Source organism: Chamaea fasciata, unplaced genomic scaffold (assembly GCF_029207755.1).
Source record: "Chamaea fasciata isolate MVZ Bird 193981 ecotype frontalis unplaced genomic scaffold, bChaFas1.0.hap1 SCAF_3, whole genome shotgun sequence".
NCBI lineage: Eukaryota > Metazoa > Chordata > Aves > Passeriformes > Sylviidae > Chamaea > Chamaea fasciata.
The window spans coordinates 113,005,135-113,116,158 of record NW_027094088.1 but is presented as its reverse complement, the minus strand read 5'-3'; the positions used below and the strand labels follow the sequence as shown (position 1 = coordinate 113,116,158).

The window sequence follows — 111,024 nt, the reverse complement described above, 5'->3', positions numbered from 1 at the left end:
GGTCCCAGGAGAGCTCAAATGGTCTCATTTTGGACTGCTGTTTAGAGGGTCACAAGACAGCGGGCTTCAGTCATAACAGTGTTTCATAGTGGCCAGAATTTTTGTTGGCATTTTCTCTAAAAGTGTGAGAACAGGGATGCTTTGCCATTCAGGCCAGAGGAATATTCTCCAAGGCTGGTCATAAGAAAAGCAGGAGCTTGTTAGCAGTTCCTGGGAGCAGACAATGTTTCTGATAAGCTCAGAGGAGCTGAGGCCAGGTGCTGTTCTCAAGGCCAAGGCCTAACAAGCATTTTCTCAGATCCCACTGCAGCCTGGAAAGGAGGGAGCTGGGGGAATGCACCATCACAATCACCTCAGTGTTATCACTGCTGAAGCAAACTTCTACATGATGTAAGCATGAAGAAACTTATGGCAGATGAATTTATGCATAAATATATCTATAACAATGCTGCTGTGGTTTCCCTGCTCCTTTTCCAGATGGAGCGTCAGCTGCAGAAAGGGCTGAGAGCCTCAGCTGCCCTCCAGGTAGCAGCACACAGTTCAAGGTGAAAGGTCTGTGCACAGAGCTGAGAATTGACTGTGAGCCAACTCAAACCATGACCGGATAGAAATTTTGGCTCTCGTTCAAATAAGCGGATTCCAAAAGAGTGGTTTCACTTTCACACTGGGGTACAGTAAAAAACATGATTTACTGGAATTACCCCCCTGCCCCTGTTCAAGGGGAAGCCGCACCCAGTTCAGAGGGCTACATAAAGAGGGGCTGTGCTGGGCTTCTCCCATGCCAGGAGCTGCGGGGCACGCAGGGAGAAGGTAGGGCCCTGGGGATGAGCTGTGGGGCCGGGAGCAGCAGGCAGCGGGATCTTGTGGGTCTCGTGCCTCCTGTTGCCGGTGTTGGGGCACGGCTGGGGAGATGGCAGGGCAGGAGAAGAGGGGTGCGAGGGCAGCGGGCGGGCGGTGTGTGCTCCTCCGTGGGCTGCAGGAAGCCGCCTTTGCTGGCAGCCGCTTTGGGGGAGCTCGGGGGAGCCGTGTGCGCTGCGGGGCTGAGCTGGGAGGGGGCCGGGCTCAGAGGTGGGGCCGGATGGCTGCGCTGCCCTGAAGGCAGGAGCGATGGGACTGCTGCTGGGGGTTCCTGGCCCCCGAGCCGCTCCTTGGGGAGCAGGGCAGCTCCGTGCTGATGAGGGGCAGGCACGGCACATCCTGCTCTGTCCCCAAGCCCAGGGGCTCAGTTCTTCCTCTTCCTCCCCGTGCAGGGAGGGTGGGATTCTCCTCTCTTACAGTCCAAGCGCCAGCACCCAGAACGCTCTGGTCCCTGGGACAGCCCCACAGAGGTAGCAGTGTTCCCAGAGCCCCTTTCCCTGGGGCAGGGCTGGGAAAACACTCTCGGGGGCTGTTCCCATGAAACGGGGTGCAGGCATTGCCATGGCAGGTTCTGCTGCCAGCCTTGCTGCTTCCCTACTTCTGCAGCAATGGGAAGCCGTGCAGGGTCTGCCAAGGGTGCCTGGGGGCAGGTTCAGGGGGTGCCTGGGCTGGAGTTAATGTTCAGGGCAGTCTCTGGCTCCTGAGACTGAAGCCGTGCTGGAAGCGCTCCGGTGGGAGAGAATCTCCGAGGGGACAGGGCTGGGACAAGTGGCTCAAGTGGACAAGCTCCAGCAGTGACCCAGAGCCAGCAGATCCCTTCCCAAGCAGCTGTCCTGCACTGAGGCTCTGCTGTCCAGGGAGCAGCTGGACATGTGCCCAAAGAAAACAATTGGTGTTGGAAGTCCCTCCTGTGCTCTGCCAGCACACCCAGCTTTCGTCTGCTGCTGAACTGCCCTTATCTCGAGCCAGTGGCTTTTCCTGCTTCTGCTTTCCCCAGTGGAGGAGAAGTGTTGGCCTCCAGTGCTCCCTGGAATGAATCTGCCATGCTCATGTGTTGCCTTCTCCTGAGTGTCTGCTCCTCTCCTTTAGGGTTTTGGGCCTTTCCTTCCAGGTGCTCTTTTTGCTGAGTTCTTGAGGTGGTTCTCATCCTCTCCTCCACACCCTGCCGTGTGTCCCAGGCCTGCCACTGCTGCTGTGCTGTGTCCCCTGAGCTGGGGCCCTCGGTTGCTGGTGTCTGCTGGGAAGCCAAGGCTGGGAGCAATGGGAGCATCTGCTGTGAGGTGGGTGAGGGGAATCAGAGCCCACAGCCCTTGCACAGATTGCCCAAATCTGCAGGCATTCCTCAGGGAAAGCTGACCCCGGAGGCTCTGGAAGCGTACAGGAGCCCTCGGATCTCTACCTGAGTCCAAGCCCCTGGGGTCAGTACCTGAGCTGGTAAGAGTGTTGTGACCTTGGTGGGATGGAAGCTGGATGCTCAGAAGGATTTTTTTGCCAGGAATAAATCTCTGCAGTATTGAAGTGAACTGAGACTGAACTGAGACTGGGACAATTTTCAGGGTTGTGTGACAGTGTCAAAACCCCCAAAAATTTAAAGGCAGCTGTCCAGTGAAAGTGCCAGGTCTGTTAGGGTGAGAAGCATGGAATGGTCTAAGTTGGAAGGGACATGCCTGTGTCCTGGGAGAAGCAGGATCAAAAATTTTCCAGAAACCCAAAATGCTCAGATTAACTGGCTGTTCTTGACCAATTTCATGGGTTAATGTGTGGTGGAAGGAAATTTAAGGTGATGAGCAGGACTTTCCCTCTTGTGTCTGTAGTGGCTGTGACCCATGACTGCCTTGTCCTTCAGGGGTTTTTCAATAACAAGTGACCAGCAGTGATGGACCTGTACTGGTTTAAAAGACAGGTGTCTGCCAAAAAAGGTGGGAAGCTTCCTGGAAAGGAGAATATGACCCACTTCTCTCCGTATTATTGTAGTTTTGAAATTATGGGGCTTTCAGTCAATGATATAGGAATAGGAATAACAGGTATTTACTAGAGGATATATATATACACCAGGAGAAACAAACAGCGGCGGCAGCAGCACCAAAGAAAGGCAGACACCCAATGGCAGCCTTGTCTCACCTGTCAGGCACCGCCCCTTGGGTGCAGTTCCGGGCACAGCCAGCAGGGGCGCTGGTGGCTCCCGGCCGGGCTGGGCGGGTGCGATGATTCCTCCTTGGCTGCAGGGGGCGCTGTGGCGCGAGCTCGGCCGCCTCTGGGCCGGCCATGGCGGCTCGGGGACAGGGAGAGGAGAGTTGGCTTCCCCTGCACGGCCCACGGGGAGCAGCCGCTCTCAGCGCCCCTGCAGAGCCGGAGCGGGGAATCCGAGTGTAGCAAAACACCCCGAAACAGTGGCAGAAGCAGAGGGGGCTGAGTAGGCGTCACTGCTTTGCAGTGTGGGAAATAAGGCTCAGTCTTTAAATAAAAGTTTAATAATGCATAAAAGGAACAGTATTAAGCGCTAGGGTGTCTGGCAAACTGCCAGAAAGCACACAGTTAACTATAACAACTCGTCCTGTATACTTCCTTATTGCATTGGTCAAATGCATATTCATGAAGATTATACATATTCCTTTGCGTTTACATTTTCCGGGAATTCTTTATCTTTGTTCAGCCCTTGACCTCCTCTTACAGTACATGCCACAATTCAGATGTGATTTTGAGTCTTGTATTTTATTTCCTCAGAAGGCCCCCTGGTCTGTGGTTTACAGTTATTGATAGCCGAAGGGTCAGGGGTAGATTCCTCCTTGCTCTTTCAGTGTTATCTGCTTAGGTTTTTTTTTGAATGGTATTATATCATACAGACGTTCTAGCCATTTTTACCAGCACTTTCAATCAACATTATCTATTTCACTATTGTCAATTAGTTACAGAAATAAAGGCATCTGTTATTATTTCATAACTACAATTACTTCTGCAAAAGTTAATGTTATAATACATAGTACATATCCTCTATTATATTATTAAGGAAAAGCTTAAACTATAATAAATATTTATCACACTAAGATATACAATCTACCCAGGGATTAGGGTATTAAAGGGCTAACAAATTACACTATATCAAAAGCAGTTAAAGAGAGATTACCAACTGTACTCTATCAAAATAATTTACAAAATTTAATAATAGTGAAAGATAATAACTACATACTTATTTATAACAACAGCTCACTGGCAATGGCTGGGCCTGAGGTTGGGCTGGTGGGGATGGGGGTGCTTCCAGTTCTCAGTTCAACATGCTCCAGCTCTTAGCTCCGAAGCTCAGAAGAGCAGAGAATCAAGCTGGCAAGCCCTGGTCACAATGCTGAAGCAAGAAAAAAACCGGGAGGGGAAAAAAAAGGAAAAAACCGTAGGGCAGCAGAATGTCAGGTCAGACCCACTGTGCTGCACGGCCCCTGTGTTGATCACCCCTGCTGGAAGGAAGAGCAGCCTCTGGCCCCCAGCCCCACACAGAATCCTGGGACACCCTTCACCATTTGTGATATTCCTGAGTTGGAGGTGTGTCTTAGTTGGAAAGACAGGTGTCTGGTAGGGAGGGGCAGGTCTCCTTCGGAGTGGAGAATTCAAACACCCTCCCTCCAAATTATTATAATGTAGATAATTAAAGGGGCTCTCAGGCAGAGATATGGGGATAGGAATGACAGTACTTTAGTAGTATGTATAAGAAAGCAAACAAACAACAACTCCAGCATTAACAAGAAAACAGAACCAGGAACCTTGAGGGGCTTTGCTTCACAAAACCCAGGGCAGTCTGATCTCGGTGTCTCTGCAGGACTTTGAGAGCAACGAGGTGGAATGGTGGAAAATCCCAGGTGGATGAGATATATCAGATGCTCCGCTGGTGGTAGCTGGAAGGGCAGGGATGTCCCGGCAGGGCAGTGTGGGGCCACAGAGTAGCAAAAACCCTCAAAGCAGTGCTGAAGAAACGGAGCCGGCCCAGTTCCAGCAGGGCAGGGGGAGGTGAGCTCAGAATTCCCGGGCACAAGAGCAGATGGGGGTAGATTTCCTAGGACTGGACTTGGTGGTGACAGTGAACTCCTCCCGCAGCAAGCAGCAGCCAGGCCATCCTCTCTCCAATCCCGAGAGCAAGAGAGGGAAGCTGCCCCCAGCCCTGTCCTTTACCTGCCCCCAAAACTCGTGTTCTAAACTCCCAGAGACCCAAAGAAATGTAGCCAGGTGCTTCAACTCCTCTCCTTTGGCCCCTTTGTTCTCATTAAGGACCTGTAGGTACCCAGTAGTTAGTTTCCTAGCAACTTATGGGAAAAAATCTATAAGTGAAAAAGAAACAAATCTAACCTCCAACATTCCCCTATCACTGTTGAGCTTAAAATCCACCCTTCTGGTTGGTTTCCCCCCCTTATATTTGTCTGGTTCCACTTAAGGACTTCAAACGGGCCTAAGCTTCTGCCTTTCCATGGCCATTCTTCTGACATCAGAGCCCCTCCACAGACCCAAGAGTTGGTTAAGTTCCTTAATTATTTTTTCCCCCAATTCCACAAACAGATTTTTCCCCAGTCTCGAGATCTCTCTTTTTCTACTTGCTGGTCCAGTTTTGCATACAAATCTTGAAGTGAAGTTTGCACAGAGTTAGATTGCTGTGCTGGCTTTGCCTTTTTGCTTACCAGTTGTTCTTTTACTAAGTCTTGGACTTTACTCCCAATAGCATCTGTAAAATCCATCTCTCCCCTTTCAGACATTCTCTTCCCAACCTGTTACCACTTGTTCCTAAGTTTTCCCCAATCCACTATTTTTTCCCATTTTGTATACACGTACCTAATTTGGATGGGTTATAACAGTGACTGTTGACATGGGTATGTGTAATAAAAAAGGAACCTCATTTTCTTTCCATATGCAGCTTTTGGTAACACCTGTGACATGACTTTGCCGGTCTCCCAAGCAGGAAAAGAAAAAAAATGAGTGACAGAAAAAGGAATAACAGAGGTCCGATATGGCTTATACCTCCACCTCCCATGCATATGGGGTTGCAACCCATTGCACGTGTATATGATCTTGGTGGCAAGTACAGTGGGTAACCCAGTCTTGCCCTCTATTTCCTTGTCACTTCCTTTTCGTTAATATCCAGGCAAATCATCTTTGACACTTCTTAACTGTAGTTTCTCACTGTTCCTCAGGTATTTCTCACTCAACAGGCACTAGTAATTCCCATCCACAAAGCAAAGTTACTATTTCAGCTGTTCGTAGTTGTACCAGGATAGGGAACAGATTGGGCATTTGACACTTCATACAGCGAGCGTGTCGATTTAGTGAACTACAATACCAATTTATTCCACAATTTAAACATTTCCATTTAACCCAGCTAGCATGTCTGGTACTGGGATGAATCAGGCAGGGTATATGGTATGGCACTGAAGTTGTAATTCCTCCTTTTCTTTGTATAAGTCACAGGCTAAGGCCAGAATATGAGGACTCACTGATCAAAACAGTCCTGATCCTCCTGTTTGGAGTGGAAGTATTCCTCTCCAAGGGGGGTATTGGAGGTGTCTCAGAACTTGTCCAGGTGGCACTTGAAACCACTGATAGAAGCTAGGCCTTATTTCCCAGTTAGGTGTGATTCTTTGTACATTTCTTGGATCATTTAGGTCCTCCCCATTCATTACCACCCAGGCCCAGCTTAAGAGTCAATTTGGTATCACCCGGTTTAGATGTTATCGTCCACTCCTTTGGTTCTTCCACAGGTCCTTTGATCCTGCTGGCGTGGATCCACCATCTCTCCCTGGTCCAGATTTCTGCCTCAGTCATCAGTAGTACCTGAAAAGGACCTTCCCATTGTGGAGTTAAAGATTGTTCTTTCCATGGTTTCACTAGTACCCGCTCCCCTGGATGGATATGATGGATTTTAAAGTCTAAAGGTGTGGTTTGAGGAATTATCCCTTTCAACCGCAAATTTTTAAGAGTTTTTGCAATTGTGATGTTTTAGAATTATTTTTTAACACTCATTTCTCCTTCTTCGTAGGTAGCAGTTTCATGTTGGGTGGTCAAAAAGGGTAACTCAAACATCATCTCATAAGGTGGCACTCTCAGGTCTGACCTGGGTTGTGTTCGGACCCTCAATAGAGCCAAAGGTAGGCATTTTACCCATGACATTTGTGTTTCAATCATTAATTTTGTGGAAGTTCTCTTTAAAGTCTGGTTCATCCTCTCTACCCAGCCTGAACTCTGTGGATGCCATGGGGTATGTAGTTCCCACTTTATTCCCAAGGCTTGAGTTATTTGCTGCAAGACTTTTGATGTAAAATGTCTTTGTTCCTCTATCCGAGTCTATCCTATTAACCATTCCATACCTGGGAATAACTTGTTCCAAAAGGGTTTTACATACCACATTGGCTGTGATTCTGACAGTGGGAACAGCTTCCACCCAATGAGTTAGATGATCTGTTATCACTAACAAAAATTTCCACCTCTGTACTTGGGGAAGTTCAGTAAAGTCCACTTGGATACTTCGAAATGGTCAGAGAGCTAACTCCTAACCTCCTAATGTTGTTTTTCTCATTACCTTTTTATTTACCTTTTGGCAAATTATACATCTTTCAGTTACTTGTTTTGCTAACCCAAAAATCCCAATACACACATAATTCCTTAGAAAGTGATCACACAGAGCTTGGGTACCCCAATGAGTTTTTTGATGCATGTCTTCTAATATTTTCCTAGTAAGTGGCTTATTAAGTAACTGCCTCCCATCAGGAAGTTTTCATTTCCCACATTCATCTGGCTTTCCCCCTATCTTACTTAACTCCTTTTCTTCTGCTTCACTGATCTTTGGAGTTTCCAGATCTTCCTTCTTTGAGGTGAAAATTATTTAAGGTCAAATATAACCCTTTTGTTCCCATCTTCTGCTGTGTCCTTAGCTTCTTGATCTGCCTAATTATTTCCGCTTATTTCTGAGGTCATTCCCTTCTGGTGTCCTTTAATGTGTACAACAGCTCTCTCTTCAGGCAATTTTAATGCCTCTAAAACCTCTAGAATGAGACCCTCATGTATCAATCCTTTTCCCTTTGAATTAAGTAATCCCCTTCCCAAATTTTTCCAAAGGTATGTACTACCCCAAAAGCATACCTTGAATAGGTGTGAATATAGTTCCTTTCTTGTGTGCTAGATATTCCAGTGCTCTTTTTAGAGCATGTAATTCACAAGTTTGAGCTCACCAGTTTGAAGGTAATTTTCCTTTTTCAATGGTTTGCATATTTTTGCCATCAACCAAGCATACCCTGACATTCTATTTCCTTGTAAACATCTGGAAGAACCCTCCACATATATTGTTTCCCCTTCCGAGAGGGCTTGCTCTGCAAGCTCTTCGGAACTTTAGTTTGGTATTTGAACAGTGGCAAAGGCAAGGGTTGATAGGATTGTCAGAGAAAGTGGGGTGGAGGCAGGCGTCCACCCCAAAGCTGAGCTCTCCAAGAATGAGGGGGTGTAGGCGGGGACTGCTGCCGGAACCGCTGAAGAGACGGAGTCTCCTGGCAGAAACCAAGCCAGGGCACGGACCATCTGCACATGGTCCTTGCCAGCCTGAGCGGTGGCACCCAGCATGGCCGGGGCCAGCACGGACAGAGCAGCCGGGACGGGGACAGCCGGAGTGGGCACAGGGGATGGGGTTGGTGGTGGGACAGCTGGAACAGCCATGGCTGGGGCAGGCGGGACCCCTGGAGAGGCCAGCGGAGCTGCCTTGGACCACGCGTCTGGGGCTGGGACAGGTGGGACCCCTGGAGCGGTCAGCAGGGTTGCTGCAGACCCCACGGCTGGGGCAGGGGCAGACAGGACCTCCTGTGGGGCTAGTGGAGCTGCCTTGGACCCCACAGCTGGGTCTGGGACAGGTGGGACCTCCTGTGGGGCCAGCAGAGCTGCTGTGGACCCCATGGCTGGGGCTGGGACAGGTGGGACCCCCGGTGAGGCAGGAGCTGGGACAGGTGGGAATCCTGGCTCTGCCACAAGCGGCACAGACATGAATGGCGGGTAAACAAGCGGGAATGGGGAGGTAACATTTCTAAGAGGTCCCAGCCCTTTTCTTTCTTTTTCTCTTCTTGCTCTTTCTCTGGGGTTTCTGATGTTTTAAAAACTCTTATCCCCATAGGTTCTGTGTCTTCTATCCAGCATGCAGCATATTTTTTTTCTCCCGCATCAAATGGTTCTTTTGAATTTACAAATATGTTTAAAGCCTGACAAATCCACACTTCAGAAGAGCCATATCTAGGCAAATAAACATGGTCAGATCTTTTTTCCTTTTTTGCCCATTTTATCATACAATACTGAATCATCTTTACTTTGTCCCTTTTTCTTGTACAAGGATCAATATCCAGTTAGCTAACATAACTCCCAAAGGGCTATATTGGGGTATCTGTGCTGGCATCCTTTTACTCCCTTTTTTCCCTGAACCTGACTTACTGGTTTTCTATCCCATTTCTCAGGGTTTTATCTATTCATCCCTGGCCTCTGTTTCTCACTTTCCCTAACAACCTGAACACCACTTTGCTGCCCTCCCCAAGGCACAGGAAACACTTTCTCTCAACAATACAGTACAATACACCTTCTTTGAGAAAACGAAGTTAGGTTTAAAAATCAGCAATCTATATTGCATATACATTCATTCATTGCCACTCACTCAATTTTATTTCTTCACTATGTCTGTCTCACTCTCCCCCACTCACAACTGGACACACAAAAAATGGTACCTTTTTCTTTGAAGTTATTTGTTAATATCTACCCATGGCTATTATAAAATCTCAAATGTTGTTGGCCAATCCCAGATGCTCTTGGATTGTCACACTTATAAGCCTCTAGTGTTTTTTACTCTCAACCTGGCATCTTTTTAAAGCCCAGGTGCTCTCGAGCCTTACACTTCTGAGTTTTTGTGTTTTGCACTCTCAACCTGGCAGTTTTTTCAGCCCGGGTGCTCTTGAGCTTTACATTTTCCGTTTTGTGTGTTTTTAATCCTCAACCTGGAAAAATGTTGGGCCCCCCTGCCCTTTTATTCCCGCTTCCCAGTGGGTTGTGCTGGAAAACCCTTGGCCCCCTTTCTCCAAAGTGGTCCAACCCCTCCCTGGGACCCAATCCCAATCACCCTGGGGGGTGTGTCTCATTCCTTTTATCTTTTGCTTTGTCGCTTTACTGGCTGTTTTTCTTGGGAAAGAACAGAAATGAAGCTTGGGAGACTTCCACACTTGCTTTGCCAGTCTGGGGATACCCAGCCAGCATCTCATTCACACATTCTTGCTAACTCCCCACCCCATATCCACCCTCTGAAAAAATACTCACAATCCTCCTTTTCTTTTGCTGGGTCTTCATGCACAGGATTTCTACGGAGCTAAAAACCGTGGTTTCTTAGGGAGTCTTTTCTTCCCTTTTTTCATTTTGCTTTCCTGTCTCCTTTCTTGCCCTCCGGGTGTTTGACCTGCAAAACCCCCTGACCCACGCCAGAAGAAGCAGAGTGAGACTGCTGAACTCGGCGGGGTCCCCTGGGGTCTCAGAGACGAGGTGTATATCCCAGAAGGAGCCACCCCATTGTGAAAAACAAGGTTCGGTTTCTTTGGTAAAATTTATAAGTTTAATAAAAAGACAAGTAGGAGACAGAATAAAGCAAATAGTTTAATCAATAAACAATTACGGCCGAGTCTCTCTTGGCATTCAACCAAGACCATGCCTTACTAACAATAGCTCATTCCTTAAAAGCATCAGCTTGTTGCATATTCATAAATCTCCATGCATGATTCAAACACTCCTCTCGAGTTTAGATGTTTCCCTGTTTAGTTTCAACTTCCCCCCAATCATTTTATTTTGCATATCAATCTTCTTGTGGCTCCATCCAGTCTCGCACTCCCTGCTAACAGAAGTTCAATAAATTCCTCCCCTGAAGCTCTGGTCACCGCCATCTTCACCTGGTGAAGATAATCCAGGAATGCAGGGAATGTTTCTGATGATCTTTTCCATTCTCTGGGTAACATGAACAAAAGCAGTCTTTATTTTTATACCATGCTATAACCTAAGAAATCTATATATATTCATCACATTATTATTTCTAAGTTTCATTAATAGCAGAAATAAAAGAAACTATATTAATACAGCAAAGTTTTCCAACATTATACATATAGTATTCATTTAATATTTGCAAAAAGCCAATAATATAATATGTACTTATAACATGTGTATGACTGTGTGTGTCAGTGTGTCTGTTTTCGTGTGTCTGTGTGTCACTGTCTGTGTGTGTCTGTGTGTCAGTGTGTCAGTTTCTGTCTATGTCTGTGCATGTCTAATGTGTTGGTGTCTGAATGTGTCGGTGTCTGTGTGTGTCTCTGTGTGTCTGTGTGTCTGTCTGCATGTGTCTGTCTGTGTGTATTGGAGTGTCTGTGATTGTGTCTCTGTGTGTCTCTATATCTGTGTCTGTGTGTCTGTGTGTGTCTGTCTGCAGGTGTTTGTGTCTCTGTGTGTCTGTGCTGTCTCCGGGATACACACTCAACCTCAGGGTTGATCCTGCAAACAGGAAAGCAACAGGCACATCCAGTGTGCTGGGAATGGGACCCTGGCTCTTGTGCCATCCCAGGCTGGGCTCCAGCAGCTGGCTGGGAGCAATCCCCAGGGCTGCAGCTGCTGCAGAGCCTCTGCCAGGAGGCTGGGGCCTCTGACAGCACCTTAGGGAAAGTCTCTTTTCTTCCTCCACAGACATGGCTTCACAGGAGGACACACAAGAGGGGGATGCAAAGGCACAGCTCCTGGCAGAGGAATTAGAGAAGGAAGGACTGGATGCTGGATACTGGCTGCCCAAGGTGGCGCAGATCCTGGGAATAAAGTGCAGAGAAGCCCTGCAACATCTGGAATATAGAGACTACCTCCAGCTGGAGTGTGAGGTACGGCACCTCTGGGAGAAAAAGGCACTCCAGAAACTCCTGAAAATAACAGATGACAAAACAACCACAAAAGACGTGCAGAGGGAGCACTTGGAGAAAACAAAGGAGAGACAAGAAGTGGCCAAACAAGCCCTGAAGGATCTAAAAGAAATGCTCAACAGCCGCAGCCACAGCCAGGATGCTGTGAAGGAGAAAGCAGAGAAGCTGTGGCAAGCCATGGAGATTCCTAAGGAGTTCTGGCCACCACCAGAGAAACCCTTGGCAGATATGCTGGAGGGCATCCAGAAGCAGCTGGAGCAGCCGGAGTTGTCAGCAGGCAGGAGGGAGAACATCCCTGACACGGAGGTGCTGAGATGGGCGTCAGGGGGACTGGCCCTGCAGGGCATCTACAGAACCAGCAGACCTGAAGATGTGCTGGCAAAGCGAGAGCAGCTCCTCAGGGTTCCTGAGGGATTCCAGCTCACCAGTCCAGAGCAAGGATCGCTGCTTGAGAGGAAAGAGTTCTCATCCTCTGCAGCAGAATCCACTTTCACCAAGTCCATGGAGCAGCTGGGGTTCAGCATGAGCGTTTCTGCCACAGCCTCGTTCTGGAGGGTCCTTCTGAGAGGAAGTGGAGATCAGAGCACGTCCTCACAGTCCCAGGACACCCACCAGTCCTGCTCTGAGCAAAGCTACTTTTGCACCACCATGTACCAGTACATCCCTCTGGCTTCCTGCTACTTCCAAAGGCATCAGCTTCTCCTCTCAGATGTGGCCCTGCAGGAGCTGCAAGACATGGAGCAGCTCTTGAGCTTCACTCAGGAAGACAAGGCCCCCCTGCTGGATAGGTGTGAGAGGTTCTTCAGCAGGTTTGGGTCCCACGTAAACCAAGGTCCGCTCCACTTTGGGGGAATATTCTGGTGGAAGGCATCGACAGTAGGATTCCGAGCCAAGCAGAGGGAAGAGATGAAGCGACAAACATGTGAAGCACTGAACAGCTTTGTCGGGGCCAGCTGGGGCAGCTTCGGAGCCAGTGCTGCAGGGGCCCTGGATGTTTCTAAATCCAGCTCAAATGCTTCTATCCTGGGAAGAGCCAGAGAGAGTTCTCATACAGCAATTCAGCTCTCTGTGGTCAACACAGGAGGCCCACCAGACACAGCTTCTTTTCCTCAGTGGAAAACGGGGCTCGTGTCCGAAAACACAATGTGGTGCGTTATCGACCGTGGCTTTGAGCTGATCCCAGTGTGGGATGTCATCATGAGAAATCACAGCGGGGATTTTAAGTCCGTGGGTCAGATGAGCAGAGCCCTCAGGGATGCGTACAAGGAGCTGACAAATCAGAGTGTTGGCACCACTTTTGGAGAGGAAATAGAAATTGCAGTGCAAGAGGCCAGAGATTTCATGAGGACTGTGAAGACCTGGCAAGTGACAGTGGATGAAAGGAAGCTGCTCATGCTGATGGAGCTAAAAGATGATCTGAATGCAAAAACCAGGAACCCCAGTGTGTGGATCAACGTGTGCCTGTCGGACAAAGCCCTGCAGGACTTCCTGGTGAACACTGTGCGGAGCTGCCAGGAGTCACCTCCAGAAAACACCAGCTCTATCAAGGTAATGTTGAGAAGCCTTCTGGATCCTCACATCTACTCTGTCAAGGACTTCCCTGAGGCTTCCTTCATTATCAAATGGATCTTCCAGACTGAGCATGCACCTCCCAGATCTCCCAAAGTCTCTGAACTTGGAGATCTCATCAAAACACTGCAGCAAATGAAGGAGCACATCCATGCTGTCACCTACGCACCAGGAAGCTCTGCTTCTGCCATTCATGCAGCAAAGATAGAAGCCACCATGAGCAGCAGCCTCGCCATTTATTCTTTCCTCCAGTCTCTCCAGGAACAGGCTCAGAAGGACATGAAACTGTTGATGCTCTTGATTGCCACCAGCACAGGGTACCAGGTGGAAAGCAGCACTTTCCAGCACCTCCTTGGACACCCAGAAATTCAGTACATGGCCAAGGAAATGGAAGCAGCACATGAGGAGTACGTGAACCTGAAGGAGCAAGATGCCGACAGAGCTGAGGCCTTCCTTCTCCTGACGGGTCTGACTGTGACACCCGAAAGGCAAGAGCTGTCCCCTGAGCAGAAGAGGGAGCATTTAGTTTTCATGGAAGATCACATGAAAGGCTTGTGGTCCCCACGGATAAAGAATCTCCTCCAAAAGCACAGTGGAGACGAGGACTGGGAGAGGCTGGAACGGGACTTGCATTCCTTGATCGGTGGGTGCTTGGATGACAAATGCGATCAACAGAGGATGCAGAACATACTCAGAGACCTGCAAGACACTTTTCGAACACCTGAGCCACCCCGTCAATCCACGTCCAAGTCAGACAGCAGCCAATCCAAACCAAATGAAGTCATTGCAAACCAGGAGTTCCTCCAGTTCCTCAAGCGCCTTGGACTCGAAAGTCACTATCCAAAAAAAATGGGGATGGGAGATTTCCACACCATCTGCAAGACATCTCTGCAGGACAGTCAGCCCAGAAAGGACACAGAATTGCCATTATACTACTTGCAAAAGCTGTTAACCGTGGACTACCAGGTGAGGTACCTGACTTGCTGGGATGACAGCAACCCAAGACTTATCTCCGTACCAGAAACTATAGAGCAAGAGGATGAGCCATCAGATTCTTTTGAAAATTTTCTTGATGATTTGAAGGAAGCAGCCCCTGAACATGCAAGCAGGGATGGCCATGTTCACCCCATGGACCTGCAGATGGCCATTTTCCATTGTGCTGATGACTTCCTGAGACAGACCCTTGCAACCAAGCTGGCCTTCTGCCAACTGGCGCTGCCTCTGCTGGTGCCCAACCCATGCACTTCACACATTGAGTTTCCGCTCTACGCCCTCAGCCAAATCCAAAGGAGCTGGAAAGAGGCAGGGAAGTCAGGAAAGCAGGCCGGAACAAAGAGTTACAACAACAAACTCATCTTTCAGGCCCAGACACCCATCGTGTCCTTCATCCGCATTGGCAGCTCGGCCTCCTCTTCCAAGTCTCAGCTGCTGAACGCTCTGCTGAGCAGACGCAAACACGACACTTTCTTCCACCGCCACTGCAGGGGCAGCACCAGAGAGCATTTGCTGATGGAAGGGGTGGTGGAGATCGCCTGGTACTGCCCCCGCGGGAGCCCCGATGACACCTTTGAGTGCTGCGTGGCTTTCTGTAACCTGCATGGAGACGCCAGGGATCACGGAGCACAGCTGCAGTTCCTGCAGGAGATATCTGCTGTCAATGTGGCTCTTGTATCTGAGTTGGAGCACATGGACAACAGAGGGGAAAAGCTTCTGCAGGGCCTGTGGAAGTCACAAAGGCCTTTGGTTTGTCTTCTCGCAGAAAAGGAGAACATTGTTGCTGCCAAACCAAGCAACAAATTAAAAATAGGGATCAAGAACAGAAATGAAGCAGGACTGATGGACCAGCTGGGCAAAATTATCAGGGATCTCCTTAAAGGATCTAATCCTTGTTTTAGCTTGGATGCCTGCATGGACAAAGCTCGCCAGCACGGATTCATAGTGGATGCAGATCAACCTGCATGTGTGACAGCCAAAGCAAAGGCCAAGGAGCTGGTGGACCTTCTGAAGAAAGAGAAGTTGTCTGAGATCAAATCCCAGCTGCTGCCACTTCAAGGAAAACTGTGGTACCACTGGTGCAAAAAGGACAAAGAACTCACTCGCTTGCAGGAAAAGGGGGACAAGAGCATTGAGCATCATCGCAGCCAAATTGAATATGAGAAGAAAGCAATAAGAAGAAGGCAACTTGATCAAGCTTTTCCTCTCAACCCACTGATGAAATCATTCCTTGGCTTTCTCCAGGCCCAGCCAACAGATACCAAGAAATACTTCCTGCAGTGGATGAAGATCTTTATGGATGAGCTGTCATGTGGTCGCCTTGAAGAACTGAGGAGAGACTATCATGAGGTATGGTCTGAAATCTTGACAGGAAAGAAAAGCCAGGAAAAAAACAGTGAGTATACTGAGTTGCTGAAGCAGTTGGATTCCATCTCTGATGAACTCAATGATTCATCCACTGGCCTGGAGCACCTTCTGAGAGAGGTAGGGCAGATTTTTGAAGCCCTGGAACTAATGAAGTCCAGGAACGAGAGTTTTGACAAACTGCCAGAAGTTGCAGCAGATCTGATGGTTTCAGGGTATCCTGTGGAGCTGATGGATGGGGACGCTTCTTACCTGCCCTTGCGCTGGGTGGGAGCAATCTTTGACAGCTTAATTGAGAGGCTGGGGGACAAACGAGTGTTTGTGCTCTCCGTGCTGGGCATCCAGAGCACGGGCAAGTCCACCCTGCTGAATGCCATGTTTGGTCTGCAGTTCAACGTCAGCGCGGGGAGATGCACCCGCGGAGCCTTTATGCAGCTGATCCCAGTGGGCGAGGAGCTGCAGCAAGACTTGGGCTTTGATTTTGTGCTGGTGGTTGACACAGAGGGACTTCGTGCCATCGAGGTGGCCAATAAACAGTCCCTGAACCATGACAATGAGTTGGCCACCTTTGTCATTGGTGTTGGCAACTTGACTGTGATCAATATCTTTGGAGAAAATCCGTCGGAAATGCAAGATGTTCTCCAGATCGCTGTGCAGGCTTTCCTGAGGATGAAGAAAGTCAATCTTTCTCCAAGCTGCCTCTTTGTCCACCAAAACGTGGGAGAAGCAACTGCCAAGGAGCAGAACATGGAAGGACAAAGGCGTTTTCAGAAAAAGCTGGATGAAATGACGGTGGTAGCTGCTCAGCAGGAATTCTGTGACATCTCCTCCTTCAGCGATGTCATTGGCTTTGATGTGAAGACCCACATTCACTACTTTGCTCACCTGTGGGAAGGAAACCCCCCAATGGCACCACCCAACCCCACCTACAGCCAGAATGTCCAGCAACTCAAGAGCAAAATCCTCCAGGCTGCCCAGAAGCAGTCCCAGCGCAGCATTTTGAGACTCTCGAGCCTGAAAGTTCGTATTGGTGACCTTTGGAATGCTTTGCTGAATGAAAACTTTGTTTTCAGCTTCAAGAATTCCCTGGAGATTGCTGCATACAGGAAACTGGAAAGTGCCTTTTGTCAGTGGACCTGGAGGCTGAGGAGTCACATCTTAGACGTCCAGATGAGACTGGACAACAAAATTCGAAATGGGGACTTGCAGAATGTCACCAGAGAGCACCTTGAAGGGCTGGTGCAAGAGACAAGTGATGCCATTGAGAAAAAAATGGAAAAGTATTTCAGGGAAGACAAAGACCATGAGATACTGGTGCAGTGGAAATCAAGCACAGAGCTGAAGCTGAAAGAACTAAAAGAGACTCTTCTTCATGAAACGAAAAAGAAATGTGAGAATCTTCTTGAGCTACAGAAGGAGCAGAGGAAACTGGATGCAAGGAAGTTGCATTATGAAGATGAGCTCCTGAGAAGGAGTAGGGAGCTGGCTGTGACTCTGAAAGGGAAGAGCTTCAGTGAGAGACAACTGAGAGACAACTTTACTCTTCTCTGGAATGAGTGGATTGCCAAAGTGGCCCGTGCTACTCGTCCTCCAGAACGGGTGAATATCGATGCAGAAATCGAAGATGTCCTTCTAGAGCAGTTTAAGGAGCCAGGTTTCCATGAACGGATCAGGTCATTTCATAAAGGCAGAGGATTTTCTTTTGACAAGGAGAAACATGTCATGAAAAAAAAACATTTTGTTGTCATCACAAAGAGGATTTGTGATGCTGATGTGATCAACTTGCAGCGCATCACAGACAACATCACAGCAAGTGTGAACGCAAACATTGATAAGAAGGAACAGGAGAAATGCGATTACAGTCGAAGTTTTATCTATGAAATACTCAATGAAGTACAGGAAGGTGTGAACTCTGTCCCCAGCGATGCAAAATGTACTTTTAACAGAGAGTACAGCATAGAGTTGTCTCTGTACCTGTGCAAAATGGCAGCAGAGAGGTTTAAAGCCATGCGTGAAGCATTCCAAACGGCAAATGACCCAGTCCTGTACCTGAGCAGCAAGAGAGAAGATTTCTTCCAATGTTTCCAGATTTCCTGCCAAGGAGCCACTTCGATCACAACTTTTGCTGGTTTCCTTTGTGACAAGATTGAACCAGCTCTTCGCCGGGCAGTCTATGAGAGGACAGCTAAAGACATTGCTGAGGACATGCAGGGCAGATTCCCAGATTTCAGGGGCAGCAGAGCCACTCTGGAAGTTTGCATCCTGAGATACCTGGCAGAAAAAGAAAAATTTGAGTATTTCAAGCAGTACCTTAAGTTTCCAAAAGAGTTTTTTCGGAGTTACATTGAGAGACGAGTGAAGAGTCACTGTTTAGATGGGAGTGGGAGACTGAAGAAGTTTTTATCTTCCTCCCTTAATCTTCTCTATGGAAACATCCTGTCAGCTGTTTCTTTATCAACCCAAACTGTCAAAGACAGAAAGGACAGAGAAGACAAAGTCTCTCTTTGGCTGGATGAATTTTGCAGGGAACTGAGAGAGGTGATCAGCTTGCCCAGAAGTGACCTGAAGGGCATCGAGCACCAGGAGGTCACAGACATTGAATTCCTGAGCAGTGCCTTGGCAGACAATCTGCGTAACCTGAGGGACAGGCTCATGACAGAATTTGCTGGTGCTGACATGAGCTCGTTTTCAACACAGCCTCACACCATCCTGGCAGAGCAGTTTGTCGGGTGCTGGGAACAGTGTCCCTTTTGTGGGGCTGTCTGCACAAACACCATGCAGGGACATGATGGAGACCATCAGCTGGTCTTCCATCGCCTACGAGCTTTTGTGGGAGCCAAGTGGAGTGAGACGGACCACCTGGTCATTGATATTTGTTCCAGCCTTGTTGCAAGTGATGGCTTTTTCAAAGTTGGTGACAGTGAATTGATCCCATACATGGCATACCGTGATGCTGGACCTCCTTTTTCCACTTGGAAAATTCTTCCAGATTCATCCATGCAGGTGTACTGGAAATGGTTTGTGTCTCATTTCACAACAGAGCTGGAAGCTTTGTACAATGGGAAATTTCACGGCAAAGGAGAAATCCCTGAGGCATGGCGGAGAATCACCAAGCAGGAAGCATTGTCCGAGCTGGACAGGTGTTAGGCCACATCCATGGGAAGGAAGAACCACAGTGGCTTTGCAGTTTAGGAGAACTTTGTACCAGGCTCTCCACAAAATGCAGTTCCAATGATGATGCTCTCAAGCCCAGTGAAGACAATGGTATCCAATTGCTCCCAAATTTGGTGAAAGAAGGCACGTTACTGTGGCCGTCACTCAGAAACTCCCTCGCTTCATGAGAAAGTCAGAATCCTCTTGCCTTCTTGCCATAAACATTTCCCTCTGATTTATTCTAGAGCCAAACCAAACCCCCTCCTTCGGGCAATGGGCCTCATGACCAAGCCTGGGCCCAAGGGCCAGGGCCAGGGCAAAGGCAGCAATCCAAGCACCCCCTGGATCAGCTGCTGTGGGACAAGAATGGACAGTGCCCCAAAGGCAGTTTTCCTGCAGCAAGGAGGTGTCCTGCTCAGAGAAAGGGCTGCAGGACCTGAGGCCAGCTCCATGCTGGCTGCAAGCTGGGCTGCTTGGCTTTTGGGCATCATCCTTCCCTCCCTCATTGCAGCCTCCCGGATCAACTGAGGCCGTTCTCCCAGCAGGAGCTGTTGTGCCTCCAGGTACAGGAAAGCAGTGACATGACTGCCCGGGGGCTCAGACAGTGCTTTCACTCCCTGTCTCTGAGGTGCTGTGTCTCTGTCCCAGGCAGCTGCTCCTGCTCAGGTGCGTGGGGCTGCTGCCCTTCCCTCCAGCCCTCAGCCCCGGCAGGAGCTGCTCCTGCCCTTGGCCCCTCTGCTGAGCAAAAGCCTTTGGAATGCCCCATGGGGAGAATCCTGTCTGCCAGCACCTTGTGCAGCAGCCCTGGGGGCAGTGCTGGTGCTGTCCAGGCAGGCTGGTGGCGCCGGAGCCGTGCTCTGGAGAAGGTGGCACCAGCTGGCTCTGCCCTGGGAGCTGTGGGGGCTTTTGCTGTGCAGGTGCTGCAACCCTGCTGGCAATGTGAGGGCCAAGCCCTCGTGGAGAGCTGGCTGAAGGGCTGCTCCAGCCTCATCCCCTGCAGGCTCTGCTGATACAGGAGTTGATTTGGACTGTGCTGCTGTGTCTCCTTTGTGTTCAGGGCAGCCACAGCTGGGGGTGACTGGGGCTCTGTGTGCTGCAGTCAGGCAGGGGACAGGGGGGTGGCACTGGGTGAATTACTAAGGCCTGAACAACAGGCCCTGCCTGAGGCCTGAACTTCAGGGCCTGAGCCCTAAGTTGACCTAATGCCATATATGTTTCCACCTAATGTTATATCTATCCGCTTATTAGGGAAATATTATTAGCCATAGTATAAATGTATCTGCTTAATAATAAGGCATCATCAGCAATATGATCTATGAATGTACTCATTAGGGAAACATGTATTTACCTCTCCATATTTAGAAATCAGACAAGACCACGAAATCCAATATCTGGCGTTTTTTGGGACTGTAGGATCAAAGACCGACTCCCTTGGTCCCCCCTTGAGCCCCGGCCAGGCTTTGGGAGGAACCCAAGAGGAGAATGAAACCAGATGTTCCTGCACTAGAAGTGATGTCACCTTGTTCATTGAACAATATAAGAACAGGACACTCTCACCATGAAGTCAGAAGCCTCGTTGCCTGCAGGTGGACACACCACAGTAATTCCCAGTTACTGAGGGGGGCTCTCCAGCCCTTTGCTGTGACAGGGGCTCCACAGCTGATCTGGAGGATGGTCAAGTCTTGGGGTAACTGGTGATGTATCTTTCTTAATCACTGTATGCAATCTTTGTAGTAATGATTATGTGCATTGCTGAGCTCATCCTTTTGTGATTCTTGGCAGTTTGGCATTACAGTAAATGACACTTATTCCCTAAGTTGGTGCCTGTTTCATTTGTGCTGACCCTGCTGAGTGGCAAAGCACTGGGCAAGGGTCTGGGAGATGGGCTGTGGCAGCAGAGGCTCTGCTCCATTCAGGGTCTCTGCTCCAGGAGGAGTTTCACTGTCTGCAGGGCCAGCAGAGAGGGCAGGGAGCCCCAAAGCACAACATCCAGGGAAACCAATGTCAGTGGCAGGTGCCAAGGGAGGCAGCGCTGGGAACCAAGGCTGGCCTGCCACACACACAGAGGGCTGAGAAGGTTGATCCCAGCCAGGTTCTGTGCTCTGGAGCTGCTCAGCTGGGAACCTGTGGGAAAAAAGGGGAACAGGCCCAAACTCTGCCCAGCCCAACCCTGGCCAAGCAGACCTAGAGCCGGTGCCACAACTGGGTGCAGTGGAGAGGACCCAGTGCACGAAGGGGGGATGGCCTCAGGCCTGAGCTGGGGTATCAGGAGGCTGCAGGGTCCCTCACCTGTGCCAGCTGTCCCAGCTCCCTCTGCAGTACAGCCAGACTGTTCCCTGCACCTTTCCCTGTCTCTGCCAGGACCCCTTGGCCAAAGTCTCCCTCGCTGGGATCATCTGGCACCTCTTTCCTTGCAGGCCCTGCTGTGGGGAGGAGCACAAACAGCTTAAAGGTTTTCTCCAACCTCAACAATTCTTGGATGCTGTGCCTTCCAGTGACACCGGGATGCAGCAGCTCTCCCAGGCTGCACCAGTTTGGACTAAGGGTGCGGTGACCCTGTGTAACAGCCAGAACATTTACATGTAAGGGGCTAAATTGAGGTGCCTTTACTCTGGCTTGGCACACAGGAGAAATACTGACCAAACATTCTCAAGAGGTCAAAATATCCCAGAACTTTGGTGGCAAAAGATAGAAAATTCAGGAATTTTATCAACCTTTTTTAGTCTCTGGCACCCTGCAGGGTCCCAAGGAGAGCTGCTGGTGTTGGGGTGTGACTGTAAGGCGGAGCAGGAACTCTCCAGTGGGGTCTGTCTGCTGCACATGCTGGGAAAGACAGAGCTGATGAAGGAGGGGGACAGGGCTGGGGTGTAGAGTATAAATTGTTAGAAAGTTGATACAAAGTTCCAGTGTTATAAGTTAATGAAGATAATGAGATGTTGTTTGAATGAGTTGTTGTGTAAATTCCCTTACCGTCGGGTATGGCCCCCACTGCTCCCCTCTCCTCCAAGATAATGAACCACCCAAGACCAAGAGGAGGAAGGTGACATCACCTAGTATGGAAATGTCAGATTCCCACGGGACTTAGGGGAGATGGAATTCTTCCAGTGGAGACCCCTAAAAACAACGAGAGCCATGATCCCCCGTGCAGGTAAAGAGCTGAAGTAACACTTCGAACCAGAAGGGACATCGGACGACATCAAAGCTCTAGTCAGGATCCCTCGCCTTCGTCACCCTGACCACAGTGAACCAGGAGTGGCATGGGGACCCTGAACCTGAAATTACTAGGTGAATGCCAGGGGATTTTAGTGAGGAGAGAAGACTCAGATCTGCCAGATGACAGACCTGGCATCCTCCTCCACACCATATTGGGAGCAGTAGTGGTGTACATACACCCTCCAGGCCCCCTTCTCAGACTGTTCACAATAAAGCTGAAATCACTAAACAGCTGGGCTCCTAGCATTCACGATAGGGGTGTCTGCATGGGAGGAGCTGGGATGGGGACGGAAGGGCGGGTGGGGGGCTCTGAGAAGACCAGTATTGCTCTTAACTTCCCTCCCTCCTTTTGCTCTCTTCCTCCTCCCCTTCTTTTCTCTCCCTCCCCAGAGAAGCTGTTGCTGCCCCATTCCTGGAAGTGTCCAAGGCCAGGCTGAACGGGATTTGGAACAACTGGGGACAGTGGAAGGTGTCCCTGCCCATGGCAGGGGGTGGAACTGGATGGGCTTTAGGGTCTCTTCCCACAGGGAATCCATGAGGACTTAGGGAGATGAGAATGGTACAGGGATAACTTTGAGCTCTTTGTGGTACCTAAACGAGATCCAAGAGAGACGGAGAGAGACTTCTTAGCAGGTCTGGAGTGCCAGGACACGGAGAATCGCTGCACGCTGACCCGGGGCAGGGCCAGATGTGTTTTCGGGGCTCTTTTTTCGCGCTTTTCTCGCTCCCCTCATGCGTGGGGCCCTCCCGGCCGCCAGGCGGCGCCATGGGGGCGGGGCGGGGCGTGGTGACGTCACGGCCACGCCGGGTGGGCCGATGCGGCGGCCGCGGGAGCGGGGCCGGGAGCAGAAGCGGGAGCGGCGCGGGGCAGAGCGGGAGCGGCACCGGCACCGGCACCGGGAGCGGCGGTAGCACTGCGAAGGGCGGGAAGAGCGGGAGCGCCGCCATGGAGTACGTGAGCCCCGAGCAGCTCGCCGGCTTCAGCAAGTACAAGGTAGCGGCGCTGACGGGGGCCGGGCTCGGGGCCTGGCGCCGTGAGGGGGGCGCTGAGGGGCGGCCGGGCCGGGGAGGGGCGGCTGCGGGAGGTTGGGGTGCATGGAGGACGGGGAGGCTGCAGCGGGGCCTGGGGGCCGGGCTGGGATCTTCGGAGGGGCTGTAGGGAGACCCGGGGTGTGGAGGGAGTCCCGGGGTTTGTGGCGGAGGGAGGGGCCGCAGTGAACCCCGAGATTTCAAGGGAGCGAAGGGGAAGTGTCGGGCGGTCCGAGTTTTGGGAGGGATTGTAGTGAGATTTGGGGTAGGGAGGCTTTGAAGCGATTTTGCAGCAGGGTTTTAGGGGACTGCGATGACACCCTAAACCCGGGTTTGGAAGGCGTGGGAGGTGCAGTGAGCCCCAGGGTTTGGTGGGTTTGCACTGACACCCAGGGGTTTGGGGACGGGGGTTGGTGCTGTAGTGAGACCTGGGATGGTGACAGGGGACTGCCGGGGAATCTGGAGGTTGGGAAGGGGGAGTTGTTGCTTTAACACTGCCTGGCTTTTATTGGGGACGGGAGAAGCCACAGTGGCAGCTTCTGAGAAAGAAGCTGCTCAAAGCTTCTACTATGTCCAGCAGAGCAAACCCCTGACGGCTCTGACAACAGAGAAATTGCAAGCCCAATTAGAGAAGTTAGTAACGCCTCTGTGATGAGGTATTTAAAATGGAAATAAAATGGGCATTCCGTCTTCTCTTCCGAGGGCAGCGAGGCGGCCACTGGGGTCATCCTGGGGCCACTGTCGGGGCCCATCTGGTCGTGGCTGCCAGGGGAACATGCCAGCGCGGCCTCCAGGGATCATCCCAGTGCCACGAGTGGCCACGCAGCTGGGACCATGCAGCCGGGGTCAGTGCCCAGAGCGCCCGTGCAGCCGGGGCTGTCTCGGCACGGTCTGCAGTGAACTGTGCCTGCCTGGCTGCTTTTGACCAGCTGTGCTGCGGGCAGAAGAGCTGGGGTGGCGGCAGCAGCTTCTCCTTTTCTGTGCCCTGCATGAAGAGAGGAGCTGAATGGAGCCAGCGCTGTGGCAGCTGGCACTGCCCGTGTGGCAGTAGCGGGGCCATGTGGCCGACAGCGAGGGGCATGGCGAGCAATTCCCCGAGACAGAGCCCAGACAAGATCAGCATTTCACTGCTGCAAAGCTCTACAAGAACTTTTCCGTTGAGAGAACTTGAGAACAAACTTATGGACAACAATTTTCCTTGAAGTCACAGAAAAGGAAGAGGCGAAGACATGAAGAGAAGAACATGGAGACACTAAGGTCAGTGAAAAGGAAGGATGGGGAGGTGGTGCTCCAAAGGTCAGAGCTAAGATTCTTCTGCTAGCCGTGGTGAGGAGTATAAAACAACAAACTGTTATTCCCTGTAATTAATGAAGTGCATGAAGGGATGCAGAGATGCACTGGCAGCCTGTGAGAAAAAGTGCTCACACTGGAGCGGGTGGGTGCTGCAAAAGTGTAATCTAGTGAGAAACCTGAACAGAGAGAGAAGACCCTTGCTTCCAGGGATAGAGGACCCTTGCTTCTAAACTAGAATAGCTCATCCTTAAAAGACTATACCCCTTGAACTAATGACCCATGAAAAAACAGTTGTGGGAAGGCTGTTTGCCTGTGGGAGGGACACATGTTGCAGCAGGCTGGGGGGACTGCTACTCATGAAAATGAAAAATATGCTGGAAAAGTTCACAGAGAACTGTCTCCCGTGGGAAGGAGTACACAGTACAGCAGAAAAAAGAAACTCCTTTCCCTAAGCAAACTGGAGAAAGATTTTTAGAAATAAGGAACTGACTAAAGACTCCCATGGTTTGTCTCTCTGTGCTGATGTTGAGAAAGAAGGAGGAGCTGGAGGGAGGAGAAAAGGTGTTCTAAAGGTTTGTTTTAGTTCTCATTGTCCTCCTTTAATTATGTTAGTACATTTTCTTTCTACTGTTTAAGCCAGTTTTGCCTTTAGTGTTTTCTCCTAATCCTTATCTCACTCATGAGCTCTTCAGTTTTTTTTCTTTCCCCCTTCTCTGCTCATCTATAGCAGAGAATGAGTGAAAAGATTTTTTTTTGTGGGTGTCAGGCTTTGCCGGTGTCAAACTGAATCAAGGGGTTAAAAGAATTCAAAGCGTTCAAGAATTTAGTTAGAAGGATAGAAGCAATATTTACACATAATGATTAAGAGTTTAGAATAGAAGCAATATATATTGATTAAGAGGTAGCAAGGAGATTAGAAGCAGGACAGAATGATTAATTATTAGCAGATGGAGCTTGTAGCGATGTGAGAGCAGTGCCTGGGTCCTAGAGAGGGACTGGTGTCTCTGAGCCCCAGATGCACTGCTACAATATAGCTGACGACTAAGGGGAGGGATGGGCTTCTGGTTTGAAGATCGGAAAGCTGTTTATTCAGGAACACGGGCAGGAATGGCAAAGGGGTCCAGGGACGCAGTGTGGAGGTTTAGGGACACCACAGCCTCAAATAGCAAGGAGGGGGCCGAGGGCACAGGGTTATAAACGAGACAAACTGGGCAGTTCTGAGAGTCAGGGTCCAACAGGAATAGGAAAAAGTGGTGCAGAGGGGTAAATAGGAACTGGAGGGACTAATGGAATTACAGGGGTGGAACACTGCGGCAAAATTAACCCAATGGGGTTCAAGGGGAGGAAGAGCATTCGAGGAGGTGTGCATGTATGGTGAACGGGGCTGAACAGGGTGACATAAACTTAACAAAGCAATGAAGCAACAAAACCTAAGCAATATGAACATGTGGCTGCAAGGGCCCAAAGACGTTCTCACCCTTGCATGAGACTGCAGCAATAAATTATTCTCTAAACGTCTCTCAGTGGTCCCGTCTCTCTTGCGGAATCCCAATAATAAGGGATAAAGCAAAAGTAACAGTGCTGGGTGCACAGCTGGAGCCAGATGCACACAGTTGGTTCTAACAACTCTTGTTAAAATACTTTTTCATTGGGTTGGTCAAATGCATATTCATGAAGATTATACATATTCAAACATTCCTTTGAGTTTACATGTTCTGGGAATTCTTTAGCTTAGTTCTATCCTTGACCTCATCTTAGAGTACGTACCACAATGGAGATGTGATTTTGAGAGTTTTGCATTTTATTTCCTCACGAGGCCCCCTGGTCTGTGGTTTGACAGTTACTGATAGCCAAAGGGCCTTTGGTGGATTCCTCCTTGTTCTTTCCGTGTTATTTGCCTGCGGTTTTTTTTTTCAAAGTTATTTTATCCTACAGATGTCCTAGCCATTTTTACAAGTACTTTCAATCAATATTAGTTATTTCACTATTGTTAGTTAGTTATAAAGATAAAGGCATCAGTTATTATTTCACAACTACAATTACTTCTGCAAAAGTTAATGTTTTAATATACAGGATATAGTCTTGATTTTAATATTTTGCTAGAGCTTAAACTATAATTTATTTATCACACTAAAATATATAACCTACACAGGGATTAGAGGATTAACTATAAAGGGCTGACAACTTTGATACTATATCAAAAGCAGTTCAAAGGTGATTAAAAACTCTATCAAAATAATTAGCAAAAGCCAATATAATAGCGAAAGCCAACAACTACATAGTTATTTATAAGTGTCACCCTCCCCCCTCTCCCCAGAGTGAAGATGATGTCCCTGTGGATGTCCTGGAGCCTGTGGGAGCACAGGAGATGGCGTTTGAGGACAACGCAGCTGGGACTGAGCAACACATCCAGGAATTGGCGCTGGAGGAGTCCCGAGATCACTGTGACCCTCCGAAAAATGCAGAGCCTGCCTGGTGCAGGAGCTGATAAGGACAGCAGAAGCTTAGAAGCCAAATTTGCTCCAAGAGGCTGGGCAGTTACCCCAACCAAGCAGAAAAAAGTTCTAGAACTGATCTTGTGTGAAACAGGGGATGACAAACACCAAGGCACTCATTGGAGTGCTGAAAAACTTTGGAAACGTTTGCAAAAATCGATAATTGGGTCTAAAATGGCTCGGACTGTGCAATCAAGAATCCAATGAAGTGTAGTTTGTTTAAGAAACAACCCTGACAAGGCTGACATAATAACGCTGGGAGCCATAAAATCTGGGAATGTTCTGGGTGAACGTTGGGAGTTTGATTTTACTGAATTGCCCAGACATGGAGGGGGGTATAAATCCCTCCTGGTCTGGTGGATACCTTTTCTGGGTGGCCAGAAACCTTCCCTTGTCACACCAACCAGGTTAGGGAAGTGACTAAAGTACTGTCGAATCCAATAATACCCGGATTGGGGGTACTTTTGGGAATGTCATCACACAGAGATTCCCACATTGCTGCAGAAGTGATACAGCAGCTTAGGAAATCCTTGGGAATAGTTTGGGATCTTCACACTCCTTATAGGACCCAAACCAGTGGCCAGGTGGAGTGAGTCAATTCTACAATCGAATTGCAGTTGGGTAAAATATGTCAGGAAACTTCTTTGACCTGGGCCCAGGCCTCACCTGTTGCTCCATTTCAAAGCAGAATTCAGCTGTGGGGCACCAGCAAAATCAACCCCTGTGAGCTGCGCTGTGGTCGACCCTACCAAGTGCCGCACTCCAGGAAACACACGTGTTCAAAGGAGGGGTGGGTTTGAATAATTACCTCATTTCTCTCAGTGAAACCTTACAGGATTTGCAGGGAGCAGTGGTGATCTCTGGACTGACGTGACGGGTCACACCAGGGCATGAATTCCAGCCAGGAGTTTGGGTCTGCTTGAATGACTGGGGAACTGCTCCACTGCAGCGAAACTGGGAGGGACCTTTCCAAGTTCTGCTGACACCTTTTACTGCCTTGAAACTGGACACAGTAAAATCATGGCTGCATTGTTCCAGAATTAAAACAGAATTAAAAGGGCCTGAGCCCTCTGGGAAGAAGTCAAGAGCTTGTCACAAGCTGTTTTACAAAACCAAATGGCACTAGACCTTGTTTTAGCATCCCAAGGAGGAATATGCACTGTCCTTAAGTCCAGTTGCTGTGTATTCATTGATCAAAGTGGGAGAGAGTCTACAGATATCCAGGAAATGTGGAAACAAACCTAAATTTTACAAGGCACAGCTCAAGATGCCACCTCCTGGGGATTTGGAGAAACCTGGACCAAACTTCCTTCCTGGGTACCCAGCTGGATTTGGTAAAAGATCTGTTTATAATCACCACCAAAATAATGGCTGTATGGTTTTAGCCTGCATCAAGATCCAGTGTTGTAGCTGTTTTAATGCCTTAGGCTCCAAAAGGAAATGTAAATCTTAAGAGACTGGTTCCCACAAAGAACTTAGTCTCAAGAAAAGGGGAGACTAGATAAGGACAGGAGAACAGCACAGCCTTGGAGGAACAGATAAAGGGTGTAAGTCAGGGTTATCCTCATGCAAAAGCTGAGCAGGATGCCGGCTCAGCTCTGCAGGGCTGACAAAGCAGAAGTTATGCCAAACAAGGATACTGCCCTTACTGAAAAGCAGGGGTGAAGGAACATGCCCCTAAAAATGACACTGGACATTGAAAACAGACCCCCAAAGAACCATATAAGCACTTCTGGTAAGGCGAGTGACTATGTCAAATAAAGTCAGGTAAGTGGGGACAGCTAATGAATATGCAGTCAGTGGGGATGATAAAAGCTTTGTTTATCCAGCACTCGACAGACTTGCTTGGGGGAAGTATCCCCCAAATAACCAGTGCTGCAATAAAGAATGGCTGCTTCCTAATACTCAAAACTCTGTCAGAAAGCTTTTCTCCAGCCAGTTTCAGTATCAGTCTGGTGTGTTCTATAGCACAGGACTCTGCAAACTCAGCTGGTTTTTGTACCTCTTCTAGTCAGTGTGATGTTTGTGTCCCACAATTGGTCGATGTACCTTGTGCTAATAACAATCCACTCTCTCTCCAGGGCATGCCCTACACCAAAAGAATGTGTCCAGATGTTCACTTTCTTTCACTCAGTTCCAATGCCCACATTAGAGCAACCAGTTCATCCTTCTGCACTGAAACATCTGACGCTGGAGCCTTGGATTCAATCACCTTGCACAGGGTCACCACCGAGTATCCCAAAGTGTTTTCCATTGCAAACAAAGCTACTTCCATCCCTGTACAGTTCCCAGTGTGGGTTCACTGACGGGCTGTGCCTCAAATCCAGTCATCTGGAGTAAACTTCTTTGATTGTTTGAAAGCAGCCCAGGTATCATCAGTCCATATCATAAAACCTTTACGGGCAGTTTTACAAGCCCATACAAAGGTTGGAGCAATAATCAAAGTTACTGACCCATTCCCTGACCGTCCTGAGAAAGGCACACCATTCCCTTACAGTTCACGCCACATGCTTACTTTCCTTTGGCCTCAGAGAATCTCAAAACCCAGGTAGGTCACAGTCATTTTCATCACTTGGTTGTTCTCCCTCAATCGCCTGTAACTATTTAACCTTAAAAGGTTTCACAGTTCGACAGGTCTTGGTCGTGTTCTTTAGTTTCCTGCCTCGCAGGACATCATCAACATACTGTAACAGAGGCCCTTGTGTATTAAAGGACTTCTGCTCTTCTAATTCCTTTGCCAGTTAAATCCCAAAAGCTCTGGGGCTATTTTTTAAATCCTTGTGGCAGTTCCATCCTGTCTGTGAATTTTCCCACTCTGATGTGAATAGTTCCTGGCTGTCACAGCTTAAAGGTGGGCAGAGAAAAATGTCCTTTGAATCTATTACAGTGAAACCTTCACAGTTTTCTTCTAGCATGGTTAAGAGTGTGTATGGGTTAACTACTGTGCTATTTTATTGATTGCTCTTAAGTCTTTTGATTTGAATGTCCCATTCCTGAAACTTTATCTATACACCCAATTTTTCTAGTGAGATTCCTCTTAATCATGGTTTTGGAGAGTAAGGCAGGTACAAAAATTGATAGGCTATCCATAATTTCCCCAGTTAGAACTTAATTGGCTTGAAAAAGGGGAGTGTTTCAAGTCCCGGTGACACCACTGGCACCGACAAGTGTGATGGAGTCATCACTTATCTTCCCTTGCAGGGTATTTAATACTGAATAACAGCTCCTGTGTCTACCAAAACCTCTCATTTTTCATTTCCCAGTGTGGCTGTTACCAGAGGCTCTGCTGAGGAGGAAGCCTGTGGTCCCCTTCACAAGTCCTCTGCAATTGCCAGGAGAGGGATCAGAGAACTCCTGGGTTTTAGCTGAGGACACTCCCACTTCTAATGTCCATCCTTCTTGCAATATGCAATTTTTACCTTTGTCCTGAACTTTCTCTTAGATTTATTGCTTTCTTACCTGTGGCTGCAGCTGCCCCTCTTAATCCTCGATGCACTGGGCTTGCAGCTAAATTTAAACCTTCTTTCTCTTTACAAAAACGCGTGGAGCAGATGTGTCCCATGCTACACACTGAACAACAAAACTGAACCTTTTTCTTCTTATTTTCCTGCTCTAAAGCCAAAACCGAAGGGTCCAAAGGTGCACAATTAACTCTACAATTCTTTTGGCTATTCAGGGTGATTTCCCAAGAGGAAAACATTTCAGCAAACATCACTTGATCCCATTTTTGCTCTCAGTGCAAGAATAACATCATTTTTAACAGTGTTACAGTCGAAGGTAGTATTTTGTGGCCACTTTTCTCAACGAAGAAAAGTTTTTTTTCAAAGGACCGTTTCACCACTCGAGGCCTGATGAGCTTAACATCTCAACAACCTGGGAGTAGCACAGAAGATAAAGAAGAGAGCCCTGGTCTGGGAAAAGAGAGATAAAAGAAGGAAGAATGAGAACCTAATTAACATGGAAGGCAAAGGGATCAATAACCAATAGGAAACCAAATAATAAAAACTCTGTAACTTGGGACTCATGAACATTGAACCAATGAACTTCTCTGGGCTTTGACTGTCTAAGTATGGGAAAAATCCAGGAAAGAACATGTGTGATGGAATGATTTTCTCTGCACAAGCTGGGCAATGTGTGGCTGACAAGATTCCTGTTGCACATCCTGGCCAAAACAGAATTCTGGCCATAATAAAGTAATGTCTTTATTCTCTAACACTAAAAATATGTTGGTGGAGGACTTTTGTCTCTCCTGCAGTTTTGCTGACAACAGGACATTGGGAAAAGGGCCTTTTCCCTTTTTTGTGCACAACTGTGTGAGCATGTGGTATGCACCTCAGTGTGTGCATTTTCACATGTTCATGTGTCTGTGAGTGTGCAAGGGGGAGGCTGTGCCCTGCCCCACTGCTGGCTCTGTGCTCAGACTGCTGCAACTCCTGGGAATATCACCGACACTGCAGGAAGAGCAAAAAGCTCTCCAACAACATTCTTAGTTTTAGAGATCAAGGCATGGCTTTATTATGGCTAGGATGCTGTTCTGGCCAGGATTTGCAACAGAATTTTTTTCAGCCACACACAGCCTGGCTTGCGCATAAAATATCATTCCATCCCACATGATCTTGAGTAGATTTTTCCCTCAAAACTTTATACAGTCAAAACCCGTAGAAATTCGATTTCCTACTGGTTACAAATTTCTTTGCCTCAATGCCAATTTGGTCCTCATTCCTTGGTTCTCTTCTCAGTCTTGTCTGGACCAGGTGTATCTGACCATGCCAGGGGTGCTGTGTGGAGTTGATGCTCTGTGCTGGTCCTTATCTTTTGTGTGTCTTCTGTGCTACTCCAGTTTGTGGAGATGTTAAGCTCCTCAGGCCTCCAGTGCTCAAACAGTCCTTTGAAAAGAAACTTCAGCTCTTTGTCCTGCAGGGCAAAGGTGAACAAAACCCCTGATTTAAGTTACACAAAATTTTGTATCATTTCCAACTGGAACACCCCATTCCTGGTGTTGCTCTAATCCCCCAAAGCCAGGGCATTTCCCTCCTGCCCTGTGGCTTCCTGCTCCAGGTGGTCCCACAGCCTTGTGCCAGTGCTGAGGGAGAAAACCCACCCCCAGAGCATCAGTGTTTCTTCTGTGCCAAAAGCAGAGGGAGATTTTGGGAGCAGCCTGGCCCCATGGCCTGGCACCCCAGATCCTGGCTGCTGGCACCATCTGTGCCCCCTTCCTGTTCTGGAAAACCCGATGGGAGCTGCTGGTGGCAACCCCTGAGCCAAGGGACTGGACCTGGTTGTCCCCTGGGTATTCTGAATGGATCCTCTGTGGGTTTGCCAGGATGGTTCTGGCTGCAGGAGCTGTGCTGGGGCTCCCTGTTTCCCATCTTCCTTCTTTTGGCCTTGCTCCAGCCCAGGGAATCTCCCCAGCCTGCACGAGCTCAGGGGCTGAAGGCTTTGGAGGTTGTCTCTGGTGTCCCTGGGTTGTTCAGAGCACAGAGCTGATGGGATGGCACCAACAAGCATCTCCCCACATCCCTCCTCTCCTCAGAGCTGGGGCTGCTCACCTGGAGAAGAGAAGGCTCCAGGGAGAGCTCAGAGCCCCTTGCAGGGCCTAAAGGAGCTCCAGGAGAGCTGGAGAGGGACTTGGGATAAGGCATGGAGGGTCAGGACACAGAGAATGGCTTCCCAGTGCCAGAGGACAGGGATGGAGGGGATATTGGGAAGGAGTTCCTCCCTGTAAGGATGGACAGGCCCTGGCACAGGATGTCCAGTTCTGGGATTCCATGATCCAGGCTAAGGGGAGCAGGGTGGGTGGTTTCCAGCCAGGAGCCCCAGGCTCTGCCCAGCTCTTGCTGCCTTTCATGGAAAAGTAGAATCATTAATGTTGGAAAAGACCTTGAACATACTTGAGTCTGCCTCTCACCAAGAAAATTTTTCACGCCAAACCAGGCAGCAGCAGTTTCACTCTTGTACTGCTGCAGGAAAACATACGACTTAGAGGAAAGCAGTGGTTGCTCCCTGAAAGACCCCATAAAAGGGAAACAGCTCCCTCCAAAAGAGCGAGGCTGGGTGAGCTCGACTGGATTTCTCCCACCCCAGGAGCTGTGGGGCACGGAGGGAGAAGGCAAGGCCCTGGGGATGAGCTGTGGGGCTGGGAGCAGGCTGGTGACATCCCACTGTGGTTCCAGGAGAGCTCAAAAGGGTCTCATTTTGGACTGCTGTTTACAGGGTCACAAGAGAGCAGGCTTCAGTCATAACAGTCTTTCATCCTGGCTAGATTTTGTGTTGGCACTTTCTCTAAAAGTGTGAGCACAGTGATGCTTTGCCATTCAGGCCAGAGGAATATATTCCCAAGGCTGGTCATAAGAAAAGCAGGAGCTTGTTAGCAGTTCCTGGGAGCAGACAATGTTTCTGATAAGCTCAGAGGAGCTGAGGCCAGGTGCTGCTCTCAAGGCCAAGGCCTAACAAGCATTTTCTCAGATCCCACTGCAGCCTGGAAAGGAGGGAGCTGGGGGAATGCACCACCACAGTCACTACAGTGTTATCACTGCTGAAGCAAACTTCTACATCATGTACCTGTAAATAAACTTATGAAGGATGAATTTATGCATAAATATATCTATAACAATGCTGGTGTGCCCCCCGCTGCTATATTCCTGATGGAGCACCAGCGCCAGGAAGGGCTGAGAGCCTCAGCTGCCCTCCAGGTAGCAGCACACAGTTCAAGGTGAAAGGTCTGTGCACAGCGCTGAGAGCTGGCTGTGAGCCAACTCAAACCATGACTGGGGAGGAATTTTGGCTCTTGTTCAAATAAGCGGATTCCTAAAGAGTGGTTTCACTTTCACACTGGGGTACAGTAAAAAGCCTGATTTACTGGAATTACCCCCCTGCCCCTGTTCAAGGGGAAGCCGCACCCAGTTCAGAGGGCTACATAAAGAGGGGCTGTGCTGGGCTTCTCCCATGGCAGGAGCTGCGGGGCACGCAGGGAGAAGGTAGGGCCCTGGGGATGAGCTGTGGGGCCGGGAGCAGCAGGCAGCGGGATCTTGTGGGTCTCGTGCCTCCTGTTGCCGGTGTTGGGGCACGGCTGGGGAGATGGCAGGGCAGGAGAAGAGGGGTGCGAGGGCAGCGGGCGGGCGGTGTGTGCTCCTCCGTGGGCTGCAGGAAGCCGCCTTTGCTGGCAGCCGCTTTGGGGGAGCTCGGGGGAGCCGTGTGCGCTGCGGGGCTGAGCTGGGAGGGGGCCGGGCTCAGAGGTGGGGCCGGATGGCTGCGCTGCCCTGAAGGCAGGAGCGATGGGACTGCTGCTGGGGGTTCCTGGCCCCCGAGCCGCTCCTTGGGGAGCAGGGCAGCTCCGTGCTGATGAGGGGCAGGCACGGCACATCCTGCTCTGTCCCCAAGCCCAGGGGCTCAGTTCTTCCTCTTCCTCCCCGTGCAGGGAGGGTGGGATTCTCCTCTCTTACAGTCCAAGCGCCAGCACCCAGAGCGCTCTGGTCCCTGGGACAGCCCCACAGAGGTAGCAGTGTTCCCAGAGCCCCTTTCCGTGGGGCAGGGCTGGGGAAGACACTCTCGGGGGGCTGTTCCCATGAAACGGGGCGCAGGCATTGCCATGGCAGGTTCTGCTGCCAGCCTTGCTGCTTCCCGTGTTTGCTTCCAATGAGGAGCTCGATCTCGAGTTACGCTCTTAATGTGCTCAGTGCCTCTCTGCGGGCACTGACACTGTCGCATCCAGCTTTTTCCCTGTTCCTGCAGCAATGGGAAGCGGTTGCAGCAGGGACTGCCAAGGGTGCCTGGGGGCAGGTTCAGGGTGTGACCGGGCTGGATTTAATGTTGTGCAGGGCAGCCCCCGACCCCTGAGACTAAGCAAGCGCTGGAAGTGCTCTGGTAGGAGAGAATTTGGGAGGGGACAGGGCTGGGACAGGTGGCTCAAGTGGACAAGCTCCAGCAGTGACCCAGAGCCAGCAGATCCCTTCCCAAGCAGCTGTCCTGCACTGAGGCTCTGCTGTCCAGGGAGCAGCTGGACATGTGCCCAAAGAAAACAATTGGTGTTGGAAGTCCCTCCTGTGCTCTGCCAGCACGCACAGCTTTCCTGTGCTGCTGAACTGCCCTTATCTCGAGCCAGTGGCTTTTCCTGCTTCTGCTGTCCCCCTCCTGTCCCCATCCCGCTGGTGGGAGCACACGAGCTGCAGGTGGGGCTCAGTGCCTGCTGGGATCCAAGCCCAGCGCTGCTTCTCCCCCCTCTCCAGGGCCCTGAGCTTCCCCCAGCAGCAGCTGTGTGATGTGGGCAGTGGTGGGATGGGACCCGTGCTGCCCCACTGTCACTGCAGTTCCCCTGGCTCTGCCCCCCTACCGTCATGTTGCTAATGATGCTTTTCTCATTAATGAATATTGTCTTGGTTTGAAACACAGGCATCTGCCAAGGAGAGGCGGGGCCTCCCTTCGAATTACTATAATTTAGAAAAATTAAAGGGCTTTCAGGCAGAGGTGTGGGGAATAGGAATAACAGTTCTTTACTAGTATGTATAACAAAGGCAAACAAACAACAACTACAGCAATAATAACAACAGAACCAGGAACCTCGAGGGGCTTTGTTTCACAAAGCCCAGGGCAGTCCAATTTCTTAGGACTCCGAGAGCACCAAGCTGGAATGGTGGAAAATCCCGGGTGAATGAGATATGTCAGAAGCTCCGCCGTGTCCTGGCAGGGCAGGGGGTGCAGGGCTACGGCGTAGCAAAAAGGCCTCAAGGCAGTGCCGAGGAAACGGCGGCGGTGGGGGGACAGGGCTGGCCCAGCAGGGCAGGAGGAGGCAAGCTCAGCGTTCCGGGGCTCACGGGCAGATGGTGGTAGATTTTCTCAGGACTAGACCCGGTGGGGACAGCGAACTCTTACTGCACTAAGCAGCAGCCTGGCTGTCCTGTCTCCGAAGGCCGCGGAGAGCAAGAGAGACAAGCTGCCCCCAGCCCTCTCCTTATCTCTCTCTCCTTATCTCTCCCTCCCTACCCTTTTGGGCCACCTCTTTGATTTGGTAAAGCACCCTTAAGCACCCAGCACTCAGTCTCCTAGTAACTTATGGGGTGGGGAAACATTCTTTAGAGTAAAAAAAAAAAGAACAAACCCAACCCCCCAACAAATATATATAAAGTTGGGGTTGAAGGTTCATCTCGGGGTCAACTTTGACTCAGGGCCTGTTGTTCTGGCCTCAGTCAGGGCCTGCTCTTCAGGCCTTAGTACTTCAGAAGGGACACACAGGGATCCTGGGAGAGGCAGGACCGAAACCTTTACTGAAACATAAAAAAATCAGGTTGACTGGCTGTCCCTGATCAGCTCTGTGAGTTAATGTGTTGTAATAAATGATCAGCCAATTTCATCAAAAAAGAAATTTTTTGAAAAATTGCGATATAAAAGTCCAAGAAAGCCACAAGCAAAATGCAGTGTCGAGCCCAGAATCGGCACTGGGTGAAGCTCAGATTTGGTCTCTACCGCACCAAATCCTCCTCCATTCACAAATTCTGCCTCGGCAGGGTCCGTTTTTATACAGTTTTTTGGCTGGACAGTGGGTTGCCTCATTCTTTTGTCCCTCATGTTTTTCTTGCATATTCATGTAGCCTCTTTTCCTCGCTGCCGGCCTGCTGAACTTCCTTTCTGGGAAGGGATGAGCACTTGATTTCATTTACGGGAACCAGGTATTGGGATGCACATCCTTGATGTTGCAGATAAGATACATATCGGGTGTTGATCACTGGGTCGTTGTTGGATCCATCTTAGGAGGAGACTCATCTCCTCTGGGCGCCACCCATCTTTCTGTTGCAAATGGGTTGCTTCCATTGTTCCTGGCAGGGGCGACACAATTCCTGGACATCTTTTATTTCTTAAACATAAATTACTTTATACCATGTATCATAAACCCACGAATTAATTCCATAACATATATAACATGTGTTATAAAAGGAAATTCAGTGTGGCAAGAAGGACTTTTCCCTCCTAAAACCTGTGCTGGTTGTGACCCATGATTGACTTGTCCTTCAAGGATTTTGCAATTAAAAGTGACCCAGCACCTTTCAGAGATGTTTCCCAGGGTGTAGTGGTTTGAAAGTACAACAAATGAGAGGCTCCAAGTCAGAGATACAATTTAATAGGAAAAAAAGAAAGTAAAATAAAAGAGATGCAATAATACAAAAGACCACTGACAGAGTCAGAATACAACCTGAGCGGAGTGATGGAAGCAGTCCAGATGAGGTGGTCTTCCTGAAGCAGTGATCCTGTAGAAAGGTCTGGTAGCTCGGGTCCTCTGGGAATCCAGTGGGTAAGCGCCCCTCTGGTGTTCAGAGTCTCAGCTTATATCCAGGCTGGAATGCTTGGTTCCTCCCTCTGGGCGGAGCATCTCACAATGGGATGGTGAGTCATGTGATAAGGCCTGATGGGCCCATTAACAGGAGGTAGTCCAGGTGGGGGTTATCTGTGAGCTGTGTAGCAAAGGTGCTGATGGCCCATTAACAGAAGATAAGCCAGAGTGGAGGAGGCAGGGAGCACTGCCTCACCTGGTTTCAACAGTTCATGAAGATGGTGATAGAATACACTTCAACCAAGGACACAGGGGCCCTCTGTAAGTCACCCCTGAGCAGCCTGAAGTCTGCTCCCCTCAAGGCCAGGGTTGAAGGTTTGCTGGCACTTTTCCTCCTGTCACTAGACATTTTGAGCTCAATGGCTCCGTGGTGGCTTTGGCCCAGATGGCCACCAATGGGCACTTGGCTGACGAGACCCTCTGTGCTAACGAGCAGCAGATCAGAGGGCACCTCTCTGAGTAGGCTCCCAAAGTCTCCAGTGTCTCCTGGTGGGCCAGCAGGATGTCCCAGGCACAGGTGTGGACAGGGACAAGGTGGATTTCCCCCCTGCACTGGGCTGGGCCCCCTGAGCGTGCCAGGAAGCAGCTCCTGGCAAGAGGCGTGAGTGGGGCGAGGGAGGGGCTGCTCTGGCAGCTGGAGCAGGAGCACAGCTCAGAGCCCGTGTGGCCGTGCCGGGCGTGGGGGAAGTGTGTCTGGGGAGTGTGGGGTGCCCGTGGGGGGAGCGTGTGAGCAACAGGCACATCCAGTGTGCTGGGAATGGGACCCTGGCTCTTGTGCCATCCCAGGCTGGGCTCCAGCAGCCGGCTGGGAGCAATCCCCAGGGCTGCAGCTGCTGCAGAGCCTCTGCCAGGAGGCTGGGGCCTCTGACAGCACCTTAGGGAAAGTCTCTTTTCTTCCTCCACAGACATGGCTTCACAGGAGGACACACAAGAGGGGGATGCAAAGGCACAGCTCCTGGCAGAGGCATTTCAGGAGGAAGGATTGGATGCTGGATACTGGCTGCCCAAAGCTTCACAGATCCTGGGAATCAAGTGCAGAGAAGCCCTGCAACATCTGGAATATAGAGACTACCTCAAACTGGAGTGTGAAGTACAGCACCCCTGGGAAAAAAAGGCACTCCAGAAACTCCTGAAAATAACAGATGACAAAAGAACCGCTAAAGAGGTGCAGAAGGAGCACTTGGAGAAGACAAAGCAGAGACAAGAAGTGGCCAAACAAGCCCTGAAGGATCTAAAAGAAATGCTCAACAGCCGCAGCCACAGCCAGGATGCTGTGAGGGAGAAAGCAGAGACTCTGTGGCAAGCCATGGAGATTCCCAAGGAGTTCTGGCCACCACCAGAGAAACCCTTGGCAGATATGCTGGAGGGCATCCAGAAGCAACTGGAGCAGCAGGAGTTGTCAGCAGGCAGGAGGGAGAATATTCCTGACACAAAGGTGCTGAGATGGGCGTCAGGGGGACTGGCCCTGCAGGGCATCTACAGAACCAGCAGACCTGAAGATGTGCTGGCAAAGCGAGATCAGCTCCTCAGGGTTCCTGAGGGATTCCAGCTCACCAGTCCAGAGCAAGGATCACTGCTTGAGAGGAAAGAGTTCTCATCCTCTGCAGCAGAATCCACTTTCACCAAGTCCATGGAGCAGCTGGGGTTCAGCATGAGCGTTTCTGCCAAAGCCTCATTCTTGGGCATTAATCTGGGATCGGGTGTGGATCAGAGCACCTCCTCACAGTCCCAGGACACCCACCAGTCCCGCTCTGAGCAGAGCTACTTTTGCACCACCATGTACCAGTACATCCCTCTGGCTTCCTGCTACTTCCAAAGGCATCAGCTTCTCCTCTCGGATGTGGCTCTGCAGGAGCTGCAAGACATGGAGCAGCTCTTGAGCTTCACTCAGGAAGACAAGGCCCCCCTGCTGGATAGGTGTGAGAGGTTCTTCAGCAGGTTTGGGTCCCACGTAAACCAAGGTCCGCTCCACTTTGGGGGGATATTCTGGTGGAAGGTGTCCATGGAAGGATTCCGAGCTGAGCAGCGGGAAGAGATGAAAAAACAAACGACTGAAGCACTGAACAGCCTTGTCAGGAAGAGTTATGGTTGCTTCCTGGCAAGTGCTGCAGGGGCCCTGGATGTTCCCATATCCAGCTCAAAGACTTGTGTCTTGGGGCGAGCTGGAGAGAGTTCCCATACAGCAATTCAACTCTCCATGATGTACACAGGGCGTCCACCAGACACAGCTTCTCTTCCTCAGCGGAAAACGGGGCTCGTGTCTGATAACACAAGGTGGTGCGTTATCGACCGTGGCTTTGAGCTGATCCCAGTGTGGGATGTCATCCGGTACAATCACAGAGGGGATTTCAAGTCCGTGGGTCAGATGAGCAGAGCCCTCATGGCTGCATACAAAGAGCTGACAAATCAGAGTGTAGGCACCATTTTTGGGAAGGAAATAGATATTGCAGGGCAAGAGGCCAGAGATTTCTTGGGGACAGTGAAGACCTGGGAGGTGGCAGTGGATGAAAGGAAGCTGCAAAGGCTGATGGAGCTAAAAGATCATCTGAATGCAAAAACCAGGAACCCCAGTGTGTGGATCAACGTGTGCCTGTCGGACAAAGCCCTGCAGAACTTCCTGGTGAACACCGTGCGGAGCTGCCAGGAGTCACCTCCAGAAAACACCAGCTCTATCAAGGTAATGTTGAGAAGCCTTCTGGATCCTCACATCTACTCTGTCAAGGACTTCCCTGAGGCTTCCTTCATTATCAAATGGATCTTCCAGACTGAGCATGCACTTCCCAGACCTCTCGAAGTCTCTGAGCTTAGAGAGCTCATCCAAACACTGAAGCAAATGAAGGAGCACATCCATGCTGTCACCTACGCACCAGGAAGCTCTGCTTCTGCCATTCATGAAGCAAAGATAGAAGCCACCCTGACCAGCAGCCTCGCCGTTTATTCCTTCCTCCAGTCTCTCCAGGAACAGGCTCAGAAGGACATGGAACTGTTGGTGCTCTTGATTGCCACCAGCACAGGGTACCAGGTGGAAAGCAGCACTTTCCAGCGCCTCCTTGGACACCCAGAAATTCAGTACATGGCCAAGGAAATGGAAGCAGCACTTGAGGAGTACGTGAACCTGAAGGAGCAAGATGCCGACAGAGCTGAGGCCTTCCTTCTGCTGACGGGTCTGACTGTGACACCCGAAAGGCAAGAGCTGTCCCCTGAGCAGAAGAGGGAGCGTTTAGTTTTGATGGAAGATCACATGAAAGGCTTGTGGTCCCCACGGATAAAGAATCTCCTCCAAAACCACAGTGGAGATGAGGACTGGGAGAGGCTGGAACGGGACTTGCATTCCTTGATCGGTGGGTGCTTGGATGACAAATGCGATCAACAGAGGATGCAGAACATAGTCAGTGACCTGGAAGACACTTTTCAAACACCTGAGCCACCCCGTCAATCCAAGTCCAAGTCAGACAGCAGCCAATCCAAACCAAATGAAGCCATTGCAAACCAGGCGTTCCTCCAGTTGCTCAAGCGCCTTGGACTCGAAAGTCACTATCCAAGAAAAATGGGGATGGGAGATTTCCACACCATCTGCAAGACATCTCTGCAGGACAGTCAGCCCAGCAAGGACACAGAACTGCCATTATACTACTTGCAAAAGCTGTTAACCGTGGATTATGGGGTGAGGTACCTGACTTGCAGGGATGACAGTAACCCAAAACTTGCACCCCTGCCACAAACTAAAGCAATAGAGCACCAACAGTCAGACTCCTTTGAACAGTTTTTGAATGATTCGGAGGAAGCAGCCCCTGAACATGCAAACAGGGAGGGCCCTGTGCACCCCATGGACCTGCAGATGGCCATTTTCCATTGTGCTGATGACTTCCTGAGACAGACCCTTGCAACCAAGCTGGCCTTCTGCCAACTGGCGCTGCCTCTGCTGGTGCCCAACCCGTGCACCTCAGACATCGAGTTCCTGCTCTACGCCCTCAGCCAAATCCAAAGGAGCTGGAAAGAGGCGGGGAAGTCAGGAAAGCAGGCCGGAACAAGGAATTACACCAAACTCATCTTTCAGGCCCAGACACCCATCGTGTCCTTCATCCGCATTGGCAGCTCGGCCTCCTCTTCCAAGTCTCAGCTGCTGAACGCTCTGCTGAGCAGACGCAAACATGACACTTTCTTCCACCGCCACTGCAGGGGCAGCACCAGAGAGCATTTGCTGATGGAAGGGGTGGTGGAGATCGCCTGGTACTGCCCCCGCGGGAGCCCCGATGACACCTTTGAGTGCTGCGTGGCTTTCTGTAACCTGCATGGAGACGCCAGGGATCACGGAGCACAGCTGCAGTTCCTGCAGGAGATATCTGCTGTCAACGTAGCTCTTGTGTCTGATTTGGAGCACATGGACAGTCGGGGGAAAGAGCTTCTGCAGGGCTTGTGGCAGTCACAAAGGCCTTTGGTTTGTCTTCTCACGGAAAAGGAGAATGTTGCAGCTGGACAAGCCAGCAAAAACATAAAAATAGGGATCAAGAACAGAAATGAAGCAGAACTGATGGACCAGCTGTCCAAAATTATCAGGGATGTCCTAGAATTAGGGTCTAATCCACGTTTCAGCCTGGACGCCTGTGTGGACAAAGCCCGCCAGCGTGGATTCACTGTGGATGCAGATCAACCGGCATGTTTGACAGCCAAAGCAAAGGCCAAGGAGCTGGTGGACCTTCTGAGGAAAGAGAAGCTTTCTGAGATCAAATCCCAGCTGCTGCCGCTTCAAGGAAAACTGTGGTACCACTGGTGCAAAAAGGACAAAGAGCTCACTCGCTTGCAGGAGAAGAGGAACAAGAGCATTGAGCATCATCGCAGCCAAATTGAGTATGAGAAGAAAGCAATAAGAGGGAAGCAACTTGATCAAGCTTTTCCTCTCAACCCACTGATGAAATCATTCCTCAGCTTTCTCCAGGCCCAGCCAGCAGCTACCAAGAAATACTTCCTGCAGTGGATGAAGGTCTTTATGGATGAGCTGTCTTGTGACCGACTTGAAGAACTGAGGAGAGACTATCACAAGGTATGGTCTGAAATCCGGACTGGAAAGAAAAGCAAGGAAAAAACCAGTGTGAATGCTCAGTGTCTGAGACACTTGGATGCCCTCTCTGATGAAATCAGTGATTCATCCATCAGCCTGGAGCACCTTCTGAGAGAGGTAGGACAAATTTATGAAGCTCTGGATTCAATGAAGACAAAGAGTTACAATTTTGTCAAACTGCCAGAAATCGCAGCAGAGCTGATGGTTTCAGGGTATCCTGTGGAGCTGATGGATGGGGACGCTTCTTACCTGCCCTTGCGCTGGGTGGGAGCAATCTTTGACAGCTTAATTGAGAGGCTGGGGGACAAACGAGTGTTTGTGCTCTCCGTGCTGGGCATCCAGAGCACGGGCAAGTCCACCCTGCTGAATGCCATGTTTGGTCTGCAGTTCAACGTCAGCGCGGGGAGATGCACCCGCAGAGCCTTTATGCAGCTGATCCCAGTGGGCGAGGAGCTGCAGCAAGACTTGGGCTTTGATTTTGTGCTGGTGGTTGACACAGAGGGACTTCGTGCCATCGAGGTGGCCAATAAACAGTCCCTGAACCATGACAACGAGCTGGCCACCTTTGTCATTGGTGTTGGCAACTTGACTGTGATCAATATCTTTGGAGAAAATCCGTCGGAAATGCAAGATGTTCTCCAGATCGCTGTGCAGGCTTTCCTGAGGATGAAGAAAGTCAATCTTTCCCCAGGCTGCCTCTTTGTCCACCAAAATGTGGGAGAAGTAACTGCCAAGGAGAAGAACATGGAAGGACAAAGGCGTTTGCAGGAAAAGCTGGATGAAATGACGGTCGTAGCTGCTCAGCAGGAATTCTGTGACATCTCCTCCTTCAGCGATGTCATTGGCTTTGATGTGAAGACCCACATTCACTACTTTGCTCACCTGTGGGAAGGAAACCCCCCAATGGCACCACCCAACCCCACCTACAGCCAGAATGTCCAGCAACTCAAGAGGAAAATCCTCCAGGCTGCCCAGAAGCAGTCCCAGCGCAGCATTTTGAGGTTCTCGAGCCTGAAAGATCGTATTGGTGACCTTTGGAATGCTTTGCTGAATGAAAACTTTGTTTTCAGCTTCAAGAATTCCCTGAAGGATGCCGCGTACAGGAAACTGGAAAGTGCCTTTAGTCAGTGGACCTGGAGGCTGAGGAGTCACATCTTAGACGTGCAGATGAGACTGGACAACAAAATTCAGAATGGGGACTTACAAAATGTGACCAGAGAACAGCTTGAAGGGCTGGTGCAAGAGACAAGTGATGGCATTGAGAAAGAAGTGGAAAAGTATTTCAGGGAAGACAAAGAATATGAGACACTGGTGCAGTGGAAATCAAGCACAGAGCTGAAGCTGAAAGAACTAAAAGAGACTCTTCTTCATGAAACGAAAAAGAAATGTGAGAATCTTCTTGAGCTACAGAAGGAGCAGAGGAAACTGGATGCAAGGAAGTTGGATTATGAAGATGAGCTCCTGAGAAGGAGTAGGGAGCTGGCTGTGACTGTGAAAGGGAAGAGCCTCAGTGAGAGAGAACTGAAGGACAACTTTACTCTTCTCTGGAACAAGTGGATTGCCGAAGTGGCCCGTGCTACTTGTCCTCCAGAACGGGTGAATATCGATGCAGAAATCGAAGATGTCCTTCTAGAGCACTTTAAGGAGCCAGGTTTCCATGAACGGATCAGGTCATTTCCCCAACACAGAGGGGAAAGATTTTTTTTTGACATGGAGAAACACATCATAAAAACAAAGTATTCTGGTGACATCCCAGATCCCTCGAGCATATCCAGTGCTGATGTGATCAACTTGCAGCACATCACAGACAACATCACAGCAAGTGTGAACGCAAACATTGATAAGAAGGAACAGGAGAAACGCGATTACAGTCGAAGTTTTATCTATGAAATACTCAATGAAGTACAGGAAGGTGTGAACTCTGTTCCCTGCGATGCAAAATGTACTTTTAACAGAGAGTACAGCATAGAGTTGTCTCTGTACCTGTGCAAAATGGCAGCAGAGAGGTTTAAAGCCATGCGTGAAGCATTCCAAAAGGCAAATGACCCAGTCCTGTACCTGAGCAGCAAGAGAGAAAATTTCTTCCAGTGTTTCCAGATTTCCTGCCAAGGAGCCACTTCGATCACAACTTTTGCTGGTTTCCTTTGTGACAAGATTGAACCAGCTCTTCGCCGGGCAGTCTATGAGAGGACGGCTAAAGACATTGCTGAGGACATGAAGGGCAAATTCCCAGATTTCAGGGGCAGCAGAGCCACTCTCGAAGTTTCCATCCTGAGATACCTGGCGGAACAAGAAGATTTTGAGTATTTCAAGCAGTACCTTAAGTTTCCAAAAGAGTTTTTTCAGAGTTACATTGAGACACGAGTGAAGAGTCACTGTTTAGATGAGAGTGGGAGACTGAAGAAGTTTTTATCTTCCTCCCTTTATCTTCTCTATGGAAACATCCAGTCAGCTGTTTCTTTATCAACCCTAACTGTCAAAGACAGAAAGGACAGAGAAGACAAAGTCTCTCTTTGGCTGGATGAATTTTGCAGGGAACTGAGAGAGGTGATCAGCTTGCCCAGAAGTGACCTGAAGGGCATCGAGCACCAGGAGGTCACAGACATTGAATTCCTGAGCAGTGCCTTGGCAGACAATCTGCGTAACCTGAGGGACAGGCTCATGACAGAATTTGCTGGTGCTGACATGAGCTCGTTTTCAACACAGCCTCACACCATCCTGGCAGAGCATTTTTCGGGGTGCTGGGAACAGTGTCCGTTTTGTGGGGCTGTCTGCACGAACACCATGCAGGGACATGATGGAGACCATCAGCTGGTCTTCCATCGCCTACGAGCTTTTGTGGGAGCCAAGTGGAGTGAGACGGACCACCTGGTCATTGATATTTGTTCCAGCCTTGTTGCAAGTGATGGCTTTTTCAAAGTTGGTGACAGTGAATTGATCCCATACATGGCATACCGTGATGCTGGACCTCCTTTTTCCACTTGGAAAATTCTTCCAGATTCATCCATGCAGGTGTACTGGAAATGGTTTGTGTCTCATTTCACAACAGAGCTGGAAGCTTTGTACAATGGGAAATTTCACGGCAAAGGAGAAATCCCTGAGGCATGGCGGAGAATCACCAAGCAGGAAGCATTGTCCGAGCTGGACAGGTGTTAGGCCACATCCATGGGAAGGAAGAACCACAGTGGCTTTGCAGTTTAGGAGAACTTTGTACCAGGCTCTCCACAAAATGCAGTTCCAATGATGATGCTCTCAAGCCCAATGAAGACAATGGTATCCAATTGCTCCCAAATTTGGTGAAAGAAAGCACGTTACTGTGGCCGTCACCAAGAAACTCCTTCACTTCATGATACAGCCAGAATCATCTTGCGTTCTTGCCATAAACATTTCCCTCTGCTTTGTCCTAGAGCCAAACCAAAACCCCCTCCTTCGGGCAATGGGCCTCGTTGCCAAGCCTGGGCCCAAGGGCCAGGGCCAGGGCAAAGGCAGCAATCCAAGCACCCCCTGGATCAGCTGCTGTGGGACAAGAATGGACAGTGCTCCAAAGGCAGTTTTCCTGCAGCAAGGAGGTGTCCTGCTTAGAGAAAGGGCTGTGGGACCTGAGGCCAGCTCCATGCTGGCTGCAAGCTGGGCTGCTTGGCTTTTGGGCATCATCCTTCCCTCCCTCATTGCAGCCTCCTGGATCAACTGAGGCCGTTCTCCCAGCAGGAGCTGTTGTTCCTCCAGGTACAGGAAAGCAGTGACATGACTGCCCGGGGGCTCAGACAGTGCTTTCACTCCCTGTCTCTGAGGTGCTGTGTCCCTGTCCCAGGCAGCTGCTCCTGCTCAGGTGCGTGGGGCTGCTGCCCTTCCCTCCAGCCCTCAGCCCTGGCAGGAGCTGCTCCTGCCCTTGGCCCCTCTGCTGAGCAAAAGCCTTTGGAATGCCCCATGGGGAGAATCCTGTCTGCCAGCACCTTGTGCAGCAGCCCTGGGGGCAGTGCTGGTGCTGTCCAGGCAGGCTGGTGGCGCCGGAGCCGTGCTCTGGAGAAGGTGGCACCAGCTGGCTCTGCCCTGGGAGCTGTGGGGGCTTTTGCTGTGCAGGTGCTGCAACCCTGCTGGCAATGTGAGGGCCAAGCCCTCGTGGAGAGCTGGCTGAAGGGCTGCTCCAGCCTCATCCCCTGCAGGCTCTGCTGATACAGGAGTTGATTTGGACTGTGCTGCTGTGTCTCCTTTGTGTTCAGGGCAGCCACAGCTGGGGGTGACTGGAGCTCTGTGTGCTGCAGTCAGGCAGGGGACAGGGGGTGGCACTGGGTGAATTACTCAGGCCCGAACAACAGGCACTGCCTGAGGCCTGAACTTCAGGGCCTGAGCCCTAAGTTGACCTAATGCCATATATGTTTCCACCTAATGTTATATCTATCCGCTTATTAGAGAAATACTATTAGCCATATTATAAATGTATCTGCTTAATAATAAGGCATCATCAGCAATATGATCTATGAATGTACTCATTAGGGAAACATGTATTTACCTCTCCATATTTAGAAATCAGACAAGACCATGAAATCAAATATCTGGCGTTTTTTGGGACTGTAGGATCAAAGACCAACTCCCTTGGTCCCCCCTTGAGCCCCGGCCAGGCTTTGGGAGGAACCCAAGAGGAGAATGAAACCAGATGTTCCTGCACTAGAAGTGATGTCACCTTGTTCATTGAACAATATAAGAACAGGACACTCTCACCATGAAGTCAGAAGCCTCGTTGCCTGCAGGTGGACACACCACAGTAATTCCCAGTTACCGAGGGGGGCTCTCCAGCCCTTTGCTGTGACAGGGGCTCCACAGCTGATCTGGAGGATGGTCAAGTCTTGGGGTAACTGGTGATGTATCTTTCTTAATCACTGTATGCAATCTTTGTAGTAATGATTATGTGCATTGCTGAGCTCATCCTTTTGTGATTCTTGGCAGTTTGGCATTACAGTAAATGACACTTATTCCCTAAGTTGGTGCCTGTTTCATTTGTGCTGACCCTGCTGAGTGGCAAAGCACTGGGCAAGGGTCTGGGAGATGGGCTGTGGCAGCAGAGGCTCTGCTCCATTCAGGGTCTCTGCTCCAGGAGGAGTTTCACTGTCTGCAGGGCCAGCAGAGAGGGCAGGGAGCCCCAAAGCACAACATCCAGGGAAACCAATGTCAGTGGCAGGTGCCAAGGGAGGCAGCGCTGGGAACCAAGGCTGGCCTGCCACACACACAGAGGGTTGAGAAGGTTGATCCCAGCCAGGTTCTGTGCTCTGGAGCTGCTCAGCTGGGAACCTGTGGGACAAAAGGGGAGCAGGCCCAAACTCTGCCCAGCCCAACCCTGGCCAAGCAGACCTAGAGCCGGTGCCACAACTGGGTGCAGTGGAGAGGACCCAGTGCACGAAGGGGGGATGGCCTCAGGCCTGGGCTGGGGTATCAGGAGGCTGCAGGGTCCCTCACCTGTGCCAGCTGTCCCAGCTCCCTCTGCAGTACAGCCAGACTGTTCCCTGCACCTTTCCCTGTCTCTGCCAGGACCCCTTGGCCAAAGTCTCCCTCGCTGGGATCATCTGGCACCTCTTTCCTTGCAGGCCCTGCTGTGGGGAGGAGCACAAACAGCTTAAAGGTCTTCTCCAACCTCAACAATTCTTGGATGCGGTGCCTTCCAGTGACACCGGGATGCAGCAGCACTCCCAGGCTGCACCAGTTTGGACTAAGGGTGCGGTGACCCTGTGTAACAGCCGGAACATTTACATGTAAGGGGCTAAATTGAGGTGCCTTTACTCTGGCTTGGCACACAGGAGAAATACTGACCAAACATTCTCAAGAGGTCAAAATTTCCCAGAACTTTGGTGGCAAAAGATAGAAAATTCAGGAATTTGATCAACCTTTTTTAGTCCCTGACACCCTGCAGGGTCCCAAGGAGAGCTGCTGGTGTTGGGATGTGACTGTAAGGCGGAGCAGGAACTCTCCAGTGGGGTCTGTCTGCTGCCCACGCTGGGAAACACGGGGCTGGCAAAGGAGGGGCACAGGGCTGGGGTGCCTGGCTGGGAGGAGCTGGGATGGGGATGGAAGGGCAGGTGGGGAGCTCTGAGAGCACCAATTTTACTCTTAGGTTCTCTTCTTCCTTTTGCTTTCTTCCTCCTCCCCTTCCTTGTCCCTCTGCTCTGGAGCTAGTCTGGGAGAGCTTGGGAAGTTCTCCTGGTGAAGGATTCACAGGGACACCTCAGAGCTCCTTCTTGTAGGAATGCCTTTCCCACACTCAGCAAATATTTTTCATCTAGGGAAAAGTTTAAGACTCACCCCTTGCATTTCTTATAAGGAAAAGAAGCCAGAAACTTCTTTGCTGTTCTTACAGGGATTGGCTCAGGGGCAAGAAAGATGCATCTATTGAACCTTTTTACAGTTCTTCAAATCCTGTTAATCAACAATTGACAGAGACGTGGACTCCATGGGTTGCACACATGAAGCCATTTATTGATGCACCCAGCTGAGTTTATATACCTTTTCATTATATAACAAGTAGGATTGCCAAGTACATTGCTTAAGCCACGCCTTGTGCAAACTAACACAGGTATGTACTGTCATATCTAAGTTCTGCTTGCTTAGCAGGTATCATACCAGGCACATCGCTGTCTCTGGCATTCCTTACTCAAACTTCAGCTTTCGGTTGCCAAGGCCTGCAGCCTACTCATGCTAACATGTCCATTTCTGTCATGAGCTGCTCAGTGCTCCCAGCTCGGCTCTCTAGCTGTATTCCCACAGTGGTTGCCTTGGTTTTTATACTGGGTCTGGCTTCATACACAGAATTATAAGTCTGCACTAGCTCAGCTTTTTCTCCCAGCTTTTTTCCCTCTTTCTGTTCCTCCTCTGTTTCCTCATCTGTTCTATCTGCAAGGACAACAATAACTCATTTGCTTCTGTGTTTCCACTTCACTTTTCACATCTTGTTTCTCTTTAATACTATCTTTTCAGTATTGGTAAGCAGATTCTAGACAGGCATCTAACATTTTGCATGTAATTCCTTAATGTTTCCTGTCCTTTGAACGGCCTCTAGCAAAGTTGAAATGTTCTTCCACAGCTTCCCAGTCATGCCAATTATCCTGAAGCCATTTGTCCCAGAAACTGAGACTTGCACTTGGTCCATGCCTTTGTAAGCAGTTAGTGATATTACTTGTCATCCTGTGGGCTGCACCAAATTGTGACGAACAAGTGTTTGAGATGGCTTAAAAAATCACTGACAAGGGTATGAGCAAAAGTCAGATTTAAGACTAACTGACACAACACAAGAGGTTTGTTGGCAAGATTCCCTCACTGACAAAGGACAGCTAAGGCACAACAACGGAAGGCAAGCAAAAACGAAACCAAAGCAAATGCAGACAATCAAAAGAGAAATTAATTGACAACTATCTAGGGGCTTGTGAATGTGTCTGTGTGTCTGTGTGTCTGTCTGCGTGTAAAGACAGTGCAGACAAGGATAAAAAGGATTATGGCCCAAAAGCTTAACAACACTCCTTTAATTCAACGTATACCTTAAGTTTAGTCATTTAACATAGGGAAACATTTAACTTGTAAATCAATTTATAGCTTCAAGTTAACAATCTAACAGAGGAATAACACTTAATATTTAACCTAACTCAGAACTGTAATTTTGACATCAAATTTAGCAACTTAACAAAAGCACACTTAGTAACACTTTGCTTATGTTTAACGACTTAGCAAAAGAACCACACTTAGCAGCTTCTAAGCTTCTACATATAACTTAACCTTACTTAGTGGCCTAACTAACTCAGATATCTGAGATACTTCAACATCTAAGAAAGCCGCATTGTTCCCTGATTTGCTAGAGCAAATGTGCATCTTTATGCACCCAGAGAGAAAGAGTCAGTGCAAGCAAGGTGTTGGGGGGTTAGGTTTGTTCCTTCTTTCTCTAAAGAATTTTTTCCCCACAAGTTACCAAGGAGATCAAGTGTTGGATACTTGAGAGTACTTAACTGAAACATAGAGGTGGACAAAAGGTGGAAGGGGGAGATAACGCAGGTAAAAGACAAAGCTTGAAGCAGCGGCGTGCTTTTCTGCTTCCGGTGTTCGGGAGACGTGTGTCTGCCGCTCCTGGAGGAGCTCAGCCGCCGCAAAGCACGCCGAGCGGAGAACGGCTGTTGCTTGCTGGAGGAGTTTCAGTGTGGCCAAAGGGATCCAGTCCTGGGAAATCTACTATCACCGGTTCGACCTGAATCCTGAGTTTTTTCTCTGCCACTTGCGGAGGCTGGGCCGCTTTTCTGCCTCGCCTTCGAGCTTCTTCGGCGCTGCTCCTCTTGCTGCAGCGTGACCCTGCACCCCCTGCGCTGCCGGGACATCCTGCCCCTGCCTGCCGGGACACCCTGCCATCCCAGCTACCAGCCCGGGACTTTTCCACTGTTCCAGCTTGGTGCTCTGAGGATCCTGCAGGGACACCGAAACCAAACTGCCCTGGGTTTTGTGAAACAAAGCCCTCAAGGTTCTTGGTACTGTTGTCGTTTGTCATTAATGCTGTAGTTGTTTAGTGGGGGGGGAGGTTTTTTGTGTTTGTTTGCTTTGTATTACATACTAGTAAAGAACTGCTATTCCTATTTCCCAAATCTTTGCCAAAGAGCCTCTGATTGTAATTTTACCTAGCAGGTACCTGTCTTCCTAAACCAAGACAAATTTTGGCGCCCAACGTGGGGCTTGAGGGCACTGAGAAAAGAAAAGGGAAGAGAAATAGCAGTTCCTAACTAACCTAGTACTTTCTTTTGTGTGCGTTGGATATAAAAACCTCATTAGGCTGCATCATGTGGTCTAACTTAGCCTGGTTTGGGTGGCATGTGGTTGTGGCTGTATTCCTTCCATTTGCAGGCCCTTATCTAAACATGGGCCCTATAACTAAGGCTACTGTGACTGTCATCCAGTTTATTTCATGGCTTAATAAGGTGAAGAACTCATGGATTTTTAATTTCCTCTGGAAGGCAGGCACATGGATTCAAGGCTATCGTACACTAACTGTGTGTTTTTGGAGTTACTTTAACAATGGTACCTACTGTGAGGAAATGACACCGGGGGAAGTTTCTTTTTCCCAACCCTTTACCCATCTCTTTGGGTCTGCCCCACCAGTTTTTGAAGGGTTTAAATCCTCTCTGAATGCTAATGATATCATACAATGGCTGGTGCTGCTAATATGCGTATTCTGTTTAGCATTCAGAGATAAGGGAAGATTGACCTGGATAACCACCCTGATACCTACCCCACAAAATAGGGATGATACCCCAGAGCCTGACTCTGCCCCACAGCCTGCCTCAGAAAAGACCCACCCGGATTGGGTTGAGGCTCTGGTAAAAGAGATACATGAGATGGGCCAGATGCTGAGGGAGTACATTTCCCCAGCTCATGAAAAACCCTCCCCCTGCCCCGAGAAGGCAGAGACTGATGGTGCAGCAGTGGAACCCACAGATGTTACAACTGTCCAGGTTCCAGCTGAACCACAAGGGCAGCCACAGCCAGCAGCAGTCGCCCCTGTGGAAACAAGGAAGTGTAAAGTGAAATCGTCAGATCCTGATATTAAGGGTAAGAAAGGAGGGTCCTCACAGCCCACAGAAGAGCCACAGGTTGAGATCATCACTGAGTCCCTGACATATAAAAGTCTACGTAATCTGCAAAAAGATATTGCACGACGAGGACGTGAGGCTTATACAGCCTGGCTACTTCGAGTCTGGGACCTTATGGGTACAGGTGTGCAACTGGATAGTGCTGAAGCAAGGAATTTGGGACCCTTGACCCAGGACTCAGGTATAAATCAGGTATTTGTAAGAGAGCAAGGGCCCCTTTCCCTTTGGGAACGACTTCTAATGAGTGTGAGAGAGAGATTTGTCCACAGAGACAGAATGCAAGAGCACAACAATAGAATGCGATGGAAGACCCTTGAGGAAGGAATCCAACAGTTAAGAGAAGTGGCAGTATTGGAAGTACTTTTTGGGAGGACCGGACAGCATGATAATGACCCCGACAAGGTTAAATGCACAGGGCACATGTTGTAGAATCTGGCAACTCATGGACCATCTCAATACGCCACATTCATCGCAACAATTAATGCCGAAGATAACCGAGAGACAGTGGGTTCTGTTGCCAACAAGCTCAGAAATTATGAAAGTATGATCAGTGGCCCAATGCAGGCTCATGTCTCTGCGGTGGTGAAGGAACTCAAAGAGGAGATAAAGGAGGTGAGAGAGGAGATGAGAAAGAACAGTTCCCATGTAGCACCGGTGCGAGTCACAGGCCCCAGAATCAGAGCCCAACATCCCCCAGCAAGAGAGAGAGGGTACACCCCTCGAGCTAACCTGTGGTTTTATCTGCGGGACCATGGGGAGGACATGGGAGCGTGGCATGGGAAACCTACTTCTGTCCTGGCAGCACGGGTACGTGAGCTCAAAGAGAAAAACGCTAACAGAGGGAGTTCCACTAGAATGAAGGTAGCCTCAGCCTCCCATGAGCAAGCTGCCAGGTATTACGGAGGTGGGAATGCTGTGTCAGATTCCCTCGAAGGAACCTCTACCATGTATGTCCAAGAAGGGAATAATAACCAGTGCTAGAGGGGCCCTGCCTCTAGCCAGGAAGAGGCACGGGAAAATCGGGTTTTTTGGACTGTGTGGATTCGATAGCCTGGCACATCAGAGCCACAAAAATATGAAGCTTTAGTAGATACTGGGTCGCAGTGTACTCTAATGCCATCAGGACATGTGGGGGCAGAATCGATTTCCATTGCCGGGGTGACGGGGGGATCACAAGAACTGACTCTGGTTGAAGCCGAGGTGAGCCTGACCGGGAAGGAGTGGCAGAAACTTCCGATTGTGACCGGCCCAGAGGCTCCATGTATTCTGGGCATAGACTTCCTCAGGAATGGATATTATAAAGACCCTAAAGGACTCAGATGGGCTTTTGGAATAGCTGCTGTGGAGACAGGGAACATTAAGCAGTTGAACACCTTGCCGGGACTATCAGAGAACCCATCTGCAGTGAGACTCCTGAAGGTAGAAGAACAACAAGTACCTGTTGCCACCTCGACAGTGCACCGTCGGCAGTATCGGACAAATCAGGACGCCGTGATCCCCATCCACAAGATGATCCGTGAGCTGGAGAGCCAAGGGGTGGTCAGCAAAACCCACTCACCCTTCAACAGCCCCATCTGGCCTGTGCGCAAGTCTGATGGAGAATGGAGACTGACTGTGGACTATCGTGCATTGAATGAAGTGACTCCACCGCTGAGCGCTGCTGTGCCGGACATGCTAGAACTTCAGTACGAGCTGGAGTCCAAGGCAGCGAGGTAGTATGCCACTATTGACATTGCCAATGCATTTTTCTCCATTCCTCTAGCTGCAGAATGCAGGCCTCAGTTTGCTTTCACCTGGAGGGGCGTGCAGTACACCTGGAACCGGCTGCCCCAGGGGTAGAAACACAGCCCCACCATCTGCCATGGGCTGATCCAGGCTGCACTAGAGAAAAGTAAGGCTCCGGAACATCTACAGTACATTGATGACATCATTGTGTGAGGAAAGACTGCAGCTGAAGTGTTCGAGAAAGGAGAAAGGATCATCCAGATTTTGCTGAAAGCCGGGTTTGCCATCAAGAAGAGCAAAGTCAAGGGACCTGCCAGAGAGATCCAGTTCCTGGGAGTAAAGTGGCAAGATAGACGGCGGCAGATCCCCACTGAGGTCATTGATAAGATCACAGCAATGTCTCCACCGACCAGCAAAAAAGAAACACAAGCTTTCCTAGGAGCCATAAGTTTTTGGAGGATGCACATTCCTGAGTACAGTCAGATCGTGAGCCCTCTCTACCTGGTTACCCGCAAGAAAAACAATTTCCACTGGGGCCCTGAACAGCAACAAGCCTTTGCCCAGATCAAGCAGGAGATTGCTCATGCAGTAGCCCTTGGCCCAGTCAGGACGGGACCAGATGTGAAGAATGTGCTTTATTCTGCAGCCGGGAACAACGGTTTGTCCTAGAGCCTTTGGCAGAAGGTGCCAGAGGAGACCCGAGGCCGACCACTGGGATTCTGGAGTCGAAGTTACAGAGGATCTGAAGCCAACTACACTCCCACAGAGAAGGAGATCTTGGCCGCCTATGAAGGAGTTCAAGCCGCCTCAGAAGTGATTAGCACAGAAGCACAACTCCTCTTGGCACCCCGACTACCAGTGCTGGGGTGGATGTTTAAAGGAAAGGCTCCCTCCACGCACCATGCCACCGATGCCACATGGAGCAAATGGACTGCCCTCATCACACAGCGTGCCCGTATTGGAAACCCAAATCGCCCTGGGATTTTGGAGATAATTACAAACTGGCCGGAAGGAGAAAACTTCGGTTTCACGGACGAAGAGGAGCAGGTACAAGTGACAGAAGCTCCTCCATACAACCAACTGCCAGCAGAAGAAACACACTACGCTCTCTTCACTGACGGTTCCTGTCGCATCGTGGGAATGAACCGTAAGTGGAAAGCAGCCGTATGGAGCCCCACACGACAGGTTGCAGAAGCCACTGAAGGAGAAGGGGGATCAAGTCAGCTTGCTGAACTCAAAGCTGTTCAATTAGCCCTTGACATTGCTGAAAGAGAGAAGTGGCCAAAGCTCTACCTCTACACTGATTCGTGGATGGTAGCCAATGCTCTGTAGGGCTGGCTGGAAAGGTGGAAAAAGGCCAACTGGCAGCGTAGAGGAAAACCAATCTGGGCTGCTGATGAATGGAAGGACGTTGCCACTCGTGTAGAGAAGCTGCCTGTGAAAGTCCGCCATGTAGATGCCCATGTTCCCAAGAGTCGGGCTAATGAAGAACACCAAAACAACAAGCAGGTAGATCAGGCTGCCAAGATAGAAGTGTCAAAGATAGATTTAGATTGGCAACACAAAGGAGAGTTGTTCCTAGCCCGATGGGCCCATGATGCCTCGGGTCATCAGGGCAGAGATGCCACCTATAAGTGGGCCCGAGACCGAGGGGTGGATTTAACCATGGACAGTATTTCTCAGGTTATCCATGACTGTGAGACATGTGCTGCAATCAAGCAAGCCAAGCGAGTGAAGCCCTTATGGTATGGTAGGCGGTGGTCCAAATATAAATATGGGAAAGCCTGGCAGATTGACTACATCACCCTTCCCCAAACCCGCCAGGGCAAGCGTTATGTGCTAACCATAGTGGAAGCCACCACTGGATGGTTGGAGACCTACCCTGTGCCTCATGCTACTGCCCGGAACACCATCCTAGGCCTGGAAAAACAAGTCCTGTGGAGACATGGCACCCCTGAGAGAATCGAGTCGGACAATGGGACTCATTTCAAGAATAGTCTTATAAGCACCTGGGCTAGAGAACATGGCATTGAGTGGGTGTACCATATTCCTTATCATGCACCAGCGGCCGGGAAAGTTGAACGGTGCAATGGCCTGCTTAAAACTACCTTGAAAGCACTGAGTGGGGGAACCTTTAAGAATTGGGATACTAATTTAGCAAAGGCCACCTGGTTGGTGAACACTCGAGGTTCCACCAACCGAGCAGGTCCTGCTCAATCTGAGCCCTTGCAAAAGACAGACGGAGATAAAGTTCCAGTGGTACACATGAGAAGTATGCTAAGAAAAACTGTTTGGATTAATCCTGCCTCCAGCAAAGACAATCCCATCCGTGGGGTTGTCTTCGCTCAGGGACCAGGTTGCACCTGGTGAGTGATGCAAAAGGATGGAGAGACCCGATGCATACCTCAAGAGGACCTTGTTTTGGGGTGAACTATCCATGACAATGTGGCTGCATCCATATTTGCATATATATATATGTATTTTTAATAGTTAAAACTCAATGTAATATGTTTGTATGGGAAAAAAATTCGGGGTGGATAATGTTGGGGGTTGGGTTTGTTCCTTCTTTCTCTGGGGAATTTTTTCCCCACGGGTTGCCAAGGGGACCGGGTGTTGGATACTTGAGAGTGCTTGGCTGAAACAAAGAGATGGACAAAAGGTGGAAGGGGGAGATAACGCAGATAAAAGACACAGCTTGAGGCAGCTGCGTGCTTTTCTGCTTCCGGCGTTCGGGAGACGCGTGTCGGCCGCTCCTCGAGGATCTCAGCCGCCGCAAAGCCCGCCGAGCAGAAGCTGGGCCGCCGCTATTCTGCCTCGCCTTCGACCTTCTTCGGCGCTGCTCCTCTTGCTGCAGCGTGACCCAGCACTCCCTGCGCTGCCGGGACATTCTGCCCCTGCCTGCTGGGACACCCTGCCATCCCAGCTACCAGCCCGGGACTTTTCCACTGTTCCAGCTTAGTGCTCTGAAGATCCTGCAGGGACACCGAAACCAAACTGCCCTGGGTTTTGTGAAACAAATCCCTCAAGGTTCTTGGTACTGTTGTCGTTTGTCATTAATGCTGTAGTTGTTTGGTGGGGGGGGAGTTTTTTTTGTGTTTGTTTGCTTTGTATTACATACTAGTAAAGAACTGCTATTCCTATTTCCCAAATCTTTGCCAAAGAGCCTCTGATTGTAATTTTACCTAGCAGATACCTGTCTTCCTAAACCAAGACAGGGTGTCTGCATGGGAGGAGCTGGGATGGGGATGGAAGGGCGGGTGGGGGGCTCTGAGAAGACCAGTATTGCTCTTAACTGCCCTCCCTCCTTTTGCTCTCTTCCTCCTCCCCTTCTTTTCTCTCCCTCCCCAGAGAAGCTGTTGCTGCCCCATTCCTGGAAGTGTCCAAGGCCAGGCTGAACGGGATTTGGAACAACTGGGGACAGTGGAAGGTGTCCCTGCCGATGGCAGGGGGTGGAACTGGATGGGCTTTAGGGTCTCTTCCCACAGGGAATCCATGAGGACTTAGGGAGATGAGAATGGTACAGGGATAACTTTGAGCTCTTTGTGGTACCTAAACGAGATCCAAGAGAGACGGAGAGAGACTTCTTAGCAGGTCTGGAGTGCCAGGACACGGAGAATCGCTGCACGCTGACCCGGGGCAGGGCCAGATGTGTTTTCGGGGCTCTTTTTTCGCGCTTTTCTCGCTCCCCTCATGCGTGGGGCCCTCCCGGCCGCCAGGCGGCGCCATGGGGGCGGGGCGGGGCGTGGTGACGTCACGGCCACGCCGGGTGGGCCGATGCGGCGGCCGCGGGAGCGGGGCCGGGAGCAGAAGCGGGAGCGGCGCGGGGCAGAGCGGGAGCGGCACCGGCACCGGCACCGGGAGCGGCGGTAGCACTGCGAAGGGCGGGAAGAGCGGGAGCGCCGCCATGGAGTACGTGAGCCCCGAGCAGCTCGCCGGCTTCAGCAAGTACAAGGTAGCGGCGCTGACGGGGGCCGGGCTCGGGGCCTGGCGCCGTGAGGGGGGCGCTGAGGGGCGGCCGGGCCGGGGAGGGGCGGCTGCGGGAGGTTGGGGTGCATGGAGGACGGGGAGGCTGCAGCGGGGCCTGGGGGCCGGGCTGGGATCTTCGGAGGGGCTGTAGGGAGACCCGGGGTGTGGAGGGAGTCCCGGGGTTTGTGGCGGAGGGAGGGGCCGCAGTGAACCCCGGCTGCGGGGTTTCTTTAAATGTCTGCTGAGATTTAAAGGGGGCGAAGGGGAACTGAAGGGTCGTCCGAGTTTTGGGAGGATCTGCAGCGAGATCTGGTTTTTTGGGGTAGGGGGGTTTGCAGCAATGTGAGAGGTTTTGGGGGACTGCGGTGAGACCCTAAACCCGGGTTTGGAAGGCGTGGGAGGTGCAGTGAGCCCCAGGGTTTGGTGGGTTTGCACTGACACCCAGGCGTTTGGGGACGGGGGTTGGTGCTGCAGTGAGACCTGGGATGGTGACAGGGGACTGCCGGGGAATCTGGAGGTTGGGAAGGGGGAGTTGTTGCTTTAACACAGCCTGGCTTTTATTGGGGACGGGAGAAGCCACAGTGGCAGCTTCTGAGAAAGAAGCTGCTCAAAGCTTCTACTATGTCCAGCAGAGCAAACCCCTGACGGCTCTGACAACAGAGAAATTGCAAGCCCAATTAGAGAAGTTAGTAACGCCTCTGTGATGAGGTATTTAAAATGGAAATAAAATGGGCATTCCGTCTTCTCTTCCGAGGGCAGCGAGGCGGCCACTGGGGTCATCCTGGGGCCACTGTCGGGGCCCATCTGGTCGTGGCTGCCAGGGGAACATGCCAGCGCGGCCTCCAGGGATCATCCCAGTGCCACGAGTGGCCACGCAGCTGGGACCATGCAGCCGGGGTCAGTGCCCAGAGCGCCCGTGCAGCCGGGGCTGTCTCGGCACGGTCTGCAGTGAACTGTGCCTGCCTGGCTGCTTTTGACCAGCTGTGCTGCGGGCAGAAGGGCTGGGGTGGCGGCAGCAGCTTCTCCTTTTCTGTGCCCTGCATGAAGAGAGGAGCTGAATGGAGCCAGCGCTGTGGCAGCTGGCACTGCCCGTGTGGCAGTAGCGGGGCCATGTGGCCGACAGCGAGGGGCATGGCGAGCAATTCCCCGAGACAGAGCCCAGACAAGATCAGCATTTCACTGCTGCAAAGCTCTACAAGAACTTTTCCGTTGAGAGAACTTGAGAACAAACTTATGGACAACAATTTTCCTTGAAGTCACAGAAAAGGAAGAGGCGAAGACATGAAGAGAAGAACATGGCGACACTAAGGTCAGTGAAAAGGAAGGATGGGGAGGTGGTGCTCCAAAGGTCAGAGCTAAGATTCTTCTGCTAGCCGTGGTGAGGAGTATAAAACAACAAACTGTTATTCCCTGTAATTAATGAAGTGCATGAAGGGATGCAGAGATGCACTGGCAGCCTGTGAGAAAAAGTGCTCACACTGGAGCGGGTGGGTGCTGCAAAAGTGTAATCTAGTGAGAAACCTGAACAGAGAGAGAAGACCCTTGCTTCCAGGGATAGAGGACCCTTGCTTCTAAACTAGAATAGCTCATCCTTAAAAGACTATACCCCTTGAACTAATGACCCATGAAAAAACACTTGTGGGAAGGCTGTTTGCCTGTGGGAGGGACACATGTTGCAGCAGGCTGGGGGGACTGCTACTCATGAAAATGAAAAATATGCTGGAAAAGTTCACAGAGAACTGTCTCCCGTGGGAAGGAGTACACAGTACAGCAGAAAAAAGAAACTCCTTTCCCTAAGCAAACTGGAGAAAGATTTTTAGAAATAACAAACTGACTAAAGACTCCCATGGTTTGTCTCTCTGTGCTGATGTTGAGAAAGAAGGAGGAGCTGGAGGGAGGAGAAAAGGTCTTCTAAAGGTTTGTTTTAGTTCTCATTGTCCTCCTTAAATTATGTTAGTACATTTTCTTTCTACTGTTTAAGCCAGTTTTGCCTTTAGTGTTTTCTCCTAATCCTTATCTCACTCATGAGCTCTTCAGTTTTTTTTCTTTCCCCCTTCTCTGCTCATCTATAGCAGAGAATGAGTGAAAAGATTTTTTTTTGTGGGTGTCAGGCTTTGCCGGTGTCAAACTGAATCAAGGGGTTAAAAGAATTCAAAGCGTTCAAGAATTTAGTTAGAAGGATAGAAGCAATATTTACACATAATGATTAAGAGTTTAGAATAGAAGCAATATATATTGATTAAGAGGTAGCAAGGAGATTAGAAGCAGGACAGAATGATTAATTATTAGCAGATGGAGCTTGTAGCGATGTGAGAGCAGTGCCTGGGTCCTAGAGAGGGACTGGTGTCTCTGAGCCCCAGATGCACTGCTACAATATAGCTGACGACTAAGGGGAGGGATGGGCTTCTGGTTTGAAGATCGGAAAGCTGTTTATTCAGGAACACGGGCAGGAATGGCAAAGGGGTCCAGGGACGCAGTGTGGAGGTTTAGGGACACCACAGCCTCGAATAGCGAGGAGGGGGCCGAGGGCACAGGGTTATAAACGGACAAACTGGGCAGTTCTGAGAGTCAGGGTCCAACAGGAATAGGAAAAAGTGGTGCAGAGGGGTAAATAGGAACTGGAGGGACTAATGGAATTACAGGGGTGGAACACTGCGGCAAAATTAACCCAATGGGGTTCAAGGGGAGGAAGAGCATTCGAGGAGGTGTGCATGTATGGTGAACGGGGCTGAACAGGGTGACATAAACTTAACAAAGCAATGAAGCAACAAAACCTAAGCAATATGAACATGTGGCTGCAAGGGCCCAAAGACGTTCTCACCCTTGCATGAGACTGCAGCAATAAATTATTCTCTAAACGTCTCTCAGTGGTCCCGTCTCTCTTGCGGAATCCCAATAATAAGGGATAAAGCAAAAGTAACAGTGCTGGGTGCACAGCTGGAGCCAGATGCACACAGTTGGTTCTAACAACTCTTGTTAAAATACTTTTTCATTGGGTTGGTCAAATGCATTTTCATGAAGATTATACATGTTCAAACATTCCTTTGAGTTTACATGTTCTGGGAATTCTTTAGCTTAGTTCTATCCTTGACTTCATCTTGGAGTACGTACCACAATGGAGATGTGATTTTGAGAGTTTTGCATTTTATTTCCTCACGAGGCCCCCTGGTCTGTGGTTTGACAGTTACTGATAGCCAAAGGGCCTTTGGTGGATTCCTCCTTGTTCTTTCCGTGTTATTTGCCTGCGGTTTTTTTTTTTCAAAGTTATTTTATCCTACAGATGTCCTAGTCATTTTTACAAGTACTTTCAATCAATATTAGTTATTTCACTATTGTTAGTTAGTTATAAAGATAAAGGCATCAGTTATTATTTCACAACTACAATTACTTCTGCAAAAGTTAATGTTTTAATATACAGGATATAGTCTTGATTTTAATATTTTGCTAGAGCTTAAACTATAATTTATTTATCACACTAAAATATATAACCTACACAGGGATTAGAGGATTAACTATAAAGGGCTGACAACTTTGATACTATATCAAAAGCAGTTCAAAGGTGATTAAAAACTCTATCAAAATAATTAGCAAAAGCCAATATAATAGCGAAAGCCAACAACTGCATAGTTATTTATAAGTGTCACCCTCCCCCCTCTCCCCAGAGTGAAGATGATGTCCCAGAGCCTGTGGGAGCACAGGAGATGGTGTTTGAGGACAACGCAGCTGGGACTGAGCAACACATCCAGGAATTGGCGCTGGAGGAGCCCCAAGATCACTGTGACCCTCCGAAAAATGCAGAGCCTGCCTGGTGCAGGAGCTGATAAGGACAGCAGAAGCTTAGAAGCCAAATTTGCTCCAAGAGGCTGGGCAGTTACCCCAACCAAGCAGAAAAAAGTTCTAGAACTGATCTTGTGTGAAACAGGGGATGACAAACACCAAGGCACTCATTGGAGTGCTGAAAAACTTCGGAAACGTTTGCAAAAATCGATAATTGGGTCTAAAATGGCTCAGACTGTGCAATCAAGAATCCAATGAAGTGTAGTTTGTTTAAGAAACAACCCTGACAAGGCTGACATAATAACGCTGGGAGCCATAAAATCTGGGAATGTTCTGGGTGAACGTTGGGAGGTTGATTTTACTGAATTGCCCAGACATGGAGGGGGATATAAATCCCTCCTGGTCTGGTGGATACCTTTTCTGGGTGGCCAGAAACCTTCCCTTGTCACACCAACCAGGTTAGGGAAGTGACTAAAGTACTGTCGAATCCAATAATACCCGGATTGGGGGTACTTTTGGGAATGTCATCACACAGAGATTCCCACATTGCTGCAGAAGTGATACAGCAGCTTAGGAAATCCTTGGGAATAGTTTGGGATCTTCACACTCCTTATAGGACCCAAACCAGTGGCCAGGTGGAGTGAGTCAATTCTACAATCGAATTGCAGTTGGGTAAAATATGTCAGGAAACTTCTTTGACCTGGGTCCAGGCCTCACCTGTTGCTCCATTTCAAAGCAGAATTCAGCTGTGGGGCACCAGCAAAATCAACCCCTGTGAGCTGCGCTGTGGTCGACCCTACCAAGTGCCGCACTCCAGGAAACACACATGTTCAAAGGAGGGGTGGGTTTGAATAATTACCTCATTTCTCTCAGTGAAACCTTACAGGATTTGCAGGGAGCAGTGGTGATCTCTGGACTGACGTGACGGGTCACACCAGGGCATGAATTCCAGCCAGGAGTTTGGGTCTGCTTGAATGACTGGGGAACTGCTCCACTGCAGCGAAAGTGGGAGGGACCTTTCCAAGTACTGCTGACACCTTTTATTGCCTTGAAACTGGACACAGCAAAATCATGGCTGCATTGTTCCAGAATTAAAACAGAATTAAAAGGGCCTGAGCCCTCTGGGAAGAAGTCAAGAGCTTGTCACAAGCTGTTTTACAAAACCAAATGGCACTAGACCTTGTTTTAGCATCCCAAGGAGGAATATGCACTGTCCTTAAGTCCAGTTGCTGTGTATTCATTGATCAAAGTGGGAGAGAGTCTACAGATATCCAGGAAATGTGGAAACAAACCTAAATTTTTCAAGGCACAGCTCACGATGCCACCTCCTGGGGATTTGGAGAAACCTGGACCAAACTTCCTTCCTGGGTACCCAGCTGGATTTGGTAAAAGATCTGTTTATAATCACCACCAAAATAATGGCTGTATGGTTTTAGCCTGCATCAAGATCCAGTGTTTTAGCTGTTTTAATGCCTTAGGCTCCAAAAAGAAATGTAAATCTTAAGAGACTGGTTCCCACAAAGAACTTAGTCTCAAGAAAAGGGGAGACTAGATAAGGACAGGAGAACAGCACAGCCTTGGAGGAACAGATAAAGGGTGTAAGTCAGGGTTATCCTCATGCAAAAGCTGAGCAGGATGCCAGCTCAGCTCTGCAGGGCTGACAAAGCAGAAGTTATGCCAAACAAGGATACTGCCCTTACTGAAAAGCAGGGGTGAAGGAACATGCCCCTAAAAATGACACTGGACATTGAAAACAGACCCCCAAAGAACCATATAAGCACTTCTGGTAAGGCGAGTGACTATGTCAAATAAAGTCAGGTAAGTGGGGACAGCTAATGAATGTGCAATCAGTGGGGATGATAAAAGCTTTGTTTATCCAGCACTCGACAGACTTGCTTGGGGGAAGTATCCCCCAAATAACCAGTGCTGCAATAAAGAATGGCTGCTTCCTAATACTCAAAACTCTGTCAGAAAGCTTTTCTCCAGCCAGTTTCAGTATCAGTCTGGGGTGTTCTATAGCACAGGACTCTGCAAACTCAGCTGGTTTTTGTACCTCTTCCAGTCAGTGTGATGTTTGTGTCCCACAATTGGTCGATGTACCTTGTGCTAATAACAATCCACTCTCTCTCCAGGGCATGCCCTACACCAAAAGAATGTGTCCAGATGTTCACTTTCTTTCACTCAGTTCCAATGACCACATTAGAGCAACCAGTTCATCCTTCTGCACTGAAACATCTGACGCTGGAGCCTGGGATTCAATCACCTTGCACAGGGTCACCACCGAGTATCCCAAAGTGTTTTCCATTGCAAACAAAGCTACTTCCATCCCTGTACAGTTCCCAGTGTGGGTTCACTGACGGGCTGTGCCTCAAATCCAGTCATCTGGAGTAAACTTCTTTGATTGTTTGAAAGCAGCCCAGGTATCATCAGTCCATATCATAAAACCTTTACAGGCAGTTTTACAAGCCCATACAAAGGTTGGAGCAATAATCAAAGTTACTGACCCATTCCCTGACCGTCCTGAGAAAGGCACACCATTCCCTTACAGTTCATGCCACATGCTTACTTTCCTTTGGCCTCAGAGAATCTCAAAACCCAGGTAGGTCACAGTCATTTTCATCACTTGGTTGTTCTCCCTCAATCGCCTGTAACTATTTAACCTTAAAAGGTTTCACAGTTCGACAGGTCTTGGTCGTGTTCCTTAGTTTCCTGCCTCGCCGGACATCATCAACATACTGTAACAGAGGCCCTTGTGTATTAAAGGACTTCTGCTCTTCTAATTCCTTTGCCAGTTAAATCCCAAAAGCTCTGGGGCTATTTTTTAAATCCTTGTGGCAGTTCCATCCTGTCTGTGAATTTTCCCACTCTGATGTGAATAGTTCCTGGCTGTCAACAGCTTAAAGGTGGGCAGAGAAAAATGTCCTTTGAATCTATTACAGTGAAACCTTCACAGTTTTCTTCTAGTATAGTTAAGAGTGTGTATGGGTTAACTACTGTGCTATTTTATTGATTGCTCTTAAGTCTTTTGATTTGAATGTCCCATTCCTGAAATTTTATCTATACACCAAATTTTTCTAGTGAGATTCCTCTTAATCATGGTTTTGGAGAGTAAGGCAGGTACAAAAATTGATAGGCTATCCATAATTTCCCCAGTTAGAACTTAATTGGCTTGAAAAAGGGGAGTGTTTCAAGTCCCGGTGACACCACTGGCACTGACAAGTGTGATGGAGTCATCACTTATCTTCCCTTGCAGGGTATTTAATACTGAATAACAGCTCCTGTGTCTACCAAAACCTCTCATTTTTCATTTCCCAGTGTGGCTGTTACCAGAGGCTCTGCTGAGGAGGAAGCCTCTGGTCCCCTTCACAAGTCCTCTGCAATTGCCAGGAGAGGGATCAGAGAACTCCTGGGTTTTAGCTGAGGACACTCCCGCTTCTAATGTCCATCCTTCTTGCAATATGCAATTTTTACCTTTGTCCTGAACTTTCTCTTAGATTTATGGCTTTCTTATCCGTGGCTGCAGCTGCCCCTCTTAATCCTCGATGCACTGGGCTTGCAGCTAAATTTAAACCTTCTTTCTCTTTACAAAAATGCGTGGAGCAGATGTGTCCCATGCTGCACATCGAACAACAAAATTGAACCTTTTTCTTCTTATTTTCCTGCTCTAAAGCCAAAACCGAAGGGTCCAAAGGTGCACAATTAACTCTACAATTCTTTTGGCTATTCAGGGTGATTTCCCAAGGGGAAAACATTTCAGCAAACATCACTTCATCCCATTTTTGCTCTCAGTGCGAGAATAACATCAGTTTTAACAGTGTTACTGTCGAAGGTAGTATTTTGTGGCCACTCTTCTCAAAGAAGAAAAGTTTTTTTTCAAAGGACCGTTTCAGCACTCGAGGCCTGATGAGCTTAACATCTCAACAACCTGGGAGTAGCACAGAAGATAAAGAAGAGAGCCCTGGTCTGGGAAAAGAGAGATAAAAGAAGGAAGAATGAGAACCTAATTAACATGGAAGGCAAAGGGATCAATAACCAATAGAAATCCAAATAATAAAAGCTCTGTAACTTGGGACTGATGAACATTGAACCAATGAACTTCTCTGGGCTTTGACTGTCTAAGTATGGGAAAAATCCAGGAAAGAACATGTGTGATGGAATGATTTTCTCTGCACAAGCTGGGCAATGTGTGGCTGACAAGATTCCTGTTGCACATCCTGGCCAAAACAGAATTCTGGCCATAATAAAGTAATGGCTTTATTCTCTAACACTAAAAAGATGTTGGTGGAGGATTTTTGTCTCTCCTGCAGTTTTGCTGACAACAGGACATTGGGAAAAGGGCCTTTTCCCTTTTTTGTGCACAACTGTGTGAGCATGTGGTATGCACCTCAGTGTGTGCATTTTCACATGTTCATGTGTCTGTGAGTGTGCAAGGGGGAGGCTGTGCCCTGCCCCACTGCTGGCTCTGTGCTCAGACTGCTGCAACTCCTGGGAATATCACCGACACTGCAGGAAGAGCAAAAAGCTCTCCAACAGCATTCTTAATTTTAGAGAATCAAGGCATGGCTTTATTATGGCTAGGATGCTGTTCTGGCCAGGATTTGCAACAGAATTTTTTTCAGCCACACACAGCCTGGCTTGCGCATAAAATATCATTCCATCCCACATGATCTTGAGTAGATTTTTCCCCCAAAACTTTATACAGTCAAAACCCGTAGAAATTCGATTTCCTACTGGTTACAGATTTCTTTGCCTCAATGCCAATTTGGTCCTCATTCCTTGGTTCTCTTCTCAGTCGTGTCTGGACCAGGTGTATCTGACCATGCCAGGGGTGCTGTGTGGAGTTGATGCTCTGTGCTGGTCCTTATCTTTTGTGTGTCTTCTGTGCTACTCCAGTTTGAGGAGATGTTAAGCTCCTCAGGCCTCCAGTGCTAAAACAGTCCTTTGAAAAGAAACTTCAGCTCTTTGTCCTGCAGGGCAAAGGTGAACAAAACCCCTGATTTAAGTTACACAAAATTTTGTATCATTTCCAACTGGAACACCCCATTCCTGGTGTTGCTCTAATCCCCCAAAGCCAGGGCATTTCCCTCCTGCCCTGTGGCTTCCTTCTCCAGGTGGTCCCACAGCCTTGTGCCAGTGCTGAGGGAGAAAACCCACCCCCAGAGCATCAGTGTTTCTTCTGTGCCAAAAGCAGAGGGAGATTTTGGGAGCAGCCTGGCCCCATGGCCTGGCACCCCAGATCCTGGCTGCTGGCACCATCTGTGCCCCCTTCCTGTTCTGGAAAACACGATGGGAGCTGCTGGTGGCAACCCCTGAGCCAAGGGACTGGACCTGGTTGTCCCCTGGGTATTCTGAATGGATCCTCTGTGGGTTTGCCAGGATGGCTCTGGCTGCAGGAGCTGTGCTGGGGCTCCCTGTTTCCCATCTTCCTTCTTTTGGCCTTGCTCCAGCCCAGGGAATCTCCCCAGCCTGCACGAGCTCAGGGGCTGAAGGCTTTGGAGGTTGTCTCTGGTGTCCCTGGGTTGTTTAGAGCACAGAGCTGATGGGATGGCACCAACAAGCATTTCCCCACATCCCTCCTCTCCTCAGAGCTGGGGCTGCTCACCTGGAGAAGAGAAGGCTCCAGGGAGAGCTCAGAGCCCCTTGCAGGGCCTAAAGGAGCTCCAGGAGAGCTGGAGAGGGACTTGGGATAAGGCATGGAGGGTCAGGACACAGAGAATGGCTTCCCAGTGCCAGAGGACAGGGATGGAGGGGGTATTGGGAAGAATTTCCTCCCTGTAAGGATGGACAGGCCCTGGCACAGGATGTCCAGTTCTGGGATTCCATGATCCAGGCTAAGGGGAGCAGGGTGGGTGGTTTCCAGCCAGGAGCCCCAGGCTCTGCCCAGCTCTTGCTGCCTTTCATGGAAAAGTAGAATCATTAATGTTGGAAAAGACCTTGAACATACTTGAGTCTGCCTCTCACCAAGAAAATTTTTCACTCCAAACCAGGCAGCAGCAGTTTCACTCTTGTACTGCTGCAGGAAAACATACGACTTACAGGAAAGCAGTGGTTGCTCCCTCAAAGACCCCATAAAAGGGGAAACAGCTCCCTCCAAAAGAGCCGAGGCTGGGTGAGCTCGGCTGGATTTCTCCCACCCCAGGAGCTGTGGGGCACGGAGGGAGAAGGCAGGGCCCTGGGGATGAGTAGTGGGGCTGAGAGCAGGCTGGTGACATCCCACTGTGGTTCCAGGACAGCTCAAAAGGGTCTCATTTCGGACTGCTGTTTACAGGGTCACAAGAGAGCAGGCTTCAGTCATAACAGTCTTTCATCCTGGCTAGATTTTGTGTTGGCAGTTTCTCTAAAAGTGTGAGCACAGTGATGCTTTGCCATTCAGGCCAGAGGAATATTTCCCAATGCTGGTCAAAAGAAAAGCAGGAGCTTGTTAGCAGTTCCTGGGAGCAGACAATGTTTCTGATAAGCTCAGAGGAGCTGAGGCCAGGTGCTGTTCTCAAGGCCAAGGCCTAACAAGCATTTTCTCAGATCCCACTGCAGCCTGGAAAGGAGGGAGGTGGGGGAATGCACCACCACAGTCACCTCAGTGTTATCACTGCTGAAGCAAACTTCTACATGATGTAACCATAAAGAAACTTATGGCAGATGAATTTATGCATAAATATATCTATAACAATGCTGCTGTGGTTCCCCTGCTCCTTTTCCAGATGGAGCACCAGCTGCCCTCCAGGTAGCAGCAGAGCAGTTCTATGTCAAAGGTCTGTGCAAAGAGCTGAGAGTTGGCTCTGAGCCAACTCAGACCACGGCTGGGGAGGAAATTGGGCTCTAGTTCAAGTATGCTCATTCCACAAGAGTGGTTTCACTTTCACACTGGGGTACACTAAAAGGCCTGATTTACTGGAACTACCCCACTGCCCCTGTTCAAGGGGAAGCCGCGCCCAGTTAAGAGTCAGGGCTACATAAGGAGGGGCTGTGCTGAGCTTCTCCCATGGCAGGAGCTGCGGGGCACGCAGGGAGAAGGTAGGGCCCTGGGGATGAGCTGTGGGGCCGGGAGCAGCAGGCAGCGGGATCTTGTGGGTCTCGTGCCTCCTGTTGCCGGTGTTGGGGCACGGCTGGGGAGATGGCAGGGCAGGAGAAGAGGGGTGCGAGGGCAGCGGGCGGGCGGTGTGTGCTCCTCCATGGGCTGCAGGAAGCCGCCTTTGCTGGCAGCCGCTTTGGGGGAGCTCGGGGGAGCCGTGTGCGCTGCGGGGCTGAGCTGGGAGGGGGGCCGGGCTCAGAGGTGGGGCCGGATGGCTGCGCTGCCCTGAAGGCAGGAGCGATGGGACTGCTGCTGGGGGTTCCTGGCCCCCGAGCCGCTCCTTGGGGAGCAGGGCAGCTCCGTGCTGATGAGGGGCAGGCACGGCACATCCTGCTCTGTCCCCAAGCCCAGGGGCTCAGTTCTTCCTCTTCCTCCCCGTGCAGGGAGGGTGGGATTCTCCTCTCTTACAGTCCAAGCGCCAGCACCCAGAGCGCTCTGGTCCCTGGGACAGCCCCACAGAGGTAGCAGTGTTCCCAGAGCCCCTTTCCCTGGGGCAGGGCTGGGGAAGACACTCTCGGGGGCTGTTCCTGTGAAACGGGTTCAGTTCCCAGGGAGCGGGGTGGAGGCACATCCTGCTGCCAGCCTTGCTGCTTCCCTCGTTTGTTTCCAAGGAAAGATTCCGAGTTATGCCCTGAATGTGCTTAGTGCCTCACTGGGGGCACTGACAGAATCACATGTGGCTTTTTCCCTATTCCTGCAGCAATGGGAAGCCGTGTAGGGACTGCCAAGGGTGCCTGGGGGCAGGTTCAGGGTGTGGCTGGGCTGGAGTGAATGTTGTGCAGGGCAGCCCCTGGCTCCTGAGACTGAACAGAAGTGTAAAATAAGACTTTACAATTAGAAAATTGTAAAGCAGGTATGTTTTCTTTCCAGCTGGGATACATGGGAGGATATCTCCTCCGAATCATGTGTACCTGGTCCGGACAAGGTCCAGGTTCAAATACACATTGATCCCACAGACCCACACCTCCTCACCCACCCATTCCCTGCCTTCTCTTCTTTGTATTCTAATTAGCTGTCACACCTCCTGGTGGTCGTGAGTTGGGGTCTTGGGAGGAAGGCCAGCATCTTCCTCATGATGATCTTTGCTTCTGGGCAGGTGCTGTGGTGGTTTGCCTATTTTTCAGATCACTCTGCTCATGCAAAAAATTAGGAACTTGATTTTGCTGGATTTAAGCCACAAAGGTCTGCTTTATTGATTTTTGACAAATACCTAGGTCCTGCTTTGCTGAGTTTCAACATGATACATCTAACCTATAAGACTTCTAACTAGTAACTACCTAACAACTAAGGTTAATAGCTAATCTTCTATGTGTTATCAGTACAAACTGTTTCTTTACTTCTACAAAATCACCAAAAGCTAAAATCTTAAATCTTATATTTTCATATTTATATATGTCCCCCATATAAGAACCAGTGCTGGCCATGCTCCACTGGGAGAGAATTTGGGAGGGGACAGGGCTGGGGCAAGTGGCTCAAGTGGACAAGCTCCAGCAGTGACCCAGAGCCAGCAGATCCCTTCCCAAGCAGCTGTCCTGCACTGAGGCTCTGCTGTCCAGGGAGCAGCTGGACATGTGCCCAAAGAAAACAATTGGTGTTGGAAGTCCCTCCTGTGCTCTGCGAGCACACCCAGCTTTCCCGTGCTGCTGAACTGCCCTTATCTCGAGCCAGTGGCTTTTCCTGCTTCTGCTTTCCCCAGTGGAGGAGAGGAGTTGACCTCCAGTGCTCCCTGGAATGAATCCTCACTGCTCATGTGTTGCCTTGCCCTGACTGTCTGCTCCTCTCCTTCAGGATTTTGGGTCTTTCCTTCATGCTGCTTATCCTCCTGAGTTCCTGAAGTGGTTCCCATCTTCTCCACATCTGCTGTGTGTCCCAGGCCTGCCACTGCTGCTGTGCTGTGTCCCCTGAGCTGGGGCCCTCGGTTGCTGGTGTCTTCTGGGAAGCCAAGGCTGGGAGCAACGGGAGCACCTGCTATGAGGTGGGTGAGGGGAATCAGAGCCCACAGCCCTTGCACAGATTGCCCAGATCTGCAGGGATTTCCGAGGGAAAGCTTCCCCAAAATGCAACCCTCTGGAAGGGTTCAGAAGCCCTCGGATCTCCACCTGAGCCCAAGGCCCTCAGATCGATACCTGTGCTGGTAAGAGTCTTGTGGCCTTGGTGGAATGGAAGCTGAATGCCCAGAAGGATTTTTTGCAAGGAATGAATCTCTGCAGTATCCAAGTGAACTGAGACTGGGACAGTTTTCAGGGTTGTGTGACAGTGTCAAAAACGCCAAATGTTTAAAGGCAGGTGTCCAGTGAAAGTGCCAGATCTGTTAGGGTGAGAATCATGGAATGATGGAAAGGCCTGGGTGCGGAGGGACACACCCGGAGCTTGGAGAGGCAGGATCAAAAGCTTTCCTGAAATCCAAAAAGCTCAGATTAACTGGCTGTCCATGACCAATTCCATGGGTTCATGTATTGTGGAGGGAAATTTAGGGTGATGAGCAGGACCTTCCCTCTTGAGTCCCTCTAGTGGCTGTGACCCATGACTGCCGTGTCCTTCAGGGGTTTTTTAATTGTGACCAGCAATGATGGACCTGTACTGGTTTATACGACAGGTGTCTGACAGGAAATGCAGGAACCTTCCTGGAATGGAGACTATGATCACCTTCTCTCCATATTATTATAGCTTTGAAATTATGGGGCTTTCAGGCAAAGATATGGGAAAAGGAATAGCAGGTATTTACTAGAGAATATATCTATATTTACCAGGAGAAACAAACAGCGGCAGCAGCAGCACCAAAGAAAGGCAGACACTCAATGGCAGCCTTGTCTCACCTGTCAGGCACCGCCCCTTGGGTGCAGTTCCGGGCACAGCCAGCAGGGGCGCTGGTGGCTCCCGGCCGGGCTGGGCGGGTGCGATGATTCCTCCTTGGCTGCAGGGGGCGCTGTGGCGCGAGCTCGGCCGCCTCTGGGCCGGCCATGGCGGCTCGGGGACAGGGAGAGGAGAGTTGGCTTCCCCTGCACGGCCCACGGGGAGCAGCCGCTCTCAGCGCCCCTGCAGAGCCGGGGCGGGGAATCCGAGTGTAGCAAAACACCCCGAAGCAGTGGCAGAAGCAGAGTGGGCGGGGCTGGGCTGGGTGTCACTCCTTTGCAGACCATGGGGAACAAGGCTCACTTATTAAATAGAAGTTTAATAATGGATAAAAGGGACAGTATCCTGTGCTGGGGTGTCTGGCAAACTGCCAAAAAGCACACAGTTAACTCTCACAACTCTTCCTGTATACTTTCTCATTGCATCGGTCAAATGCATAGTTATGAAGATTATACATATTCAGACATTTTTTTAAGTTTACATTTTCCAGGAATTCTTTCGCTTAGTTCGACCCTTGACCTCATCTTCTTACAGTACCTTACAGTACGTGCCAAAATATAGATCTGATTTTGAGAGTCTTGTATTTTATTTCCTCACAAGGCCCCCCGGTCTGTGGTTTGACAGTTATTGATAGCTGAAGAGTCAGTGGTAGATTCCTCCTTGCTCTTTTGGTGTTATTTGCCTGTTTTCTTTTTCAAAGTTATCGTATCATACAGATGTTCTAGCCATTTTTACCAGCACTTTCAATCAACATTCGCTGTTTCACTATTGTCAGTTAGTTACAGAAATAAAGGCATCCGTTATTATTTCACAACTACCACTACTTCTGCATAAGTTTATGTTATAATAGACAGTACATACCCTCTATTTTAATATTTTGCAAAAGCTTAAACTAGAATATGTATTTATGACACTAAAATATACAATCTACACAGGGATTAGGGTATTAACCATAAAAGGTTGACAACTTTGATACTATATCAAAAGCAGTTAAAAAGAGATTATGAACTGTACTCAATAAAAATAATTTACAGAAGTCAATAATATCAAAAGACAATCACTACATAGTTTTTTACAACAACAGCTCACCAGCGATTGCTGGGCCTGAGGTGGGGCCTGGTGGGATTGGACTGCTCCCAGGTCTCAGCACAGCACACACACTGGATCTGGGCTCCCAAGCAGCAGAAGAGCAGAGAAGCAAGCTGGCAAGCCCTGGTCACAGTGCTGAAGCAAGAAAACACCAGGAGGGGAGAAAAAGGAAAAAACCATAGGGCAGCAGGATGTCAGGTCAGACCCACTGTGCCGCATGGCCCCTGTGTTGATCACCCCTGCTGGAAGGAAGAGCAGCCCCTGGCCCCCAGCCCCACACAGAATCCTGGGACACCCTTCAGCCATCGTGATATTCCTGAGTAGGGGCAGGGGAGCTCCAGACACAAACCAAACCTAAAACCAAACTGGTTCTGGGATAAGAACCATCTCCGAGAACAAATCCCAGCACCTTCCTGAGCCGTTTCTCAGAGGCCCTCTCTTTGCAAGTCGCCCCTGAGTAGCCTGAAGTCTGCTCCCCTCAAGGCCAGGGTCAAAGGTTTGCCGGCACTTTTCCTCCTGTCACCTGAAATTTTAAGCTCCAGCTCTCTGTGGGGGCTGTGGCCCAGATGGCCACCAATGGGCACTTGGCTGACAAGACCCTCTGTGCTAACGAGCAGCAGATCACGGAGGGCACCTCTCTGAATGGGCTCCCAAAGTCTCCAGTGTCTCCTGGTGGGCCAGCAGGATGCCCCAGGCACAGCTGTGGGCAGGGACAAGGTGGATTTCCCCCCTGCACTGGGCTGGGCCCCCTGAGCGTGCCAGGAAGCAGCTCCTGGCAAGAGGCGTGAGTGGGGCGAGGGAAGGGCTGCTCTGGCAGCTGGAGCAGGAGCACAGCTCAGAGCCCGTGTGGCCGTGCCGGGCGTGGGGGGAGTGTGTCTGGGGAGTGTGGGGTGCCCGTGGGGGGAGCGTGTGAGCAACAGGCACATCCAGTGTGCTGGGAATGGGACCCTGGCTCTTGTGCCATCCCAGGCTGGGCTCCAGCAGCCAGCTGGGAGCAATCCCCAGGGCTGCAGCTGCTGCAGAGCCTCTGCCAGGAGGCTGGGGCCTCTGACAGCACCTTAGGGAAAGTCTCTTTTCTTCCTCCACAGACATGGCTTCACAGGAGGACACACAAGAGGGGGATGCAAAGGCGCAGCTCCTGGCAGAGGCATTTCAGAAGGAAGGACTGGATGCTGGATACTGGCTGCCCAAAGCTTCGCAGATCCTGGGAATTGAGTGCAGAGAAGCCCTGCAACATCTGGAATATAGAGACTATCTCAGGTTGGAGTGTGAGGTACAGCACCCTTGGGAGAAAAAGGCACTCCAGAAACTCATGAAAATAACAGATGACAAAACATGTGAGGAGCAGAACAAGCACAACTTAGAGAAGAGAAAGCAAAGACAAGAAGTGGCCAAACAAGCCCTGAAGAATCTAAAAGAAATGCTCAACAGCCACAGCCAGGATGCTGTGAGGGAGAAAGCAGAGAAGCTGTGGCAAGCCATGGAGATTCCCAAAGAGTTCTGGCCACCACCAGAGAAACCCTTGGCAGATACACTGGAGGGCATCCAGAAGCAACTGAAGCAGCAGGAGTTGTCAGCAGGCAGGAGGGAGAACATCCCTGACACGGAGGTGCTGAGGCGGGCGTCGGGGGGACTGGCCCTGCAGGGCATCTACAGAACCAGCAGACCTGAAGATGTGCTGGCAAAGCGAGATCAGCTCCTCAGGGTTCCTGAGGGATTCCAGCTCACCGGTCCAGAGCAAGGATCACTGCTTGAGAAGAAGGAGTTCTTGTCCTCTGCAGCAGAATCCACTTTCACCAAGTCCATGGAGCAGCTGGGGTTCAGCATGAGTGTTTCTGCCAAAGCCTCATTCTTGGGGATTAATCTGGGATCGGGTGTAGATCTGAGCACCTCCTCACAGTCCCAGGACACCCACCAGTCCCGCTCTGAGCAGAGCTACTTTAGCACCACCATGTACCAGTACATCCCTCTGGCCTCCTGCTACTTCCAAAGGCATCAGCTTCTCCTCTCAGATGTGGCCCTGCAGGAGCTGCAAGACATGGAGCAGCTCTTGAGCTTCACTCAGGAAGACAAGGCCGCCCTGCTGGATAGGTGTGAGAGGTTCTTCAGCAGGTTTGGGTCCCATGTAAACCAGGGTCCCCTCCACTTTGGGGGCATATTCTGGTGGAAGGCATCAACAGAAGGATTCCGAGATGAGCAGAGGGAAGAGATTAAAGAACAAACATGTGGAGCACTGAACAGCCTTGTCAGGAAGAGCTATGGTGGCTTCGTGGAAAGTGCTGCAGGGGCCCTGGGTGATTCTAAATCCTGCTCAAAGACTTGTGTCCCGGGGAGAGCCAGAGAGAGTTCTCATACAGCAATGCAGCTCTCCGTGGTCAACACAGGAGGCCCTCCAGACACAGCTTCTCTTCCTCAGTGGAAAACGGGGCTCATGTCTCATAACACAACGTGGTGCGTTATCGACCGTGGCTTTGAGCTGATCCCAGTGTGGGACCTCATCTTGTGCAATCACAGAGGGGATTTTAAGTCTGTGGGGCAGATGAGCAGAGCCCTCATGAATGCATACAAAGAGCTGACAAACCAGAGCATCAGCAACATTTTTGGGAAGGAAATAGACATTGCAGTGCAAGAGGCCAGAGATTTCATGGGGACTGTGAAGACCTGGGAGGTGACAGTGGATGAAAGGAAGCTGCTCATGCTGATGGAGCTAAAAGATGATCTGAATGCAAAAACCAGGAACCCCAGTGTGTGGATCAACGTGTGCCTGTCGGACAAAGGCCTGCAGAACTTCCTGGTGAACACTGTGCAGAGCTGCCAGGAGTCACCTCCAGAAAACACCAGCTCTATCAAGGTAATGTTGAGAAGCCTTCTGGATCCTCATATCTACTCTGTCAAGGACTTCCCTGAGGCTTCCTTCATTATGCAATGGATCTTCCAGACTGAGCATGCACTTCCCAGACCTGTCGAAATCTCTGAGCTTGGAGACCTCATCAAAACACTACAGCAAATGAAGGAGCACATCCATGCTGTCACCTACGCACCAGGAAGCTCTGCTTCTGCCATTCATGAAGCAAAGATAGAAGCCACCCTGACCTGCAGCCTCGCCATTTCATCCTTCCTCCAGTCTCTCCAGGAACGGGCTCAGAAGGACATGGAACTGTTGGTGCTCTTGATTGCCACCAGCACAGGGTACCAGGTGGAAAGCAGCACTTTCCAGCACCTCCTTGGACACCCAGAAATTCAGTACATGGCCAAGGAAATGGAAGCAGCACATGAGGAGTACGTGAACCTGAAGGAGCAAGATGCCAACAGAGCTGAGGCCTCCCTTCTCCTGACGGGTCTGACTGTGACACCCGGAAGGCAAGAGCTGTCCCCTGAGCAGAAGAGGGAGCATTTAGTTTTCATGGAAGATCACATGAAAGGTTTGTGGTCCCCACGGATAAAGAATCTCCTCCAAAAGCACAGTGGAGACGAGGACTGGGAGAGGCTGGAACGGGACTTGCATTCCTTGATCAGTGGGTGCTTGGATGACAAATGCGATCAACAGAGGATGCAGAACATACTCAGAGACCTGCAAGACACTTTTCCAACACCTGAGCCATCCAGTCAGTCCCAGTCCAAGTCAGATGGGAGTGAATCCAAAGCAAATGAAGCCATTGCAAACCAGGAGTTCCTCCAGTTGCTCAAGCGCCTTGGACTCGAAAGTCACTATCCAAGAAAAATGGAGATGGGAGATTTCCACACCATTTGCAAGATATCTCTGCAGGACAGCAAGCCCAGCAAGGACACAGAACTGCCATTATACTTCTTGCAAAGGCTTTTAACTGTGGATTACCAGGTGAGGTACCTGACTTGCAGGGATGACAGCAACTCAAAACACAAAACACAAACCACAGCAAAAGAGCACCAACACTCAGTCTCTTTTGAACAGTTTTTTGATGATTTGGAGGGAGCAGCCCCTGAACATGCAAGCAGGGACAGCCATGTGCACCCCATGGACCTGCAGATGGCCATTTTCCACTGTGCTGATGACTTCCTGAGACAGACCCTTGCAACCAAGCTGGCCTTCTGTCAACTGGCGCTGCCTCTGCTGGTGCCCAACCCGTGCACCTCAGACATCGAGTTCCCGCTCTACGCCCTCAGCCAAATCCAAAGGAGCTGGAAAGAGGCAGGGAAGTCAGGAAAGCAGGCCGGAACAAAGAGTTACAACAACAAACTCATCTTTCAGGCCCAGACACCCATCGTGTCCTTCATCCGCATTGGCAGCTCGGCCTCCTCTTCCAAGTCTCAGCTGCTGAACGCTCTGCTGAGCAGACGCAAACACGACACTTTCTTCCACCGCCACTGCAGGGGCAGCACCAGAGAGCATTTGCTGATGGAAGGGGTGGTGGAGATCGCCTGGTACTGCCCCCGCGGGAGCCCCGATGACACCTTTGAGTGCTGCGTGGCTTTCTGTAACCTGCATGGAGACGCCAGGGATCACGGAGCACAGCTGCAGTTCCTGCAGGAGATATCTGCTGTCAACGTGGCTCTTGTGTCTGATTTGGAGCACATGGACAGCAGGGGGAAAGAGCTTCTGCAGGACCTTTTGCAGTCACAAATACCTTTGCTTTGTCTTCTGACGGAAAAGGAGAACGTTGCAACTGGACAAGCCAGCAAAAACATAAAAATAGGGATCAAGAACAGAAATGAAGCCGAACTGATGGTCCAGCTGACCAAGAAAATTGGGAATCTCCTTAAAGGACCTAATCCACGTTTCAGCCTGGACGCCTGTGTGGACAAAGCCCGCCAGCATGGATTTGTAGTGGATGCAGATCAATCTGCATGTGTGTCAGGCAAAGCAAAGGCCAAGGAGCTGGTGGACCTTCTGAAGAAAGAGAAGCTGTCTGAGATCAAATCCCAGCTGCTGCCGCTTCAAGGAAAACTGTGGTACCAGTGGTGCAAAAAGGACAAAGAGCTCACTCGCTTGCAGGAGAAGAGGAACAAGAGCATTGAGCATCATCGCAGCCAAATTGAATATGAGAAGAAAGCAATAAGAGGGAAGCAACTTGATCAAGCTTTTCCTCTCAACCCACTGATGAAATCATTCCTTGGCTTTCTCCAGACCCAGCCAGCAGATACCAAGAAATACTTCCTGCAGTGGATGAAGGTCTTTATGAGCGAGCTGTCCTGTCGTCGCCTTGAAGAACTGAGGAGAGACTATCACGAGTTATGGTCTGAAATCCGGACTGGAAAGAAAAGCAAGGAAAAAACCAGCATGAACGCTGAGTTGCTGAGTCAATTGGATGCCCTCTCTAATGAAATCAATGATTCATCCATTGGCCTGGAGCACCTTCTGAGAGAGGTAGGGCAGATTTATGAAGCTCTGCAATTAATGATGACAAAGAATTACAATGTTGCCAAACTATCGGAAATTGCAGCGGAGCTCCTGATTTTGGGATATCCCGTGGAGCTGATGGATGGGGACGCTTCTTACCTGCCCTTGCGCTGGGTGGGAGCAATCTTTGACAGCTTAATTGAGAGGCTGGGGGACAAACGAGTGTTTGTGCTCTCTGTGCTGGGCATCCAGAGCACGGGCAAGTCCACCCTGCTGAATGCCATGTTTGGTCTGCAGTTCAACGTCAGCGCGGGGAGATGCACCCGCGGAGCCTTTATGCAGCTGATCCCAGTGGGCGAGGAGCTGCAGCAAGACTTGGGCTTTGATTTTGTGCTGGTGGTTGACACAGAGGGACTTCGTGCCATCGAGATGGCCAATAAACAGTCCCTGAACCATGACAATGAGTTGGCCACCTTTGTCATTGGTGTTGGCAACTTGACTGTGATCAATATCTTTGGAGAAAATCCGTCGGAAATGCAAGATGTTCTCCAGACTGCTGTGCAGGCTTTCCTGAGGATGAAGAAAGTCAATCTTTCCCCGAGCTGCCTCTTTGTCCACCAAAACATGGGAGAAGCAACTGCCAAGGAGCAGAACATGGAAGGACGAAGGCGTTTTCAGGAAAAGCTGGATGAAATGACGGTCGTAGCTGCTCAGCAGGAATTCTGTGACATCTCCTCCTTCAGCGATGTCATTGACTTTGATGTGAAGACCCACATTCACTACTTTGCCCACCTGTGGGAAGGAAACCCCCCAATGGCACCACCCAACCCCACCTACAGCCAGAATGTCCAGCAACTCAAGAGGAAAATCCTCCAGGCTGCCAAGGAGTCCCAGCGCAGCATTTTGAGGCTCTCGAGCCTGAAAGTTCGTATTGCTGACCTCTGGAATGCTTTGCTGAATGAAAACTTTGTTTTCAGCTTCAAGAATTCCCTGGAGATTGCTGCATACAGGAAACTGGAAAGTGCCTTTAGTCAGTGGACCTGGAGGCTGAGGAGTCACATCTTAGACGTCCAGATGAGACTGGACAACAAAATTCGAAATGGGAACTTGCAGAATGTCACCAGAGAACAGCTTGAAGGGCTGGTGCAAGAGACAAGTGATGGCATTGAGAAAGAAGTGGAAAAGTATTTCAGGGAAGACAACGACCATGAGACACTGGTGCAGTGGAAATCAAGCACAGAGCTGAAGCTGAAAGAACTAAAAGAGACTCTTCTTCATGAAACGAAAAAGAAATGTGAGAATCTTCTTGAGCTACAGAAGGAGCAGAGGAAACTGGATGCAAGGAAGTTGCAATATGAAGATGAGCTCCTGAGAAGGAGTAGGGAGCTGGCTGTGACTGTGAAAGGGAAGAGCCTCAGTGAGAGAGAACTGAGAGACAACTTTACTCTTCTCTGGAACAGCTGGATTGCCGAAGTCTCCCATTCTGCTCCTCCTCCAGAACGGGTGAATATTGATGCAGAAATTGAAGATGTCCTTCTAGAGCAGTTTAAGGAGCCAGCTTTCCATGCACGGATCAGGTCATTTCACAAAGGCAGAGGATTTTCTTTTGACAAGGAGAAACACATCACGGAGAAGAAGTATTTTGGCATTATCCCAGATCCCAGAAGCATTTTCAAAGGTGATGTGATCAACTTTCAGCACATCACACACAAGATCATAGCGAGTGTGAGGGCAAACATTGATAAGAAGGAACAGGAGAAACAGGATTATAGTAGAAATTTTATCCATGAAATACTCAATGAAGTACAGGAAGGTGTGAACTCTGTCCCCAGCGATGCAAAATGTACTTTTAACAGAGAGTACAGCATAGATTTGTCTCTGTATCTGTGCAAAATGGCAGCAGAGAGGTTTAAAGCCATGCGTGAAGCATTCCAAAAGGCAAATGACCCAGTCCTGTACCTGAGCAGCAAGAGAGAAGATTTCTTTCAGTGTTTCCAGATTTCCTGCCAAGGAGCCACTTCGATCACAACTTTTGCTGGTTTCCTTTGTGACAAGATTAAACCAGCTCTTCGCCATGCCCTCTGTGAGAAGACGGCTAAAGCCATTGCTGAAGACATACAGGGCAAATTCCCAGATTTCCAGGGCGGCAGAGCCAATCTGGAAGTTTGCATCCTGAGATACCTGGCAGAAGAAGAAAATTTTGACTATTTCAGATGTTACCTTAAGTTTCCAAAAGAGTTTTTTCAGATCTACATTGATATGCAAGTAAGGAGTCATTTTTTAGGTGAGAGTGGGAGGCTTGAGATGTTTTTAGATTCCTCCCTTAATCTTCTCTTCAAAAAGATCCTGTCAGCTGTTTCTTTATCAACCCAAATTGTCAAAGACAGAAAGGACAGAGAAGACAAAGTCTCTCTTTGGCTGGATGAATTTTGCAGGGAACTGAGAGAGGTGATCAGCTTGCCCAGAAGTGACCTGAAGGGCATCGAGCACCAGGAGGTCACAGACATTGAGTTCCTGAGCAGTGCTATGGCAGACAATCTGCGTAACCTGAGGGACAGGCTCATGACAGAATTTGCTGGTGCTGACATGAGCTCGTTTTCAACACAGCCTCACACCATCCTGGCAGAGCATTTTTCGGGGTGCTGGGAGCAGTGTCCCTTTTGTGGGGCTGTCTGCACAAACACCATGCAGGGACATGATGGAGACCATCAGGTGGTCTTCCATCGTCCACGAGCTTTGATGGGATTCATGTGGGGTGGGACAGACCAGCTGGCCATTGATATTTGTTCCAGTCTTGTTGCAAGTGACTGCAAGTTCAAACTAGGTGATGAAGTATCATACTCCTTCAAGACATACCGTGATGCAGGACTTCCTTTTTCCACTTGGAAAATTCTTCCTGATCCATCCATGCAGGCATACTGGAAATGGTTTGTGTCTCATTTCAAGACACAGCTGGAAGCGTTTTACCATGGGAAATTTCAGGGAAGAGGAGAAATCCCTGAGGCTTGGTGGAGAATCACCAAGCAGGAAGCACTGTGTGAGCTGGAAGAGTGTAGGCCATGTCCACAGAAAGAAAGAACCACAAGAGTTATGCAATTTCAAACAATTTTGTACGAGTTTCTCCAGAAAATCAACAGCAAAATTTGTTCTTTTAAGTCTTAGGGAGACCAGCACCTCCAAAATTTCATTAAATAAGGCTCGTTACGGCAGCCTTTGCTCATTGACTCCTTTCTTCATGATAAAGCCAGAATCATCTTGCCTTCTTGCCATAAACATTTCCCTCTGCTTTGTCCTAGAGCCAAACCAAACCCCCTCCTTGGTGCAATTGGCCTCGTGGCCAAGCCTGGGCCCAAGGGCCACAGCAAGGACAAAGGCAGCAATCCAAGCACCCCCTGGATCAGCTACTGTGAGACAAGAATGGACAGTGCCCCAAAGGCAGTTTTCCTGCAGCAAGGAGGTGTCCTGCTCAGAGAAACGGCTGCGGGAGCTGAGGCCAGCTCCATGCTGGCTGCAAGCTGGGCTGCTTGGCTTTTGGGCATCATCCTTCCCTCCCTCATTGCAGCCTCCTGGATCAACTGAGGCCGTTCTCCCAGCAGGAGCTGTTGTGCCTCCAGGTACAGGAAAGCAGTGACATGACTGCCCGGGGGCTCAGACAGTGCTTTCACTCCCTGTCTCTGAGGTGCTGTGTCTCTGTCCCAGGCAGCTGCTCCTGCTCAGGTGCGTGGGGCTGCTGCCCTTCCCTCCAGCCCTCAGCCCTGGCAGGAGCTGCTCCTGCCCTTGGCCCCTCTGCTGAGCAAAAGCCTTTGGAATGCCCCATGGGGAGAATCCTGTCTGCCAGCTGTCAGGGTCCGCAAATATATGCAGGGAACCTGATGGTTCGTCTTAGGGATCTCAAGGTGCAAAGGACACGGCAGGGGACAACTCAGTTTCCTCAATCAACAATGCACCTTTATTTAGTGCCCACAAGTGCGATAGAGGGGATTTGAAGGGAAATAAAGGATAGTGAGAAAAGAGAAAGAGGGGGTGGGTTATAGCTACCAACGGAGAGACGAAATCCTCGTGGTCCAGCCAATAGATCCGTCTTCTTCTGTGGGGTGATCACAAAGTCTGTGGTTAACTCAGGGGTCCTTATAGTCCTCTCCGAAGCAACAGGGAGTTGGCCAAACAGGGGGGGGGAAATTATTGCAGTGGGTTCGTTTAGAGAACTCAGAACAGGTCAGCTGTCAGCAGGTACAGTGTCAGCCAGAACAGGTCAGCAGGCGCAGTCACTTCACCATGACTTGCCCATTGTTTCTGCTCAGGTTCTGATGTTCCCATATGAGTGCTGGGTTTTTCCATCGCACACACCTGCAGGCAGCACTTGGCCAACATCCCACCTCAGCCAGGCCAGAACTCCTGTGTTGAGATTTTAAAGTCCCTTTTAGGGGTTTCAGTCTCTGTCCTTGACGACGGTCGTGAGGCAGATGAGGGATCTTCGGACCGTCACTTACACCAGCACCTTGTGCAGCAGCCCTGGGGGCAGTGCTGGTGCTGTCCAGGCAGGCTGCTGGCACCGGAGCCGTGCTCTGGAGAAGGTGGCACCAGCTGGCTCTGCCCTGGGAGCTGTGGGGGCTTTTGCTGTGCAGGTGCTGCAACCCTGCTGGCAATGTGAGGGCCAAGCCCTCGTGGAGAGCTGGCTGAAGGGCTGCTCCAGCCTCATCCCCTGCAGGCTCTGCTGATACAGGAGTTGATTTGGACTGTGCTGCTGTGTCTCCTTTGTGTTCAGGGGAGCCACAGCTGGGAGTGACTGGCACTCTGTGTGCTGCAGACAGGCAGGGGACAGAGGGGTGGCATTTGGTGATTTACTAAGGTGTGAACAACAGACTGTGCCTGAGGCGTGAACATCTGGCCCTGAGCCAGTGTTCCTGTAGATGAACCTTTCAACCAAATGTTACATGTATGCACTCATTAAGGAAGTATTATTAGCCATATGATAAATGTATCTGCTTATTAATGAAGCATCATTAACAATAAGATCCATGAATGTGTTCATTAGTGAAACATGCGTTTCCCTCTCCATATTTAGAAATCAAAGAAAAATTAAATCTGACATTTGGCTTTATTTGGGTCTGTAGGATCAAAGACAACTCCCTTGGTTTCCCCTTAAGCCCCAGCCAGGCTTTGGGAATGTCTTGGGTTGCAATATGTACCTAAAAATGTGCGTTGTATTTGCCATCTGTTGAAACTTGGGGAGTGTCGCAGCCCGTGGCCTTCTGGGTGCCGCGACCTTCTCTGGTGAGGCGTCTTTAAAATGACACCCTCAATGTCAGGGAGCACAGGCACTCCTGTGAGATCAGCTCAGTTGTGACAGCTGCAAAAGCAGCTGAGCCGAGCAGCTCTTCCAGGCGGCGCAGGAACAGGTGGCAGGACTTGATCTTACTGTTGCCCAGAGCCTTCTTTATTCAGCTGGATCCAAGGACTGAAAAACCCCGAGGTCTCAGGGTGTTGTGATTTTATAGAGAACTGGGAGGGCGGGCTTTACAACTCGGACCAATGGGAGGAGGAATTAGGGAAACAAGCAGTCGGGAAGGATCCAAAATACACCAATAAGGGAACAGGAAAACCAGAATGTGAGGTTCTAGCCAATCATGGGGAAATAATTAACATGCCATGCACAGGTTCATGGGATTGTTAAGTTTTTTGCTCACCATGACCAGGAGAAGGAAGTCTCCTTGAGAGACTTCCCAGGGGGAATGACTCACTATGCAAACAGTTCAGAGGCTGCATTTCTTCAACAGGAGAGCAGGCTCCCCTGTGGTGGTCCTAGGGATCACCACAGGGGAGGTTTTTACTTTTCTCTTGTCTAACCCATTTGTCATAACTCCAGGGGGAGGGGGGTGGGTGCCTTCTGTTAATGGGCAGCTGTTAAAACCAGGTGGGGAAGTATTCCTATCTCTTCCACCACCCATCCTCCCTCCAGGGGATATCTTCTGTTAATGAGTCATCAAGGCTCAGCACATGACTGCTAAAATTACATCATCCCATTGTGAGACGCTCCATCCAGTGGGTGAAGCCAAGCATTTCCACCTGCACAAAACCTGCAATTCAGAACACCAAGGCAGCCTGTTTTCCACTGGATTCCAGAGCAAGACCGGACCCATCTCATCACTACCGGACCCTTTCTACAAGATGATCTCTACTCCAACAGAACCACATCTGTCACTCCAGGAGGACTTATTTGGACTGCTCCCAACATGCTGACTAATAGGGTGTCAGGTCATATTCTGATTCTGTCAGTGTTTCTAGGATTTTTTGTTTGTTTGCTTGCTTTTTTTTGCACTACTACATTTGTATTTTTAATTTTCCTAGTAAAGAACTGTTATTTCTATTCCAATATCTTTGCCTGAAAGCCCCTAATTTCAAAATTATAATAGTTTGGAGGGAGGAGGTTTACATTCTCCATTCCAAGGGAAGCTCCAACTTTCTAAACCAAGACAGGGAGGAACCCAAGAGGAGAATGAAACCAGATTTTCCTGCACTAGAAGTGATGTCACTGTGTTTACTGAACAATATAAGAACAGGACACTCTCACCATAAACTCGGAAGCCTTGTTGCCTGCAGGTGGACACACCACAGTAATTCCCAGTTAGCGAGGGGGGCTCTCCAGCCCTTTGCTGTGACAGGGGCTCCACAGCTGATCTGGAGGATGGTCAAGTCTGGGTGATAGCATGGGGTTAAAATGTTTCTAAAATCATGGGAATTGTATACAATAGATTCAGGGGAGGTGGAAAGAAAGGTTGGGCCTGGATAGGCCTGGGAAAGGGAACCAGGCCTGGGGAGGCCCTGGGAACGAAGGTTAGGCTTTGTCTTTACTAGATCATGTGAAAGTGCACCTACCCAATCATCATATGATAAATGATATGATTGTTAAATGTAATGATTGTTTGGTAATTGAATATGATTATTGTAATAAGAATCATAAGAAACAGTGTTTGGGGGGCCTGATGAAAACTACAAGAATTCATGCTTGGATAAGATCAATGTATACAATAGAGCAATATGAGTTTAGTAATTAATATATATAGTTATAGAATGAAAAGGTATAAAAACATATCCATCTTGAATCCATGTCGGAGTCAGATTTGGGTCTGTATCCTGTACCCCTGATTCCCAGAGCCCTTCAATATCAATAAAGGCACCTGCATATAATCATTCCGTGATTATGTGTTTCAATGCTAACATTGGGGTAACTGATGATGTCTCTTTCTTAATCACTGTATGCAATCTTTGTAGTAATGATTATGTGCATTGCTGAGATCATCCTTTTGTGATTCTTGGCAGTTTGGCATTACAGTAAATGACACTTATTCCCTAAGTTGGTGCCTGTTTCATTTGTGCTGACCCTGCTGAGTGGCAAAGCACTGGGCAAGGGTCTGGGAGATGGGCTGTGGCAGCAGAGGCTCTGCTCCATTCAGGGTCTCTGCTCCAGGAGGAGTTTCACTGTCTGCAGGGCCAGCAGAGAGGGCAGGGAGCCCCAAAGCACAACATCCAGGGAAACCAATGTCAGTGGCAGGTGCCAAGGGAGGCAGCGCTGGGAACCAAGGCTGGCCTGCCACACACACAGAGGGTTGAGAAGGTTGATCCCAGCCAGGTTCTGTGCTCTGGAGCTGCTCAGCTGGGAACCTGTGGGAAAAAAGGGGAACAGGCCCAAACTCTGCCCAGCCCAGCCCTGGCCAAGCAGAGCCAGAGGCAGTGACAGGAGCCAGAGCTGGGCCGTGTGAGCGTGTGCTGCAAGGGCTGAGTGCCAGGGACTGGGGACAGCTGGGCTGGGAGGGGATTTGGGCTGGATCCCCCAGCCACACTGGGAGTGGAGGTGCCCCTGGCCGTGGTGTCAGCTCTTGGGCTCAGTGGGATCAATGTGCTGCTACTGGAGTGTAGGGGTCCCAGTTATGTTTTTAGGCTTATGAGTCAATTTTTTCCCATTATCATCAAAAAGTTGTTGGGGAGGGAAGGGCAATAACAGATTGCCAGTGATTAAGTCACACAAAGTAGTAGCTCATAGCCCTCCCTTACCAGCTTCTGATTAGGGGTGTGACTATGCGAAATAAAGTAATTGATATCCATCAGTATGGAAGTAAGCAGGGACAGCTAACGAATATGCAATCAGTGTGTATGAGAACAACAACTCTGTTCACCCCATGCTCAAAGCACTCAGTTAGAGGAAGGATCCCCTGAGTGACCAGTGCTGCAATAAAGAATGATTGCTTTCTAGTACTAAAAACTGTGTTAGAAAATTTCTCTCAAGCCGATTTTGGTAACAATGGCCACTAATTAAACTGAATGGGTGTAAGACGGCTTGTAGTGGTTTCGAGTTTGCCAGTTTCTGTTTCCTAAATTATGTGTAGTGGTCTGAGTGTCTCCTGGAATTATTTACTCTTTTTCTGCTGTGAGGTAGAATTGGGAGAAGAGCAAAGACGGCTCAAAACCTAAAAGGTATAAAGATAAGTTTATTAACAAAACTACAAGAAAGACGAAATAAGAAGAATCAGAATAAAACCTTCAAAACACTTCCCTCTCCCCCAACAGCTTCTTTTCTTTCACACTGGCAATGCATAAAGACAAAACTTGCAACCCTAAGTCAGTTTCCCACTTATAAAATAATCTTTCATCAGTCCTGTTAGAGAGAGACGTCTCTTTAGGTCTGCCATGGAAACTTTTCCACAAGAAAAATAAAGAACACTTCGCTTGTGGCTTTTAATTCTCACAAGAGCAGCCACCCAGGAATCTGCAGTTGTGAAGTCCCTCCTATATTACACAGCCTCCCACAGCTGCATATGGGTCATGTCTCATGGTGTACCATTTAAATGATGAACTGTTCCAAAAGCAAAGATTTTCTTCATTTCTAGGAACAGAGATTTTTTCTCTCTCAAGGGGCAGATTTTCATTTTCATCTCATCTCCCTCTCCCTCTCTCTCAGTTCAAGCTTCTCATAAGATCACCACTACTTTCATATTTACTTAGTCCATCACCAATACCTTTGCTTCTATCTGCAATCTCAATACTCTCATCCCCCCAATGCATATTTTTTCCCATGATTTCAAGGGATATTCTAGTATATTAAACTCCATTACCATGGCTCACACAAGATTTTCAGCCTAAAACTAAGTCATCTTCTCAGTCTCTTCCATCTAAGATGTAACTCTTCCTTCACTGACTTTGATGCCTTCATATTGTCTCTCTCCATGTCTCCACTCTGTCTGTGTCCTTCTCTCTCACTCAGAGAAAAGATTAGTGCTTTGCAAGTTTCATCTGTCAAGGAAAGAATTAATATCTCTTCCAGGTCTGCAGAGGTCATGATGGATCTTCTGAGCAGTGACTGAAGGTGGTAGGGTCAGGCCTCACTGGGCTGGGCCAGGATCTCGGGGTTCTGGCTGCTGCGGGGGTCACTCTGCATTGGCTGGGCCCCCCCTCCTTGGCACGATGACTTGGTAATGGTGGCCAGAGCTGTATGTGGTGAAGGATCCTTCAGAAAGCTGCGCTGGAGGGGGGAAAGGCCAGGCCGCTGTAAGAGACGGTCCGAAGATCCCTCATCTGCCTCACGACCGTCGTCAAGGACAGAGACTGAAACCCCTAAAAGGGACTTTAAAATCTCAGTACAGGAGTTCTGGCCTGGCTGAGGTGGGATGTTGGCCAAGTGCTGCCTGCAGGTGTGTGCGATGGAAAAACCCAGCACTCATATTGGAACATCAGAACCTGAGCAGAAATAATGGGCAAGTCACGGTGAAGTGACCGCGCCTGCTGACCTGTTCTGGTTGACGCTGTACCTGCTGACGACCGACTTGTTCTGGGTTCTCTAAATGAACACACTGCAATGATTTCCCCCACCTGTTTGGCCAACTGCCTGTCGCTTCGGAGAGGACTATAAAAACCCTGGAGACCTCCGCTCACTTTTGTGATCACCCCACTGGAGAAACTCGCGTCTATAGGCATCTTCAAAAGCCTCGAGGACTCGACCCTCCATGTTGGTAGCTATAATCCCCTTCCCCTCTTTTTCTGTCTTTCTTACTATTCTCTTTTCTCTCCCCACTATCGCATTTGTTGGCACTAAATAAAGGTGCATTTGTGATTGAGTAAACTGAGTTTGTCCCCTGCTGTGTCTTTTGCGCTCTGAGATCCCTAAAACGAACCATCACGAACCCCGCTTGTGTGAGCGGATCATGACAGCCCCTTAGCAGGGGGCAGCCGGGCCCTGCCAGGCCTCCTGAGGGGCTGCGATGTGGGGCAGTTTTAGCAGCAGGATGTGAGCGGCTGCTTGGGCCCGATATGGCCACGACGAGGCTTTCTCTCTCTCTCTCCTCCTCTCCTCCCCCTGCCCGGCAGTCCTTGGGCCCAGCCCCGACCTGGGGCCCTGCGGGCTTTCTGGGAAGGGGCCTGGCCTGGTGTAAGAGACGGTCCGAAGATCCCTCATCTGCCTCACGACCGCCATCAATGATGGAGACTGAAACCCCTAAAGGACTCTAAAACCCCAACACAGGAGTTCTGGCCTGGCTGAGGTGGGATGTCTGCCAAATGTTGCCTGTGTAATAGATACATAGTATTAAATTCGTGGATTAAAATTGCGTGCATTAAACTTTGCAGTGGAATGTAAAAAACCCTGAATTCCTGGAAACAGTTCCAGGGCATCTCTTTGCATATCACAGTCTTTTCACAGTCCAAAGGTGTTACCTCGACATCTGCCAGAGAGATAAGCGGGAAAGGGCCGGTGAAGCATGGGCTGACCACATCTTCACAGTTCATCAGGAGATCCCATACCAATCTGGGCAGCAGAAACCCTCTGACAGAAGATTCGGAGACTTTTTCATTCAGACGTCTTCTCAATTTCTCAGGAAACTCTTTCAGATATCCCTTGTGGACACCAGACATTTCAATGATTATGTTATGTACATGATGTCATGTTCTTCGGGTTCTTTGTTACCGTCTTGTTTTCGCCTCAGGGTAGAAAAATGGTCTAAAACACCTCCCCTGAGACCCCGAATTTGTGGGCAGTACTCCGGAGAAGCACCCTTTGCTGCTCCCGGGTTGTCCACCCAACATTCGATCGATGTTGTTCTGATTTATTGTGGTGTTTTCCGAAACTGCATTTCAAATTTGTTAAATAAATCTTTGATTTTGGAAATTGGCTCTGATCATTTATAACACCTGCAGTTGTGTTTGCTGGAAAAAACTGGCATGCATTCCCATCAGAACCTGAGCAGAAACAATGGGCAAGTCACGGTGAATTGATAGTGCTTGCTGCTGGACCAGTCTGTTTCTGTACCTGTTCTCGCTCTCCCAAAACAAACACATCGTATTGATCTCCCCACCTTTTGGCCAACCGCCTGTCGCTTTAGAAAAGACTATAAAAATATTCCCTAGGTTAACCAAAACTCAAGATCTCCCCACAGAAGAAGATGGATCTATTGGCCGGAGCATGAGGATTTCATCTCTCTGTTGGTAGCTATAACCCCCCGCTCTTTCTCTTTCTCTCTCTAGACTTTACTTCCTTTCTAATCCTTCTATTGCATTTGCTGTTGGCACTCAATAAAGGTGCATTTGTTTTCATGAATACTGAAACCCCCTCTGTGTTGTTTTTGCACTCTGAGATCAGTAAATGAACCATCATGACCCCCCGCTCGCATTAGCGGATTGTGACACCTGGGCAGGGCCTGGCAGGCCTGACCCCCTGTGGCCAGGAGGGAGTCAGGGCCGCTTGTTACCTGTTCCCGGGCCAGAAGGAGGAAGAGGAGTTTCTTGGGATTTCTCTCATTTTAACCCTGTGTGTTCACAGAGGCGTGTCAGTTTTCAACTGGTTTAACTAGATACCAGTATTCAAACTTAGTCACTGATTGGTTTTGCTATAACTTTCTTGAAAACATCACTTCCTTGCAAAACCAGCACACAGTTAAAAGGATGAATCACCATAAATAACCATTCAAGATGTCCCATACATGGCTACTGAATTAGCTATTTTATAAATTAATATGGTCGAACCTCTAAGGAGTCTGAGAACAAGTATCTTGGAGAGTGTCCCTCAGTGCAGGTCATCACATTTTATTGTCAAATATAAAGGCTGAAGTATAATGGGGATTCAGAGTCTCCCTGACTGCAGGAGACAGCTGAGCTCCCTGTCTCTTACACAGGGAGCAGCTTACAGGGCTGGCAGACTAAATCCCCAGGAAAGGGGAAATGCCCGGTGACAGCAGGAATTACTGATCCAAAAGAGGAGAATGTGCAAAAAGCTCTCTGTAGGCAAATGATGCATGACTGAGAATGAAAACTTCGACATTAATCTCCCAAGGTGATACCAGTAGATTCTGAAAAAAAGACACACCTTGTCAGAGGACTTCCAGAGTCCCTAAAACCTGTGGGTGTTCAGCTCCAACGTCACAGAGTAAGCCTCACAAATGGGGAAAGAGCTGCTGCCACCCTGGAAGGGGCTATAACCCCTGATCATAGTCACAGAGTGTAAAATCTGGGCCTGGGGAGAAATGGCAGAAGAACTGATTATGAATTATGAATAAGAATTATGGCATTGCTTCCCAGTAAAACTGATTGCAAATCAGTCTTGTGATGGATGTGAATGGAAAACAACTATGCCTCTGACAATATCCAAAAAGGCGGCATTTTCTACTGGACAGGGAGGACGGGTAAACACGAGTGATGAACAGAAAAAAAGAAATAGTCTTTGGATGTTTGGTTTGCAAAAGAGGATCCAGAAAACACGAACGGTCAGCCTAGTGATAATCTGGAGTTAATAGTGAAAGGGGTGGCTGACAAAGGAGGGATCAGCTGAAGTTGCTGCCCCACTACAGTTCCTCCCTTAAAAGAGCCATAAAAAAGCCACAAAAGGAAAAGGTGTCAGGAAAGCCTGTTCTTCATCCACAGTAGGTGACCCAGGGGCAAAGGGTGGCTTATTATCAGAAGGCTCACTAAAAACTCAAAAGGAGATTTACTAATCACGTGTGCTGTTGGTCCCTGTAAAGTCCTCACAACCTTTTTGATAGATTCTGGGGCACAGGTGTCCGGCCCCAAAGTCAATGATGCTTCCTTGTGGGGGGTTGTACCCTTGTGTAAGGGTATATTTGTAGGGGATGCTTTGGGGGTACCCACAACCCCAAATGACAGTTAAAGTGAGATATTGGTTACTGGGGAGGGCAAAGTAATTGAAACGCTTAAGGTTTTTGTCCTGATTCCGAACATTAACATGGGACATATGTAGTTGTTGGGGACACGCCTCAAAAGGCTGGAAAAATCAAGATGAGCACTATAGCTCGCATCTAATTAACCAATGCAGAATTCCTGCCACTTGTTTCCCAATCCAAGGTGCCTTATTAAATACGGAGCCAAAAATCACCGTTCTTGATTTTAAAGATAAAACCTGTGGTAAAGGAACCAAGTACTCAGCTCCCCTAGGAATGGCCTGGGGGTGCTCCAATGGAAAAATTTATTCCCACCTATCTCTGGAACCAGAGAATGCTGGACTGAGGTGTAGAGTCAGAATCCCCTCCCTCTGTCCTAAGTGCATCTTCAATTTTTCCTGGAGCATCTTTGGAATGGGCTTTGACCCATCCTGTTTTGAATGGTGTTTTTCTCCTATTTCTAATAATAATTGCCAGTCTTGCAATCTCCTGATGGGAGACTTGTTTACTTCCCAGTTTAGTGATTCCCATTGGCAGAGCCACTGGGCAACACCAGCTCAAGCAGCATGTGAGTCCACATAAATGATTTTGGCTCCATTTTGAGCTGCTAGAACAGCTGCTCTTAACTCTCCTACTTGTGCAGTACCTTCATCCTTTTTTATTACATGTACGTTTGTTGACGTTTCATGCAATTGCCTTATATTGCCATTTACCACTTACCCTCTTTGCTGAGGCATCAGTGAACCAAATATCTTCTGTTGGCATGCCCTCAGTAAGGGGAGGTGCAGCTAAAATTGGTGAGGGTTTAAAAGGTTGTTGTAATGCTAATGGATCTGCATTGATAGTCATTCGTAATTTAGAAACTTTAGCGGGTTCTTCTGTGAATTTCATGCCTTCTGCAACTGCCATTAGATAGGCACTGGATTTCCTTGAGGGTGGATTTTTGTGCAACTCCTTCTGGGGGAGCAGACGCTTTCAAATAGACTCCAGCAAATTTAAGGCTCCTCTGGTTTGTTCCTGATGTATTTTCTCAGGTTGTTTCACTACTTGAACTAAGGATAAGAGTCTCCTTCCCCATTCAGAATATCTCTGTTCTATCACTTTAAATGCTGTAAAACTAAACAGCAAAGGAGTCTTTGGTCCATCAGGGCCGGTTTGAAACAAGTCACAGTGGGTACCATGCTCTGCAAAACTCCATTCTGCTATAACAGCATGGTGGGGATGCACTGGTCCCAGTGATTGATATGTTTTTTAATTCCAGTACCAGCTTTTGGACTGCCTCCTCAAGTTCTGAATTCCATTCCCACTGCTTTCTTTGGTGTAAAAGTGAGTACAGGGGATGAGCAATGACAGAAAATCCAGGTACCTCTCTACTCCAGCATCCTGAAGTGCCCGTTAACTGTTGTAATTCTTTCTTGGGCTGGGGCGTCTGCATTTGTTCAATTTCCTTTAAAGTGTCTGGAGGAGCTACTGCACTGCCAGCTATCCACCAAGTACCCCAACATTTTACTTCTTGACTTGGTCCCTGACATTTTTCAGGTAGGATTTCAATTGCTGCCTCATGCAATGCTCCCCATACGGCTGCTGCTGCTTTTCACGGGAATCTGCCCCAATTAGGATTTCATCTCTCTATTGATAGAGCTTCACCTCTAGGGGGATGTCTGCAAGAATTCAGCAAGTGCAGCAAGAGCATGGGTGGATGAATGTTTATAGCCCTGAGGGAGCCTTGAAATTATCCTGGACACCTCCCCAGGGAAAAGAAAATTTCTCTATATCCTCCTCTTGTAGGTGAACCACTTAGAACATGTCTTTTATGACAGCACTTCATGGGTGTGCAGCTGCTTGTGATGTAGCTGTTAAATTTGCACTGTGAGGGATTGCAGCTGTCAGTGGGGCTGTGTTGGCGTTTAAACACCAGTGGCCAACTGCAAAACGCCACTGCCCTGACAGCTTTGTCACTGGCCACACCTGGGAGCTATCTGGGGAATATGATCAGGACATGATTTGTGGTTTCTCCAAATTGCCTGTGGCCTCAGAAATTCCTTCTGGTGCTGCAGCAGGAATTGGGTATCATGATACATTAGGAATTTTTGAACTGGGGAGTGCAGGTGCTGCGTGAGGCACATGCAGTGTAAATTCCAAACTCCCACCTGGGTAAGGGTTGAGATCAGAACTGAAGGACCACTTGCGGGTGTCCGGCACATGCCAGGTTTGGCAGTTTAAAACATCGAAGCCCAGAATATTTTTATTATGATCTTTCATTGCAAAGTGAGCAGAAGGCCTATGCCTCTCTCTCCCCTGGTAGCCATAAATTAACTTTATCAGTTTTACACACAACACTGGCTCTGTATACTCCAGTGATTTTAACTCTTTGCCATCTGAGATGTACACCCAGCCTTTTGGCATCCTGCTGTATGAATACTGAAATTTGTGCCCCTGTATCTATTAGAAATTAAGTGAAGTTATGATGGGGACTGACTGGAATTAAAACATGGGGGACATTGTTATCTATCCACTGATAAGCCTCCATTTGCCAGACTGGGAGGCCCAAATGCCATCTGGATTTTATTCCTTTTTTGAGTTCTGATTTTGGGAAGAAGAAGGGTTACTATTCCTCCTGGGAGCTGATGCTGGTGCTGGTGTGAGTGTCTGTGTGCTCAGAGTATGTTCTCCCTGATTCTTGTCATCTCCTTTCAGAAATGCATCTGTTAAGCTCTGACTATTACTTATAGACTGTCTCTGAAGTACAGCTTTTGGAATCCCTACTGACAAAGCATGACTATATAATTCCTTCCACCTCTGACTTCTAGGTGGATTGTCTGTAAGTCCTGGTTGCTGTGAACAGTTGGTTTGTCTGACATTATGGCCGGTGCGTTTGGTATTGCTGGGGAGATTGTTCCAGCCCATCTCTCGGGCATGGTTTATTCTACCATGCATTAATGCTGCCCAGGTGGGGATTTCCCAAGGGCTTAAGGCTGCTCCTCCACCTCTGACCAGTTGTGCATTAAAGGCTGTGTCTCTTTTGATTTCATCTCGTTTTGTGATAAGGCAGGGTTTGAGTAAGGCAGGCCCCCCTTAATTAGTGGATTTAACATATTACAGTCCACGGCTGCAGCAATAGGAGCATTCACAGGTCGATGCTCATGCATGGCTTGGATGCAGGCAGCTTTGGTAATAGCAGGGGAGAGCTCAGACAAAGAATTCATAGGTGTTAGCAGAGGCTCTCCTCTCTCCTGCACATCCATTCTGCGGCCCAGAATGCCACCCTGCTTGTTAATGAATGGGGATCATTTGGGGGAAGCTGGCCAGAAGATAAAATAACACCAGGACCCCAGAATCTGCTGGTTTCTTCACCACTAAACAGGATTCGGTCTTCTCCAGTTAAACAAACATGCCACAAATATTCAGTTTCAGTTTTAGTTTGGTCTGGCTTATGGCCATAGCATTCTTGTAAATCAGCCACCTGAATCGGATCATGCTGGATTGTCTTTTGGGTCTCATTTCCCTGTCCACCCCAAGGTCCAGTGGTTGCCTTGGTTTTTATACTGGGTCTGGCTTCATGCACAGAATCGTAAGTCTGCACTAGCTCAGCTTTTTCTCCCCGCTATTTTTCCCTCTTTCTCTTCCTCCTCTGTTTCCTCTTCTGTTCTATCTGCAAGGACAGATATAACTCATTTGCTTCTCTGTTTCCACTTCAGTATTCACATCTTGTTTCTCTTTAATACTATCTTTTCAGTATTGGTAAGCTGTCTCTAGACAGGTAACTAATATTTTGCAAATATTTCCTTTATCTTTCCCATCCTTTGAACGGCATCTAGCAAAGTTGAAATGTTCTTCCACAGCTTCCCAGTCATGCCAATTATCCTGAAGCCATTTGTCCCAGAAACTGAGACTTGGACTTGGTCCATGCCTTTGTAAGCAGTTAGTGATATTACTTGTCATCCTGTGGGCTGCACCAAATTGTCACGAATGAGTGTGTTTGAGATGGCTTAAAAAATCACTGACAAGGGTATGAGGAAAAGTCAGATTTAAGATTAACTGACAAAGCACGACAGGTTTGTTGGCAAGGTTCTCTCTACTTACAAAGAACAGCTAAAGCAGAACAAGAGAAAGCAAGCAAAAACAAAACTAAGGAAATGCAGACAATCAAAACAAATTACATGTCAACAATCTAGGGTTGTGTGTGTGTGTGTAAAGAGTGCAGACAAGGATAAAAAGGATTATGGCCCAAAAGCTTAACAACACTCAAACCTAACAGTACTTTAACTCAGCATACACCTTAAGTTTAGTCATTTAACATAGGGAAACATTTAACTTTGATGCTACTAACTTATAACTCAATTTTTAGCTTCAAGTTAACAATCTAACAGATGAATAACACTTAACATTTAACCTAACTTAGAACTATAATGTTGATGCCAAATTTAGCAACTGATGAAAAGCACACTTAGCAACACCTATGTTTAACAACTTAGCAAAAGAACCACACTTAGCAGCTTGTAAGTAAGCATCTGCATATAACTTAACCTTACTTACAGGACACGTCATATTTTGGTGATCCTCCAAGAATAGCAATCCTGAGGGTTTGCTGGCTTTGAGAAGTGTCCCTCCCCCAGAGGGAGATTGCTGCTCACACCCCACTGTGGTCCCAGGAGAGCTCAAAAGGGTCTCATTTTGGACAGCTGTTTACAGGGTCACAAGACAGCGGGCTTCAGTCATAACAGTCTTTCATCCTGGCCAGAGTTTTGGTCAGCTCTTTCTTTGAAAGCATGAGAACAGGGATGCTTTGCCATTCAGGCCAGAGGAATATTTCCCAAGGCTGGTCAAAAGAAAAGCAGGAGCCTGTTAGCAGTTCCTGGGAGCAGACAATGTTTCTGATAAGCTCAGAGGAGCTGAGGCCAGGTGCTGTTCTCAAGGCCAAGGCCTAACAAGCATTTTCTCAGATCCCACTGCAGCCTGGAAAGGAGGGAGCTGGGGGAATGCACCACCACAGTCACTACAGTGTTATCACTGCTGAAGCAAACTTCTACATGATGTAACCATGAAGAAACTTATGGCAGATGAATTTATGCATAAATATATCTATAACAATGCTGCTGTGGTCCCCCTGCTCCTTTTCCAGATGGAGCACCAGCCACAGGAATGGCTGAGAGCCTCAGCTGCCCTCCAGGTACCAGCAGAGCAGTTCAATGTCAAAGGTCTGTGCACAGAGCTGAGAGTTGGCTGTGAGCCAATTCAAACCACAAGTGGTTGTCTTGGGTTTTTTAACTGAAAGAATGTTGTTTTACTCCATCTGTTGGGGCTGAGTGCATCAGTGTTATTTATCAGATGGTTCAGAGTTGCTTATCTCTCTTCATTGTTCCACTACCCCAATAGGGATATCTTCTGCTAATGGACCAATAAAGCTCACTAATGACATGACACATTACATCATATTATTGTGAGATGCTCCACCCAGGGAAGAGGAGCCAAACCATCTTCACCTAAATAAAAAAGAGCCACAAGTGCCACCAGGTATCCAGTTTTCCACAGGATCCCTGAAGAAAGACCGGACCCATCTCACCATTACTGGACCCTTCTTCAACGGGACCATCTCTACCCCAACAGAACCACATCTGCCACTCCAAGAGGGCTGACTTTGGACTGCTTCCAACACCCTGACCAACAGGGTGTCAGGTTGTATTTCTGACTCTGTCAGGGTTTTCTAGGATTTCTTGTTTGTTTGTTTGCTTGCTTATTCTTCTGTGCTACAACATCTGTCTTTTTATATCCCTAGTAAAGAACTGCTATACCTATTCCCAAAATCTTTGCCTGATAGCCTTTTAATTGCAAATTTATAATAATTTGGAAAAGGGGGGGAGAGGCTTACATTCCAAGGGAGACTCCAACCTTCCCTGGCAGACACCTGTCTATCTAAACCAAGACAGTGGTGAGGAAATTAGTTCAAATAAATTCACTCCAAAAGAGTGGTTTCACTTTCACATGGTGCTGCAGAAAAAAGCCTGATTTCCGGGAGTGACCTTGCTGCCCTATTAAAGGTGAAGCCACACCCAGTTAAGAGTCAGGGCTGCATGAAGAGGGGCTGTGTTGTGGTGTGTTTTTATTGTTTTTCCAACTACAGATCAGTTTTAATGATCTTTTTTATAAACACACCCCCCCCCCCCCATTCTTTATTGTTCTAGTATATTGAATCCCTAATGGATCGTTTCTTTCCCCCTGTATTGTTGGTTTTTCCCGGGATGTCTGTGTTCATCACATCTGCCCTTCCCTCCTCCTACAGGCTTGTCAATCCTTCCCAGTCCCTGCCCCCAGTTCTAGAGATTTCTATGTTTCTTGACATCCTGTTGGTCCTCTTAAGTTGTTCCCTTCCCGTTATGTTCTTTCATTGGTTTATATAATGTACTCCCCGACTTATGTTCCTCCCCCATGTAACCCTTGTTGGTTGGAAATTGTATCCTTTCCCAAGACCTCCCCTGCTTGTAAGCCTCCAGGAGCCTGAGTTTGTGTCTTTCGTCCCCTGACCCTTCATGGGAATAAACATGTTTGGAAACCACACGAAAGACCTCTCCCTGTTCCTTGCCCCTGCTCTCGACACGTTTCCACCTGGGCCATAGTTATGCCCCAGATTGTATGGTATTCTGGGGGAGACCCACTCTTGCCAGCAGTGCCGGGAGCTGGCCGGGCAGAAGAACTCTGGCATCGCGTCAGGGCTGGGATGGGCTTTTGCCATCCCAGGAGCTGAAGGGAATGGAGGGAGAAGGATGAGCTGTGGGGCCAGGAGCAGCAGGCAGCAGGATCTTGTGGGGAGATGGCAGGGCAGGAGAAGAGGGGTGCGAGGGCAGCGGGCGGGCGGTGTGTGCTCCTCCGTGGGCTGCAGGAAGCCGCCTTTGCTGGCAGCCGCTTTGGGGGAGCTCGGGGGAGCCGTGTGCGCTGCGGGGCTGAGCTGGGAGGGGGCCGGGCTCAGAGGTGGGGCCGGATGGCTGCGCTGCCCTGAAGGCAGGAGCGATGGGACTGCTGCTGGGGGTTCCTGGCCCCCGAGCCGCTCCTTGGGGAGCAGGGCAGCTCCGTGCTGATGAGGGGCAGGCACGGCACATCCTGCTCTGTCCCCAAGCCCAGGGGCTCAGTTCTTCCTCTTCCTCCCCGTGCAGGGAGGGTGGGATTCTCCTCTCTTACAGTCCAAGCGCCAGCACCCAGAGCGCTCTGGTCCCTGGGACAGCCCCACAGAGGTAGCAGTGTTCCCAGAGCCCCTTTCCCTGGGGCAGGGCTGGGGAAAACACTCTCGGGGGGCTGTTCCAGGTTCTGCTGCCAGAGTTGCTGCTTCCCTTGTTTTCTTCCAAGGAGGAACTAGATCCCGAGTTATGCCCTGAATGTGCTTAGTGCCTCTGTGTGGGCACTGACACAGGCACATGGGGCTTTTTCCCTATTTCTGCAGCAACGGGAAGCCATGCAGGGACTGCCAAGGGTGCCTAGGGGCAGGATCATGGTGTGGCTGGGCTGGAGTTAATGTTGTGCAGGGCAGTCTCTGGCTCCTGAGACTGAACCAGGGCTAGCAGTGCTCTGGTGGGAGAGAATTTGGGAGGGGACAGGGCTGGGACAAGTGGCTCAAGTGGACAAGCTCCAGCAGCGACCTGTGGGAGGGACTGGATCTTTTTCCTGCTCCAAAATTCTTAGCATGTAGAGTTTCCTCGGTGACCCTGAGCCAGCAGGTCCCTTCCTGAGTAGCTATCCCTCACTGTGGCTCTGCTGCCCAGGGAGCAGCTGGACATGTGCCCAAAGAAAACAATTGGTGTTGGAAGTCCCTCCTGTGCTCTGCGAGCATGCCCAGCCTTCCTGTGCTGCTGAACTGCCCTTATCTCGAGCCAGTGGCTTTTCCTGCTTCTGCTTTCCCCAGTGGAGAAGAAGGGTTGACCTCCAGTGCTCCCTGGAATGAATCCTCACTGCTCATGGGTTGGCTTGCCCTGACTGTCTGCTCCTCTCCTTCAGGATTTTGGGCCTTTCCTTCCTGCTGCTCTTTCTCCTGAGTTCCTGAGGTGGTTCCCATCTTCTCCACACCTGCCGTGTGTCCCAGGCCTGCCACTGCTGCTGTGCTGTGTCCCCTGAGCTGGGGCCCTCGGTTGCTGGTGTCTGCTGGGAAGCCAAGGCTGGGAGCAACGGAAGCACCTGCTGTGAGGTGGGTGAGGGAAATCAGAGCCCACAGCCCTTGCACAGATTGCCCAGATCTGCAGGGATTCCCGAGGGAAAGCTGCCCCTGGAGGCTCTGGAAGGGTGCAGGAGACCTTGAATCTCTACCTGAGTCCAAGGCCCTCAGATCAATACCTGTGCTGGTAAGAGTCTTGTGGTCTTGGAGGGGGGAAGCTGAGTGCACAGGAAGGTTTTGTGTACTGAATAAATCTCTCCAATATCCAGCTGAATGGACACTGGGACAAATTTCAGGGTTGTGTGACAGTGTCAAAAACGCCAAATGTTTAAAGAAAGGTGTCCAGTGAAAGCTCTAGGTCTGTTAAAGTAAGAATCATGGAATGATGGAAAGGCCTGAGTTGGACGGGACACACCAGGGTCCTGGGAGAGTGTAAGAGACAGTCTGAAGATCCGTCATCTGCCTCACAACTGTCGTCAAGAACAGAGACTGAAACCCCTAAAAGGGACTTTAAAATCTCAACACAGGAGTTCTGGCCTGGCTGAGGTGGGATGTTGGCCAAGTGCTGCCTGCAGGTGTGTGCGATGGAAAAACCCAGCACTCATATGGGAACATCAGAACCTGAGCAGAAACAATGGGCAAGTCACGGTGAAGTGACTGCGCCTGCTGACCTGTTCTGGCTGACACTGTACCTGCTGACAGCTGACCTGTTCTGAGTTCTCTAAACGAACCCACTGCAATAATTTCCCCCCCGTTTGGCCAACTGCCTGTTGCTTCGGAGAGGACTATAAGGACCCCTGAGTTAACCACAGACTTTGTGATCACCCCACAGAAGAAGACAGATCTATTGGCTGGACCACGAGGATTTCGTCTCTCCGTTGGTAGCTATAACCCACCCCCTCTTTCTCTTTTCTCACTATCCTTTATTTCCCTTCAAATCCCCTCTATCGCACTTGTGGGCACTAAATAAAGGTGCATTGTTGATTGCGGAAACTGAGTTGTCCCCTGCCGTGTCCTTTGCACCTTGAGATCCCTAAAACGAACCATCAGGTTCCCCGCATGTATTTGTGGACCCTGACAGAGAGGCAGGATCAAAAGCTTTCCTGAAATCCAAAAAGCTCAGATTAACTGGCTGTCCTTGATCAGCTCCATAGGTTACTGTGTTGTGAAAAGAAATGTAAGGCAATGCGCAGGACGTTCCCTCGTGTGTCTTCAGTGGCTGTGACCCATGACTGCCTCGTCCTTCAGGGGTTTTTCAATAAAAAGTGACCAGCAATGATGGACCTGTACTGGTTTATACGACAGGTGTCTGACAGGAAATGCAGGAACCTCTCTGGAATGGAGACTATGATCACCTTCTCTCCATATTATTATAGCTTTGAAATTATGGGGCTTTCAGGCAAAGATATGGGAAAAGGAATAGCAGGTATTTACTAGAGAATATATCTATATTTACCAGGAGAAACAAACAGCGGCAGCAGCAGCACCAAAGAAAGGCAGACACCCAATGGCAGCCTTGTCTCACCTGTCAGGCACCGCCCCTTGGGTGCAGTTCCAGGCACAGCCAGCAGGGGCGCTGGTGGCTCCCGGCCGGGCTGGGCGGGTGCGATGATTCCTCCTTGGCTGCAGGGGGCGCTGTGGCGCGAGCTCGGCCGCCTCTGGGCCGGCAATGGCGGCTCGGGGACAGGGAGAGGAGAGTTGGCTTCCCCTGCACGGCCCACGGGGAGCAGCCGCTCTCAGCGCCCCTGCAGAGCCGGGGCGGGGAATCCGAGTGTAGCAAAACACCCCGAAGCAGTGGCAGAAGCAGAGTGGGCGGGGCTGGGCTGGGTGTCACTCCTTTGCAGACCATGGGGAACAAGGCTCACTTATTAAATAGAAGTTTAATAATGGATAAAAGGGACAGTATCCAGCCATGGGGTGTTTGGCAAATTGCCGGAAAGCACACAGTAACTATCCAACTCTTCTTGTATGCTTTCTCATTGCATTGGTCGAATGCATGTTCATGAAGATTATGCATATTCAAACATTCCTTTGAGTTTATATGTTCCTGGAATTCTTCTAGTTCGACCCTTGACCTCATCTTCTTACAGTACCTGCCACAATGCAGATGTGAGTTTGAGAGTTTTGCATTTTATTTCCTCACGAGGCGCCCTGGTCTGTGGTTTGACACTTATTGATAGCTGAAGGGTCAGAGGTAGATTCCTCCTTGCTCTTTTGGTGTTATTTGCCTGATTTTTTTTTTCCTTTTCAATGTTATCATACAGACATTTTAACCATTTTTACTAGCACTTTCAATCAACATTAGCCATTTCACTATTGTCAGTTAGTTACAGAAATGAAAGCTTCAGTTATTACTTCACAACTTCCATTACTTCTGCAAAAGTTAATGTTAAAATGCACAGGATATAGTCTCTATTTTAAGACTTTGCAAGAAGCCTAAACTATCTTTATTACCCTGAAATATACAATCTACATAGGGATTAGGGTTTTAACCATAAAAGGCTGATAAATTATACTGTATCAAAAGCAGTTCAAAGGTGATTACAAACACTACTATATCAAAATAATTTGAAAAAGCCAATATACCAGCAAAAGCCAACAACTGCATAGTTATTTCTAACAGTGTCACCTTCCTTCCTCTCCCCAGAGTGAAGATGATGTCCCTGTGGATGTCCTGGAGCCTGTGGGAGCACAGGAGATGGTGTTTGAGGACAAAGCAGCTGGGACTGAGCAACACATCCAAGAATTGGCGCTGGAGGAGCCCCAAGATCACTGTGACCCTCCGAAAAATGCAGAGCCTGCCTGGTGCAGGAGCTGATAAGGACAGCAGAAGCTTAGAAGCCAAATTTGATCCAAGAGGCTGGGCAGTTACCCCAACCAGGCAGAAAAAAGTTCTAGAACTGATCTTGTGTGAAACAGGGGATGACAAACACCAAGGCACTCATTGGAGTGCTGAAAAACTTTGGAAACGTTTGCAAAAATCGATAATTGGGTCTAAAATGGCTCGGACTGTGCAATCAAGAATCCAATGAAGTGTAGTTTGATAAAGAAACAACCCTGACAAGGCTGACAAAATAACGCTGGGAGTCATAAAATCTGGGAATGTTCTGGGTGAACGTTGGCAGGTTGATTTTACTGAATTGCCCAGACATGGAGGGGGGTATAAATCCCTCCTGGTCTGGTGGATACCTTTTCTGGGTGGCCAGAAACCTTCCCTTGTCACACCAACCAGGTTAGGGAAGTGACTAAAGTGCTGTCGAATCCAATAATACCTGGATTGGGGGTACTTTTGGGAATGTCATCACACAGAGATTCCCACATTGCTGCAGAAGTGATACAGCAGCTTAGGAAATCCTTGGGAATAGTTTGGGATCTTCACACTCCTTATAGGACCCAAACCAGTGGCCAGGTGGAGTGAGTGAATTCTACAATCAAATTGCAATTGGGTAAAATATGTCAGGAAACTTCTTTGACCTGGGTCCAGGCCTCACCTGTTGCTCCATTTCAAAGCAGAATTCAGCTGTGGGGCACCAGCAAAATCAACCCCCGTGAGCTGCGCTGTGGTCGACCCTACCAAGTGCCGCACTCCAGGAAACACACATGTTCAAAGGAGGGGTGGGTTTGAATAATTACCTCATTTCTCTCAGTGAAACCTTACAGGATTTGCAGGGAGCAGTGGTGATCTCTGGACTGACGTGACGGGTCACACCAGGGCATGAATTCCAGCCAGGAGTTTGGGTCTGCTTGAATGACTGGGGAACTGCTCCACTGCAGCGAAAGTGGGAGGGACCTTTCCAAGTACTGCTGACACCTTTTACTGCCTTGAAACTGGACACAGCAAAATCATGGCTGCATTGTTCCAGAATTACAACAGAATTAAAAGGGCCTGAGCCCTCTGGGAAGAAGTCAAGAGCTTGTCACAAGCTGTTTTACAAAACCAAATGGCACTAGACCTTGTTTTAGCATCCCAAGGAGGAATATGCACTGTCCTTAAGTCCAGTTGCTGTGTATTCATTGATCAAAGTGGGAGAGAGTCTACAGATATCCAGGAAATGTGGAAACAAACCTAAATTTTACAAGGCACAGCTCAAGATGCCACCTCCTGGGGATTTGGAGAAACCTGGACCAAACTTCCTTCCTGGGTACCCAGCTGGATTTGGTAAAAGATCTGTTTATAATCACCACCAAAATAATGGCTGTATGGTTTTAGCCTGCATCAAGATCCAGTGTTGTAGCTGTTTTAATGCCTTAGGCTCCAAAAGGAAATGTAAATCTTAAGAGACTGGTTCCCACAAAGAACTTAGTCTCAAGAAAAGGGGAGACTAGATAAGGACAGGAGAACAGCACAGCCTTGGAGAAACAGATAAAGGGTGTAAGTCAGGCTAACAGAAGTCATGCAAAATGCAAGCAGGATGCCGGCTCAGCTCTGCAGGGCTGACAAAGTAGAAGTTATGCCAAACAAGGATACTGCCCTTACTGAAAAGCAGGGGTGAAGGAACATGCCCCTAAAAATGACACTGGACATTGAAAACAGACCCCCAAAGAACCATATAAGCACTTCTGGTAAGGCGAGTGACTATGTCAAATAAAGTCAGGTAAGTGGGGACAGCTAATGAATGTGCAATCAGTGGGGATGATAAAAGCTTTTTTCATCCAGCACTCGACAGACTTGCTTGGGGGAAATAACCCCCAAATGACCAGTGCTGCAATAAAGAATGGCTGCTTCCTAATACTCAAAACTCTGTCAGAAAGCTTTTCTCCAGCCAGTTTCAGTATCAGTCTGGTGTGTTCTATAGCACAGGACTCTGCAAACTCAGCTGATTTTTGTACCTCTTCTAGTCAGTGTGATGTTTGTGTCCCACAATTGGTCGATGTACCTTGTGCTAGTAACAATCCACTCTCTCTCCAGGGCATGCCCTACACCAAAAGAATGTGTCCAAATGTTCACTTTCTTTCACTCAGTTCCAATGCCCACATTAGAGCAACCAGTTCATCCTTCTGCAGTGAAACATCTGACGCTGGAGCCTTGGATTCAATCACCTTGCACAGGGTCACCACCGAGTATCCCAAAGTGTTTTCCATTGCAAACAAAGCTACTTCCATCCCTGTACAGTTCCCAGTGTGGGCGTTTTCTAATGGGCTGTCCTTTAAACCCGGTCAGCTGGAATAAACTTCTTTGTAGGCAGTCATGTCCTGGAGTACTTTCTACTTTGGTGGCTGACAGAAACACAGCAGGATTAACACTAGAGGTGGGTTTGAGGGTCCAAAGTACCACTTGGTGGGAAGGCAGTGGCCCCCCTTTTGTTCCAAGCCCATCTGTGGTACCATCTGTGGTACAGAGACCATCCTGCTTTGTCCCAGAGTCAATTTGGGAGCTTCCTGAATCAACAGCACCGTAGCCGTGACTGCTCACAAGTAGCTGGGCCATCCTTGGCATAAGGGAATAATTCAAAAGATCCCATGGGATCTGGCAAGTCCAAAGATGGAGCCCTTACTAGTGTTTCCTTTAATTGTTTGAAAGCAGCCCAGGTATCATCAGTCCATATCATAAAACCTTTATGGGCAGTTTTACAAGCCCATATAAAAGTTGAAACAATAATCAAAGTTACTGACCCATTCCCTGACCGTCCTGAGAAAGGCACACCATTCCCTTACAGTTCATGCCACATGCTTACTTTCCTTTGGCCTCAGAGAATCTCAAATCCCAGGTAGGTCACAGTCATTTTCATCACTTGGGTGTTCTCTCTCAATCGCCTGTAACTATTTAACCTTAAAAGGTTTCACAGTTCGACAGGTCTTGGTCGTGTTCTTTAGTTTCAGTGCCTAGCAGGACATCATCATCATATTGTAACAGAGGCCTTTGTGGATTAAGGGACTTCTGCTCTTCTAATTCCTTTACCAGCTGATTCCTAAAAACAGTGACTTTATTTTTTAAATTCTCATGGCAGTTCCATCCTGTCTGTGGATTTTCCCACTCTGATGTGAATAGTTCCTGGCTGTCACAGTTTAAAGGTGTGCAGAGAAAAGTGTCCTTTGAATCTGTTACAGTGAAACCTTCACAGTTTTCTTCTAGCATAGTTAAGAGTGTGTATGGGTTAACTACTGTGCTATTTTATTGATTGCTCTTAAGTCTTTTAATTTGAATGTCCCATTCCTGAAACATGATCTCTGCAGTCATATTTTCCAGTGAGTTTCCTCCTAATAATGGTTTTTGGAGAGCCAGGCAGGTACAAAAATTGATAGGCTATGCATAATTTTCCCAGTTAGAATTTAATTCTCTTGAAGAAGGGGAGTGAGTCCCGGTGACACCACTGGCACCGACAAGTGTGATGGAGTCATCACTTATCTTCCCTTGCAGGGTATTTAATACTGAATAACAGCTCCTGTGTCTACCAAAACCTCTCATTTTTCATTTCCCAGTGTGGCTGTTACCAGAGGCTCTGCTGAGGAGGAAGCCTCTGGTCCCCTTCACAAGTCCTCTGCAACTGCCAGGAGAGGGATCAGAGAATTCCTGGGTTTTAGCTGAGGACACTCCCGCTTCTAATGTCCATCCTTTTTGCAGTATGCAACTTTTAACTTCTTCCTGAACTTCCTCTTCCATTTATTGCTTTCTTATCCGTGGCTGCAGCTGCCCCTCTTAATCCTCGATGCACTGGGCTTGCAGCTAAATTTAAACCTTCTTTCTCTTTACAAAAACACATGGAGCAGACGTGTCCCATGCTACACACTGAACAACAAAACTGAACCTTTTTCTTCTTATTTTCCTGCTCTAAAGCCAAAACCGAAGGGTCCAAAGGTGCACAATTAACTCTACAATTCTTTTGGCTATTCAGGGTGATTTCCCAAGGGGAAAACATTTCAGCAAACATCACTTCATCCCATTTTTGCTCTCAGTGCGAGAATAACATCAGTTTTAACAGTGTTACAGTCTAAGGTAGTATTTTGTGGCCACTTTTCTCAATGAAGAAAAGAAGTTTGTTTTCAAGGGAATGTTTCACCACTCGAGGCCTGATGAGCTTAACATCTCAACAACCTGGGAGTAGCACAGAAGAAATACAGGAGAGCCCTGGTCTGGGAAAAGAGAGATAAAAGGAGGAGGAATGAGAACCTAATTAACATGGAAGGCAAAGGGATCAATAACCAATAGGAAACCAAATAATAAAAACTCTGTAACTTGGAACTAATGAACATTGAACCAGTGAATTTCTCTGGGTTTTAACTGTCTAAGTATGGGAAAAATCCAGGAAAGTTCATGTGTGATGGAATGATTTTCTCTGCACAAGCTGGGCAATGTGTGGCTGACAAGGTTCCTGTTGCACATCCTGGCCAAAACAGAATTCTGGCCATAATAAAATAATAATGCCTTGATTCTCTAAAACTAAAAAGTTGTTGTTGGAGAGTTTTTCTTTCTCCTGCAGTTTTGCTGGAGACGGGACAACAGGACACCTAGAAAAGAGCCTTTCCCCTTTTTGTGCCCAAGTAAATGAGTACGTAGTGTGCACCTCAGTGTCTGTGTGTGCTTTCACATGTGCACGTCTGTAAGTGTGCGGGGGAGAGGCTGTGCCCTGCCCCACTGCTGGCTCTGTGCTCAGACTGCTGCAACTCCTGGGAATATCACCGACACTGCAGGAAGAGCAAAAAGCTCTCCAACAGCATTCTTAATTTTAGTGAATCAAGGCATGGCTTTATTATGGCTAGGATGATGTTCTGGCCAGGATTTGCAACAGAATTTTTTTCATCCACACACAGCCTGGCTTGTGCATAAAATATCATTCCATCCCACATGATCTTGAGTAGATTTTTCCCCCAAAACTTTATACAGTCAAAACCCATAGAAATTCGATTTCCTACTGGTTACAGATTTCTTTGCCTCAATGCCAATTTGGTCCTCATTCCTTGGTTCTCTTCTCAGTCTTGTCTGGACCAGGTGTGTCTGACCATGCCAGGGGTGCTGTGTGGAGTTGATGGTCTGTGCTGGTCCTTATCTTTTGTGTGTCTTCTGTCCTACTCCAGTTTGTGGAGATGTTAAGCTCCTCAGGCCTCCAGTGCTCAAACAGTCCTTTGAAAAGAAACTTCAGCTCTTTGTCCTGCAGGGCAAAGGTGAACAAAACCCCTGATTTAAGTTACACAAAATTTTGTATCATTTCCAACTGGAACACCCCATTCCTGGTGTTGCTCTAATCCCCCAAAGCCAGGGCATTTCCCTCCTGCCCTGTGGCTTCCTTCTCCAGGTGGTCCCACAGCCTTGTGCCAGTGCTGAGGGAGAAAACCCACCCCCAGAGCATCAGTGTTTCTTCTGTGCCAAAAGCAGAGGGAGATTTTGGGAGCAGCCTGGCCCCATGGCCTGGCACCCCAGATCCTGGCTGCTGGCACCATCTGTGCCCCCTTCCTGTTCTGGAAAACCCGATGGGAGCTGCTGGTGGCAACCCCTGAGCCAAGGGACTGCACCTGGTTGTCCCCTGGGTATTCTGAATGGATCCTCTGTGGGTTTGCCAGGATGGCTCTGGCTGCAGGAGCTGTGCTGGGGCTCCCTGTTTCTCATCTTCCATCTTTTGGCTCAGAGCCCCTTGCAGGGCCTAAAGGGGCTCCAGAAGAGCTGGAGAGGGACTGGGGATAAGGCATGCAGGGCCATGACCCAGGGAAAGGCTTCCCAGTGCCAGAGGACAGGGATGGAGGGGCTCTAGGGAAGGAGTTCCTCCCTGTAAGGATGGACAGGCCCTGTCACATAGGATGTCCAGTTCTGGGATTCCATGATCCAGGCTAAGGGGAGCAGGGTGGGTGGTTTCCAGCCAGGAGCCCCAGGCTCTGCCCGGCTCCTGCTGCCTTTCATGGAAAAGTAGAATCATTAAAGTTGGAAAAGACCTCCAGCATCATCAAGTCCACCTCTCACCAAAACCATTTTTTGTTGCTCTGAATAGGAACAGCGGTAGAAACAACACACAGACTCTCAGGCTTATGAGCAAGTGAGAGCGATCTTTGCTCTTTGAAATCTTTTATACACAGTTCCGATGGAGTAAAACTTCATTGGACAGCAAACCATACATTATCATCATTGGATAGCTAGGAACAACACCCCTCAATCATTTCTTGCAAGTGAACAACAGGGAGATAAACAACACCTGCAAGGATTCTTTTACTTTCTCCAGGGACTGTTTAAATTCCTCCTTCCAATTTCTCAGGCCACAATATCTCAGCCTAGTATGAGAAATCTGTGTGACTTAGTTTCACACAGACACTGTGCTGCTGCCTGATTTCTTGCATTCAGCATCCACAATTTTTCACCCCAAAACAGGCAGCAGCAGTTTCACATTCACAGTGCTGCAGGAAAACACGTGACTTACAGGAAAGCAGCGGTTGCTCCCCCACTGCCCCAATAAATGGGGAAACAGCTCCCTCCAAAAGAGCTGGGACTGGGTGAGCTCGGCTGGATTTCTCCCACCCCAGGAGCTGTGGGGCACGGAGGGAGAAGGCAGGGCCCTGGGGATGAGCTGTGGGGCTGGGAGCAGGCTGGTGACATCCCACTGTGGTCCCAGGACAGCTCAAAAGGGTCTCATTTTGCTGTTTAAAGGGTTGCAAGAGAGACAGGTTCAGTCATAACAATGTTTCATCCTGGCCAGAGTTTGTGTTGGCACTTTCTCTAAAAGTGTGAGCACAGGGATGCTTTGCCATTCAGGCCAGAGGAATATTTCCCAAGGCTGGTCAAAAGAAAAGCAGGAGCTTGTTAGCAGTTCCTGGGAGCAGACAATGTTTCTGATAAGCTCAGAGGAGCTGAGGCCAGGTGCTGCTCTCAAGGCCAAGGCCTAAGAAGCATTTTCTCAGATCCCACTGCAGCCTGGAAAGGAGGGAGCTGGGGGAATGCACCACCACAGTCACTACAGTGTTATCACTGCTGAAGCAAACTTCTACATGATGTACCTGTAAATAAACTTATGAAGGATGAATTTATGCATAAATATATCTATAACAATGCTGCTGTGGTTCCCCTGCTCCTTTTCCAGATGGAGCACCAGCTGCCCTCCAGGTAGCAGCAGAGCAGTTCTATGTCAAAGGTCTGTGCACAGAGCTGAGAGTTGGCTGTGAGCCAACTCAGACCACGGCTGGGGAGGAAATTGGGCTCTAGTTCAAATATGCTCATTCCAAAAGAGTGGTTTCACTTTCACACTGGGGTACACTAAAAGGCCTGATTTACTGGAACTACCCCACTGCCCCTGTTCAAGGGGAAGCCGCACCCATTTAACAGTCAGGGCTACATAAGGAGGGGCTGTGCTGGGCTTCTCCCATGCCAGGAGCTGTGGGGCACGCAGGGAGAAGGTAGGGCCCTGGGGATGAGCTGTGGGGCCGGGAGCAGCAGGCAGCGGGATCTTGTGGGTCTCGTGCCTCCTGTTGCCGGTGTTGGGGCACGGCTGGGGAGATGGCAGGGCAGGAGAAGAGGGGTGCGAGGGCAGCGGGCGGGCGGTGTGTGCTCCTCCGTGGGCTGCAGGAAGCCGCCTTTGCTGGCAGCCGCTTTGGGGGAGCTCGGGGGAGCCGTGTGCGCTGCGGGGCTGAGCTGGGAGGGGGCCGGGCTCAGAGGTGGGGCCGGATGGCTGCGCTGCCCTGAAGGCAGGAGCGATGGGACTGCTGCTGGGGGTTCCTGGCCCCCGAGCCGCTCCTTGGGGAGCAGGGCAGCTCCGTGCTGATGAGGGGCAGGCACGGCACATCCTGCTCTGTCCCCAAGCCCAGGGGCTCAGTTCTTCCTCTTCCTCCCCGTGCAGGGAGGTAGGGATTCTCCTCTCTTACAGTCCAAGCGCCAGCACCCAGAACGCTCTGGTCCCTGGGACAGCCCCACAGAGGTAGCAGTGTTCCCAGAGCCTCTTTCCCTGGGGCAGGGCTGGGGAAGACACTCTCGGGGGCTGTTCCTGTGAAACGGGTTCAGTTCCCAGGGAGCGGGGTGGAGGCACATCCTGCTGCCAGCCTTGCTGCTTCCCTCGTTTGTTTCCAAGGAAAGATTCCGAGTTATGCCCTGAATGTGCTTAGTGCCTCACTGGGGGCACTGACAGAATCACATGTGGCTTTTTCCCTATTCCTGCAGCAATGGGAAGCCGTGTAGGGACTGCCAAGGGTGCCTGGGGGCAGGTTCAGGGTGTGGCTGGGCTGGAGTGAATGTTGTGCAGGGCAGCCCCTGGCTCCTGAGACTGAACAGAAGTGTAAAATAAGACTTTACAATTAGAAAATTGTAAAGCAGGTATGTTTTCTTTCCAGCTGGGATACATGGGAGGATATCTCCTCCGAATCATGTGTACCTGGTCCGGACAAGGTCCAGGTTCAAATACACATTGATCCCACAGACCCACACCTCCTCACCCACCCATTCCCTGCCTTCTCTTCTTTGTATTCTAATTAGCTGTCACACCTCCTGGTGGTCGTGAGTTGGGGTCTTGGGAGGAAGGCCAGCATCTTCCTCATGATGATCTTTGCTTCTGGGCAGGTGCTGTGGTGGTTTGCCTATTTTTCAGATCACTCTGCTCATGCAAAAAATTAGGAACTTGATTTTGCTGGATTTAAGCCACAAAGGTCTGCTTTATTGATTTTTGACAAATACCTAGGTCCTGCTTTGCTGAGTTTCAACATGATACATCTAACCTATAAGACTTCTAACTAGTAACTACCTAACAACTAAGGTTAATAGCTAATCTTCTGTGTGTTATCAGTACAAACTGTTTCTTTACTTCTACAAAATCACCAAAAGCTAAAATCTTAAATCTTATATTTTCATATTTATATATGTCCCCCATATAAGAACCAGTGCTGGCCATGCTCCACTGGGAGAGAATTTGGGAGGGGACAGGGCTGGGGCAAGTGGCTCAAGTGGACAAGCTCCAGCAGTGACCCAGAGCCAGCAGATCCCTTCCCAAGCAGCTGTCCTGCACTGAGGCTCTGCTGTCCAGGGAGCAGCTGGACATGTGCCCAAAGAAAACAATTGGTGTTGGAAGTCCCTCCTGTGCTCTGCGAGCACACCCAGCTTTCCCGTGCTGCTGAACTGCCCTTATCTCGAGCCAGTGGCTTTTCCT

At 49.3% G+C, this 111,024-nt stretch overlaps 2 protein-coding genes and 1 pseudogene across 6 annotated transcripts; all 3 read left to right on the top strand.

The window, feature by feature from the left end:
• The first annotated feature begins 726 nt into the window (after positions 1-726).
• LOC136287428 (interferon-induced very large GTPase 1-like) lies at positions 727-20,685 on the top strand (annotated as a pseudogene).
• Positions 20,686-22,900: 2,215 nt separating this feature from the next.
• On the top strand, positions 22,901-47,257 carry LOC136287429 (interferon-induced very large GTPase 1-like). The gene is made up of 4 exons (XM_066180175.1): positions 22,901-23,076; positions 23,819-24,368; positions 26,722-28,666; positions 38,126-47,257. Exon 4 carries the CDS (start codon positions 38,128-38,130, stop codon positions 45,433-45,435), a length of 7,308 nt encoding a protein of 2,435 aa, XP_066036272.1. The 5' UTR covers positions 22,901-23,076; positions 23,819-24,368; positions 26,722-28,666; positions 38,126-38,127; the 3' UTR covers positions 45,436-47,257.
• A 10,131-nt stretch (positions 47,258-57,388) lies between these two features.
• LOC136287427 (interferon-induced very large GTPase 1-like) lies at positions 57,389-84,871 on the top strand. Of its 5 annotated transcripts, none has more exons than XR_010720152.1 (4): positions 57,389-57,564; positions 58,333-58,887; positions 61,241-63,173; positions 63,488-64,895. XR_010720152.1 is itself a non-coding variant. In XM_066180172.1 (4 exons), exon 4 carries the CDS (start codon positions 73,457-73,459, stop codon positions 80,843-80,845), a length of 7,389 nt encoding a protein of 2,462 aa, XP_066036269.1. In that variant the 5' UTR covers positions 57,389-57,564; positions 58,333-58,887; positions 61,241-63,173; positions 73,455-73,456; the 3' UTR covers positions 80,846-84,871. The 5 variants fall into 5 exon arrangements, 4 of the variants coding, with proteins under 4 accessions (XP_066036269.1, XP_066036271.1, XP_066036270.1 ...); XM_066180172.1 differs by lacking the exon at positions 63,488-64,895 and adding an exon at positions 73,455-84,871; XM_066180173.1 differs by lacking the exons at positions 57,389-57,564; positions 58,333-58,887; positions 61,241-63,173; positions 63,488-64,895 and adding exons at positions 68,324-68,366; positions 70,213-70,399; positions 73,455-84,871.
• The last annotated feature ends 26,153 nt before the right edge of the window (positions 84,872-111,024 follow it).

What these genes read in the sequence shown, in the direction of transcription:
- LOC136287429 (XM_066180175.1), top strand. Translation starts at nt 38,128, where the DNA reads ATGGCTTCACAGGAGGACACACAAGAGGGGGATGCAAAGGCACAGCTC.